At 41.1% G+C, this 144,179-nt stretch overlaps 1 protein-coding gene across 1 annotated transcript; it reads right to left on the bottom strand.

Annotated features, from left to right (window-relative positions):
* Positions 1–55,016: 55,016 nt before the first annotated feature.
* On the bottom strand, positions 55,017–112,079 carry LOC136877244 (facilitated trehalose transporter Tret1). Its single transcript, XM_067151105.2, has 7 exons — positions 111,975–112,079; positions 104,340–104,380; positions 104,097–104,216; positions 73,074–73,190; positions 68,834–69,193; positions 67,714–68,072; positions 55,017–56,661 (listed from the first exon to the last, which is right to left on the bottom strand). Coding segments are annotated over exons 2-7 (1,491 nt in total). The 5' UTR covers positions 104,341–104,380; positions 111,975–112,079; the 3' UTR covers positions 55,017–56,127.
* Positions 112,080–144,179: the final 32,100 nt, after the last annotated feature.

The raw sequence follows: 144,179 nt of genomic DNA, 5'->3' as shown, positions 1-144,179 counted from the left end.
GACCTTGTTAGAACCTTCAGACTACTCCAGCGAATGACTGACGACTTCTGGAAGCGTTGGAGTAAAGAGTATTTGCTACTATTACGGAATTTTCACGAAGTTCGCCAGCCCAGAGACCACGGGTCAAGAATCAGAGTCGGTTACGTAGTTTTACTACAAGAGGATACACGCCCAAGACACATGTGGAATAAAGCACGGGTCGAAGAATTACGCAAAGGACGTGACGGAAGAACTAGAACGGTTATTCTTCGCACCTCGGACGGAAACAATGTGACACGACCTGTCCAGCTGGTCATCCCACTCGAGATAGACCAGGGTGGGGAGGATGTTGGAGATTCATAGAAAAAGACTCGTACACACTCTAACGGCGTTATGTGATTTGGATATGCAATCTCCCTGTACATAGTTTAGTATTTCAAGTATGAGCTCCTGCTATCTAGCGGAGCTACTGGGAACTGCCATATCGCTTGTATTTATGCTTTTGTTTTGTACTGGTTTGTAGCAAGTAAGAATAAAGATGGCAGCCATGACGAAGTAAAGTGATTCAGTGTTTTATTTATTAGTGATATCCCCAACAGTATCATCACATTAAGACACTTGTCAATAAAAATATCGGCACATTCCTTACACACATGATACAATGAATTAACATTTAAATGCTGGACAATTTTCCTCTTAACATGAAGCCTACTAACATAAAGAAAATCTATAAAATTTCGGCTTTAATCTGAGAAGAAGGATAAAAGAAAAGTATGAAAATGTTGTCGATAGTGATTTTTTACGTACAATTAGAGTAAAAATGTAACATACCCTTGGCTGTATAGTCGAGGATTTTTTAAGTCGCTGGCCTGGAAATGATCTGAACAGATATTATAATTCTTATATAAGCGTAACGTCCCTTCTTTCTTGTACACCTTATCCAAATCACTTCTGTGATATTTCGAAACCCACAGATCACACGTACAACAACACATCGGTATTGAAGGTTAACTGCTGCACTATACTATAAAATATGCGTGTTATATTTTAAGCCTGTTAAAATATGGGTCGAGCAGGTCAGAAGATTATGAAGTACTATAAAAATCTCCTTGTCACTGGAAGAATATATATGCAAACACAATATTACTTACATTTTCTTGTCACGAGGGTAGCGAAAGGAAGACAGCGCATTTTTCTCTACTTCATAGTTACTGCAGCCAAACACAGCACATACCTTTCCCCTCATGTTGAGAGGAGTTATCAAGGAATGACACACGCTACTATTTAATTATGTCAACTCACTGAAAACGCAAAAATAACACCAAAAAATTCACACACAAATACACGTGCTCTTATGACAGAAACAGTAGTTCTCAGGTCTATCCGCTAGAGAGAGATCTAATAGCTGTCTCTCGATATCTCGCTGATTGTCCCGTATTGTGCTCCACCAGCACCTCCTAGAGAACAAGGCCTAGCAATACGATTCGTGACGTCACGCGATAATAGATGAAGCTGAAAAATGAAATTAAATGTCGTATGTCTTTTAGTGTCGGGATATCCCAGGACGGGTTCGGCTCGCCAGATGCAGGTCTTTCTATTTGACTCCCGTAAGCGACCTGCGCGTCGTGATGAGGATGAAATGATGATGAAGAAAACACATACACCCAGCCCCCGTGCCGTAGGAATTAACCAATTAAGGTTAAAATCCCCGACCCGGCCGGGAATCGAACCCGGGACCCTCTGAACAGAAGGCCAGTATGCTGACCGTTCAGCCAACGAGTCGGACATAGATGAAGCTAATTCCTTACGATGATTAAAAATACGCTGGTTAACTTACATTCTACGAATATTCTTTCTTGTAGGAGCGCATATCGGAAGCGAAATTAGTAATATACCGTAATAATTAGGAAGAACAATTAAAAATGAAAAAAAAAATAGAATTCGGTTTTTTCAAGAAGCTTAATACTGAACAACAATTAGAAAAAAATAGCTTTTACAAAACTGAACTTGCTGATGTAAGATAAAACATCAAAAACACATGTAAGTACAGCAAAAGCTATTAAATACAAATAATAACATATAAACTACCTTACTTACAGTATATTAGTAGCAGTCCAGGAACATACACACCGGGCGAGTTGGCCGTGCGCGTAGAGGCGTGCAGCTGTGAGCTTGCATCCGGGAGATAGTAGGTTCGAATCCCACTATCGGCAGCCCTGAAGATGGTTTTCCGTGGTTTCCCATTTTCACACCAGGCAAATGCTGGGGCTGTACCTTAATTAAGGCCACGGCCACTTCCTTCCAACTCCTAGGCCTTTCCTACCCCATCGTCGCCATAAGACCTATCTGTGTCGGTGCGACGTAAAGCCCCTAGCAAAAAAAAAAAAGGAACATACAAGCTGTAATGCTCAGTGTTGTCGCCATGAAAAGAGGCAGGCCTAAACATTTTTTTATAATAGAAGCCTAACGTAAATTAAGGGGGTGAAGAGCTCACAAAATTTGGCTGTTATGCAAAGATAATGATTACAGTACATGCCAACAATAGTTTGTTCATCAAGTCATTACAATTATATTAGCATTCCCATGTGTATATAAATGTACTCATATGATTTTGGACCCTGATTCAAATAACCTGAACAGGGGAAAAATTGAAATTAAACTGGAAATAAAACAACTTATTAAAATATATGAACTTAAATTTGAAAAGTAGCATGCCAATTCTGATAACATTTGAACTGACCTGAACTGAAATGGACCTGAGGTGAACATGGTATATGAAAATATTAAAGGGAATCTCTATGAACATTAATTGTTAAAATCCTAAGAAACCTTATTAAGAACTTGCATCCCTGCCATTACATTAATAAAAATGTAGCAGAACACACACTGAACTACTCATTTCATGCTTTATGAACCAGCTGCATTGTATAGATATGACACACATGATATCAATTAAGTAATTAATCCCCAATTTTTCACATATGCATGTTACATTCATTACATGCAATAATAAAAGCTGGAAGGAGTACTTTCTCCAAGAGAAAATTCATAACTGAAGTAAAATAGGCTATAATGCTGGAAGAGGAAATTCATAATTGAATTCACAATTACTCAAACGGGAATGTTTACTACTGAAGGAACTTACAGTTATTAACCCTGAATTCAGAGTTTACACATTCCATTTCAATGGAATTCATAGAGGTTCATCAACTCAGTAATTAATAATAGTAAAGTACTCAAAAAATGAGAAAGCCTCAGCTTACCACAGACAAAATAAAGGATGGTTAATGATTTTGTAGGATATGTGCCATCAAGGTAATGAACCGTATTTTTAAAATGTTAAACATAAAGGGTGCCCTTTCAAATGTAACATCACTCCCTGAAAACATGACACCTGGTAATAAATACGATAAAATAAAAGTGCTCTTGTGTTATTACTGTGTTCTCTTCTAAAGAAACTACTATGAAAAATACAGCTACTAAGTTTGGCAATGTGTCAAGAAGTACCGGTACATACTGTATATACAAAGACTTTGTTGCCCGAAAAATAAAAGAATAGCTCAAGAAACTTCTAAATATTGTCACATTATCAACATAACATATAATAAGGCATGTAAAAAATTAAAATACCACCCCCTCAGCTTACATACTCAAGTATTCCACAAGCATACCACAAGTTTAATACGGTACCAGGTAGGAGCTTCTGGAACCTACAAACCCACCCTAGCATAAACAATTCTTGTATTGGATGATAATTGTTGCAAAACAAGTAGCACAATTACCACAGTTTTGAGTGATGTAGAACTTGTGTTGCCACAGGTACTCAAACACTTGTTACGAATTCAATCAAAAATATTGGTATTCTTAAACTAACAAATTAAATTAGTTTGTCATAAGTAGTAAAAGTACCCTAAGAAGTGCATGAGATGAAGTTATAACAATTTTGTGTTGTAATATGCATTTAATAAAAAATACTTCATATTAACACAAGAAGTGAAAAATATTGTAAGACCTAAATTGCAGGGCGGTGCGTGGTATTGTTGCAGGGTTGCACAACTCCCAATAATTTTGCACTTCATTTGTCGTCCTTTCTTCTAATGTTTTAGTTTAATAAACCTAACATGTATTCGAAAACGTGTTAAAATCAACCTTCTTCGCTCGTTCGCTGTACTAATGTTTCGTATAATAATTTCGTGTGGCTATTACTAGCCGAGTGCAGCCCTTGTAAGGCAGACCCTCCGATGAGGGTGGGCGGCATCTGCCATGTGTAGGTAACTGCGTGTTATTGTGGTGGAGGATAGTGTTATGTGTGGTGTGTGAGTTGCAGGGATATTGGGGACAGAACAAACACCCAGCCCCCAGGCCATTGGAATTAACCAATGAAGGTTAAAATCCCCGACCCGGCCGGGAATCTAACCCGGGACCCTCTGAACCGAAGGCCAGTACGCTGACCGTTCAGCCAACGAGTCGGACTAATGTTTCGTAACGGACCAACAAACGCTGCTGGCTTCGAATCAAACTCAGGGGGTTTGCTTTCCTACGGCAACTCCCTAGCGGACAGCGCGGCGCAATGCACCTCAGCAGGGACGAGGCTAAGCCTGCATAGCATCAGGTAGCATGCTCGCCGGTATCGGTCTCAGGGAGTTGCACGAGACTAGCAAGTCCCCTAGCGAGAAACAGTTCCAAATGTCCCCGTTAGACTGCTCCGCTCTGCGGAGATTACTTCATTCTTACCTTCTCTCCTCTCGCAAAGGTAATTCATTTCCATTTTTTAAATTTACAAATTTCATTTATGTTGCATCGACGCAGATAGGTCTTACAGCGACGATGGGATAGGAAAGGGCTAGGAGTTGGAAGGAAGCAACCGTCGCTTTAATTAAGGCACAGCCACAGTATTTTCCTGGTTTGAAAATTGGAAACAGCGGAAAACCATCTTCAGGCCTTCCGACAGTGGTGTTCGAACCCACTATACCCCGAATGCAAGTTCACAGCTACGCGACAATAACCGCACGGCCAACTTGCTGGATAATTTCTTTTCCACGCCATACCAGACCACCCACAACATTACCAACATCTTGCTTCAATGAAAAACAGGACGGCAAATTTTCAATTCAAGTGAGGCAAAAGTAAGTGTGCCAGGTTCGATCCTGGCTCAGTCCGGTGGTATTTGAAGGTGTTAAAATACGTCAGCCCCGTGTCATCAGATTTACTGGCATGTAAAAGAACTCCAGCATCTCGGTGTCTCCGAAAACAGTAAAAAGTCGTTAGTGGGACGTAAAACCAATAACGTTATTATTAAGAATAACATAATTAGAGTTAATAATAATAATAATAATAATAATAATAATAATAATAATAATAATAATAATAATAATAATAATAAGATAATTAGCCTCTTATTTCCTGGGTTGTAACTGCCAGATATATTACAGTTTTAGTAAGCATGTCGTTCATTACTTAACGATAATAGTTTCTTGTTATTTCTGTAAGCTATAAAAATGTGGCACTGAACATGTTGGTGCAACACCCGGCTTCAGATACCACCAGACGCCAGTGAGTAAATTGCCTACCATGAGACACAAAGCGAGGAAATAACAACACATCAATATCAATGAAAGGTTTTCTAGTTTAAAAATACTCTATCGACCACTATCAGTGTAGGATATATGTGGGATAGGCTCTTTCTTGATTAAAATGAAGTAAACACACTGCTCCTTTTCAATGCGGTTCCATTCTTGCTTTACAGATATTGAACTTAATTTTTCTTTAAATTCTTGGAAGTTCTCGAAAGAAACAGTACTGGCATGAGCTTTATATGTCTCTAACCTTTGAGCAAGAGCCTTGGCCCAACTTTCGTTGTCTACTCAACAACGCCTATCATCTGGAGCTTCTCGGTGGGCATATGTGGTATCAGACAAGTACTCTGGGCAGTTTGGAAACTGAGAAGGAACAGCTCCTAAAACATTTAGACCAAATTAGAATGTATTCACCTAGATATAAATGCACTCGTCTATTAATTCATGGCACCACTTACTTCACAGGACCATGTCATGTCTTAGATATATCTGGTTGATTTTAATATAAAATGAATAGCACACAAGGTGACAGAGAAAATCATTGAGTGAATGTAATTTACAATAATAATACAGAACCTAACATAATTGCATTAAACACAATAACATTTCTGTCTAGCCTGAACTAAAAATATTAACAACACTAAGTGGTATATTCCCTCATGCGATATAATAAATACAACTGGCTCACTTGCAGTTAAGGGTCCAGCACAGAAGGAATACTTGAAATCCAATACCTTACATCGACCTTACATGCCTTCGTAATTTAGGCCCTATAAGTTTTCCCATGAATGATGGTGATCCACGATATATCACTGTAATATTTGTCACAAATGGAAGATAGTAATTGCTTTTAGTGAAATAAAGTCTCAAATCTCAGGTTAATTAAGAAATAATACGAAATATTTTATTTTAGAGAATACATACATCACTGCCTTACAACAACTATTTCTGCTACGTCGCAGCGGTTCCGTAAGTGTTTTCTTTTGTTCGACACTCTCGTCTGTGAAGATCTTTGGTGTCGTTTTATTGATTTTTCTCATTCGATGCAATTTGGTGGGTTGTCACTTCATGTGCATTAACTGATTCATTAAACGATTTATTGGTCCAGGGATCATGCTATTTCTCTTTTAAAATATACATATATATGTATGTATTGGTCCACGGATCATGCTATTTTTCAACAAAATACCCGCACTCCCATTCGCTAGAAAGAGAGCTCGTTGGTGCCAGCCCTGGACCTCAAGAAAAAAAAACCGACGGCGCGAGCAGCGGAATGCAAGACGGGTATAGTGCGCATTGGTATCACCCAAATATCACTATAAAATTTGTCACAAATGGAACATAATAATTTCTTTTACACATATCAAGTGAAAAATCTCTGGCAAATTAGGAAATATTTGATTTTTGGAGAATATTATGTATACGAACTTTACCACTTTACAAGTACATTGGTGTTGCGCTCACAGTGACACACGTATGTCTTTTGTCTTACACTTTCAACAATTTCGTGTGTGATATCTGCGTTCACTGAAGTTCTTTGCTTTCGTTTCATTGCTTCACTTGTCAATGACATCATTTCATGAATTGTATCGCGATATACAATATTTAATAGGCGACAAAATGGTATGGCCAATGTAGGCCTACATGAGAAAAATTCAGTGGACTGGTGATTTATTGGTCCAGGGATCGAGCTACTTTCGTTCGAATAGAAATAAAAATATTTATTGGTCCTGGGATCATGCTATTTTTCTGTTGACCTCCATTTTGCTGTTTGAACTGGCCACTCTAGTCATATGGACAAGGATAATGAGAATCCACAGACATAGCACTCGCATTCCTCGGTGCTAGCCCTGGACCTCAAGAAAGTAACAAAAGACGGCATCAGCAACGGAGTACGACATAAACCAGTCCTGTCTACAAGCCTTAAGTATGTTTTCATATTTCTCAAATAACGACGGTATTTCTTAATTTGCCAGAGATTTTTCACTTGATATGTGTAAAAGCAATTATTATGTTCCATTTGTGACAAATTTTATAGTGATATTTGGGTGATACCTATGCGCATCATACCCCTCAAGTCATTGAATTATTGAAATCTGATATAATACACTAAGGAAGGAACTAAATCATCTCGGCGAATAGCTCTTAACCACTTAGGTCTCTCCGAGTCGTCAGTTAGAAACGAGAAAACACTCACTTTAGGGCCAGTGCGATAATTGCCCTTACAATTTGGAACACTGCATTTCTGAGGCATCGTTATTCATAATCTGAAAAACAGTTATCGCAATTCGCAACAACACACCATTAAAAATAAACTCAGTTCTAACCTCATGTGGAGGCCATGTCGACACTTTAAACACAATTTATTAATATTAAGAATTTATAAGTATTCCTGTGGTATGTTTTTGGGCTTATGCCGTGTAATTAATTATAAAAACATACTCAAGGCGTTTCGAAAGGAACCTTGCCTTTCTTCATCAGGAGACACAGAGAGATGAAACGACGCATAACAAGTTGCTAGGAAAAAGCAACAAGGAATTTGAAATGGTGCCCTAAGATGTAAACGGGATGCCATTTTAGCCCCCAATAGAGACAACGAATTGCAACAGTAAAGCATTACTCTCTAATGGTAATGGTTCTGATAATAGGTAGCCATGATTTACTGAGGTTTTAGCCTGTATCGCGGTTGAAATTATCTGGGTGTTAACGAATTTAAAACCGCGAGAGAGAGAGACAACGATATCCAAACCTCAGTATATCCAATAGCCGGACGTTCGCCGCTTTGAACCGATGGCTCCGGTGCTCAGGCTTGCTTCCTCCTCGGATCGAGGGACGTGGACCGTATTACGATCTTGCGAATCTTCGGATTACCTACCAAGAGCTTAATTCTGTAACTGGATGTTGCAACAACATGAACGTAATGCAGGATTTCAGCATGACATGTTGGTAATATATGAGACATCCTTTACCTGGGAGGGATTCATTAATGTTCACAATGTCCATACATGGAGAGAAGAGAAACCTCATGCCACTCACCAAGTTCATCTCCAGCACAGGTTTGATAAAAAGTCTATAAACCTTCAAATATCATCGGAATTAGCCAGAATAAAGTAGCCAAGTTAGAACCAGAAAGCCGATACTTTAACCGTCATTTAATAAACACTGCAAACGCAACCATACCTTGTAATGCTTTATTTTACCATTACACATGTTCTTTTCGTGTGGAAGGACGAGCTGGTACGTTAAATTTATTTATTTTTCTCTTGTGTACAGTCGTTTGTAGCAAAACGTTCGATGTGTCTTGATAATCCACTTTCAATACGACTTATTTGGACATCCTATCCCATGCATTTTCCTTCATGCAAGGAAATTTGTTTATGTAAACGTCAACACGATTTTGCTTTGTAACCTCTCTTTATGCAATTCTAAACGTGGATTGTAGCATATTTCACGTCCCGGAGTGCCTTTGCGAACGCTACCCTCGAATAACTATAATACCACACTCACGTACAGACCCCGCAGCGACACAGATTGTCAGGCCATTTCCACACTCATTAGAGCATGTGGCTGATGACCACAGTTGTCCCAATCCCCTAAAGGACGTAACAGAAACATAGCCCACAATAACTCCGGCAGTTCGATACATCTCCAGTATCCGAGACCGACGACCAAGAGTGTCTGTAGACCCTAAAAAGGAAAAAAATACTAACAATTTATCGTGGAAGGATGGAAGCAAACCCAGTTTGGGAAGAATGTTACGTAACAGCCTTCCGATGATATCGTGGACAGACTGGGCGTAAACATAAACAAAAGCCAGTTTGAGAAGGTTGTTACTTAAAATGCCAGGACCCAGTAGCACTAGCATGCTGCTGTTATCATGGACAGCCTGACCATACAAATAAACAAAACCAGTTTGTCAAGATTGGTGCGTAACATGTTTGTTATTGATCAAAGCTATCCATTCGCAACAACGAGGCGTATTGACTACTCTGAAAAGATCGTATCCCTTTTCTCACGAAAGTAACTTCCGTGGATTACTAAAAGTTTGAAATATGTTGATTTGACACATCATTCTCGATTGCTGCAAGATATATCTGCACTCATACCCCTAACATTCTGTATATATAAATGATGTGATTAAAGAAAATTCGGAAGAGCACGGACTGGGTCTGAAAATATCAGGTGATGGAAATAAAGAAACGAGAAATCTGCCCTTGTCACTGAATCTCATTTTCACCAATAAATCCTTCCTCATTTGCTAGTGCTTGGAATAATGTATGCAGATCCATCACCAGTGCTGCTAAATCAACTTTTGGCTTTACACAATCTGTTAGGCCCTTTGTAGATAAAGAGACATGGTTCTGGATAGATGAGGTGCAACAGAAGGTTCAGCAGAAGAAAGTGACATACAAAAAATTGGTCGGCACAGAGAACTGCAGAGAAAAGACAGGAGTAGGTCAATGCGCGATGAGAAACCAAGAAAGCTGTAGCCACAACAAGAGCTGCTCATTTTCAAGGCTTATATGAGCATTTAGGATCCAGGCAGGGAGGAAAGATGATTTAAAAACTTGCTAAATCACGCAAAAGAACAGCTCAAGGTGTAGAGCATTACACGTGTGTAAAGGACAAGGAAGGAAGGCGACTAGTGGAGAAATATAAGATTATGGAACGCCTGCGTGAGCATTTCATTGAGGTCTCGAATAATGAATTCACACATTCATCAATTTCTGGAAGTCACTCAATTTTGGATCAATTCCAGCTATCAAGACACAGGAGACTGTAGAAGCAGTTAATGAAATGAAGTCCCTGAAAGCTCCTGGACCGGATGAACTTCCAGCAGATCTTTGGAAGATCGAATACTTAAAAAGTTCGGCAATAGACTGGCTAACAACCTTCTTGAATGACTTTGTGGATGCTGGTCACAAACCCACAGACTGGACAACAAGTCTCATACTCCCAATTTTCAAGAACAAGTGTTATCAAGCTGTGTGATCTAATTATCGTGGAATCCATCTCATGCCACACACAATGAATTTTTTCAAAAGGAATCTTGATAAACGATTGCGTGACATCGTACATCTCAGTCAAAATCAATGTGACTTCGTTGAAGGATCTGGAACCACTGACGCAATATTTGCAGCACGACAACTCACTGAGAAGCGTTGTGTAAAAGGCAAGCCCATTCACATTCCATTTATTGATCTTGAAAAGGCTTTCGACCGCATACCACACCGTCTAATTTTGTATGCATTGCAAGATCATTGAGTTTCGGAACAATTCATTAATAGGGTTAAAATGCTCTATGTTAACACCAGTAGTAGAGTATGATGTGCCGCTGGTATATCAGGCAGCTTTCCAAAGAAGGTTGGTATTCAATAAGGTTCAGACTTTACTCTTTATTTGTGTAATGGATACGATCACACATCGCGAAGTTCCATGGAACTTGTTCTGTGGGGATGATGTCATGCTTGGCAATACTACCAAACATGATCTGCAACACCAGGTCCAAACCTTGCACGACGCCCTCGGCTGATATGATCTTCATCTTAAGATCAGGAAGACAGAATATCTTACAAACCAGAATGACGGTTATATAAAAGTCAGTGGTGAAAACCTACTGAAGACCGATACTTTCCGTTACTTAGGATCTCATTTATGTAATAACACCAACATTAACGCTGAAGTGAAAGCAAATATAAATGCTGGATAGATGCTATTAAGGGAGGTAACGGGAATGTTCTGTAACAAGAGAATGCCCATACGTCTGAAGTTATTCGCTCAGTTGCTATCTATGGAGCTGAGTACTGGCCAGTTACGAGATGAGGTCGGAAGAAGATTGGTAACACCCAAATAAATGAGAAAATGCGTCAGAGACGTGCTCAATGGTATGACCACATCATGCGCGCAGTACGTCACACCGTCGCCAATACTGCCTACTACCTTAAAGTCAGTGGAACTCGACCATTTGAAAGGCCAAAACAACGATCGCAGGACGCCATTAACGCCGATATAAGAGCACTGCACATACAACGTAATGATGTTTTCGATCTCAGGAAATGGCGTTCCTTGATCCATCAAGAGGACCGTACAAATATAAAATAATAATAACAAAGACCCCATGGCGCAACAGCCCCGAAGGGCCATGGCCTACCAAATGACCGCTGTTCATCCCCAAGGCCTGCAGATTGTGAGGTGTCGTGGTCAGCTGGACGAATCATCTCAGCCGTTATTCTTGGCTTTCTTGTAGCTACTCTGACCACTACTCTTATACTTTCATATCTCCTTCACACAATATACCTAACATTTGTTTGAGCGCCAGTTGCTTTTTTAAGAAAAACAACAAAATTCGGTAGAGCATACCTCTTATATCAATTATCTCAAGGCGTGAGGTGATAAACTCACATATCTGGCAATATACAGGGATATGGATCAGGACAATATTAAATTACGGTTGCATTTCCACAATTGAGGATTGTACATGGAACTGGAATCACTTATTATAATTAAAATAAAACTGAGTTTATGACTATAATTTACGTCACAATGAACAATCATTGACGTCATTTAATTTAACAAAAGAAATATATCGTGAGATTTGCGGTACTAAATAAAAGGAAAATTTAATCTAAACAAAAAAAGCTATTGGCATGAACTTGAAGTGAGATGTGATATCGCCGCTGATTACACTCTTCTTCATGTTATGAATGCATAACATGTCTGATGCTTTAATTACCTGTTGTCTGCATACACCGCTGTTGAACTTGAAAATTCTTGGGAAAACCTGTGAGCTGAAGTCGGGAGCCGTCTGTTGTTATCTTCTTATATAACAAGGAGTTGGCCTACATACCATGTACGCGTGTAGGGCTCCAATGTAATTACGTCCACTCAATATATTTTAAATAATTGGAAAATATTATAGAAACATCTTGTGAAGTCCATCCTCACAAGAAGATAATGTTTCTTTAACAGCATAGTACCCGTCTCTGCTCGGATACAACCACCACTTGTAGACTTCCTCGATGATTACCTCTTCAAACACAACTCTTAGCTCTGACCATCACACTAAGACCACTTCTTCCATTTGATACATCAGACTGTTACATATGATCTGCACGATATGAACTGCTTATGAACTGAGTAAGAACAGAATAGATATGATGAACTGAGTACCTCTCCCTACCGTAGCATCACCTTATAACACCTCGCGATGACGACTCATCTCCCCACTCACTGTTCATCCCTTCCACTTCCACATACAGTAGCTGGCGAATACTGACACTTGGTCGCAATCACGTGTCCACGCACTGATGTCATCAGTCACGCGCTGTCTAAGCGTACCCAAGCGGACCAAGAATGACTATACCGAATGCGTCACCGGGAAATCGCTTGCACAGTTAAACATAGCCTCGATTGCAAAATACTATGCCAGCTCATCTAGCCAAAGTTACAAGCCACAGCATGACAATATGAAACCTACAAATCTCACTTACTACAATACAGAATAAATACAAACATATTCACTTAACCTATGATGAAATACAATAATATACGTGATACCTAATTATTACAGTCTAAATGATGAGAAACAGAATATATAAAATCTAATGAATCGGGTTAATAATGATAATAATAATAATAATAATAATAATAATAATAATAATGATAATAATAATAATAATAATAATCATAATAATAATAATAATAATAATAATAATAATAATAATAATAAATACTGAATGGAATCTGTAACCTAGTTGTACGGTTACAGAACGCCTCCCTCATGAAATAATCGATTAAATGAATCGATTGATTCATGAAATATCTACACAATCACCTGAAATCGAGTACAGCATAGATACATGTATAAAAATGCCCTTTACAAATTGGGTACATAGTATCATCCATCTGGATGTTCGTTGTTACACATATAAAACATTGATCAATTATCATTTTCACTTTGATTATACAGTATTATTTACATACAGATTACATTTCTTTCTCACTTCTGTCGTTTCAAACGTTCATTGAGTGTTCAAAAGTAATTCTCGAAGACATTTCATTATATACACTTTCTCCAAGCACTGGAGTTTATTGCACTGCCGTGCCTCACTTATTATCACAACACACGCTAATTTCACTGAAGTCCTGTTCGCAATGCCAGCTTCATAAAATATGGTGAATTAACATAATAATGAAAATTAATCAACAAACTCACATGATATATTTCTTAAGATTCCTTATATTGTATGTGCCTACGATATTTCCTTCCTTGTCTTCTAATGAATAAGCACATTTCCCAATCCGTTTCACTACGGTGAAGTATCCCTGATATAACAAGAAAAACTTAGAAAATTGACCAGCTTCTGCTGATGACGGAAGTGGCACTCTGAGTAAAACCTTGTCACCAAGTTCAAATTCATCCAATTTAGTCTTTTTCTGCTGGCGAATACGTTTATCTCCTGCTTTCTTTAAATTCTCCCTAGCCAGCTGGATATAAAAATCCTTAGTTTTCTCCTCTTCCAAGTCCAAGCCTAACATACTCGCAATTTCATCAGTAGGCTTCCTGCCGTGATGAATTTCATAGGGCGTAAATCCAGTGGACTCGTGCAACGTGATATTACACCAACGTTCGACATTACCCAACTGTGAAAACCACGAGTTGTGTTTGTCATGCACATATGCCCTAAATATACGTCCTATTTCACGCATCGTTCTTTCAACCATATTGCTCTGCGGGCAACGTACCGATGAAAATATAGTTTTGATCCCCAGTTCATTTAGTTTGGTATTCCAGATCTTCGAAATAAACTGGCTGCCATGATCAGATAATATTCTGAGGGGACATCCGAACTCAGGAATATATCTGTCCACGACCTGTTTGAGACAACCCCTCCCAGTAGCTTTCCTCAATGGGTACATCTTGACATATTTGCTGAAGGCATCAATCAAGACAAAAACAAATTGGTAACCATATCTGGATTTAACTAACGGTCCAAACAGATCAACACTAATAAGCTTCCCGGGTCTGTCAACAATAACAGCCTGCCTGGGCCCCTCTAGAAGTCTAGTCGGGTGCTTAGAGCGTTGGCAGAGATCACACGTAGCGAGTATTTTCCTCACGTGCCTTCCCATATTCCTCCACACAAAGTTACCCTGAATAGCATATAAGACCTTATTTGCTCCAAAATGACCCAGCTCCTTATGATAAAACCAAATCATATCCTCTTGCAGGGCTTTAGGTACACATACATTGAACTTCCCAGAATAACATTTCCGAGTGAGAAAACCATTACATAACTTATACGTAAATTTACCGTTCACTAGAACAGTACCTGGTTCCTTATCTCTAAGCGAGGTCAACAGTCCCGCCAACTCTTCTTCTCTTTCCTGCTCGGACAACAGATAACGAAGTCTATCTCTTTCTGCAGTATTATCAGTCATCGAGCCAACACAAATCAAAATACCTTCTTTCACCTCTAAAGAGACAGTATTTTCCTCCTTAGGGAGATACCTGCTGAGAAAGTCAGCCATAACATTATCTTTCCCTTTAATATGACGTATCTTAAAATCATATTCACTTATGGCTAAAATCCAACGAGTCATACGATTACTAGTTAATTTATAAGTATTTAAGAATACCAAAGCCTGATGGTCAGTCCATATCTCGAATTTATTACCTAAAACATACATTCTAAACTTACTTAATGAATACATGATTGCAAGAAATTCAATCTCAGTGATCGTATATCTCTTTTCTGCCATACTGAGCCCACGACTTGCCAAGGAAACTATGCCTAAATTGCCGTTATTATCTCTCTGACATAAACATCCAGCAACTCCCTTCTCTGAACCATCAGTCATGAGAATAAATTCACGATCTGACATAGGATATCTCAACATAACAGCTTCATTAAATCCATCCTTCAACTTCTGGAAAGCCTCATCATGTTCTTTCCTCCACTTCCACTTCGCACCTCCTTTCAATAGCTCACGAAACGGCTCTAACAGCGCAGAATATTTACCCACAAAACGTCGAAAGTAATTACACATTCCCAGAAAAGATTTCAATTGCTTAACATTACGTGGAGTAGGAGTGTTGTTTATCTTGTCTAATCTCGTCTGTTCCGGTTTAACCCCCTGTTCAGATACAGTGTGTCCCAAAAATGTGATCTGTTGTGAACACAATGTCGATTTACTCAGTTTTAATGTAAATCCCCCTTCCCTGATTTTATGTAGAACAATCTGTAAGTGTTTCATGTGTTCCTCAAACGTGTGGGATGCTATAACAATGTCATCGATGTACATGGTCACAAAACTATCCGTATCTCTCCCTAATACTTTATTCATGGCTCTAACTAATGCTGCAGAAGAAGTACGGGTCCCGAAGGGCACCCTGGCGAACTGATACAAGCAATTCTTGTATGCAAAGGCCGTAAGTGGACGGTCACTTTCTCTAAGTGGAATCTGCCAGAAAGATGACGACAAATCAAAAGTAGAAAACCATTTTCTACCTTCAAAACGTTGAATAAGTTCCTCTACCGTCTCCGCCCTTTGCTGATCGGCTTCTATCCTCATATTCATTAATCTGCCATCAATGCACAGTCTTACCGTGTTATCCTTCTTAGGTATAATAACAAGTGGATTTAAATTAGGACTACATGATGGTTCAATTATATTATAATCTAGCATAATGTCAATCTGCTCTTCAACAGCGCTAGCGTATTTTAACGGAATGGGATATTTCGGTCCTACAAAAGTTGAGTTATCAATAACATTAAATTTGTGTTCGTAAAGATGTGTTCTACCAGGCCGATCGCTAAAAACATCACTATGTGATATCAATAATTCACACAATTCGTCCTTCTGACTTTCCGCTAAATTACATTTCTCCACTGTCTCATACAATTCATCTCTAGAATCTCTCTGTATGGACACATGGCAGACATCAATATTTTTCCTAATATTAGGAATTTCACAAGATCCTTCCGTACTAGAACACACTTTATTCGCACTAATTTCTGACAAAACATCATATGGTAAACTGACTTCCCTGCTACTCTTTCCCCAAATAAGATTGACATTACACAGATCAAAATTTAATTTAGCCTTGTGACACGTTAACCAGTCGGTACCTAAAATAACGGCATAAACTAAATTAGGCACAACTAAGCATGGTTGGAAAATACATTCTCCACTTATGCTAATGGGGACAGCTATTTGTTTATTCACTCTTTGAGACTTGTTTCCAACAGCTGTTACGATGAACGTATTCCTCACTGGAATTTCCGCTACCTCATACTTCTCTCTCAAAACTTCCTCATACAGCTTGGAATTAACACATGACTTCTCACTACCAGAGTCCAACAAAATCTGAACTTTTCTGCCCCATATCAGCAGTTCAATCGTCGGTGTAACAGTAACACTACTTAAATTATCCTCATTACATAATATAAGATCACTTAACAAATCTTGCCTTATATCTAAATTTAAATTACACTTATAAAATTTATTGTCTACGATTAAGTCGTCACTTAAAATATTTGAATTATTGCTACTTAGGTCACAATCATGTTCACTTACAACTATAGGCTGATCGACATTAACATACTTATCTGCCTTATATGTGAACTCACCATTTACGGACTGTCTCAGTGACCTGTTTATACAGTCCGTTGCGCGTTTAAAGTACTAGGTTCGGTTACGACTTGTTGGTTACACACCTCAGTCGGCCTCCCCTGTTGCCTATTTCCTCTAGCGTCATTATTATTATTATTATTATGGCCTGTATTCTCTCGCCTCCCAGCTTCTGGTTGATTACCATAATCACGCCTCCCAGTCCTGAAATTTTCCGAACTATTCTGATAATTTCTCTCCCTGTGGAAATTATTATTAGGTCTCTCCTGATATTCTCTTCTGTAGTTACGATTATTCATAGTCCTGTCCTGATTATTAGATTGGTTACCCCTTCCTTCTACATTCCTATTTAGTGTCCTATTATTATTCAAGCTACTACCTAAAGCATCAAAACTTTCCAACAAAATCTCCATTTCCTTAATAGTCTCCACTCTTTGCATACAAACAGCTTCTCTTATTCTATCGGGATAGTGCTTAGCCATAAGTCTAACTATATCAGCCTCAGGTCCAATACATTCTAAATTTCTCCACACCAAAACATGAGCCAAAAAGTATTCAGTCATTCTAACACCCTCGTTAGAATTATACCTGCCAAACATTACTCTCTCTCTCTCTCTACTCTGAACACCTTCACTCCAAAATTTAGCCACGAATTTCTCCTTAAATTCAGTTAGACTAGACATCGAGCTTTTATATACTTGAAACCAAGACTTAGTCTCTCCTACGAAAGCATTAGATAAGATCTCCAATACAGTTTCCCAGCTAATAATATTGTCTCTTAATTGAACAGAAAATTTCTTCTCTACTACTCTCATAAATTCCATCGGGTTAAATTCTTTCCCAGAAAACTTAGGTAAGTCATGATCTCTAGTGATTAAACCATTATTTACAATTATTTCACGTACATTTCTACTATCACGCACTTCTTTCTGGAGTACTCTCTGGCAACTCAGAAATTTTTCTTCCAATGTTTCCTCAGCTTTTTCTTCAATTTTTCTTAACTTCTCCTGTAATTTTTCTTCCGATTCTCTCACCTTCTGTGATAATGATTTTTGTTCACTCTCTAGATCACCTACTTCTCCAAGTTTTCTTTCCACATGTTCTACCCTACTAATACATTTCCTAGTTTCTTGCCCCACTGTATTGGTTATCTTTTCAAACCTTTCTTCTACTAACTCATTGATTTCTCCTTTATTAGACTCGATCTTGGCACCTAATTCATCAATCTTATGCCCTTGTTTAATGCATGTCTCACTAACTTGCTCTATTTCCGTATGGAGATTGCTCCGACCCAATTCCATCTCAGCTCTGATGTCACTACACTCCCTATTTACCTTACTTTCTAAATTATTAATTTGCTTACTTATTTCTAACACCTTATGATCTATCTTATTACTAACATCATCGATCTTCTTATTAATACTAATACCCTGAGCTTCAATTTTCTCACTAATGACCGCTTCAATTTTCTTACTCATAATATTATTCTGAGATTCAATTTTCTCACTAATGACCGCTTCAATTTTCTCACTCATAATAATATTCTGAGATTCAATTTTCTCACTCATAATATTATTCTGAGATTCAATTTTCTCACTAATGATATTATTCTGCTCAGTCATTTTGGACATCAGCAAATTAAATAAACCCAGGTCAATCACCCCTTTACTTTGATCTTGCGTGACAGCGTTTTCCTCAGTTTGTACTATTTTCTGACTTTCAGTAGGTCCCACCTTAGTCACCAACTTCCTATTTATGTTACCACCTTGGATTTCCTTGGACACAATAACCTCAGCCTCATCACCTGACTGCATATTGCTATCCTTGTCCATCTTCGGTTTCCTACTAATTTTTCGCGATCTCAAAGCTATTTCCCCTTGCACTTCCTCTGACATTACCCCTTAAATACAACTTCAACAAAATGACCTTCCTAACATTACTCGGTGAATTTAACATCTGCGTACTCATTAAAAGAACTGATCCATGTATATTGCCATTCAGAAACACTTTTTCTGAACCTTTCGAGTCCCACGTTGCTGGCGACACGTTGTATCTACTCTGACCACTACTCTTATACTTTCATATCTCCTTCACACAATATACCTAACATTTGTTTGAGCGCCAGTTGCTTTTTTAAGAAAAACAACAAAATTCGGTAGAGCATACCTCTTATATCAATTATCTCAAGGCGTGAGGTGATAAACTCACATATCTGGCAATATACAGGGATATGGATCAGGACAATATTAAATTACGGTTGCATTTCCACAATTGAGGATTGTACATGGAACTGGAATCACTTATTATAATTAAAATAAAACTGAGTTTATGACTATAATTTACGTCACAATGAACAATCATTGACGTCATTTAATTTAACAAAAGAAATATATCGTGAGATTTGCGGTACTAAATAAAAGGAAAATTTAATCTAAACAAAAAAAGCTATTGGCATGAACTTGAAGTGAGATGTGATATCGCCGCTGATTACACTCTTCTTCATGTTATGAATGCATAACATGTCTGATGCTTTAATTACCTGTTGTCTGCATACACCGCTGTTGAACTTGAAAATTCTTGGGAAAACCTGTGAGCTGAAGTCGGGAGCCGTCTGTTGTTATCTTCTTATATAACAAGGAGTTGGCCTACATACCATGTACGCGTGTAGGGCTCCAATGTAATTACGTCCACTCAATATATTTTAAATAATTGGAAAATATTATAGAAACATCTTGTGAAGTCCATCCTCACAAGAAGATAATGTTTCTTTAACAGCATAGTACCCGTCTCTGCTCGGATACAACCACCACTTGTAGACTTCCTCGATGATTACCTCTTCAAACACAACTCTTAGCTCTGACCATCACACTAAGACCACTTCTTCCATTTGATACATCAGACTGTTACATATGATCTGCACGATATGAACTGCTTATGAACTGAGTAAGAACAGAATAGATATGATGAACTGAGTACCTCTCCCTACCGTAGCATCACCTTATAACACCTCGCGATGACGACTCATCTCCCCACTCACTGTTCATCCCTTCCACTTCCACATACAGTAGCTGGCGAATACTGACACTTGGTCGCAATCACGTGTCCACGCACTGATGTCATCAGTCACGCGCTGTCTAAGCGTACCCAAGCGGACCAAGAATGACTATACCGAATGCGTCACCGGGAAATCGCTTGCACAGTTAAACATAGCCTCGATTGCAAAATACTATGCCAGCTCATCTAGCCAAAGTTACAAGCCACAGCATGACAATATGAAACCTACAAATCTCACTTACTACAATACAGAATAAATACAAACATATTCACTTAACCTATGATGAAATACAATAATATACGTGATACCTAATTATTACAGTCTAAATGATGAGAAACAGAATATATAAAATCTAATGAATCGGGTTAATAATGATAATAATAATAATAATAATAATGATAATAATAATAATAATAATAATAATAATAATAAATACTGAATGGAATCTGTAACCTAGTTGTACGGTTACATTCTAGACCGGACCCGCCATCTCACCATCAGGCAGCTCGTCGATTGTAATCACGTAGGCTGAGTGGACCTCGAAGCAGCCCTCATATCCAGGTAAAAATCCCTGAACAGGCCAGGAATTGAACCCGGATCTTTCGGGTAAGAGGCAGATCCGCTACCACTACACCGCGGGACCAGCTAATTGGACTTTACACCACCAGGATAAATGCTTAGAAGAAGAAATGAGAAAAGAACTTGAATGACAGATAAGGCTATTTGCAGATAATGTTATACACTGTTATGGGATAGTCACCTAATAGCGTGTGGGGCCTCCTCTGGCCCTGCGAACTGCAGTGAGACGCCGTGGAAGTGAATCGACAAGTCCCTGGTAGTCCTCAGGAGGCAGCTGACACCAAATCGTTTGCAGAGCGGCCGCCAATGCTGGTCTGTTCGTGGGTGCAGGATCCATGGCACGGAGCCTGCGTTTCAGGACATTCCAGATATGCTCGATAGGGTTCATCTCGGGGCTCCTGGGTGGCCATGGCAGTCGTTGGACCTCCGCTGCATGTCCCTGGAACCATTCCCGGGCGACGTGGGAGCGATGTGGCGGCGCGTTATCATCTTGAAACACCGCAGAACCGTCTGGGCGCTGGAAGGCCAAAAATGGGTGGAGATTGTCATCGAGCAGCTCAACATACCGCGTACCATTCAAAGTCTCTTCCAGAACAACTAGGGGGCTCATTCCATACCAGAAAAATGCACCCCAGACCATAAGAGAGACACCAGCACTCTGCACCACACCTTCGAGGCAGGCGGGATCCATCGCTTCATGTGGTCTGCGTCATACACGGTGCCTCCCATCGGCATGGTGCAGTTGAAATCGTGATTCGCCTGACCATATCACGTTACGCCATTGTTCCAGTGTCCATCCCTGGTGACTGGCGACAAATGCGCGTCCTTGTGCCCAATGACGTTGGTTTAACAGTGGCACCCGTGTGCGGTGCCGGCTCCCGTACCTCATAGAACCCATGTTCCTACAGATTGTCCACTGGGAGACGTGTCTAGCACGGCCTGTGTTGAATTGAGCCGTGATTTGTTGCACGGTTGCCCGTCTGTCGCTATTGACAATCCGTCTCAGATGTCGCCGGTCACGGTCATCAAGGGTGGCTGGACGGCCGGGCGTTCGTCTGTTGTGGACGGTGACACCCGCATTCAACCATTCACGATACACCCTGGACACGGTTGATCGTGTGAAGCCGAATTCCCGCACCACTTCCGAAATCGCACTTCCCATCCGTCGGACACCGACCACCATACCCCGTTCGAACGGTGTCAGCTCACGACGACGTTCCAAGTTACACATGTCACATGCACAGTCACTGCTCACAAGGTCTCCTATACAACTGCCGCTGGCACAGGGGGCGTGTGGTGCGCAGACAACACACCTGCGCATCAGTGCTCCGCTATCCCATGACATTTGCTCAGTCAGTGTATTTTATAGCCAGTTGAAGGTGCAAAAGACGACTTCTCTTGGTTGACCAGAGTGCAGACCCCCACTCCTCGATTTGGAGCAATAGTGCTGTCTCTCTCTTTCCCCACGCCTGTCTCGCTCGCTTCCCCTGTCTCCTTTTTCCTCACTTGATCCGTAGCGCTCCATATCCGATTCGAGTTTAGCCGAGCTTAGTCGAGTTGCCCAGAGACGGAGCGTTGGTCCGAGCCTAGGCGAGTGGGACCGATGCACTGTGCACAGGAACTCTGCGCCGCAGTTTGCATGCGTGAGATTTTGGGCGTTTGAGAGGCCCTGCTTTATAGAGTAGTAAATGAGTTGCAGGATTATGAGCAACTGCAGGGGGACCTAGAGAACGTAGTGAGGTGTACAGCGGGCAATCGTATGATGATAAATGGGATGAAAAGTCAAGTTGTAAGTTTCACCAAATACAGTAGAGACAATACGCGACACTTCCGGACTTAGCCTTGTTAAAATGGGAGACAATTCGAGGTTGGCGCTCCTAGTGGCGTGACCTGGAAATTCGCGCTAAATTCAAATATCAATGGAAATTTATATACGGAAATGGGTAAGTAAATTACGTCTGGAAAGAAAGTGTTACTAAGATATTAACTTCAAAGTAGTTAAAGCAATTCTGGATAAATGAATGAAGAATTATTTATTAGGTTATTATTTAAAGACTGAAATTAGACATATAATCAAGAGGTGAAATTGATTGCTGTGAAAGGGCTTGATCTGTCATTTACGCATTACTTTTTTTAGCTTTAGCATTCCTGCCTGAACTTTCACGGCTAGATTTGTCTTTTCTCTCATTTAAAAGCACTGTATCATCGCATTAAAACACTTGTCATTAAAAATATCGGCATATTACTTACACACATAATTCAATGAATTTACATTTAAGAGCTTGACAATTTTCCTTTTAACTTGAAACCTACTAACAGAAAGAAAATCTATAAATTTAGTCTCAAAAACATTCAAACATTCCCAATAAGCAATACTTGCCATTACACTAGGGTAAAGCAAATTTGCATCATCATATTGTTTCAACAAAATACGTACATTTCTTAAATCACCCATTTTTTCTTCAGTGCCTGACAACGCATTACGGCATTCCAAATGGGGTAACTTGGAACGCAACCAACCACACACACGCATTTTCCTGAATTAAATCAAACCCGCAGATCACACCTACAACAATACCTCGGTATTGAAGTTTAACTGCTGCACTATACAATAAAATAAGCTTATTATATTTTAAGCCAGTTTAAATATGAGTCGCGCAGGTCAGAAGTTTAGGAAGTACTATAAAAACCTCTTTGTAACTGGAAGAATATATATGCAAACACAATATTTACTTACATTTTCTTGGCATGAGGTAAACGGAAGAAAGACCGCGAATCCTTCTGCACTTCATAGTTATTGCAGCCAAACACAGCACATATCATTTCACTCATATTGAAGAGGAGATATGAAAGAATGACACACGCTACCATTTAATTATGTCAACTTGATGCAAACTCATAGATAACGCCAAAAACTTCACAAACAAATACACGTGCTCTTATGACAGAATCAGTAACTCCAGGTCACTCCGCTAGATAGAGCTCTAACCACTGTCCCTCTATATCTCGCAGAGTGTCGCGTAATTTCTCTACTGTATTTGGTTTCACCAAGAGAAGAAGTCCTCTCAGTTTTAATTACAGTACCGGTCAAAAGTTTAGGACCACATAAAAAATTATGAAGTTCCATCTAGAAACTACAATTGTGCTACTAGACCTCTGTATGTTTTCCCCTGAGCTCTTGCATCTAAAATGGTATACATCGCCTAATTTCAGTGATTTATGCCAAGTTTTGTATAAGTTATACAATTTTAACTGTTGGAAGGTCACATCAGAAAGTCTACATTTTTGGAAATATATAATGTACTGTATCCTCTAATTGGGTCCAAGTATCACCACCAAGATTCTTTTATAGACTTAGCAATAGTTAGGGGTCATTTTAGTATAAATATAAAAAAATTCGGAAAAATGCGGCACACATTTTTGTGCCTTTTATTCTTTTCAAACCAGCGCTAAAGTAGTCAATTTTTCCTTTTTCTTGTCATAGGTCTCGGTGTGAGCTACCGTATCAGCATCAGAAATGTGTTCTTGGATGCCATCTACAGAGTGCAAATGAAACTATCAAGGCAGATAAGTTCGACACTGATAGCTCGTCCTGAGACCTTGGGCCATACATGACAAAGGCAGAAGAAAAATAAACAATTTTGGCCCTGGTTAAAAAAGTAAAACGCGCAAAATACCTGTGCCGCATATTTTCAGAATTTTTATATTTATACTAAAATGACCCCCACCTATTCCTAAGTCTAAAAAAAATCTTGGTGGTAATACTTGGTGTACCGGGCGGTACACCTCCACTCCGCTAATTTAAAATTTGCGCCAGTTGAAACTCCTCTGCTGGAGGAAGTCTGAACTTTATCTACGCTATTAATTCTCTACCTTCTCAGAAGATGTCACCACGTGGAAAATTTTGAGTTTTTGAACTGTGTCATTTTTGATGTGGTTTTGTTTCACTTGAAGTAAGAAGTGTGAACTTTCTCTTCTAGAGGACACTACTGAAGATCAACAATAGTGCAACCTAGTGCGGAGTCAAAGAACTATTTTGTTGGAGAAATTTTTATTTCAAATGTTTGTTCTTTGCTAAATTTCTTTCAGTCATTGGTTAAGTTGGCAATATTAACCCCTTCTTTCCCCTTGTTTTAAATCTAGCCTATCCCGAATTTCTTGAATTAATTTTCCACCAATTATGTGTTTCTTCTTAGTATTGTGTAGGGGGTTTATTGATCTACCAATAAAATCATCGCGGGAGGGTGTTTTCATTCCCCTAACGCCTAGAACCTTCTGCGAGAGTATTTAAACTGCTGATTTTAGGGTCTCCGGGCCACTTCTGTTCCATCTTTCAGTGTATAAAGTACATAGCAGGAGGCGGGAAGCGCCTCTTTCCTCGGCAGCGGTCATCAATAAGGTAATGGCCGATTAATAAATTCTTTCTTTGCTAGCTCAGCAGTTTAACTCTCGGGGCGGGTGCGAAGCGTTCCTCCATGTAACCTTTTCCTAAAATGTAACGATCTTTTCTTCTATTCTCTTTTAAGCTGCATATTGGGATAGAGAGTGCTAACCCTCTCGAGCTCCCACTCACATTGTCTTGAGGTGAACTTATTTTCTCAACCTATTCTTCGTTAACGTAAAACAAATTGCTCTTTTCTAAAGTCACCTCGGTAGTATGGGATTAGCCCTTGCATTAGTGGCCTAGAGCCAGATTAGGTTTTTAAAAACAAGTGTATTAGGAGTGCAAGATCGCCTCCTCTCAAATTGTTTTTTTAGAGGTCATGTAATTGCCCAATTTTTAGACCTCAGTAGGTTGGGTATTTTACCCCTGTGTCTATGTCCAGTGAGGACAACTTGAAGGTGGAGTTTGGTGTGGCCTGGGAGAGGCTTAAATTTTGAGAGCGAGTGGCTCTTTTGAAAATTGAGTGTTGTACGCCTCGTGGAGGCTTTTCAGTGTAATTTGGAGCAAGGGCTCCTAGGCATGAATGGGGTTTTCTGCCCCTCGGTTAAAACTCGTGTTTGGGGTAAAACTGAGCTGATTGCCCAAGCAGTGTAAAATCAGGGCGCGAAGCCCAATTCCTGTAAATATTGTAACTACCCTTTTTGATTTGCTACTTTGTACCTGCCATGCTTGTTATTTCTTTGTTTTTGAAAAGAAAATATAACCTTGTTAAATTTTAAATTAATTTTGCTTTCGTAGCTGGAGACCTATTCACACCCGCACCTTCTTTCACCTCTACCTACCACGGAAAACTCCGTAACACTTGGAACCAATTAGAGTGTACAGTACATTATATTACCAACATTTTTTATTTTTGTTGCGACCTTCCAAGAGTTAATAACTTCTACAGTATTTACACTAACTCAATGAAATCAGGCGACATGTATCCTATTAGATGTGAGAGCTCAGAAAGAAAATCACAGAGGTCTAGTGGCATAATTTTAACTTCTAGATGACATTTCGTGATTTCTTCATGTGGTCCTAAACTTTTGACCGGCACTGTACTCTGTTGATATGGTGAGAGCACCTTATGGGGAACACTGTAAGTACCTAGGTGTTTATATAAGAAGTTATTTTCATAGGGGTACTCATTTTAACGCGGTTGTTAAGAAAGGTTACAGATGTCTTCATATGGATATGATGGTATTTAGGGGTAGTAGTAAAGATGTAAAGGAGAGAGCGTATAAGACTATGGTAGACCACAATCAGAGATGGTTCCAGTGTATGGAATATATGGAATGGCGTTAGTAAACGAATGAACTTGGACGGAGCTTTTAAAAGTTTGAAAGACAATTAATTACATGAAGATAAATCTGGAATTCAATAGGATAAGTTGCTGCAAACGTTCATTTATAGGACTAGAAGTAAGGAATTGGAAATGTTTGATACATTTTTAAGTTCTTTGAAATTATTTAAGAAAAGGCTAGGTAAACAATAAAACTTTTAAGGAAAATGCTACCTGGGTGACAGCCCTAAATGCAGATCATTGATGACTGATTGACTGATTTATTTATTTATTTATTTATTTATTTATTTATTTATTTATTTATTTATGTATTTATTTATTGGACTGATATGAATAATTTCTCCATGTTGTCATATCATTTTGTTCAGAACCGAGCTTGGTAGCTGCAGTCGCTTAAGTGCAGCCAGTATCCAGTACTCGGTAGATAGTGGGTTCGAACCCCACTGTCGGCAGTCTTGAAGATGGTTTTCCGTGGTTTTCCATTTTCATACCTTAATCAAGGGCAAGGCCACTTCCTTCCCATTCCTAGCCCTTTCCTGTCCCATTGTCGCCATAAGAGCTATCTGTGTCAGTGCGACGTAAAACAACTCGAAAAAATCGTTTTATATTCTAAATTTTCATTTTCTGTTGGTAGCGTTGGTAGTAATTTCTAGTATTATGATTTCTTATGTTATTACTAGAAATGTGTTAATTTTCCTTCTTTAAACAATGTGTAAGTAGGAATATTATGCATTTTTTAATTTTACACCACTGAAAAGTTTTCATTCCGCCTCTGAAGGAGACGGCGGCCTCCTAGACAGTAACGCCGTCTTTCAAGACAGGAAGATGTGATAGGGTGAAGGAGATGTTCGGAGGTGAGAGGGTTGGCGGCCGTGGTCTCTACTAGGAACTGTCCAGGCAGGAGAATGCAGGAGAATGGAAAACGACCATCAACCTTTTTACGCCCTTTTGAAAATACATTGTGCACATTTGAGTTCTTTCTTAATGAAGAAAACTGTGAAGTGGTCTTTATTCCTGCAGCCTGTGTTCTTGCTTCATCATCACGCCCGCTTGTTTTGATCGGCAGACGCGGCGTTCAAGTGACGGTGCAAGAGCCGCTCTACAGTCTTCTTTATAGCTTGTTGGATCACAGATTTTGTATGATCCTGCAGAGCTGCAAGTTGCTATGAGTCCCTAAACATAGCAATATTTTTTCTAGGTCGCGGCCACGTGGGCATGACCAGACTTGTGAGTCAAACCTTCTGTTATAAGGTGACGCGAGGAGCGTGCAGTGCTGCCAAACTATGAGCTCATGGTGGTAGTTGCAGTAGGTTTAGGGAGATTTAATAATAATTCTTAGTCATTTTTTCTTATCCCAATCATTCATCAACTGCGTTTATTTTGTTACTACGCATGGATTATAAGGTAATTTTGTTTGCTCTGCACTGGTTAAGTTTATGATAGTTCCTCAATGCATTTAATGCTGGGTATTGTTCCCATAGTTCTCCACCAAATATCGCCTTATTAGCATTCTTGTTAGTGAATCCTACAATTTAAAAAGAAAACACACCGGGTGAGTTGGCCGTGCGCGTAGAGGCGCGCGGCTGTGAGCTTGCATCCGGGAGATAGTAGGTTCGAATCCCACTATCGGCAGCCCTGAAGATGGTTTTCCGTGGTTTCCCATTTTCACATCAGGCAAATGCTGGGGCTGTACCTTAAATAAGGCCACGGCCGCTTCCTTCCAACTCCTAGGCCTTTCCCATCCTATCGTCGCCATAAGACCTATCTGTGTCGGTGCGACATAAAGCCCCTAGCCAAAAAACAAAACAAAACAAAAAAAAAACAAACAAAACAAAACATGCACCTGATTTCATGAATTATCCTATTGTGAAATATTTGGGTTAAAACTTGTGCAATTCTTTTCAGTGACTTGATCTTAAGTTGGTCCGCACACACAGCATGGCCACGCTCCAAACTTTTATTATGAAGTACGTCGGTAGATGCAGAGTGGGTCCGTGGTTCAACAGCTCTGCACTCTGACCGGCCAGCCGAGCAGAGGAGGGGTGGCCACAATTCTACCGTAGCTCTACGTCTCTGCGTTCGGGAGACGGGATAGGGTTGGACATCAAGGCTGACCCAACCGTCGGTTGTACTGAGAATGGTTTTCCTTGGTTTTCCATTCTCCTGCACTAAGGCGAATGCCGGGACAGTTCCTAGTATAGCCCACGGCCGCCAACCCCCTCACCTTCTCCGAGCATCACCTTCACCGCAAACAATCTCCCGGCCTGAGAGACGGCGTCACCGTCTAAGAGGCCCGGCTACCCTTTCAGGGAAGGAATGAAAACATTTTAGTAGTAGTAGTAGTAGTAGTAGTTATGTAGTAGTCGGTGCGTGCGGGTCTCGGCCCACAATTGGCCATGTGTGGTCCGTCAGCTCTGCACTCCTATCGGCCAACCGAACAGAGAAGGGGTGGCCACGGCTCTACCGTGGCTGTTCGCAGTAGCGTAGCCAGGATTTCAATTCAGGGGGGGGGGGGCATTCATCCAGAATTTTATTTTGATAGGTGTCCAAGCTTCTATAGTTTAGGTGATGTAGAATACCGAAAAATGAAATGGGTGTCCTTGAATCCAAGTAAGAGTGGTGGATTCGTGCGGATTCCGGAAGCTAATAGTAATTTCTTCTTCTTCTTCTTCTTCTTCTTCTTCTTCTTCTTCTTCCTATTCTTCTTTTCCCACATCTGTGGGGTCGCGGGTGCGAACTGTGTCGCACATGTGGATTTGGCCCTGTTTTACGGCCGGATGTCTTTCCCGACGCCAACCCTATATAGAGGGATGTAATCAGTGTTGTGTGTTTCTTTGGCGGTTGGTAGTGTAGTATGTTGTCTGAATATGAATATGTTTGGACAAACACCTGGTCCCCAGCCAGAAGAATTAATCAGACGCGATTAAAATCCCCGACCCAGCCGGTAATCGAACCCGGAACCGTCTTAACCGAAGGCCTCAACACTGATCATTCAGCCAATGAGTCGGACTCCGTAAGCTAATATTAATGCACATTATATAAGTACATTCGTTAAAACTCCTGGGGTGTCTGGACTTGCTTGTACGAGCCCCCCCCCCCCCCCGTCCACCGGCAACATCTGTTACTCCCATCCCAACATAACTGCAGCATTTCATATATTCCGAGTACAAGTGAAATGAATGCAAGAATGAACAGTTTGAGTAAGGATGCAATATTCTGGTTTAGAATAAATACGGTAATGTTATTATAATAATGGTCATGTGATAAGCAATGAAGAAGTGACATTTTATACAAATAATGCGACAAAGATATACACACACACTCACCCTTCTTGTCCATGGCTAGATGATGAAGGCAAGAGAATGATGGCCCACCGTGACTCGTTATTTCGACATTATAAACAAACCCTAGATGACACAGACTTCGAATCTAACCTCATCTTAAGTATTCTACGGCCCCTAATTTTCTGTATTTTTATCAATGACATACCTTCTGTGACAGGAAATAACACACATGACCTCTGTGCTGACGATCTTCAAATATAGAGACACTGCAAGACAAGATATTAACAGGGACCTCCGACGACTCAGTGTACTGTATATGCACAACGAAGCTCTCTTATACTAAACTGAAAAAAACTCAGACAATTATAATTGGATCACGAAAATTACTGAGCTGATCAAACAATGTCGCAATCCCGCCTATCCTACTGAATTATTTCCTACAATAAAACGGTTTAAAATCCCGGCGTAATGATGAATAAAGCAGTTGATTGGTGTGATCACACGAAACAAATACGTAAAAAGATTTTTGGAGTTCTTCACCCTCTTAAACGGCAGAGGGATGTATTTCCATTTGAGCTACAGGCCAAACGAATACAGACACTCATTCTCCCTATTCGTGATTATTGTGACGTTGTTTTAGTTGACATGACGAGAGAAGAAACACTTAAACTTCAACGAGCACTGAATTCCTGCCTGCGATTTATTTACAATATAGGGTACGATGTTCATATCACCCCATACTAACAGGCTGTCTCATGGCTGATGTCTGATAAACGTCGGCAGCTACACACTATAACGATGGTGATCAGAGTGGTAGCTGAAAGTCAGCCAATGTATATTTCTTCTAAATTCATCTTTTCATCATCATTTCACAACTTAAATACAAGTTCTAGATTCATTCTTTCTATTTCACTGCACCGCACAAATAAAATTAATAGATAATTTGTGGTGACTGTCGCCAGATTATGTAATTCCCCGCCAGTTCAGGTCAGAGAAACTAGCTTTTTTAAATCACGATTTAAGGTCACCTGCCGAGACTACCTGCTGAGGACAGCTGACTGAATGGTTGAAGTATGAATGTGTGTGTTCCTGAGGATTAGCCATTTTTTAAGAGTTTTTAATATTAATTTAGTTAGTAATTTATTTAAATTTACTTTCAATTTTATTAATTTATGCAGTTTTAACTATTTTAAGTATCTCAGTATTTTATTTAAGATTCTGATTAGTATGTGGTTAAGTGTACGAGAGGCCCTGGAGCCCTAACTTCGCCACTGTGCTGAAGGCACTAATAAATAAATAAATAAACAAACAAATAAATAAATAAATAAATAAATAATAAATAAATAAATAATGTAAAGCGTATGGGTATAGTTCTTTTGTTAGTTGGTAAAGAAAAATACGCGTTACAACATATGCTATGTAGGGTTTACCTTGTCCTATTAGTTTCCAACGCGGTTAGGGCCACGCAGCTGTGAGGTTGCATCCGGGAGGTGGATTCGAACCCCACTCTCGGCAGCCCTGAAAATGTTTTCGCGTGGTTTCCAATTTTCACACCAAGCAAATGCTGGAGCTGTACCTTAATTAAGGCTACGGCCGCCTCCTTCCCACTTCTAAGCCTTTCCTATCCCACCGTCACCGTAAGACCTATCTGTGTCGGTGCGACGTAAAGTAAATTGTTAATTACTTTCCTCACAAGCCTGGGATACAGAATATAGTAGTATAAAGTTAGCGTTTTATGACGCTAATATTCGTATGTATAGTTTTTATTAACGTGTCAGAAACCAACGACACTGAGCTGTTGCCATTTCAACACCGTTTTAAGGGTTACGGATCCGAGCCGGGATTTTTTAAATTTTTTTTTTTTTGCTTTACGTCGCACCGACACAGATATGTCTTATGGCGACGATGGGATGGTAAAGGCTTAGGAAGTGGAAGGAAGCGGCCGTGGCCTTAATTAAGGTACAGCCCCGGCATTTGCCTGGTGTGAAAATGGGAAACCACGGAAAACCATCTTCAGGGCTGCCGACAGTGGGGCTCGAACCCACGATCTCCCGAGTACTGGATACTGGCCGCACTTAAGCGACTGCAGCTATCGAACTCGGTAAAAGCCGGGATTTGAACCTGCGAACTCGGACTCAGAAGGACAGAGACACAACCTACTGAGCCACATGAAAAGATGGCGTTTGTGATTATTGTTATGAATAGATGCAGTTAATATTTTTACAAAGGTTTTATGAGGAGCATTTATTAAGGCGTACTTATCTTACTGTCCTAAATGCACGAGGCCGGGCAGAAGAACTAGTTGGAAGCTAAGGAGCCGTTCAGGGGTGTCGCTTCATTCTCTGTTCACTTTTCTAAACCAAACTCCATGACGTAACAGCCCCGAAGCCCCATCGCCTACCAAGCGACGGCTGTTCAGCCCCGAGGCCTGCAGTACGAGGTGTCTTGTGGTCAGTTCGACGAATCCTCTCCACCGTTATTCTTGACTTTCTAGATCGGGGCCGCTATCTCACCGTCAGATAGCTCCTCAATTATAAACACGTGGGCTGAGTGTACCTCGAACCAGCCCTCAGATCCAGGTAAAAGTCCTTGGCCTGGCCGGGAATCGAACCCGGGGCCTCCGGTAAGAGGCAGGCACGCTACCCCTACACTGTGGGGCCGGCTGGTTATTTTTAGGTCTCCTTATATTCGAATTTGACTAAGGCGCCCTGCATTCGATTCCCGACACTGACAGAGTTAAGAAAGGCATGGGATGGGGAGGATACAGCCTTGTTTTTAGGTGCAGTAGAGTTTTCCTTGAGTCTCCCGTAATCGAAATATCTACGGCCTGGAAGGTAGTCACCTTCACGGAGTGGTTCCTTTTTTAAGAAGATAAATTATATAAAGATTCTACTTCCTCACAAACGAAGAACGATATTATCAATTTTACGAACAGTTTCAATAATGCAGTCGGTGTATGTCAAGAGTACAGAAGCTATAATTGTACATGGTAACAATCAAAACCAACAATATCTACTGAAGATCCGTCACCGCACTCGGTAGGACCGGCTTTCTTTTCTTTCTTTTTATATCCACTGGGCGAGTTGGCCGTACGGTTAGGGGCGCACAGCTGTGTGCTTGCATCCGGGAGATAGTGGGTTCAAACACCACTATCGGCAGCCCTAAAGATGGTTTTCGGTGGTTTCCCATTTTCACACCAGGCAAATGCTGGGGCTGTACCTTAATTAAGGCCACGGCCGCTTCTTCCCACTCTCAGCCCTTTCCTTTCCCATCGTCGCCATAAGACCTACGGTGCGACGTAAAGCAAATTCTAAATTCTAAATTCTAAATAAAAAATCTTTTCACAACCCCTTCGAAGGAAAAGTTGTGTCCACACTACTGGCCTGAAATTATTTTGTGGGTATGCTACTGCATCCACTCACCATTTAAGGTACAAGATAAGTCCGAAGAATGGTTGGATACTCAAAATACGCCACCATAAATGATGCGGTTCTGGCTCAAAAGTGTAAGGAAAGGTAAGGGACGGGATCTAGTGTTTTAAGTAGAATCCGTATCAATAGAACGTGACTTCCCATTTTAAAAATGTTTCATGTATCGACTGCGATTCAAGCCTGGGCCGTCCTGATGAGAAGATAGAACCATTGGAACTGAGTTATCACGCCCGCCAATTACAAAATAGTTAGCCGCGCTTTTGATGGTGCCATTTGAGGTTACAATCAGTCCCCGGGCATTTGACAAAATATATAGGCCTACCTATCGAACTTAGGCTCGATTTCGCGATTGTCTTGCTACTGTAAAAATAAATAAAAACTTTTTCATAACTTACCGAGGATGCACATAGTGTTGGCTTCTCAGTGACAAAACGGTCCCTCTTCAAAAAAAGTTACTTATATGGCACAAAATGAGGAACTAACGTGCAGCTCACAATCCTGTCACAGTCTGCCCAACGCTGCAACTTAAACACAGCACATCTCTCAACCACGGTACAACCCGAGGATCCCTAGGACATTGTTGTTTCCTGGAACCGATATGCAAAAGCTGACACGATGCTGTAAGCTTGCAACTGTTTCTGGACGTGGCTCCCCTGTTATCTCGGTGGTCACGTTTCTGCCCCCTACTTTGTCAACACACGGTTACATTCTCAATACTGAGCCTCTACAGGGAAATACCCCGCGCATCACAATCCTAATTGTCTTCCGTTCATTCAAGCAGTACAAATATGGAGATTTATGCATGGCCCTATTGAGCCCTGCTAGTAGATTCTTGTCGCTCCGTTAACTTAACATTTCGGCGTACGTTTTTAAGTTGTTCGTACCGTACGTAAAACTACGGTTGATCCTCGCTCTAGTTTCAGGAAATATTTTTTTTGGGGGGGGGCCGGCCGCACTGCCCCCCCCCCCCCTTGGCTACGCCAGTGGCTCTTCGCTTCTGTATTCGGGAGGCGGAGAGGGGCTGGTTCCCATCGTTGGCTGTCTTGAAAATAATTTTCCGTGGTTTTCCATTCTTCTGCACCGGGCGAATGTCGGGACGGTTCTATTACAGGCCACGGCCGCAAACCCTTTCACCTTCTCCGCACATCTTCTTTTGTTTCATTTATTGGCTTTAGGTACCAGACCAAACAGCCAAACATTAGAACACAAAATATATACAGTAAATATAGACTTAGAATACATAGACCCATGTGAATCTTCCATAATGTTACGGAGATATCCGTGGTAGTTAGAGGTGAAAGAAGGTGCGGGCTGGAATAGGTCTCAACTACAGAAGTTCGAAAGATGAATAAAAATTTCAACAAGGTTATATTTTCAAAACTTAACGATGGTGACATAGAATTTGAAAACTTAACAAGTCAACAATAAGCCAAAATCAGGTACAAATTAATTACAAGTGTTAGGGGATAATTTACACGATCTGGGCTTCGAGTCCCACAATGACAATCCTTGAGCTATTAGCCCAACTTTACCAAGGTACAAAATTAAACAAAGGGGCAGAAAACCCCATCATGCCAAGGAGCACTTGCTCCTAATTACAATGTTAAGCCTCCTAGAGGCACTTTCCAAAATACCAGAACGAGCGGACCTGCTCTCAATTTTACAAGACTTATCAAAGGCCACAACAACCCTTACTCCTAACTGCCCTCAAGGCACACATACAGTGAAACAGGGGTATCTAATACCCAACCTACAGGGCCTTTGCAAGAAGAAAACAAAACATCAGGATGAGTTACTGGCCCAAAGTACAGAAGGAACTGGAGGCGTAAACTTGCACTCCAAAATACACCTTTAAAACCTAAGTGGCTCTAGGCCGATACACAGGGGCTAGTCCCAAGCTAGGGAGGTGACCCGTATAAGAAAACTTTAATACATTAAGGAAGAGAAGAAACGGTTATAAAAACGTGGTCACCTCAATTTCAAAATGAAGGGGAGTTCGAGAGGGTAAAGCACTCTATATCGCCGCTTTACAGTAAAAGATATTTGTAGTTTTTACATAGACAGAAGAGGAATTTACATTTTAAAGTGGTAGGTTACATATTAAAAGGTTTCGAACCCTCCCCGAGAGTTAAACTGCTGAGCTAGCGAGAAATAAAGATGTTAACAGGCCATTACCTTGTTGAAGAGCTGCTGCTTGAAGAAATAGGCGCTTCCCGCCCCCTGCTACATATCCACACACTAAGTTAGATGTTACTGAAGTGGCCCCGAGACAAGAAAATCAGCAGTTTTTATACCCTAGTGGAAAATTCGAGACCTTGCAAGAATGAATAGACACACCCCCTCAACTTTATTGGATAGCTTAGAGCTACATATCCATGTCGAAGAAGACACACACTATTGGTCAAAAATTAATTAAATAAATTCGGGATTGGCTGAGTTCAAAACTGGCGGACAGAAAGATTAATATTGCCAACCCAGAAAATAAAAGAACAAAATGTAGTAAAGACAAAACTTAAGAATACAAAATTTCTTCAAGAAAGTTCATTCCTTCGCACCAGAGTGCGTAATCATAGTTTTTAGTAGAGACATCTGGTAGAGAACGTCCACACTTCTTGGTCAATTACAAACAAAAACACATCAAAATTCACACAGAGCCATCTTCGGAGAAACTGTTGAGTTAATACAGTTTTTTAAGGTTCAGGCTTTCTCCTGTAGAGGAGTTTCAACTGGCGCAATATTTGAACTAGCGGCGTGGAGGTGTACCACCCGGTACACATAATATTGTACTTGGATTGTGTTCTGAGTCCCTACAGAATCCTCACACACACACATGTACAGAGAAAAAGGAAGAAATTGAAACACTGCAACTGTAGTATATTTAGTTATATTTCCCGATGTTGTATCACGTCAAACTTTTAAGATTATGGCGATTGCAGTATACACCTCTGGTGCTGGGATGATAAAATGCATTGTATGTTGAGTAGTAGTTGGAAGCTCAATTAAAGTAAAATTGTTCTCCGATACAAATCTCCTTGCCTGTGAGAAGGAGGCCCGCCTCCGTCTTCAGGGAAGGAATGAAAACATTTACTGTAGTATTAGTAGCAGTAGTTATGTAGTACCGCACCGCTTTTGTTTACTGTCGGAGTTCACATGTGCCAGCTTGTGTTCGTGATTCGAAAGTTGTGTTATAACCGTATCAATAGGAAAATTATTATATTCTTACACTAATTTTGTTGCGAGAGTGTTGAGCCTGTGTGAAAGACTATAATTATTTAGTGAATTGGTGGGATTATACATCGGTGAGCTTTTAATAAATAAGCTGATTTCCTCTATTGTTTACTTTTCTGTTTCAGCTAGTGTGAATACCCAGCTTTTTTCCACGAAACAGCACTGCCTAAACTACAGGCGCAACAGTTCATTTTTAATATAAATCAACATGGAATGATAGATTTCGTCTAATGAAGTTGACATGTTCAGATTTCTTAAAGAACGTCGAATAAAGGGGAATCGCCTTGGAAATCTGTTCACGTATGAGTTTACGAATTGTAAACCTGTAGAAGTATTAGAAAGGAACAGTGGGTGGACAAACGTTGTTACAACGAACTAGAAATATGAAAATAATTTACATTAGTAAACGATAATCAAGGGGCTTCATAGCCAAGGTGGTAATGGCATTTCGGTTCACCTGGAAGAACGTGGATTTGATTATCGGTCAGGAAATTGAAAAAAATTCATGAAACGAGATTTCAACTTCTGGAGTGGTTGATGGACCCGAGGTTTATTCAGTGTACACCAGAAACGAGTACCGGGTTAATTTCTGGGGGCAAAGGCGGCCTTGCATAGAGCGAACCAATGTGTCTCACTTGGTGGGAAGTTACGCATAGTGGAAGACTTTATCTTGCACTTGCAGTTCTGGACGACTACTTCTAAACATGGCGCTTACAACCCAACCCTCAGAAAAGCGAAGTAACTGCTTTTTACTTGGACAACAGGCTTGCGAACTACCTCCCCAGAGTCATTTTTAGAGAAAAAGCCTTACAGTTCAATGCCGTCCCTAAATATCTGAGGATGACTCTCGATAGATCTCTAACATACAGAGCACATCATAAGAAGCTGTGTATAGTCGCCATCTTGTAGAATTAGATAGCCGCCATCTTGTGCAAGCGTCCTTAGGCCGTCTCATAAGAGTCTATGTATAGCAGCCATCTTGCGCAAGCGCCCCTAGGCCGTCTCATAAGGAGCTGTGTATAGCCATCATCACGTGCAATTGGCGTCAGGAAAGGCGTCTTGCCGTAAAACTAAGCATATCCCCCTTCAAGATGGCAGATGCGAGGTTAGGCTTGCTCTCTTAGGCGTCGAGAAGGGCAACTAGCCATGAAAGTGAGGTTACGCCCCTCAAGATGGTGACTGTGAGGTTAAGCTCACTCTCTTATGCAACATCCACAAATCGTCTTTGTCCTACTACTTTACTAGGAGTCAATGACCGCGGAGTCGGAACCGGCCTAGGTACACTACTAGGGGTCAATGACCTCGGGTGCTGACGCTGCAGAAAAAGTGCTGACTCAGCGAATTTAGAACGCACCTAGCTCCTCTACTGACCTGAAGCGGTGGATTGGATCAAGAGTTTAGATGTACGAATCTAATCTTTCTGTTGTGTGAGACCATTTTTTATTTACTTATGGAACTGTTTTATTTTTTAAAATGTTATATTGCATTATACGCTAAATGTCCGACTTCATGGCTAAATGGTTAGCGTGCTGGCCTTTGGTCACAGGGGTCCCGGGTTCAAACCCCGGCAGGGTCGGGAATTTTAACCATAATTGGTTAATTTCGCTGGCACGGGGGCTGGGTGTACGTGTAGTCTTCATCAGCATTTTATCCTCATCACGATGCGCAGGTTGCCTACGGGTATCAAATCAAAAGATCTGCATCTGACGAGCCGAACTTGTCCTCGACACTCCCGGTGCTAAAAGCCATACGCCAATTCAATTCATTCATACGCTAAATAATAATAACAACTCCTCCAGCGGCCTTCATGACCTGTAGAAAACCAGGTGTGTACCAGTATACTGCAGAGATCAGAATATATATATTTTACAATTGGCTTTACGTCGCAACGACAAAATTAAGTCTTATGACGACGATGGGATAGGAAAGGGCTAAGAGTGGGAAGGAAGTGGCCATGGCCTTAGTTAAGCAACAGCCCCGAATGCAAGTTCACAGTTGCGCGCCCCTAACCGCACGGCCAACTCGCTCGATAGCAAAGATCCCATAGCAATGAAACCAACGGTCAAAATGCACGCTGTTTAGAACGCGGAAGAACATGTCATATCTTGGTGGTGAACTCTTCCCCATTACGTTCGCGCTTCCTTGTTGTCGACACAGGAGTGCCGTGAACACTCTTCCTCATTATTTATTTAGCCATGTTTCATCATCCAAATAAGAACTGTAAGTTTCAGGCCAGGTTGCACTTGAATTCAATACTGAAGAGTAATGGAGAATAATAAAATGTTAAAGAATATGATCAAAAGAGTGTCCGCCTCCGTGGTGTAGTGGTTAGTGTGATTAGCTGCCACCCCCGGAGGGCCGGGTTCCATCACGAGGGCTGGAACTGGGTCCACTCAGCCTCGGGAGGTCAAATGAACAGAGGGGGGTTCGACTCCCTCCTAAGTCATTCTTGAAGTGGTTTTCCGTGGTTTTCCACTTCTCCTCCAGACAAAAGCCGGGATGGAACCTAACTCAAGGCCACGGCCGCTTCCTTCCCTCTTCCTTGTCTATCCCTTCTAATCTTCCTATCCCCCCACAAGGCCCCGTTTTCAGCATAGCAGGTGAGGCCGCTTGGGCGGGGTATTGGTCCCCCTGCCTAGTTGTAACCTCCGAACGAAAAGTCTCACGCTCCACGACACTGTCCTTGAGGCTGTAGAAGTGGGTTCCCTGGATGAGACCGAGGGGAAAACCAACCCTGGAAGGTGAACGGATTAAGGAAGAATAATCAAGAGAGCCCTGCTCTATGTGAGTTAACATCATGGACGAAGGAAAAGTGTCTCACCCCTCCATAGTATAGAGATTTCGGGTCTTTTAGCATGGAGATTCCATCTGCTCTTTGTCTCGGTGAGCATTTATCTGGGGTGAGGATTGCACCGTTAGCTAGGTGGACCGAATGAGTTGGCCGTGCGGTTAGGGTCGCGTAGCTGTTAGTTTGCATTCGGGAGACGGTGGGTTCGAATTCCAACGTCAGCAGCTCTGAAGATGGTTTTCCGTGGTTTCCCATTTTCACACCAGGAAAACTCTTGGGCTGTACATTAATTAAGGCGACGGCCACTACCTTCCCAATTCTAGCCTTTTATATTTATACAGAGACCAAACACTTCCCCCGTAAGGAGGTTGCCCATGAGGACAAGGACTTTTTTTTTTCAAGTTGCTTTACGTCGCTCCGACACATATAGGTCTAAGGCGACGAAGGTATGGGAAAGGATCGAGAGTGGGAAGAAAGCGGCCTTTGCCTTAATTAAGGTACAACCCCAGCATTTGCTTGTTACGAAAATGGGAAACCTCAGAAAATCATTTTCAGGGCTGCTGAGAGTGGGGCGTGAACACACGATTTCCCGATTGCAAGTTCACAGCTGCGCGTCCCTAATCGCACGACCAGCTCCGTACAAAGTATACTATGAAAATGAAAATCCACAGCCTGTTTGCAGTCATTCGACCGGGTCAGGAATGGAATGGATGAAACCCCCATCTAGCGGAGAGGATAGAAACTGTGGCGGCTGCAGAAGCCTGTCGCACTCCTTTGGGGCAATCATTAATGAATGAGAGATGAAATGAAATGGTATTGGAGAGTGTTGCTGGAATGAAAGATAACAGGGAAAACCGGAGTACGCGGAGGAAAACCTGTCCCGCCTGCGCTTTGTCCAGCACAAATCTCACATGGAGTGACCGGGATTTGAATCACGGAACCCAGCGGTTAGAGGCCGGCGTGCTGTCGTCTGAGCCACGGAGACTTAACTACAAAGTATAGGCCTACTACATACATTAAATGACTATATAAATTATGTCTCAGAATTTATAGCGAACCTTTCAAGGCTTTGTGAGGAGCACATACTTCGAGAAAGATTCTGGTAGTTTTAATCTTGAGCGGAATTCTTCAAGGAACTTTGGAATTGTTCCTCTTGCACCGATCATGAGGTCTATCACCTGGGTGTTATCCAGTCCGTATTCACGTCGGTAGAAGGGAATAATTGGCTCGCTCGTAAATTATAACTTTTTTCTCCTGTTAGCTTGCGATTAAAACTGAACCGTAGGATTAATGATAATGTACATTGATGTTTTTGAAGGCTACCATATCAATCGTACCCCTTCAGGGTGGGGAATGAAAAGTTTCTCTGAGAGACGTAATTTTACCTTTTTCAGAGTGTAAGAGAGCTTGGCTGTGCCAGATGTAAAATAATAATAATAATAATAATAATAATAATAATAATAATAATAATAATAATAATAATAATAATAATGTCGGCCTCTGTTTTGTAGTGGTTTGTGTGATTTGCTGGCACCTCCGGAGGCCCGGGTTTGATTCCCGGCTCTGCCACGAAATTTGAAAAGTAGTACGAGGGATGGAACGGGGTCCACTCAGCCTCGAAAGGTCAAAAGTGTAGAGGTGGGTTGGATTCCCACCTCAGCCTTCCTAGAAATGGTTTTACGTGGTTTCCCACTTCTCCTCCAGGCAAATGCCGGGATGATACCTAACTTAAGGCCGCTTGCTTCCTTCTTCCTTGTCTATCCCTTCCAATGCTCCCATCCCGCCACAAGGCCCCTGTTCAGCATATCAGGTGAGGCTGCCTGGGCGAGGTACTGTTCCTCCTCCCCAGTTATATCCCACGACCCAATATCTCACGCTCCAGGACTGCCTTTGAGACGGTAGAGGTCGGATCTAGCTGAGAACGTGTGAAAACCAACCGTGGAAGGTAAACAGATTAAGAAAGAAAGAAAGAAAGAAAGAAAGAAAGAATTTAAATAACAATAAGTATTAATCATAATAATAAAAAAGCAAATATCTTCTCCGTACAGGCCATGAACGCCCTTGGAGGGGTGGAAGGTAAATGCTTCCACTATCCGTAACCTCGGTACTTGATGAGGTAGAGAGTTTAACCCTACGCCCGGCCGCCTTTTCCCTCGAGAATTAACCTGGTACTCATTTTTGGTATAGGGTGAGTGAACCTCAGGGCCATGTGCATCTCCGGAAGTGGAAATCTCATTTCTTAAATTTTACGACTTCCTGACGGGGATTCGAACCCACATCCTTCCGGCCAGGCAGCCCCTAATAATAATAATAATAATAATAATAATAATAATAATAATAATAATAATAATAATAATAATAATAATAACTGCAGCCCTATGCAACCACCTGACAATTCCACTACTTACAATTACTTAAATCGATTCAGACGCGTAACAAATTCATCCTCATGTAAGCTCGCTCCCGTGCAAAATGACATTCAAGCAATTTATTTATTTATATATTTATTTATTTTTATGGGAAAAGTCTGCGGGCCCCTTTAAGCATTGCAGGCCTTTGCAGGGCCTATCGTTACGCCACTGAATTTATTCCATGTAGGCCTGCTGTTCGTACCTTCAGATTCCCGAGCTATGTGCCTGTACATTCTTCACGTCACTGACCTCGTCACATCCTTGGGCTGGACTTCCTCTTCCTGATTACACAATTATACTGTATCAATTGTGCAATGTGTTCAGTCGTAGCCGTAATCAGATAGACTTCAGTTGTGTTTTTATCAGTTATGATACAGGGAAGTGAAATTAAGGAACAGATATTATACGTCTGACGTATTCGATGAGTTAAGTTATTGAAATAACTAAGACAAGGTGATAAAATATACTTTATCTTGATAATTCTAGCATTTATAAAAACTTGAATTTGGGTACGCGGTGGCAAAGTGACGATGAATTGGGAATGTAAACTTGGGTTAGATTTGATAACCTGAAAATAATAGTGCATGTTGGCAGTGTGAACAATGCCGTAAATTACACTCTTCTAGTGTACAACCTAAAGTAGATGTGCTCACGCTGGACATGTTGTCCCGCGCGCGGACAGACAGGCGAAGAGCGTAAGCCATTCAATCACTCTGACGTTGTGGCTACGTCACAGGCCGTGAAGGCTGGGCGAAGTTCTCTCAGTCACACTCGGTAACTGCGGCGGTGAGTTTGAAATGGAGGCAGGAAACAATGAAAGAAAGAGGGCAGAAATTCACGTCATTTTCCATTTACGTCATAAGAAATAAGTTATTTATATTCATTACAGTTTATATATTTTGACCGGATACAATAAAGAGTTTGGCTTACAATCTCAAATATTTTTGCAGTGTACGTAATGAACTACAGTTTTCTCTATTATATTTTAAAAGGTGCTTTAGGAACGTTTCTAAAATAATACGGAGTTAAGGCAGATAAGCCGTGCCTTGTGGTTGCTTGGGTTTTAATTAGCTGATAAACTCACTAACAATTCAATCACGCTTACTGGGAATATCATCAGTGTTCGGCTCCATGGCTAAATGGTTAGCGTGCTGGCCTTTGGTCACAGGGGTCCCGGGTTCGATTCCCGCCAGGGTCAGGAATTTTAACCATAATTGGTTAATTTCGCTGACACGGTCTTCATCGCCATTTCATCCTCATCACGACACGCAGGTCGCCCATGGGAGTCAAATAGAAAGACCTGCATCTGGCGAGCCGAACTTGTCCCCGGACACTCCCGGCACTAAAAGCCATACGCCATTTCATTTCATTTCTATCAGTTAGGTTATTTATATGAAGGCAAAGTATATATATATATTTCGTAGACACATTTACATTGTTGTTGTACTTTAATCTTGGATAGTAAATATCTATGTCCTCATTCGTAATTAAACTCCCTCGCTATTTAGAGGCTAGCTATTATAATCAGACGCCTGATAAGTCTTAAATACTATTTTCAGAAATTCACTGAACAGGGAAAGTCACACAGCACTACAACGATGTGTAAAAGCAAGCAGTAAACTTGTTAAATTATGCAAATATTTTATGTTTTGGTGAATGAATAACAGGAATTTTACTTTTTTAATGAAAATACTGTTATTCCCATCCAAGGAATTGTAAATCGTAGCTTGTACGCTTAACACTTTAAGGCCCGGTTTCATCAACACATGTTAGTACTTAACAAGGTGTTAAATCATTTTAACATACGATTTAAGAAAATTTGCGTTTCATCAACAAATGTTAACATTAACAAATGTTAAACTGCGTATTAAAGTTAACATCAGCCATTTCCAATGTTAAATGGCTAACATTAGCATTTAGCAACCTGTTCCAAAATGGCTGCTGTGAATTTCGCTTTCGAGGCGGAATTGCTCTATTTAGATCTTTTACAAAACAATCCTGATCGAAGAAGAGTTCAGCGACGTAATGACTTTGAAAATTTGACGGATCCGAAATTTCTTCATAGATACAGGTTATCGAAAACAGTCCTTGCTAAGGTTGTTGACGAAATTCAAGTGAGGTTAGAATATCCTACGAAGAGAAACTTACCTCTTTCTCCAATGTTGCAGGTACTGATAATATTACGAGTTTTTGCTACTGGTTATTTTCGCATAATAGCCGGGACAATGCTGGAATTTCTAAAGCCACTGTTAATAGAGTTGTTTGTCGAGTGTCTGCAGCAATAGCATCCATGAGAAGGAGGTATATAACATTCCCTTCAGTAGAAGAGCGTCAGCAAATTATCCGCGACTTCTATGAAATAAGCCGTTTTCCTGGTGTTTGTTCTACGTGCAATATATTGCACACATGTAAGAATCCAATTACCTGGAGGCAATCGGGCCGAAATATATCGTAATCGAAAGGGATATTTCTCAGTTAATGTTAATGTTCAGGTGATTAGTGAGCCTAACCTCCAAATCAGGGATATACTTGCTAGGTGGTCTGGTTCTGCACACGACAATACAATATTTAATAACTCCCATATCGGAGCACAGTTTGAAGTAGGACAATTAACGAAGTGATTTTGTTAGGTGACAGGGATACCCACTAAAAAAAAAAAAAGTATCTGTTTACCCCATTGAAACCCTCGCGGACTTTTCCCGCGCCTCGTCCTTTTATTTTATCAAGCCATCTGTGCGCTTGCACTCAATAACTTATATATATTTACTAATTCAATTAACAACTCTATTTCGAAGGAGGAAAGATTAGAACTACGATTCCGTTTCACTTCACGCGCCATATTTTACAGCTGTGCTCAAACAAAAGCGCATCGGAGCGCGTTGTAAAACAGCATTTTCGTACCACTGCCTCCTTGATTCGCACCAGTTCGCAATATTGGGAGAGTTAACAGTCGATTAGTTAACATTTCACAAAAAAAGTTTGATGAAACGCAAGAAACCTAACAAGATGTTAAATTTTTAACTCCGTATTAACTAACTACTTGTTAGTATATATTTAACATGTGTTGATGAAACCGGGCCTAATAAGCATTGCTGCTCTCAAGCAACATTCCCTAATTTCTGTACATAATGGAAATAAATGTTTGTCAACACTTCAGAGCATTCAGAGAGTCCATTTGGAGTAAGAAATATCCTTTGAAAACGTTTCCTTGAAAATATACATGACTACCAATTAAAGGGTTAAATTCTGTATCAAACATTAGAACGTGTCAATTTTCTTTGCATGTATGAAAAGCCCAATAAGAAAATAAAACTGGCTGTTTATATCCAACACAGTATAAATCAAACCGGAATATCTTTAAAAGGTCGGTTTTCTTGCGATTGTAGCGTCTTAAAAAAATACTGAACCCCAATCAGCATTTCGCTGAGTGGTGTAGGAGAGCTTCGTTGTGACAATCGAAAGTGATTGTTCTACTTCCCTGCAAAGTGTGTTAGCTCTCTCGTTTCACTATGACGTATGCTTGCTACGTAAGCTGCCCGCATTTACGTCAGGCCAGCCCGGCCGTACCGGGCTAACCTCCGCGGGCGCCGAGCTGAGCAGCTCTGACCTAGAGGAACTGATTATTCTAGGAAATTAAGGAAGTCCATGAGAAACTTGGGCCTAGTATCCCTCCTTCATCCGCATTATAGTACTTTATTTGTTTATTTATATCCAGTTCCTTGGCTGAATGGTCAGCGTACTGCATTTGCAGCTCGAATCCCGTCTCGGCCAGGAATTTTAACTACGTTTCGTGTTTGTCATAGTCTTAATACACACCTTGCCTGGCTGAGTGGCTCGGACGGTTGAGGCGCTGGCCTTCTGACTCCAACATGACAGGTTCGATCCTGGCTCAGTCCGGTGGTATTTGAAGGTGCTTAAATACGTCAGTTTCGTGTCGGCAGATATACTGGCACGTAAAATAATTCTGCTGGACAACATTCCGGCAACTCGGTGCCTCCTAAAGCAGTCGAAATTAGTTAGCGGGACGTAACAATAACATTATTATTAAAAATACTCACCTTCATTAACACACAATACAAGCAATAACACCGAACCAGTTGGCCGTGCGGTTAGAGGCGCGCAGCCGTGAGCTTGCATTCGGGAGATGGTGGGTTCGAACCCCACCGTCGGCAGGCCTGAAGATGACTTTCCGTGGTTCCCCATTTTCAAACCAGACAAATGCTTAATTAAGGCCCACTCCTATTCCCTCGTCGCTATTAGACCCATTTGCGTCGGCGCGATGTAAAGCAACTTGTAAAGAAGGAAACACGCACTAGTGAATTTATTAGTGAAAATGTCAGGAGAGACAAAGGATTAACGTGTTTATGTAAGAGTGGTATAGCCTACACCGAGCTGTCCTCAGAATGGTTTTCTGTGGTTTCCCATTTTCACCTCCAGGCAAATGCAGGAACAGTTCCTATTGACAGCCGATACCTTTCACCTCTCTAACCAATTTCGTTCACCATCATTCATTTCATCTTCATTCGCTCCTCAACTCAGGTTGGTGACAAGGAAAGACATCCGACTTTAAAAAGTCGAACAAGTCATTATCGCACATTCCATGAAGGCCCTGGGAGGGGCGGAAGGTAAAGGCTTCCATTCTCCTCAACCTCGGCGCTTAGTGGGGTACGCCCGGCAGCCTTTGAATCCATGGCTAAATGGTTAGCGTGCTGGCCTTTGGTCTCAGGGGTCCCGGGTTCCATTTCCGGCAGGGTCGGGAATTTTAACCGTACTTGGTTAATTCCGCTGGCACGGGGGCTGGGTGTACGTGTCGTCTTCATCATCATATCATACTCATCATGACGCGCAGGTCGCCTTCGGAAGTCAAATCAAAAGGCCTGCATCTTGCGAGCCGAACTTGTCCTCGGACAATCTCGGCACGAAAAGACATACGCCATTTCATTTCAATCTAGTACTCATTTCTGGTGTAGACTGAGTGACCCTAAGAGCAATGTGAACCTCTGGGAGGGGAAATCTCATTTCTTAATTCTTTCGACTTTCTGACGGGGAATCGAACACACGTCCTCCCGGGTGAACCGAGCATGCCTTTACCGTCTCAGCCAGGTGGCCAGGCGTGCAACCAACCACTCTACCCCACCGAGTGTCGACGTTACGGATAGTGGAAGCCTTTACATTCCACCCCTCCAAGGGCCTTCATGGCCTGTGCGGAGAAGACTGCTATAAAATGTCATCTTCACCGAGCTTGACAGCTGCAGTCGCTTAAGTGCGACCAGTATCCAGTATTCGGGAGATAGTCGGTTCGAATCCCACTGTCGGCCACCCTGAAGACGGTTTTCACCGAGCTCAATAGCTCCAGTCGCTTAAGTGCGGCCAGTGTCCAGTAATCGGGAAGTAGTGGGTTCGAGCTCCACTGTCGGCAGCCCTGAAGATGGTTTTCCGTGGTTTCCCATTTTCACACCGGGCAAATGGCGGGGCTGTACCTTAACTAAGGCCACGGCCGCTTCCTTCCAATTCCTAGGCCTTTCCTATCCCATCGTCGCCATCAGACATATCTGTGTCGGTGCGATGTAAAGCAAATAGCAAAAAAATATGGTTTTCCGTGGTTTCCCATTTTCACACCAAGAAAATGTACCTTAATTAAGGCCAGGGACTCTTCCTTCCCACTCCTAGACCTTTCCTGTCCCATCGTCGCCATAAGACCGATCTGTGTCAGTGCAACGTAAAGCAACTTGCAAAAACATTTAAAAAAAAAAATGCCACCTTCCCTCATCCTCGATTCCGCATCAGGAAACGGGGTGAAGGTGTAGATATAAATTCAAGAGTGGTATACAACAGGCTGCAGCTGTCATGTCTGGAGAGTATACATTTCGTTTAAATTGGTATCCTTGATCCGCTCGCGCGGCCTGGCCTCACGTTCGCTCTCGTGCGGACGGCAATTTAGCCGCCCATTAGTTTCTATCATTTTGATGAATTTTTCTCCACTTCATCCGCAACGTTTCAAAATAATTAGGACTGCAACTCTGATAAAACTTCACAAACACATTTTAAAGCAAAAGTCTTGATTAAGTACTTTACAGAAATATTTATTGCATAAATGACATAATTCTTCAAAATAAATTCAGTTCTGGTTATCTTATGGTTACTAAAATGGTTACACATTTTCAATCCTTCAATTTTATTTCACCCGGAAAGAAAAAAAATTCACAGATAGAGGTAAAAAGAGGTTAACATGAACGTATTTGAGTTTTCTGACATCTTTCTAAGAAAAAAATAGTAGTCTACTAACAGGCCCTATGCATGGTACAAAATAATAACACAACTCGGAGACTGCTATTTCCCCTTCTTCTTCTAGAATTCGAAACATATCTTGAGGATCGCTGTTAAGCCCTGAACGAAAAAGTAGGTAACCGACCGTTAGTATTTTCTAGCAAAAAATAAATGAAGCCACATAACAAAGAAAAAAATGTACACGGAAAATCTTTATGCCGCACTACCGCATTTAAAGATGAATATAATTCCGAAGTGCTAGCAAAAATAAGTAAATATCTACTCACATTTTCTGTTGAGAGATGGAAAGATAGTTGTCGCTTGCGCACGCAAGACTGCAGCTAGGCCGTAACCGTCGGCTATCGGGCTGTTCATGGATTGGGGGGGTATGGATGGGCTGAAATTGGACGCCAACTAGAGACGAAATTACTAACCTGCTCCTCCCAGGCCTCTCTGAAATCTCTGGCGGGAAATGTGTGACAAAATACAAAAATGAGGCCAATCCGCCGTCCGCGCAAGTAAACTGATAGCTATGAAACCTCATCTACCGAAATCATCTAAATACCTCTGTGGGTAAGAGGCAAGTACAAGGAATAACCCACAGGGGCTCTCTACTTGGGAACTCCCTGTGGGTGGGTGCGGTAGAAGAACAACTACGGTATCGCCTGCCTGTCGTAAGAGGTGACTTAAACGGGCCCCAAGGGCTCTCAGTTTGGGATAGAGGTTTGGCATCCACGGGGCCCTTAGTTGAGTCCTGGCATTGCTTCCACTTACTTGTGCCAGGCTCCTCACTTTCATCTATCCTATCCCACGTCCCTTGGCCAACTCTTTCTCTTTTCCGACCCTGAGGTTGTGAAACCTACAGAGTCTTTCATTTTTACGCCACACACACCCAGCCGCCGAGCCATAAAGTTTAATCGAACTCGGGACCCTCTGAACCCAAGGCCAGTACGCTGACCATTCAGCCAACGAGTCGGATAACGTTTTTAAGTAAGCTAGCTACACTTCTCAAACTTTATAAATATTCGTTTTATGGCTTAACGATTCCAAATAACCGTTCCTTTTCCCTGCATGTTTGCATGTTTTGGCTTTTTTTAGGAGAAAATTCATGCATAATGCATATTTTGAAGATTTTAGTCTTAATAGCTAATATTTGGACATCTAACGTTGCATAATATGACTTTTATTCTGACTTTGGCGCATATATAATGTTTTTTTATAAGTTGCTTTACGTCGCACCGACACAGATAGGTCTTATGGCGACGATGGGACAGGGAAGGGCTAGAAGTGGGAAGGAAACGGCCGTGGTCTTAATTAAGGTACAGCCCCAGCATTTGCCTGGTGTGAAAATGGGAAACCACGGAAAAAACATTTTCAGGGCTGCCGACAGTGGGGTTCGAACCTAGTATCTCCCGAGTACTGGTTACTGGCCGCACTTAAGCGACTGCAGCTATCGAGCTCGGTATATATAATGTTAATTTGCATGATAGTGTCTTTTATGAATATTGGTTTTGCAGAATTTCGGACCGTTTCTCCACGGTATACAGTATGTTCCTGGCATCGTATGTTACAACCAAAGTTAGTGCATACGGTAGAGGTCCTATAATCCAATTCACCAAGCACTTTCTGATCTGTTCTTCTTCTTTATTAATCTGCTTACCCTCCAGGGTTAGCTTTTTCCTCGGACTCAGCGAGGGATCCCACCTCTACCGCCTCACGGGCAGTGTCATGGAGCGTGAGACATTGGGTCGGGGGATACAACTGGGGAGGATGACCAGTACCTCACCCAGGTGGTCTCACCTGCTATGCTGAACAGGGGACTTGCGGGGGGGGGGGATGGGAAGATAGGAAGGGATAGGCAAGGAAGAGGGAAGGAAGCTGCCGTGGCCTTAAGTTAGGCACCATCCCAGCATTTGCCTGGAGGAGAAGTGAGAAACCACGGAAAGCCACTTCCAGGATGGCTGAGGTGGAAATCGAACCCACCTATACTCAATTGACCTCCCGAGGCTGAGTGGACCCCGTTCCAGCCCTCGTACCACTTTTCAAATTTCGTGGCAGAGCAGGGAATCGAACCCGGGCCTCCGGGGGTGGCAGCTAATCACAATAACCACTACACCACAGAGGTGGACACTTTCTGATCGGTTGCTTGAGTAAACATTGACGTAAGCCGGAAGGCCCCACGTCGATCTCTGTGTCCGTTATACTTTGCTACACTGTAAATTGAACCGTAAATTATGCATTACTCACTGACGGTTAATTTTTTCGTCTATGTTAGACGAACAAACCAAAACTTCTATCACTATTCTGTGATGCCGCGTTACTGAGATAGCAGATTACGGACCTTTGTTTGTCACTGACCGGGCGAGTTGGCCATGCGGTTAAGGGCGCGCAGCTGTAAGCTCGCATCCGGGAGATAGTGGGTTCGAACCCCACTGTCGACAGCACTGAAGATGGTGTTCTGTATTTTTCCATTTTCACACCAGGCCTTAAGTAAGGCCACGGCCGCTTCCTTCGCATTCCTAGGCCTTTCCTGTCCCATCGTCGTCATAAGACGTACCTGTGTCGGTGCGACGTAAAGCAAATAGCAAAAAAGAAAAAAAAAGTGTTTCACTAAACCCTCATTCGTTGTTGTCCTGGAATTTCCTACCCGGAACTCTCACTCGCCATACGTCTTTGTTATTGCGGACATTCAAATGTTTCTGCAATCATCGCACGGAGAAGTAGTTGCGGCAGCTAGAGATAAGTTGAACAAAGTGATCCGTTCAAAACCTGATTCTGAATTCGTTAAGCTTATAAAAGACGTATTGTGGTGAAAATGCAAAAGACATACAATTTGACCTCACTTTGTCCCAAATGCCTTAATTTAAGTATGCACCCAGTAGTGGCGATTAAGGGGCGGGGCGAGGTGGGGCAGTCACCCCCTCCCCACTTTGTGGAGGAAAAAATATTCCATTTTAGCCACCTTAATTTGTTTAAAAGTTTCGGCAGACTGAAGAACCTAGCAGTTATTTAAAAACCGCCTGAAACTACGAATTATAAAAAAAGCCATTTTTTACAATCCCTATTGCTTTTTCATCTAATTCGTTCCTCTAATATCTATAATTATTAAGAAAAATACTTAGTAGAAATACGCACAAGATGTCGTTCATTGCGGCTGACCGATTCGTACAGCGTCACAGCAGGTAGTGGAGACTCGCACAGCAGCGTGTAGCAAGTGCTGTGAGGAAGGGTTGCAGGGGTATACGGCATTTTAGCTAAGGTCATGGACAATGGGTTATGTTATGATTAAAGCCCGGATTTTCATGCGGTAATAGGCTAGATTGCAAACTAATTTGGTTAGTAGGAAATGCCGGCTACCCGCTGTTCCATAGTGTAGAAAGAGTAACATAAATTATAGGGGTTCTGATGGGCCGTACCCCTAATGTTTATGCAAACCCCATAGCATAGTCGTTGTGAAGGTAGACTATACTTGCTTCTCGCTTCAGTAAGTTTGCATTCTAACCTTTTAGTGCATAAAATTCCGGGCTCTAGTTATGATTCACGCGCTTACCGCACGCATTCGTCAGTCTGGCAGTCTCTCTCATTCAATGTGTCTGTGCAGTTCTATCTAGTGTCTGTTACTTTGTTACTGTGTAGTCAAATGACGTTTTAAGTGTGTAAACACTCCGAACTTCTTTTTAAGTGTAATGCATGTCTAATTATGGTCCCTTTGGTTAAAGTTTTATAGTATAGTACCATTATTACCGCACTAAATTTGGTAGACTAAACCTTACGTCTCTATCAAAATTCACTCAGAGAGCTTAAAACAACTTACCATTTTGTAGATAGGTTTCAATTTTGATGCCCCCTCCCCCCATTATAGTCATAGACCCGGGTACTTTTTGTTGTAGTCTATATACATTTTTTGTCTTCCCACTTCTAACTCCCAATCACCGCTACTGTATGCATCTGTCACTTCTTCTGACGTAGAATGCTTAAGAATGTGTTGACAGATAAAGAGATCAGCTTACATCAAGACAATTTGGAGAAATTACTTGTACAATGTTTCAAAAGGAACTGAATTTTGATAGTGAATATTTTCCAGTTTATTGTGCATATTTTGAGATTAGATAGTGCATGGCAACCCGGGCTCTAGTAATAAGATAATATTGCAAAACTAAAGCACAGACAAACCACTGTCGAGAGGTCTGAAAATGGCTAGGCATGGTCGGCCACTGTCAATCACCTTTTCTTCCCACTATGACAAAGCGATGAAAAACTAGTGTTTAATAATTGTTTTACAATGTTTTCACCACCCCTATTGAAACATTTAAACCTCCAACTTGATTGCGTAAGCAAGAATACACTCGCACTGAATTCGAAAACAACACTCGACACAAAGCGTTGGAACTGAAACAACGCCTTGGTCAGGTTTAGCGAGCTCGATGCAAGGGGAATGAGAGCGTATGCGCGCATGCGCGATTCCAGGGAGTAAAGTTGCTAAGCCGTCGCAAACATGGTGTAAGTACACGGCAACTAGAAGAGAGACGGTAGGTGTCACGAGACGGATGCGCAGTAGACTGGCATGGTCGTGACGTCACTGGACTCTCCATCCCATTGCACAACGCATTGTTTTGCGCGTTAATGTCAGTCTATATACTCTTTTGTGTCAGTGTTTTAATTCTAAGCAGTGAAATTCGGTGAATTGCTGTTCATCTCTGGTCTGGACATTATTCATTTAAATATTTGATTACTTTCGAGGTTTGTGTATGTTTTAAAAGTCTTGAACTCGAGCGTTTCGTTCGTGAGTGAAGTAAACTCCTGTTAACTGTGAGGTTGAAGGCTGTACAAACCATGGCAACAAAGCCCAGGAACGTACAGCAAGTTGTCATTTTATAGATTCCCAAAAAGGCTCAGCTTTGCAGAAATATTGGTTGTATTTTTGTAAAAGAAAATATATTTTTAACTCTAAAATCGCACGTACTGTATATACTCCGAACATTTTCTGCCCTCTGATTTTGAAACAGATTTACAACCTGAACTGTTACGCCTGCCCCCCGCCCTTACGCACTTGTTAAAAATAGGAACAGTCCCTTCACAAAACATTCCCACACTTTCCCGGCTTCATCGGTTAATGTTATATCTTGATTGTTAAACTGCGATTTATTTAATCTGTACGTGTATAGAGTTCTTATTTTAAAGTCTTTCAAGTAATTGGGAGCTGTAAATACTTAATTTCCGGTATGTTGGTACATTTAAAATACTTTCTAACATATTAAAGAAGTTCTCACTATTCTGGCTTTCAAACTAGATATGTAATATTTACAAAAGTACACAAACAAAATAATAAAAATGAAAGCGTCATGCAATATCTTTGCGGATTTCATGTGAAAATATTATATTACAACGTAAACGTATTTGCGATAACGAAGACAAGTAGGGCGTTCAGCACACTGATTTGGAGTAAGCAAATACAGTAGAGACAATACGCGACACTTCCGGATTTAGCCTTGTTAAAATGGGAGGCAAGTCGCAAGTGGCGCTCCTAGTGGCTTGACCTGAAAATTCGCGCTAAATTCAAATATAAATGGAAATGTATATACGGAAATAGATAAATAAATTACGTCTAGAAAGAAAGTGTTACTAAGATATTAACTTCAAACTTGCTAAAGCAATTCTGGATAAATGAATGAAGAATTATTTAAAGACTGAAATTAGACATATAATCAAGATGTGAAGTGGACTTCTGTGAAAGAGCTTAATCTTTCATTTATGCATTACCTTTTAGCTTTAGAATTCCTGCCTGAACGTTCACGGCTAGATTTTTCTTTTTTCTCATTTAAAAACATTGTACCATCATATTAAAACACTTGTCAACAAAAATATCGGCACATTCCTTACACACATGATTCAATGAATTTACATTTAAGAGCTGGACAATTTTCCTTTTAATTTGAAGCCTACTAACAGAAAGAAAATCTATAATTTTAGCCTCAAGAACATTCAAACTTTCCCTACAAGCAATACTTACCATAATGCTATTACATTAGGGTAAAGCAAATTTGTATCATCATATTGTTTCAACAAAATATGTACATTTCTTAAATCACCCATATTTTCTTCAGTGCTTGAAAACGCATTAGGGCATTCCAAGTGGGGTTACTTGGAACACAACCAGCCACACTCATATGCATATGTATTTTCCTGAATTAAATAAGACCCACAGATCACACCTACAACAACACATCGGTATTGAAGGTTAGCTGCTGCACTATACTATAAAATATGTGTATTATATTTTAAGCCAGTTAAAATATGGGTCGAGCAGGTCAGAAGATTATGAAGTACTATAAAAATCTCTTTGTCACTGGAAGAATATATATGCAAACACAATATTACTTAATTTTTCTTGTCGCGAGGGAAACGGGAGAAAGACCGTGCATTCTTCTCTACTTCATAGCTACTCTAGCCAAACACAGCACATACCTTTCCCCTCGTGTTGAGAGGAGATATCAAGGAATTACTCGCGCTACTATTTAATTATGTCAACTCACCGAAAACGCATAAATAACTCCAAAAACTTCACACACAAATATACGTGCTCTTATGACAAAATCAGTAGTTCTCAGGTCAATCCGCTAGAGAGAGCTCTAATAGCTCTCCCTCGATATCTCGCTGAGTGTCACGTATTGTCTCTATTGTATTTGGAGTAAGTTATAGCACCTGGCAGACTAGAGTCCGCTGACGTCACATGCTCCTGGCTGGCTGCGCGTGACACCTAACTGAATTGCGTTCCGTCTTGCGCAATGATTGGAAACAGATCCAACGCCTTGGCGACGGTTCCGGACGGTGTTGAGAGGAACTACAGTTGTACAGTGCAGTATATGGAGCGGAACAAGGAACGATAATGTAACATTGCATTAAAACAAATGATATAAAATGGTATTATTTTTCTTTCAGTTTTATTTGGACGTTGACACACAACTTACACACCCTGAGAAAACGTCACCACTGATTTGAAAACATTTAGTAGTAGAACTTAGGATGAAAGGGTAGGTTGCGAAATGTTGACAATGCTTGTTTCAAATATTTATTTGATAAGATGTCGTTTATTTACAAAATGTTACACGTAAGTTCACTATTTACATTCGTTGACTTTATGCGATGTTGAAGTGACTACTGCCAGTCCATGGCTTCCCTCGAACGGTTGATCCCTGTCGTCAGTTCATTTCAAGTTGATACTAGTTACTTCTGCAAGTACTGAGCAGCGATCCACCAGATTGCAGTGTACTGTAGTTTATGAGGTAAATAAACTGACCACACGTGCGGGGAACTCTAACATTGTTGATAACACAAAACACTAATTTGAGAGTTTGTCAAAGTAACAAAATATATATTTAGAAAACTACGAATCAGCCTTCTTTCAATGTATGTTACAATTACTTGAATTGATATTAGAGCAACTTCTTCAATTAACCTAGAAGATATTCCAGCTTAAAATGCCCTAATAATAATTACATAAAATGTAGGAACGACGTTCATGTTCTGTGTTATTATTCCGAGAATATTTGACTACATCAATGCTTTTTTATTTGATGTGGGTCCTTCACTTGTAAGGCCACTCTGGACGACCAGTTATCTCATAATTTGAGTAGTTTCCTGTTGAAAATTGATGAACTATTTAACCTAAACCTTAGCAGCTGCCTTTGCTTGCTATAACAATGTACCGCCCAGAAGAGTTAGAAATGCCTTTGGCATATGTGGCTATTTACAAGGTAGGAGTATGAAGGAATTTTCTCCCAGCCTATGTTCATAAGGTTGAAAGGGATGAACTAAAATGTTTCATTTATGTCACAGACATTGGCACATTAATTCAACCTTAGAAAAATAAATTAAAGTTTTCACGGATTGCTCCTCTTTATTCGCTGGAGACTACCGTTTATCAAAATCTTGCACTTCAGTTATTACTACTTTGTGCTTTGAAGAAGATTTTGATATTATGAACTAACCCTATATCTCTTTAAAAACAACTGGTTTTATACCATGCCTTGCATGTAAACGTACGCCCTTCTGAGAAGTTGGACCGCTGGTCGTCCAAGAGGTTCAGTTTTCCTAAGGTTGAAAAAGTACTTGTCATCTCCGGAATCGCGGAGCTGATTGAGAATTTGTTGATGATGCAAGCGCTGCTCAGATTGGTTTGGGAAATGAAGACATCGCACGGTTCATGACCTCCTGCTCTCCTTGCCGTCTTCGGCCGCACAACTCTGCCTGAATATCCTCCAGATCTTTGTTCTTAGTTTCGGGCACTTTAATTGCCACGAAGAGGACACTGAATACACAGACAATAGCGAAGGTCCAAAAAGCTCCGTCGATACCCAGCGTGGTGCCCATTCTACGGAAACCGAGGGTGACAAGGAAAGCCAACAACCAGGAGCAAGAGGCAGAGATAGCAGCTGCAGCAGCCTTGGCCTCTGGAGGGAACAGCTCTGACAACATAATCCAGGGGATTGGGCCAAATCCAATAGAGAACATAATGATGAAGAGGGCGAGGCAGACTAGAGGCAACCACCGGAAGTAGACCAAGTCAAATTCCGCCTCCTTCATGTAGAAGTAGAGTCCCAGGAGACCTTGACACAATGCCATTACTCCACCTGATGCGAGTAGCAGAACTCGTCTCCCAGCTCGGTCCACCAGCTGCGTGGAAGCGGCCGTCGCGAAGACCTGCAAGTTAGATCATGCATCGCATCAAACACAGAAAATATAAACCTACTTAACTCTGTAATGCCCAGACTAATTACATTGTGCTATAACAATTTACGAGAGGAATAAACAGTTATGTTTACTTATCGTAGATCTAGAAAAAGCAAATGAGAGTGTAAGGAGAGAAAATATGTTTGCCGTATTGGGGGCTATGGGATTAGGGGTAGATTATTAAAATCAGTCAATGGCATTTATACTGACAATTTGACTGCAGGGAGAATTGATGGTAGAATTTCTTGGTTCAAGGTACTTACTGGAGTTAGACAAGGCTGTACTCTATTATCCTTGTAGTTTACATGAATCATCTGCTGAAAGGTATTAATTGGCAGGGAGGAATTCAGTTAGGTGAAAAATGTAGTAAGCAGTTTGGCCTATTGCTGACGATTTGGTCTTAATGGCAGATTGTGCCGAGAGCCTGCAGTCTAATATTTTGCAACTTGAAAATCGGCGCAATGAGTATGGTATGAAAAGACTAAACTGATGTCAGTAGGTAGGAAATTCGACAGAATTGAATGTCAGATTGGTGATACAAAGCTGGAACAGATAGATAATTTCAAGTATTTAGGAGTGTGTTCTCCCAGGATGGTAATATATTAGGTGAGATTGAATCAAGGTACAATAAAGCTAAAGCAGTGAGTTCGCATTTGCGATCAACAGTATTCTGTAAGAAGGAAGTCAGTTCTCGGACGAAACTATCTTTACATCGGTCTGTTTTCAGACGAGCTTTGCTTTACGGGAGTGAAATCTGGGTGGACTCAGGATATCTTATTCATAAGTTAGAAAATAATAACAGACATGAAAGTAGCGAGAAATGTTGCTGGTACAAACAGGTGGTAACAATGGCAGGAGGGTACTCGGAATGAGGAGTTAAAGGACAAGTTAGGAATGAACTTGATGGATGAAGCTGTCTACATAAACCAGCTTCGGTGATGGGGTCATGTGAGGAGAATGGAGGAGGATAGGTTACCTAAGAAAATAATGGGCTGTGTTATGGATGGTAAGAGAAGTAGAGGGAGGCCAAGACGATGACGGTTAGACTCTGTTTCTAATTATTTAAAGATAAGAGGTATTGAACTAAATGAGGCCATAAAACTAGTTACGAATAGGGGATTGTGGCGACTTTAGACGGAACGCTGAAAGGCATAACAGTCTATCATGAAGATGTATGTATGTATGTATGTATGTATGTATGTATGTATGTATGTATGTATGTATGTATGTATGTATTGAACCCATCATTCACAATCATCAAAAGTGATTCATAAACTTACTGGCCACCTAGCCGCAAGATATGTTGTTGGGAAATGAGTATCCATTTTTGCATCATTACTTGAGGAGCACCCTGTGTCCTCTTCATGTTTCGTACCCACGAGATAAGAGCTTTGAGGTTGAATTGTGATATATTTGGGCAGGAAAGGTATCCTGATTATAAGATCCTAGGGGGGAATATCGGATGGATTCGGGTATACTCGTGGCTAATTTCTAAAATACGATGATTATCCAGATGTAATTTGAAACTTGGTTTGGTACAGTGGAACGCCCATTAAATTGGAAGGAATTATCATGTTATCAATTTTCTTCTGTCCAAAGATGGAAAGATTGTGCTAGACCGTGGGAAGATTCGAAGCCACAGCTGTACGTCATCATAGTGGGAGAAAATTATTTATCCAACCCACGCTTCAGCATTTTAGATCGTTTAAATGCAAATTAAAATTGTAAAATCATGAGATTCATATTCCACGAATTCTTCTGAACATTCTGGATATCAACAACAAAGATGAGACCCGTGGGATAATGGAATTATCTAATGTGGTGCAATCTTTATATCACTGTCTCGCGCCAAAACGCAGGCATACTAGGTTTGCTGACTAAGGCCAGAACGTTCGTGTAGTAAGACCTATGTTCCTCTTGGTCATTTATTTATGTGCGAATGGTGCCGATACTCAAGATTGGTCATGGTAAGTATGAATACCAGCCTAGCAATAGTATGGTAAGAACTGGTGGAGTGTGAAATGTGAAATACTCATATTCGTATGAATAATAAATTTGTCCGTGTTTTGAGAGGGAAACAATAAAAATCAACGGCATATCTCGGCATGCTAATTTCAATATATTCCTCTTGCTTCTTAAATGTGTCGGATGGTATAAATATTAAAGCATGAATAAGAAATGAATTGATAATAAATTATGTCATAAGTGTACGGTCTTTTATGTAAATATCCCATTAAAGGAAGAATATAGAAGAAACGTGTGAAATAACATTGAAAATTCACATATATTTGTTAAGTATTAAAATTTTCAGGGTGTAATGAAATAAAATGGCGTATGGCTTTTAGTGCCGGGAGTATCCGAGGACATGTTCGGCTCGCCAGGTGCAGGTCTTTCGATTTGACACCCGTAGGTGACCTGCGCGTCGTGATGAGGATGAAATGATGATGAAGACGACACATACACCCAGCCCCAGTGCCAGCGAAATTAACCAATTATGGTTAAAATTCCCGACCCTGCCGGGAATCGAACCCAGGACCCCTGTGACCAAAGGCCAGCACGCTAACCATTTAGCCATGGAGCCGGACTTCAGTGTGTAGAATGTAAGAAATAAAATTGAATAATGTTGTTAATTAAGAATCTCCGAGAAGAAATGTGTGAATTGTGCATAGTGTGTGTCAACATGGTGTGTTCATTGCTCAGCAAAAATCCAGGAGGGTGACATGATTTGATGATTTGTATTATCTAAGGTGTATTCTGCATCGTTATGTTCTGTGTAAATAAGGGCCGAAGTTTCAGGCCGATAGCGTGTTGTTTTTAGCTTTTGTGTATTAAGTTTTGTGTGGTACAGATATGTTTCGCGTGTAGTCAGTACTGCGAATTTTACGCATATTTTATGTTAAAAACTCAGATTTACAGACGATTATTTGAAAAAGGATTAAAGGAGGTATTGGGTAAATATAAGTTCTATGCCAGTTTTCGTTCAAAAATCAAGGTTTCGTGTCAAATTATAATGTATATATGTAGTTGCGTGTTGGTAAGTGTTGTTTTGTAGGTATCGGATAAAGATATCGTAATGTCTAAATTAAGTCAAGGTCGGCGTGATATTCCTGTAATTTGAAGTTTGATATTTGTTAGAAGTTCGTTCCATAGTTTACGTAATTTTAGTACGACGACGAATCCGTGAAATAAGATACGATATAAAATGAAATGAGATCAAGATGGACCACATACAATTGTGTAACAAATTACTCTGAGATCAAATATAAATCCAATAGCCATGATGAGGAAAAGACAGTGTTAAATAAATGAGTAGAGTTGAATTCTGGGACGACAAAGTAGTGAATGGATTCCGGGACGATGTATTACCCTGAGGAAATAATGTATTAGTGCCCCGAGAAAATAACAGTGAATGAGTTCCGGGATGATGCCCGAATGTGTTAGATTGTCATGAAAGGCATGTGCTATGACCAAGGTTCGAAGACCGTTTGGTTCGAGGAATTATCTAATCTCAAAAGGTTAGATGTTATGAGAGATAAATTCATTTTAAATGAGTGTATTGTAATCTGTCTTGTTTCAAAGTGATTCTTTCCATGTAGAACTAATGCAGGTATAAAAAATGGCAGGTGTTATAGGACTAGAAAGACTGACAAGACGTTATCCGTTATCAGACGACTAGTTTACAAAGTTAGTTTATATTTGATGATAGTTTTCTCTTAGCGACATTCATGAGTTCAATTAGATGGTTAGGTCAATCTGCAAGGACCAGTGGCTAGTTTATTCCAGTGAAAGTTAACATTTTGTGGATAATAATTACACGATCAGTTTAGTTTGCGATGATAGTGCGTTAGCTATACTTTATTGGTGTTGATCACTGAAGTTAAATGTTCGAGATATGATTTTAATTTAGTTAATGATAGTACTGATTATAGTTTCTGAGTAGCACATTTCTTCAGTGGTCATGATGATGGTTTTGATTAATGAAATAAACAACAAATCGTTCTTTTATATGATTGAGACGTTTCTCCTTGTTTCTTACCACAGTAGTGGTCATGATTATTGTAATGAATTATGTTTTCCACATTTTTTATGAAGACAATTTGTTTAATAAAGTCACGTTAGTTGCTATTGATAACATGGTGATACTTATTATGACGCTGTCTATTGACGTTACTCTTTCCAGTTCAGTTTTGTTGGTACCATTAATAAACGGTCGGATTAAATTAATTTAATTATTACTCAGTGAAGCGAAAAGATTAATTTTCAGAAATCCGTGCTTATTCGTTTGTTCAGTTTAAATTAGTCTGTTATAGACTAACATAACCTGAAAGTCATTTGTATGTTAACTTAAATGTAAACTCAAGTTTAATTGCATTTTGATACATATTGCAGTTCAGTGGATCAATATTCTGTATAATTTCAAATAATTAATTAATAAAGTAACTTTATTTCTGGGTGTCTGGTTGTGACACAGCATGGTGCGATCATGTATTTTTATAGAGATATCAGGGATTGATAACATTGAATTTTGGAGCACCATGCCTTGCTAAGGAGCAAGTTAACCTGTGAAGTAAATGTTTTTTTTGTGTATAATTTATTAATTAATTATAATTAATCGTTTCAAATATAACCGGTCCATTCGGAGGCTGATGATATCCTGTGTGGTATTTTGTGATCGGTGGATAAGCTTAGTTAAAGAAAAATTCGGAGCCCGGTTTCGGAAACTGAATCTTCACGGACCAAGTGAACCGTCCAACGGCGTTATTTGCAATCGATAGTAATTTTCAGGTTTTCTATTTTCATGTTTTGTTATTGAATTCTATTCTGGAATGGCAATTATCGTTTAACGTAACTAAATAACAATAAAACTAATTTTTCTGAGGTCTTCATTTTTATCTACATTTATGTCAAATTTCTGTCAGCTGTTTCATTAATTAGATTTTTTCATTCGATGCCTCGCATATATTGGACATAGTATTAATGCTTTTTATAATACATCCATTTTAGCCCACTTCTTAAATTTTATTTCAAGTAATAATTAGATTTCCTTATGACAGCCGCCGTTTCAAGTTAACAAGTGACTGAAGAACCCGGAACCCCTGAGAATAGAAGAATCTACATTTACAAGATCCGGCGACAGATGTTGACAATCGGCAAGCAAGTTTGCAGTATGTATGTTTTTTTTGCTAGTTGTTTTACGTCGCACCGACACAGATAGGTCTTTCGGCGACGATGGGACAGGAAAGGGCTAGGAGTGGGAAGGAAGCGGCCGTGGCCTTAATTAAGGTACAGCCCCAGCATTTGCCTGGTGTGAAAATGGGAAACCACGGAAAGCCATTTTCAGGGCTGCCGACAGTGGGGTTCGAACCTACTATCTCCCGAATACTGGATATTGGCCGCACTTAAGCGACTGCAGCTATCGAGCTCGGTTATGTATGTATGTATGTATGTATGTATGTACTCGTATGTATACTACCTATACGCTCAGCCTACCCTCCCTTGCTCCATTTAAAATCCATATTTTGTTTTACTTTTTCATAGTTTTATTTTATTGTGACAGTTTATTTCATACTGGGGAATTATGGGATCAGAAGTTGGTTATTACAGGTAATGAAAGGCTTTTATATATATGGGTACAGTAAGTAATGGCGGTAGAATGAGTTCTTGGTTCAATGCAGTTACAGTGTTATCTGTCTGTTAAGTCTGTTAGGTCATCAGCCCGAATGCTGGTTGGATCCTCAAATAGCACCATCAAAGGCTATGCGGCATTTACAGAGAAATGGCAAAAATAGCCGACGGCACCAAATTGAGGCCTGCTAGACAGGAGGAGGTGGAGTATTGGGGTAGTTTGCCATTGTCTTCCTCGTGGGCCAGGAGGTGGTATTATAGCACGACCGGCCTTATGAGTAGCACCTTTCATAACACCCAAGCGCACTAGTCTTACTCTGAAAGTCATTACTCAGCAACTTTCATACTGTCACAGAGACTTCCGTGGAAGCTACATTTTGCTATGTTGCCGGGGTAGCGTACCTGCTTCTTACCCGGAGGCCTTATGTTCGATTCCTGGATCTGAGGGTTTGTTTGAGGTCCACTCACCCTACTTGATTACAATTGAGGAGCTATTGATGGTGAGATGGCGGCCCCGGTCTAGAGAGCCAAGAATAACGGCCGAGAGGATTCGTCGTGCTGACGACCCGCCACCTCGTAATCTGCAAGCCTTCGGGCTGAGCAGTGGCCGCTTGGTAGGCTAAGGGCCTTCGAGGCTGTTGCTGTTGTACCAAGTGAGTGCCGACCCCGCGGTGAATGGGTAGCGTGGCTCCCTCTCACCCGGAGGCCCCAGTTTCGATTCCTGGCCAGGTCAGGGATTTTTACCTGAATCTGGGGGCTGGCTCGATGTCCACTCAGCCTACAATTGATGAGCTATCTAACGGTGAGATAGCGGTCCCGGTCTAGAAAGCCAAGACTAAAGACCGAGAGGATTCGTGCTGACCATGCGAAACCTCATAATCTGCAGGCTTTCGAGCTGAGCAGCGGTCGCTTGGTAGACCAAGGCCCTTCAGGGCTGTTGCGCCATTGGGTTTGCTTTAGTTTTATGTACCAAGAGATACACGCAACGGTACTGTATCCATCAAGAAATGACAACAGGTGGATTGCAGGGGTTACACAAGGTTATCATGTTTTACCCTTATTGTTCATAGTTTACATGGGTCCTCTACTGAAAGATTTGAAATTACAGAGACAAATTCAGGTGAGTGGAAATACAATAAGTAGAGGCATCTGTTTGTGGTGAATATTTTTGCCTAATTTCGTCATTTTAAAAACGTTATGTCGGTATTTTTTTCGCTATTTTCAATTTATTTCGTCAATAAATTTGCAAAATTTTATTTACACTTTTCAGCAATAAAAGCTAAACCAAAACATGTGTAGAAGAAGAAACATGAGAATTACGCTTGTGGGTGCATGTTAATGGTTAATTCTCTTCGCGTTTTGCAATTTTAGTATGTAATTTTGAAATTAACAACGATTTCAATTATCTAGGTATTTTGAACATCCCTTTCCAGCAGGGAAACCCCACCATTTTTGAACTTGAGTACTGCTATTTTCTCTTGTCTCTTACATACAAGAAGACGAATGGGTGAAACTTCCCTGTATTTTTTTTCAACCAGTCAGAGGTTTAGTCTTGTGAGGAGTCTCTTCAGTTAATGTGTTACTTTTTCTTTAATAGTATTCATCTCATTAATAAATGCCAATTTTCTAATATTGCTTAAAGAAAAGAGTACCAGGGGATATATGTTAAATCAGCGAGTGTCGCGTAATAGTGGCCATTCAACAAATGGGTCGTTGTCTACTCTCAAGTTTATTCGAAGGATGTGAAATATGAAAAGAAAACCAACATACAATTACTGTATGGATTCCTATGGCGAGAAATTAATATTACGAAATTTTGAATGCATGTTTAATTAATTTTTGTGATTTTTTCATATTTTAGTGTGTAATTGCACGCATACTTGAAGAATTTTAATGCATAATTTCATGCACACTAGGAATAATTTTAGTGAATAATTGCATGCGCACTAGAAGATCTGTAGTGCATAATTGCATGTGTACTGGAAGCATTTTAGAGCATAATTGCATACATATTTGGAGAAATTTTAGTGTATTATATGCATATTATATGCATATGCATACTAAAAGCATTTTCAATGCGTAATTTCACGCATATTTTTGGTGTAAATTTAGTGTATAACTAGCTGATGTACCCGTGCTTCGCTACGGGATTCTCAGAAAGACTGACTTTGTGGTTTTCCTAATCTGAAATCAACATAGGTCATTACAAAAACGTAAGTATGAATGTAGCGATTAAAAGCATTGCTATCATATAAAATACTCGATCAAATGGAAAGCCGCACGTTTTAACAGTTTTAACGAACAGAGCTGCGGTTAGATTGCGGTGCCAAACTAATAGTCCAAAGTTCCAGAGCTGGGATGACCAGGCCGCAGATTGCCATGAACACTCATCTGCCATTATTCTGCTAAATATGCACACTGTTCATTCCAATCAGTGCCTCAGAGTAGGGATTGAATAGCCCGAATGCTATGATGATCCAATGTGTTACGTACCAATTGTATCAGAAAATTTATAAACCAGGGGAATGGCATGCTAAAGAATAAAGTTATCTAACTCCCCAGCTACTTCCCATCAATATTCAGACAGGCTGTTACACTCTGTACGACTGGGCGAGTTTACCGTGTGGTTAGCGGTGCGCAGCTGTGAGCTTGCATCCGAGAGATAGTGGATTCGAACCCCATTGTCGGCAGCGCTGAAGATGGTATTCCGTAGTTTCCCCACTTTCACACCAGTCAAATGCTGGGCCTGTACCTTAATTAAGGCCTAAGGCACTCCTAGCCCTTTCCTATCCCATCGTCGCCATAAAACCTATCTATGTCGGTGTAATGTAAATCAAATAAAAATACTCTGTACGCAGCAGTAATCCTATCTACCGGAGATGAGGGGCAACAGAAGACACAAAGCACATCACGACAAACAATGGTCAATGTAATGTTATTGTTGATCAATGTTATGAGCTTTCTATATTGTAGGCCTTCACATTCAGTTTTCTTTCGACTCTGTGATTTGTAAACCATAAATTGTAGTTTCTTATTCTCCGACTTTACATACCGATTTTCATTAAATGCTGTTTACCCATTTTCTCGTTACTCGGCGCTGATATGACTTAGTAACAAAAATCCAAATTCATGAATATCTTTGTGATCATAGCCAGTACGGTAACAATGTATAAGACATGAATAATAGGAAATTTGATGCTATATAACCTTAGTTATGTAGCATTCATCGATTACACCTCTAATAAGAAATATTTCAGAATTACATTTTAGGCCTTTCCCTAAATTACCATTTCACTCAGCGTGAACAAAATCATTTACAGCCTTGACTATAGCGAGTTATTTCCTGACTTTGCATACCGATTTTCATCAAGATAGGACTACTAATAACAACAATATTTGGGAATTACATTTTAGACCTTCCACTAAACTACCATTTTTCTCAGCGTGAATACAATTATTGATAGCCTAGATTGTAGCAACTTATTCCCCAACTTTGCATACCCATTTTGTTTAAAATACGACCACTAATAACATAAATAGTTGAGAATTCAATTTTAGGTCTTCCCCTAAACTACCATTCACTCAGCGTGAGTAAAATGATTTATAGCCTAGATTGTAGAGGCTCATCGCCCGACTTCACATAACGATTTTCATTAGACCACTAATAACATTAATAGTTGAGAATTCAATTTTAGGCCTTCCCCTAAACTACCATTTCACTCAGCGTGAGCAAAATGATTTATAGCCTAGATGGTAGAGGCTCATCCCCCGACTTCACATACCGATTTTCATTAAATTCTCTTCAACCGTTTTCTCGTGATGCGTGTACAGACAGACAGACAGACAGACAGACAGACAGACAGACAGACAGACAGACAGACAGACAGACAGACAGACAGACAGACAGACAGACAGACAGACAGACAGACAGACAGACAGACAGACAGACAGACAGACAGACAGACAGACAGACAGACAGACAGACAGACAGACATTACGGAAAAGTAAAAAGTGCATTTTCTTGTTACTATGGACATGACCGATACAGAAATAACCAATATTTTCAAATTCTGGGCAATGTACAGACAAAACTCTTATTTTATATATATAGATTTCATACATACTAGAAGCATTTTCAATGCGTAATTTCACGCATATTTTTGGTGTAAATTTATTGCATAATTGCATACATACTAGAAGCATTTTCAATGCGTAATTTCACGCATATGTTTGGTGTAAATTTAGTGTATAATTGCAAACATACTAGTAGAATTTTCAATGCGTAATTTCACGCATATTTTTGGTGTAAATTTAGTGTATAATTGCATGCATACTAGAAGCATTTTCAATGCGTAATTTCACGCATATTTTTGGTGTAAATTTAGTGCATAATTGCGTGTGTACTGGAAGCATTTTAGAGCATAATTGCATACATATTTGGAGAAATTTTAGTGTATAATTGTATGCATACTAGAAGCATTTTCAATGCTGAATTTCACGCACATTTTTGGTGTAAATTTAGTGTATAATTGCATGCATACTAGAAACATTTTCAATGCGTAATTTCACGCATATTTTTGGTGTAAATTTAATGTATAATTGCATGCATACTAGAAGCATTTTCAATGCGTAATTTCACGCATATTTTTGGTGTAAATTTAGTGCATAATTGCATGCATACTAGAAGCATTTTCAATGCGTAATTTCACGCATATTTTTGGTGTAAATTTAGTGTATAATTGCATACATACTAGAAGCATTTTCAATGCGTAATTTCACACATATTTTTGGTGTAAATTTAGTGCATAATTGCATACATACTAGAAACATTTTCAATGCGTAATTTCACGCATATTTTTGGTGTAAATTTAGTGCATAATTGCATGCATACTAGAAGAATTTTCAATGCGTAATTTCACGCATATTTTTGGTGTAAATTTAGTGCATAATTGCATGCATACTAGAAGCATTTTCAATGCGTAATTTCACACATATTTTGGTGCATAATTGCATGCATACTAGAAGCATTTTCAATGCGTAATTTCATGCATATTTTTGGTGTAAATTTAGTGTATAATAGCACACATTATTGGAGCAGTTTTAGTGGACAAAAATCCGGGCCCTAAACGCTTGTTATGAAACTCGGTCTGGCGAGCAATTTGTGATAATTGCCAAGTTATAACTTTTAGATCTTTCAGCGTTCAGTCTTCAAGTTTCTGAGGATGAATTAAGTGCATCTACAACACTCTGCTTGCAACAAGCACTGTTCAAAATATTGTGAACTACGGGTACTTGAATATACACCGTAGGCTCATTCATCGGTATCATATTGAGAGAGTTCACAAAAATATTGTTGTACTCTCTGTAAGAAAACTTGGAAGTTTGAGGAGTGTTTACCTGAACGAGTCCGATGATGATGGCGGCTGTATTGGGCGGAAGTCGTCCTCCGACGTTGGCGTAGATCTTGCCGGAGTAGAAGATGACGGCGTTGATGCCGCTCAATTGTTGGAAGGTCATAAGACCCAAAGAGATGACGAGAGCTCTCTTAACTCCCTTGGAGCGCAGGAGGGTCAAAACAGGCTCTTGGATGCGTTGTGATTCTTCCATGGTGTCTTGCATACGAGTCAGTTCGTCCTCCAGGTCGTATTTAGGGCCTCGCAGCCACTGCAGAGCGCGGGTGGCCTCGTCCCTGCGATTCGTGGCGACCAGGAACACGGGAGACTCTGGCATCCAGACGAACAACACCAGGTACACCACTGTGAACATTAGGAAGACGATTTAATGAAGACCTTTTATACAAGTAAGGCCGTCAGTGTCAAAGAAAGTTATTGTTTACATTGATGCTTTCTTGGCTTGTACTTGTAGACATACTATAAACTTTTGGGCTTCGAAGACGCGGACCAAAGTTCCCTGTAAAACGTAAAGAGTTTCATGTTACCGTGCAAAGAAAAATAAGGTGAAATTCTTAACGTTTCGCAGAGAAACTGTACTCTGCGTCCTCAGAAGAAATCTCGACTGTCAACCAGAAAGGCTTCTTAAACAATGACACTTTGAATTTGGACGTTATAATGGAAGTGGAAATGGTACGTTCATTCGCCACCAGATGGCCCCCAGGACGTGGCACACCGCTAGCGTTCGAAGCGGAAGCTGACCGAACCATCACAATCAGACTAAGCGGTTCAAATAACGTGTTTGCGCAACATATGACAGGTGTATGACATAGACATAAGCCTGGAATGAAACATCTGGCAACGAGGAACATACGAATTTGGAAAACACCAAGACGAAATAACAATAGTGAAGGGACAGGGAATGGAACTATCTACGTAAATTATTAATGGCTGGCAACCAGGTATTACTTAATTGACCATCAATTTCCACCTCACTTGACTGACACAACGACGCTCGTTTACAACGGCACAATTTATCAGGTCCCTTTGATGTCGTTATAACCAAGCTCTACAGTATTAATTTTTCTCACTTTGGTCTTGGCATAACTGTTGAGGTGGTAACTCACCTGGCACCGCGCAGCAGATGAGCGAAAGGGCTTTTACGGTGGACGCCATGCCTGCTAAGTAGCCCAGGAGGATGCCCAAAGTGATCTGGAGCTGGAAGAAAGCGCCCAAAGCACCTCTGATGTGCGGCTCGGCAAGTTCACCGATGTACATGGGGGCCACCACCGACACTGCTCCGACCCCCATCCCACCAAGCAGACGGCCGGCGTAGATCTCCCCGACTGTGTCACTGAAGGCGATCAGCATCCACGCAGCCACCAGAGGGAAACCCATTGAGAAGAGAGTCCTCTTGCGGCCGAAACGATCTGCGGCGAATCCTGCTGGTATCGCTCCGAGGAAGGCACCCAAGTTCATAAGAGCTCCTGCGGAAAGACACCGGGACGTTGTGGTTAAACTTATTTTTTTATCGTTGCTAGAGACACCTTGATCGTTGTACATAGTGAACCTGAGGCTGTCTAGTGAACTTGTTCTTTGGACAATCAACGTGTTCAGCAACTCATACTTAATAGAATAGATATGAGCAATGTCTGTTCAAAAGGTGCTATTTGCACTTCCAAAACTCAATACAGATAGGTCTTATAGTGACTAAATAAATTTAATTTCGTATGGCTATTTCTAGCCAAGTGCAGCCCTTGTAAGGCAGACCCTCCGATGAAGGTGGGCGGCATCTGCCATGTGTAGATAACTGCGTGTTATTGTGGTGGAGGATAGTGTTATGTGTGGTGTGTGAGTTGCAGGGATGTTGGGGACAGCACAAACACCCAGCCCCCGGGCCATTGGAATTAACCAATGAATGTTAAAATCCCCGACCCGACCGGGAATCGAGCCCGGGACCCTCTGAACCGAAGACCAGTACGCTGACCATTCATCCAACGAGTCGGACCTTATAGTGACGATGGGATAGGAAAGTGTTAGGAGTGGGAAGGAAGCGGCAGAGGCCTTAATTAAGGTACGGCCCCAGCATTTGTTTGGTGTAAAAATGTGAAACCACGGAAAACCATCTTCAGGGATGCCGCGAAGGGGGTTCGAACACGCTATCTTCAGGGTGCAAGCCCACAGCTGCACGCCCTTAACCGCACGGCCAAAGCGCCTGGTTCGAAAGAATTAGTATTTAGTCCAAATGCATTACAGTAGGTGAATATTATCGATTGTCATGAGCAATCCAGACCAGAAAGATGTAACTCCTTAAAATTTGCAACAAACCCGATTATGGGTAAGTTCCATGTGCCTTTTAGTTTATGCTTCTTGACCTTTACCCACAACTTTTTAAATGTGGAAATAGCGCATTTGAACGGACACTCCTCAACTGATGTTTATCCGCTGGTGTACATCTTGTTGGTCGTTGCAGTTCGTACTACTTTGCTACTTGAAAAATATTATCAACACCATGTGTATTTAGTGGTTATGAGTATTGTTTGATGATATCGCGTTTGTTAGTGTTGTGTTTGTCTGTCGAAGCATGATCAACAATACTGTGTATTGAGTGGTTGTGAGGTTATTTTTTAAATATTGGTTTAACGGCGCACTAATTCAGGTTTTATTTGGTGACGATGACACAAGGAAGGGCTAGGGGTGGTAAGGAAGCGACCGTGGCCTTAATTGAAGTTAAGTCCCAGGATTTGCCTGATGTGAAAATGGGAAACAATGGAAAATCATCCAATAGTGGTGTCTGAAACCACGATCTTCCGAATGCAAGCTCACGGAGCAACTGCCCTAACGGCGCAGCAAGTTCGCTCGGTTGTGAGGGTTGTCTTTGGCTGGCAGTTACTTTTATTTGGTTCCTCTAACTATGAGCCTTGTTTTATTTTTGAACTCTGTCTTCATGAGAGCGAACTGTGAGTTGTTCCCTAGGGATAACAGTAGTATTGAGTTAGAGCGATACCTAATTTTCTATCCTACCCTTTTTTTTCTAGGGGCTTTACGTCGCGCCGACACAGATAGGTCTTATGGCGACGATGGGATAGAAAAGGCCTAGGAGTTGGAAGGAAGCGGCTGTGGCCTTAATTAAGGTACAGCCCCAGCATTTGCCTGGTGTGAAAATGGGAAACCACGTATCCTGCCTTTTCCTACCCTTTTTCCCTGTATTCCCTACTTCCCTCCGCGTTTCTTCTCTTGAAGAGGGTTCGAAGGACTAGCATTCATCTTCCTTCTATTGCAAAGGTCTGCCATCGCCCCGTTTCTTTCTTGCCTGATGACTCATTTTATTCATTCGTGAAGTCAGATACGTTCCTTCCAGAAAGGCTTTGTATTCTTCTTTCGAAGAAGGTATATCAAATTAAATATGAAATAAGTGGTTTTTGGTCTCTTTGTATACTTGGGATATGCTGTCTGGTAGCTCTGCAACAGTTTTATTTGTAAGGGGATTGTTTACACAAGTTCAGTGGTTCTAATTAAGGCTCGAAACCGGGCCAATGCATATAGAAATGTTTGAAATGAAAAATAACCTCACCGTGTTTCGGATTTCACAACAAATGTAGATCCCATGGATATGATCACGATATCAACAGTCACGGAAGAAATATAAACCTGCAGCTTTCTTGTTATTTTTTGTCTGTTGAATAGTTTTCGATTTTCTTCAGTAATTTACTGCTGTTTCGCTTCTGATTGTTATTTTGTCACCGTAAAGTGATGCATTCGCACACGTATTTGATAAATAAATAAATAAATAAATAAATAAATAAATAAATAAATAAATAAATAAATAAATTTGGTACTAAAATTAAACCTGGCTTTCACATTATTTAGAGGACTGTCTAGTCAACGTGGTAAATTATTTTCCCCGCAGAACGTGTTGTCAAAATTAGAAACGGGGTTTCCGATTTAGAGAGTCATAAAGGTCTGGAGTTCATGGAGCCTGTGCCGGATATTAGTACCAGGTTAATTTCTGAGGTGAAAGGCGACCGGCCATAGAGCTAACGAATCTATCGCACTTAGTGCCGAGGTTACGGATAGTGGAAGATATTACCTTCCATTTCTCCAAGGACCTGAGTAGAGATGACTTTGACGTCATTTAATACATATATTCATTCCTTCTCCTCTATGGAGCACCTATTGCAAGAAGCATATTTATAAAAATTCCCGCCCGGCGTTCTAGGTGTTGCGTGCCTGCCTTTCACCAGGAGGTCCCGGGTTCGATTCCCAGCCAGGTCAGAGATTCTTACCTGAGGGTTGTGTCGAAGTCCACTCAGACTACGTGATTACAATTGAGGAGCTATCTGACGGTGAGATGGTGACCTTGGTCTAGAAAACCAAGAATAACGGTCGAGAGGATTCGTCTCACTGACCAGCCTCACCTTGTAATCTGCAGGCTTTCGGGCGGAGCAGCGGTCGCTTGGTAGGCCATCGCCGTTCGGGGCTGTTGCGCCACCTTTTGGTATGTTTTTTTGGCTTTTACTGTCAGGAATGTCTGAGGACATGTTAGGGTCACCTGGTGGAGGTCTTTCTATTTTCCTCCCATAGGCGACCTGCGTATCTAGGTGCAACATGGTGATGATAATGAGGTAGGGAGAGGTTGAAACCCGGTGCTGCCCTTGTAGCTGTAATATGGTATTTTTTATGGTAGTCTTTAATTAGTTACCGGCACTGTGAGTTTGTCCTAGTGTCATGCGAAAAAACTTCAAGACAAAGTGTACAGAATATACTATTACAGTCAGCAAGTTCGTGGACTAGCGCCTACACTGTTGGCAACACAGCGTACACTCATGCACTACAGCCAATAACTTGTTGGACTGACGCCTACAGGGTAGGCAACACAGTGTATACAGTCAATACGTTCGTTGACTGGCTCTAACAGTTCAAGGATCGCATACTCTTTTGACCTGTCTTTTAGTGTCATTTCTCGTCGTGATGATTTCTACTTGACTATCTGAAACGTTTAGCTAGCGGACTTGTCTCATCTTTGGCAGAACTTGAAATTTGCTCGTTGCTCAAACTATGACATTCTCAATTTCCGCCACTGACATTCAACAACCCTTCACAATAGAGACCGTAGTTCTGCTTATACTGTAGGCACGTAATTGCCTCTTGCTGGGGCTAGAGAAGAACAGTCACGACAATATCCTGTGATGCAAACCCTCCGCTGTAGTGCACCACAGCGACACTAGATGGCCAGTCCACGAACGTAATGACTCAAATACGTATGATAGAGAAATCCTCATGCGGAAATGAAACAACAAAATGAACTGGAGGGACCGTCAGACATGGTTTAGTATACGATTAATTGGATGATCATGACATTCTTACCTATCCAGGATCCTTGCGCCTCGGTCACTACAAAGTGATTCAGCTTATCTTGAAGCAGTGGTATTGCAGGAGAGGACCACGACATGAAGGTTCCTGCTGACAGCGCTCCCAGAGTAGCTGAAACAAGAGAATATTATTCATAACACTGAACAAAACACCTAGCCTATGTCCAAGATTACGTAATAAGAACAATTATGAACCATGTATCCCATATCTGAGTGAGAGACCTAACATTCGCCCTGAAAACTGGTCTGCTATGGGTCTGCTATTCTGAAACACAAGCAATGTACCCAAACATACGTGGGAAATCCTGAAGAAGCACACGACACTGGAAAATATTGTAGTGGACATTTTAAAAGATTCAGAGACTATTTAAATCATCACTTATACTACCCCCAAATGAGAAAAGATTAGTGTTTGGTTTCTTGTAAATATTTTTCAGATTTTTAGGTTATCACCGTCTAAATTGTAAAAATTTAAGATCCTTGTGCCTATTGACGGTTTGTGAACTGATGTTTTTTTGAAATACACACCCATCCCCTACACAGCCGGTCCGTATTTTAGGATACTGAACTGAAATGCATTCAAGCATGTCTCGCTCGTTCAGAGAAAAAATTCTGTACCCCATTGTTTTGTACGTCACTTGGTATTTCAATAGATACGAAATATCTATATATTAAAAGAATTTACTAGAAACAGCTTTGGCAAATCCGTCCGTCCATTCTGCTGGACAGATTTGCTTCATTTCTGTTTTATACTCTCCAGAATTACCTGCCGGTGAATCATTAGACATTGATAGGTCTCTAAGTTCAGCCAACTTTGAGTAAACATAAAATCAAATCATTTAATGATCACTCCAATAATTGCGGGAGAAGGCTTACCCTAGCCCGCAATACATTCTGTACTTAGCAGGTTGCTAAGCGATTTCGGGGTGCACGAAGAGGTTTCTGGCCTCGGTGGGAGTAACAGGCGTATTGACATGATAGCCTTTCAACCAGCTGGCAAGCAAGGACTAATCTTAGATCCCACAATACGCTTCGAGTCACACGTTGACCAGGCCGAAGGGGTGAACGCCGAGAAGAAGGCGATTTACCAGCCAACCGTGAACTACTATCAAGACTTATATCACCCAGACAATATTTCCGTCCATGGGCTCATGATCGGAGCTCGAGGCACAATTCCTAAAGTCATTGCACACCTGTGGGATTCTCTCGGTCTCAACCGGACACGACTTCACGACATTGCTATCGCAGCAATACGAGGTTCAATAACCATACTCTGCAATCATCTATATAACATTTGAAGAGCTGTACATCATGCACATTCCAAATTTATTCCTGAGTCCTGTGATGGTTATTTCTGTCTGGCACACTAGCAGACTCACCAGTAACTTAGAAGACAAAATACTGTGTAGTAGACATACTTTGTCCTTGTGGCAGCCTCCTCATGGGGGAAGTTGTAATAATAATAATAATAATAATAATAATAATAATAATAATAATAATAATAATAATAATAATAATAATAATAATAACAAATGAAATAATAGTCTGATATGTGATTTTCATCCTTAGTAATATCATTACATGCAGCCATGTTTGATTACTATCTGTGGAGCCAGAGAGTACACACTTCTTATGACGATGGAAGAATGCTATTCTCTACTAGACATTCTTTGATTCTCTGACCTTCCCCAGCTTCTGAATATACTCAACAGATGGCAGAACGTTCCTAATATCTTACATGTTGCTAAGAGAAAACAGTCTACGTATGTACAGACGGGGTGGTATCTGTATGACCATTAATAAAGTGCAGGTATAAACTCTTGAAAAATTAGGTAGTCTAGTTACCGGAACCAGTATTCAACCGCGGTCAATTGTATGTTGCACTATCTCGGGCTAGATCGCTTGAAAATATTAAGATCCAGATATGGCCGAATGGTCTAAGCGCAGAGAATATGGTATGGAAAGAAGTGTTATCAACTACATTTCCGGTATTAAATGTTCATAAAAGGATTGAAAAGGGCAGGCAAAGCAATATGACTACGACAAGCATATCAAGACGAGTTATCTGACCTATTTATAACGAATACTGAGGAGCAGCATGGGTCGACAAATATATTAGTAATTTACTATTTAAGGCATTAACAATATGAAAGGTGATGGTATAAGATATACCATTCATATTATACTGATTTTTCCGCAGCTGTTGGCTCGTGGGTGCGAACTGTGACGCACAAGGAGATTTGGACCTATTTCACGACCGGATGCCCTTCCTGACGCCAACACTATGCTTTTTTTTTTGCTAGTGGCTTTACGTCGCACAGTCACAGATAGGATAGGAAAGGTCTAGGAGTTGGAAGGAAGCAGCCGTGGTATTAATTAAGGTACAGCCCCAGCATTTGCCGGGTGTGAAAATGGGAAACCACGGAAAACTATTTTCAGAGCTTCCGACAGTGGGATTCGAACCCACTATCTCACGGATACAAGCTCACAGCCGCGCGCCCCAACACTATATGGAGGGATGTTATCACTATTGCGCATTTCTGAGGGGGTTGGTAGTGGGATGTGCTGTCTGCATGTGAAGAGGAGGGTGTTGGAACAGACACAGACACCCAGTCCCGGGGCCAGAAGAATCGAATGTGGGTATCGAACCCTGGAACTTCTGAACAGAAGGCCTCAACGCTGACCATTCAGTCAATGAGTTGGACATATAATATGCTATTAATATGTTGAAATTAATGCTGCAGGGACGAATACAATGTATCTCCAATTTACACTGATAAATGGAAGTCGACGTATAATGGTAAATATAAAAATGAAAATAGACAAAAATTTATGCAGCACTGCCAGGCACCGTAGGAACTTAAAACTTGGTACCAGGAAACCTGATACCGTCAAGATCCCTTGGAAAAAAATCACAATTTCCCCAAATCCCCTGGGAGAGCCAGGCTCAGAGTTTCGAAATTGGGAACCAGAAACAAAATAGTATAACTACGCAAACTTAGGCGATGATTAGGACTTTCATGAACTTAAATATTTCTCGAAAGTCCGAATTACGTTTTAACATAAAAACTCTAGAAATTGTTGTGGAAAATTTTCGAGATATTAAGGAAGTAAGGAGAAATATTGTGTAACATGTAAAAGGGAAGACCACGTGGTCTCAATCTTGTCAAGAAAAAGAAATCATTCGTCAATTAAAAAAATATTTAGACTTTCAGGGCCGGCCTCGGCGTCTCAATGTAGGGCAAAAGGAGATATGTTCATGAGTCTGCTAGAGCGATGAAGATCAATGCACGTAGCTAGAGACATCTGTTGAGAACTCAAGGAACTAGTACTAATGTTGAAATGTAAGAGGAAAATGTTAATTGTTAAGCATGTATCAAATTGAACAAATTGCAATAAAAGAGTACTCTCTCCCATAATTCCGGTATCCGGAACTAGGGGATGGGCGTACTCCATTCTATTCTATTCTATTCTATTCTACTAATGTTGAAATACTTAGTCTGCAATAGGGACACTTACTCAAAAATTTATTACAAACTTACTTGTATCACGAATATACCTCCCTTTATCTTTTAGAGCATAAATTATTTTCCGGTCTTGTAGTCCGAGGGAGAGAGAGTAGATCCCTTGAGAATGCTGGGCACAGTTTCCGCAGAAACACTGAGAGCTACTAACCCAGTTAGACCACGACTTGCAAGCCCAGAAATAATTTCTCATGTATCTTACAATTATTAGTTTTGCATGGATAGGTTTTATGGCGACGGCGGTATAGAAAAGGGCTAGGAGTTGGATTTTTTTGCTATTTGCTTTACGTCACACCTACACAGATAGGTATTATGGCTACAATGGGCGAGGAAGGGCCTAGGAATTGGAAAGAAGCGGCCGTGGCCTTAATTAAGGTACAGCCCCAGCACTTGCCTGATGTGAAAATGGGAAACCATCTTCAGGGCTGCCGACAGTGGGGTTCGAACCCACTATCTCCCGGATGCGAGCTCACAGCTGCGCGCTCCTAAGCGTGAAAATGGGAAAGTACGGAGTACCATTTTCAAGAATGGGGTTCAAATCCCGAATGCTACTGGACAGCTACGCTCAAACCACGTAGCCATTCACTCGGTTTCTTATATATCGGCGCTGTTAATATAAATCCTCGTATCTACAGAACTCCTTTTCAGGAAGGACAAAAGTATTAAAGTAGAAACTTCAAAATGTGCAATCTAATATAATGGAACTTCGAAGATGACATGAGAATGATCATTTCCATTATTAAGTCGGAGAGAAACATGAGAGGATTGAATGCTATGTTGGACATTGGAACAGAAAAAGGTGGATTACTTTCCAATACTGTAGTATAGGCTAATAAGTGAAGTGAAAGCTAATGCAGAGGGCTCTCAGTTGCAGTGAACACTATGTTTTATACGAAGGAAGCGAGTATTAAACGAAACCATCCTTCTGTTTTACGACAAACTTGGGATCAGAAAGCTAACGCGTGACCGTCTGAGCCATTCAAACTAGCAATTATATTATTATTGAAAGTTACGTCATATGCTGTCTCGATATTTTTACTTCGGCCATTACTGCAGTGCAAGATTACTGTGCTCAAAATCCATCTGCAGCACGTCAGCTTTTCTGATTTACATTTATTCCCTCCGTTGAATCTCGTATCTACCCGATATGCCACTTTTTCTTAAAATTTGAAGCAAATAAGGATATATAGCGGGCGAGAGGCGGATCCGGGGAGGGGCTAAGGGTGGCTGCTTTATAGCTCTTCCCCCTTTAGTTACATTTAAAAGCTAAAAGTTTAAAAGTTTGATTAAAGTTTCAATATTTTTGGACTCAGGATACAGTACATCCCATCAGTAGAGCCCGGAATGTGGGCAAAATGCCTTTTTATAAAAATCTGGAGGATATATCGAAATGTGACATAGCGACAAACATGTTTTCGTACGTTAGGGAACGGTAGGACCAGTTATTATTTTGCCTTTTTTTGTGTCTAATTTAGCTTCTGCAGCGTATTTGATAGTTTAATGCCTTTTTTGCCTCTTTTAATTTTTTGTGGATATTTTATGTTTTTATTTATGCATTAAAATTAACCAATTGAAATAAAATATTATATAATTCCAGTGTACTGTAGTAATAAAAAGAAAATATCATTTTAACTTAATAAATAATGTTTACATAAGTGATATTTTCATAGTAAACACATCTCTACCGAAACCTCCAAAAGCCAAATGATCGAGAGGGCTGCCAGGCCCGTCTTTGCTACGTAAAATTAAGTGTTGGTGGTGATTATTGTCTTAGACCTTGAACGTGCAATTTATTATTTCGTTTAAATATGGTGTTTTCTTCATTCCAAAAGTAATGCATTATTATTAGATATATATTTTAAAAATTATTTGACAAAATAAATATTTTTAAATGTATTTGGATCAGTCAAAATGTTCAGAGTTTTGAATGTTTTTACGTACCGGTATATGCAAAGCCGTATGATTACTGTGCTATTGCCGCACTTCAATGTTAGGGATGTCGTTTCTCACGAATTCTTCGAGGTAAACAAAATTTAATTGTTTTACCTGAAGTGTCTAAAGTTTATATATCATAAAATAAAAGATGCTAAATTTTTAATAAATCCGCGATCCAGGGAGCTCGTCTGTAAGGTAGAAGCCAATGCTCACTTGTAAACTTGTGAAGCAGATATAACAGGCAAGTAAATTATCCTTTGCACATGTGCAACGCTCTGTATTTAAGGGTTAAGAGGAAAAATAACTTGGTAACCATCCTATATTAACACTAATCAGACCGGGCGAGCTGGCCGTGCGGTTAGAGGCGCGCGGCTGTGAGCTTGCATCGGGGAGATAGTGGGTTCGAATCCCACTGTCCGCAGCCCTGGAGATGGTTTTGTCTGGTTTGCCATTTTCACACCAGGCAAATGCTGGGGTTGTACCTTAATTAAGGCCACGGCCGCTTAATTCCAACTCCTAGGCCTTTCCTATCCCACCGTCACCATAAGACCTATCTGTGTCGGTGCGACGTAAAGCCACTAGCAAAGAAAACACTAATCAGAAGGAAAATGGAAGAATTAAGGAAGGGAAGGCACAAGAAGAGCGTGAAAATGAAAAACTCTCTATGGCCTCGCAAATCTACCGTTGGGGTAGGAAAAGAACAAGATTTTACCAAGGGAGGTCAGACAGGAAAGGTAAGAGCAAGGAACCTGACACAAGTAAATGGAAGCAACGCCAGACTCAGCTAAGAGAACTGTGATCGTCAACCCACGCTCCCAAGTTGAGAGGCCCTGGTCCCACTTATAGTCTCTTCTTACGACAGACAGGGGTATACCGTTGACTTTATTCTGTTATCCCCACCCACAGGGGGATGTAAGACTAAGTACTAAAATGTGATGCAGATGTGTGTTACGTATCTTACATTAAATCATCTTTATTATTTTAGTGCCCATTTTGGTCATTATAAACGCCTATTTTAATTGTTTTACTGTCTATTTCCTAAATGTCCAGTGCTTATTTGCCTGCCTATTTTTAGAAAAAGTGGTCCGGCTCCATGGCTAAATGGTTAGCGTGCTGGCCTTTGGTCACAGGGGTCCCGGGTTCGATTCCCGGCGGGGTCGGGAATTTTAATCATCATTGGTTAAGTTCGCTGGCACGGGAGCTGGGTGTATGTGTCGTCTTCATCATCATTTCATCCTCATCACGACGCGCAGGTCGCCTACGGACGTAAAATCAAAAGACCTACACCTGGCGATCCGAACTTGTACTCGGACACTCTCGACACTAAAAGGCATACGACATTTCATTTTTTTTAAAGCAAAAGTAAATGCCTGAACTTCCAGCCTCTACTCATTAGTGACAACGTTTGTCTCTGCTTCGGCGAAAAGAATGTTGCTCTTCAAACAGTGTTATCAGTGAACCCAATATCAGCGAGTCAAAAAAGACCAAGTAAAAAGCATTTTGTCTGCTCATTGGGTAGGAAGGCATGATAGCTTCATTGTATCTCAGGAACTAATATTACATGTTTAAAGTTTCTCGAACGAATAGAAGAAGATACAGAAAGTAAGACGTTAAGTAAAGCTGTTCCTTTCGTCGCAGCTTTGAGAAGAAGTGAATTTATCATTGGTTTGGAAATAGGTGCATTGTCTTACATTGGCACCGTAATAGGAAAGTTGAATATAATGAGCTCTACGTAATGAAGATTTCTTTCCCAATATTAGACTATTGCTACAAATATTTGTCACGCTGCCAATCATGACAGCCTCTACAGACAGAAGTTTCTCCGCCCTACGTAAGCTAAAATCCTACAAGTACAATGGGAGAGAGCCGGCTTAATGGCCTTGCATTAGCAAACATCCATAAGCAAAGGGAAATAAATGCTGAAGATGTCTTAATTCAAAACCACGAAGGCCGGATATTTCTAACAACTCAAATGTTGATTGATGTGAATTGCTAATACATAACCGTACATAGTAAAGTTGATGTACTTTAAAACTTATATAATTGAATTTTGTGGTGAAATTAATATAAATAAATTACCTTAACTAGCGTTTACTATACCGTAAAAATTTTCTTAAAATAATCTTGAGAAATTTTATCACTATGGAAGTAAAATATCCCAATTACTCGTTTTTGATTTTTGGTGTGGATTATTTTAAGTTAGCCTCTCCCTTTAGGGATTCCTGGATCCGCCTCTGCAGTGGGCCGTAATTTACCATAATTTAGAGTATTGCGATAGAGTATACCGTCCTATATTCATTGTGGCCATTTTGATGCATGCATTTTCCTCCTTATGAGCTTGTTCGGTCAATATACGACATTCATTTTTCATGAGTTTATAGAGGAACAAAACAAGAGTTCGAGGTCTTGTCGTGAGTAAACAACACGCTGGTAGGTCTCTCGCACCATTCAAATGACGTCGGCATCTTCCGACCATCGTGACGTCAGCATGACCTTCCCAGATACTTATCTGAGATAAATGTAACAAATGTTCAGCTGTAATATAAAAGTCAATTTCCCTTGAAGTGCGCAGCGAAACCCATCTCCTGATTTTATATCATGCATTTGTTGACGTCATATTCCTCTTTCGGAGCGCTATCCTAAAGCTTGTGATGTCACAAGTGAACATTTCATTCCTCATAGAGCCACGCCTACCTTTGTAGCTCAGTGGCGTAGCTGCTGTGTTTCCGTCGAGTAATTTCTAAAGCGCACAACTCCTTACACTTCGTGATGAGGGTGCTAAAGGGCAGCAGTTCTCAGACAAAAGCGCAGGGCTATATTTCTCTCATTACGCCAGTCCTGGAATATTGGATCCATACCAAGCAGGACTCATCAAGGAACTTGGGATGGTACAGCATAAGACTGCAAGATTCGTATTTAACGATTTCAATCCGAGAGGTGGTGTGAAAAGTTTTATAGAAAAATTCGGGTGAGAGACACTGGGGACTAGAAGGAAACGAACACGGTTAAGTGCCATGTATAAGCCATCTGGGGCAGAGTTGAACAGTCGACTAGAAAAGCCTGGTTATATAAGTAGGACAGATCATCCGCATAAAGTACGAGGTAGATCGCAGAAAACTAACTATACCTGCGGCTGCCTTAGAGCCTTTTCCCCAAAAATGTAGGCTGCTTCAAGAACTGACTCCAGCATTCTGTAAATTGTATGCAAATTTCTATATGATAGTGCCATATTTTAATACAACCCACTGTAAATTGTAGTATTCTGGCATCTGAATTATTTAATGTATGTGTGAATATGTATATGAACATGCTGTATTTACAACGCTAAGATTGATCTTCATCGTACTGTAAGTCATAGTGTAAAATTTTGAATTACTTAAGGTACATGTGAATTTGTATATGGCGGTGTTGTAATGTTAAGCCAATAGTAAGCTCAACCTATAGTATTGTAAGCCGTAGTGTTAAGCACTGGAAATACTTAAGTTGTGCGTAAAATTGTATATAATGATGGTGGATTTAGAATGTTAAACTGGCAGTAGCCTATTTCTTGTAATATTGTCTTTCCATGGTATTGCTTGATGTAATCTTGTTGTTTAATTATGTTTTAACTTTATTTTATTATCACACTACTGTAGGTGACCATTGCCACCGGCATATTTCCCAATAGCGATGTATTTGTTAATAATAATAATAATAATAATAATAATAATAATTATAATAATAATAATAATAATGGCAACTCAGAAAACTGGAGCTGAAGGAAAGGAGGATCCTGAGAAATATCATGGGTCCTATGAAGGCAAGTACAGAATCAGGCACAACAATGAACTGTATGTATCAACAATTAGATAGCATTACAGCATCTATGAGGAAGAGGAGATTTAACTTTTATGGTCATATCATGAGAATGGACAATCAGAGGCTCATCTCCAGAATCTTCCAAATCATCTCTAGAGAGAATGCGAGTAATGCCAAGTGGGCAAGACTTGTCAGAAAATACCTTCAACAATTGGACATTGCTCGCAGTGAAATCTATGACAGGAATAGGTAAAGAATGTTGATCAGAACATCAAACTCTCTCCAGTCACTAGCAGAAAAGAACAGTGCGTCCGGGAGGAGGTGTGAAATGGACTCTGGAGCGGAAAGACGTTCACAGTGCAAGAATAAAAGAGTAGTCGTCTAAGAAGAAAGCTGCTAGAGATAAGAACCACGTGGTCCATAGCAGGCCCAAACGGAACTTAAAAAAAACTAACAATGATCGAGATTGGAATTCAGGAGGATACCACGATGGAATTTATACCATTAAAATTAGATGGTGTAAGGGAGTGTATCGATTGTAATTTCCCGTCCTAAACCCAAAAACCAGCCAAGCGACTCCTGACTGGAATAAGGTGAAGAAGAAGTAAGAATGGAACAGAGCTTGTGGTGATTGCTGATATCGTGGTTATGAGAACTCAAGTTTTACGTCAAACGTGAGCTGCAGGAAAGTGACTTTGCTGCTGGCCTTTGGCCCAGGGGGTCCTGGATTCGATTCCTGGCCGGGTCCAGGATTTTAATCTTTATTGGTTAATTCAGATATCTCTGGGGCTGGATGTGTGTGTATTCTTTAGCATTAGAAATCATCATGAGTAGGGCTCCATTCTCACAGAAGCGTATGTGATGGTGGTGCTGATTATCGTTTTAATAGGAAGTACAACCGGGCAACAATTAACACTAATCAGAGTGAAAATTGAAAGGGGCCCTACACTTCCAAAAATGGAGGTATCGGCCAACAAGAGAGAAAAGGGCCACGAAGGGCTTGAAACTGAGACTCCCAATGCCTCGGAAACCTAATACGGTCGAGGTTGGGAAAGGACAAGTTTTTACCAAAGGAAAATCAAATGGCGTACGGCTTTCAGTGCCAGGAGTGTCCGAGGACATGTTCGGCTCGCCAGGTGCAAGTCTTTTGATTTGACTCCCGTAGGTGACCTGCGCGTCGTGATGGGGATGAAATGATAATGGAGACGACGCATACACCTAGCCCCCGTGCCAGCGCAATTAACCAATGATAGTTAAAATTCCGACCCTGCCGGGAATCGAACCCGGAAATCCTGTGACGAAAGACCAGCACGCTAACCATTTATCCATGGAGTCGGACTGACCAAAGGAGGTCGGATAGGATAAATGAAACTGAGGAGCTTGGCACAAATAAGTGTAAGCAATGGCAGGACTCAGCTAAGGATCCGTGGTCGCCAACCCACGTTCCATATTTAAAATCCTCTGGGCCCCTTTTAGTCGCCTCTTACGACACGCGGCGGATATCGCCTCCACCCACAGAGTGATGTTATGCAAGAGCCAGAACCTTGTCTATTTCAACATCCTCATTATAAATGGTTGATAACCCTTGTGTCAAACATTTGTCATCGTCAACATCATATCACCAGTCACTGAAAAAATTGGGTATGAGATTTTTGTTTTCACTATGCCAGAAAAAGTGTGAGGGTCGCGAGAAGAACCAACTGACACGGGTATGTAAGAATCTCGAATAAAGTGACATACACAGTCACGGTGTTCTAAATTTTTTCCGCCAGTGTATTTAGAATGCCAGAGCGATTTAAGGCATTTTTTTCAAGTTTCCATTTAACAGACTACACAGCGTAAAGTAACCAATATTTTTATCTGAAATTTTCTTCACATGTTAATAAAAATATGCATTGACTACTGATATCGACTTACGTACAGTGAGTGATACTCCTAAATATTTCAACTTTTTAAAAACACTTTGCTGAACCGGAACTGAGATTCCTCATAAAAAAGTTACTGGAACATAGTCAGCACACTGAAGTATGAACTTCTTCTTTAACTTGACCTCAGTTAAAATTCAATATGTTTTAAAGATGTGCTCATTAATAATAAACATACAAGAAAATGCAGCTTTGTAGAGGTTAAATAGTAAAATGTTTAAAAACGTCATGGATATATTTTATTCTATTGATTACATTTATAAGCTTATTTATTTATTGCCAGTAAAATTAACTTGTGACTTTTTTCCACTCACTAGTATCAAAGTTACGAGAAAATCTGTCTGAAGAATATTCCATACTGCCCGCTGTTTATACGTATTAAATGTTGTTGTTTTATTGTTTTAATTATAAGAAACACTGTGTTCTAAAATCCTGAATTTCAGAAACGTATTTTGCAAAAAAAAAAATTTTTCATTGTAATTTTTATCACAAGTTTTCAAATATCGAAACTTGTGACTTATTGAGGGTGGGGTGAGCGTATGTGTGAAAAGGGGACAACATGTGTGGGTATGCGGTCAGGTACCTAAAGCTTTAGAAAATAAGCATTGCTACAATACAAATGCCCAAGGAGAAAAACAAAGAAATACATTAGATAAAGGAGTTAAAATATAGATCTGCTAACAAGAGTGAATTTTTATATTACTGTATTGTATGAAACAACAATATTATTACTGCAGTGACGTTATCCAGAGGAAAATGTCTCGTGTCCTTGTGTTTGGATGAAAATCATCATAGCAGTAATGATGAGGTTAGTACAACCACTCGACACACTCACCTACAAAATTAACGGCTTGTAACGATGTAAGATACGAAATTAAAATGACAAGCCCTATTCGATATTTATGAATACCGATGAGAACTTTATGAGGTAAATATCAACAAATATACATCAGGTTGAACAATAATTATTCTCCATACCTAGAATCTTTCTTGGTACCTTCATGGTCAAATGCTGAATCTGTGTGTACTGCCAAAATTGCAAGTCAATAGCGATCCCAATCTGTCTGACACTGATTATCAACTGTCCAATGATCCGAGTGAAGCACAGACACAGATACAGGTGGTGTTACTATAAGCAGACAAACACATATTTTCTAGTGTCTAATAGGAAAAACCGACAATATACCGTATTAATAATCGCAATTATAAGACTTGATCTCCCACATAATAAATACTATTTTCATTTTGATGTATTAAATACATTTTGTAGTACCGGTTTCGGCCTGTATTATAGGCTATCTTCAGCTGCTGAAGACAATATATTAGTGCTGGCCTTTCGTCAAAGGGGTCCCTGGTTTTGATGCCCGGCAGGGTCGGGAATTTTAAACTTAATTGGTTAATTTCGCTGGCATGGGGGCTGGGTGTATGTGTCCTCTTCATCATTTCATTCTCATCACGACGCGCCGGTCGCCTACGGTGGCCATATCAAAAGACCTGCATCTGGCGAGCCGAACTTGTCCTCGGACACTCCCGGCACTAAAAGCCATACGTCATTTTGTTTCAGAGGATGGTTGCCTAGTTGTACTTCCTCTTAAAACAATAATCACCACAATCACCACCACCATCTAAGTTGTGCAAGGTTGGCATTTCAGCAGCTTAGCCGTTAAATCTCGCAGGCAGGCAAATAAAATCTATTAAAATGTTAATAATAATCATCTTACAATAACGAATAATCTCTTTGTTGATATAACTTGGCAATAGGCTATATTGTATTACTTCTACCTGCTGTAATTAAATTTATATTAAGTTATTTATATGGTTAAAAATGTATTTACCGGGCGAGTTGGCCGTGTAGTTAGGGGCGCGCGGCTGTGAGCTTGCATCTGGGAGATAGTGGGTTCGAACCCCACTGTCGGCAGCGCTAAAGATGATTTTCCGTGGTTTCCCATTTTCACACCAGGCAAATGCTGGGGCTGTACCTTAAGGAAGACATCGACAGCTTCCTTCCCACTCTTGGGTCTCTCCAATCGCATTGTCGGCATAAGACCTATCTGTGTCTGTGCGACGTACAGAAAAAAAAATTGAGGGGGCCCGAATTTGTATTTTGGCAGGCGGGCCCGTATCACATTCGTTACGCCCCTGCCTTATATGAAGGTATTCTCACAGAAAAGAGGATCATTTGGGTAACAAGGCTAATACGTTGTAATTACATTATTGCTCTATAACGAGACACTGGAAACCACGTGTCCCTTTTACCAGTATACTCAGAAGGTATCTCTGAACATCCTCCGAATTTTTTCCGGTGGATTTCGGCTTCACCCCGTATGTGCAGGAGACTTCAAACTGGAGGGCATGGAGTGAACAAGATTTGAACTGACAGTCCTCTTCCGGGATGGTGTGCTATAATAAACAAGAAGACGGCGACATGTGTGATAAGAGCGTGGCGTGATCGTAGATAGCATTCGGCCGTGTCCTTTGACACGAGTCAGCGGTTGTACTGTGAACCGGACTCTCAGTAGTCAGGGTAGGTCGCGACAGTCCTCTGGTTCTCCATTTCAACACCACGAGTATCGGGATAGCTCAGTCCTTTTGAAGAGATTGCTGAGGTGACTGATATATCGCTACCGAATCTTTATTTTTTGCTATTTGTTCGGGGCGTCGACCTTGAAAGATCTTTTGCCCCTACTTGCAGTATATGTGAGGAACCTACGTGTATTTTTTTTGTAAATGGCGGAAGTGTAAAGTGTTGAATGTGAGAAAAGGAACGTTAAGAACGACACAAACGCCCAGTCCCCAGGGCAGGGATATAAATCATTTACGATTAAAAACCCCTGACCCGACTGGGAATCGTACCCGGGGCCGACGGGTGACAGGCGGACGCGTTGCCCCCTACACCGCGCGGCCGGACTCTTTACCGACTTACTAATCCTGTTAACACCCCGCCTCTCAAAAACCACACAGCAACTTGCTTTGTCGATAAATACAGCAGCTATTAGTTTGCGTTAAACCCATCACCGTAATAATTGTTATTCTGGAGATTAACCACCTGTAAACAATTTTATATATTTTACGTATTGTCACTGAAAGAAGTCACTCTTGCATTGTCCATTTTGCGATTTGAAATTTTAGCTCCAGGGTACTGAAGGACACAGCTGCGTATTTTCTATTTCCCTCCCTGAATTACAGGATCACAGACGCAACAGAAGCACAGGTCTCTCAGCTCTGAATCGTGCCACTTACCAGTAGTGGCGACTGGGAATTAGAAGTGGGGGAGGGGAGAGGCGGAAAATTTACTGGCAAGAGAAAGTATCCGGGTTTGTTAATAATTAAAGAAAATAAAGGAACGAATTAGCTGGTAAGACAACAGGGTTTGTACAAATTGCTTTCTTAATAATTCCTGTAATTCCTAGTTTCAAGTGGCTAAAATGCAATAAAAATATAATGCGATACACAAAATTTATGTTTCAGATTGCCGTACATTGTACGGTTATATTCAAAAATTATTTCCTCTATAAGCTAAAGTAAGGGTGTATTCTGCCCGAAGGCAGGTCCGAACCTCCGCAGAGGTGTGCCTGAGCCGGAGTTTACGTGCGGTAGAGTGGCCAGTTCCTTTCCGCTCCATTCCCTTACCCACCACCGACAGCGCGTGGCAACCCATCCAAATCTTGACCATGCTCAATGTTTCTTAACTTCGGAGATCTCACGGGATCCGGTGTTGGCATCCTCTATACAACACCGGGGATTTTTAATACATTTATCTTGACCGACTTACGAATCCTGTTAACACCACGTCTCTCAAAAATCACACAGCAACCTGCTTTGTCGATAAATACGGCAGCGCAGCTATTATTTGCATTAAATCCATCTGAATCACCGTCATCATCATCATCATCAACTGTTTACCCTCCAGGTTCGGTTTTTCCCTCGGACTCAGCGAGGGATCCCAACTCTACCGCCTCAAGGGCAGTGTCCTGGAGCTTCAGACTCTTGGTCGTGGGATACAACTGGGGAGTATGACCAGTACCTCGCCCAGGCGGCCTCACCTGCTATGGTGAACAGGGGCCTTGTAGGGGGATGGGAAGATTGGAAGGGATAGGCAAGGATGAGGGAAGGAAGCGGCCGTGGCCTTAAGTTAGGGACCATCCCGGCATTCTCCTGGAGGTGAAGTGGGAAACCACGGAAAACCACTTCGAGGATGGCTGAGGTGGGAATCGAACCCACCTCTACTCAGTTGACCTCCCGAGGCTGAGTGGACCCCGTTCCAGCCCTCGTACCACTTTTCAAATTTCGTGGCAGAGCCGGGAATCGAACCCGGACCTCCGGGGGTGGCAGCTAATCACGCTAACCACTACACCACAGAGGCGGCCTGAATCACCGTAATAATTGTAATTCTGGAGGTTAACCACATGTAAACAATTTTATGTGGTTTATGTATCGTCACTAAAAGAAGAATGAGAGAGCACTATTGAGTATTCCTGGCATTTAATCTTTTATTAGACCTAACCTCTAAATGTGCAGCATTGCATATGTGCAAAGGAGAACTTGCTTCCTATACATCCTCTTAGCCAGCTGAGTACTGTTACAACAAAATGAAAACCAAAAGACGGTATTTTCGATTTTCTTTACCGTCTGATTGATATGGCAGTGCTAGATGTGTGGTTTATGTCTAGAAATTAGAATTTACGCAAACAAATTGTAAGACCTTCAACCAGAAAAGAGTCCGCAAAGCTTGTTTCAGATTGGAGACTGGAATTCCGAGGTACAATCCACTATATGCAAGAAATGTGAAGCGAGCCTCTGTCAGAAGAGAGAGAAAATCGTTTCAAACTTTTTATGCTAATAATCTGTGTTCAAGTGTAAGTTTTATCAGTGAAGGCAAAATCAGCACTAAAATGTTGTTCACCTCAGAACATTAAAAAGCACGGACAATCTCTAAGGCTAAAGTGTGCTCGCAATCTATGTAGCTAATTGCATGGCTTTGCATGTACGAAATAGTCTAAAACTCATCATATTTTGACTTCGAATTTACAAAAATTTATAGCAATACTTTTCTGATGATTATGCATTTCTTTAGGGATGAAACATTAATACAAATAGCGCATTTACCGGGCGAATTGGCCGCGTGAGGTTTAGTGCACGCAGCTGTGAGCTTGCATCCGTGAGATAGTAGGAACGAACCCCACTGTCGGCTGCCCTGAAGATGGTTTTCCGTGGTTTCTCATTTGTACACCAGGCAAATGCTGGAGCTGTACCTTAATTAAGGCCACGGCCGCTTCCTTCCCATTCGTAAGCCTTTCCTATCCCATCGTGGCCGTAAGACCTATCTGTGTCGGCGCGACGTAAAGCAAAAAAAAAAAAAAAAAAAAAAACAAACAAACTATAACGCATTTAAGGGTTAAGTTTTTATTTTGAATTCGTCTCGTCTTCTTCATCTGTTTACACACCAGGGTCGGCTTTCCCTCGGACTCAGCGAGGGATCCCACCTCTACCGCCGCAAGGGCAGTGTAATGGAGCTTCAGACTCTGGGTATGGGGATACAACTGGGGAGTATGACCAGTACCTCGCCCAGGCGACCTCACCCGCTATGCTGAACAGGGGCCTTGTGGGGGATGAGAAGTTCGGAAGGGATAGACAAGGAAGAGGGAAGGAGGCGGCCGTGGCCTTAAGTTAGGTACCATCTCGGCATTTGCCTGGAGGAGAAGTGGGAAACCACTGGAAACCACTTCCAGGATGGCTGAGGAGGGAATCGGAGCCCCTCTACTCAGTTGACCTCCCGAGGCTGAGTGGACCCCGTTCCAGCCCTCGTACCACTTTTCAAATTTCGTGACAGAGCCGGGAATCGAACCCGGGCCTCCGGGGATGGCAGCTAATCACACTAACCACTACACCACAGAGGCGGACACTTGAATTCTAATTTAATTAAATATAATATATTCTTATATTAAGTTAGTTATTAAGTCTTATTGTCCGCCTCTGTGGTGTAGTGGTTAGCGTGATTAGCTGCCATCCCCGGAGGCCCGGGTTCGATTCCCGGCTCTGCCACGAAAATTTGAAAAGTGGTACGAGGGCTGGAACGGGGTCCACTCAGCCTCGGGAGGTCAACTGAGTAGAGGTGGGTTCGATTCCCACCTCAGCCACCCTAGAAGTGGTTTTCCGTGGTTTCCCACTTCTCCTCCAGGCGAATGCCGGGATGGTACCTAACTTAAGGCCACGGCCGCTTCCTTCCCTCTTCCTTGTCTATCCCTTCCAATCTTCCCATCCCTCCACAAGGCCCCTGTTCAGCATAGCAGGTGAGGCCGCCTGGGCGAGGTACTGGTCATTCTCCCCAGTTGTATCCCCGACCAAGAGTCTGAAGCTCCAGGACACTGCCCTTGAGGCGGTAGAGGTAGGATCCCTCGCTGAGTCCGAGGGAAAAGCCGAACCTGGAGGGTAAACAGATGATGATGATGATGATGATGATGATTAAGTCTTATTAAGTTAGGGAGGGAGGAGAAAGATGATTTATTGAGGATCTACCAACTTCTGTTGCTGTAAATTTACAGTCTATATAGTGCTGTAGAGGTGGGATTTTACTATTCCCATGAACTACTGTTTGCATTAAGTACAATTCCATTTTTAGCAACTTAAACTTCTTCAGGGACTTCATAAAAATGCCGGTACCCTACTGTACATTGTCCTCAACGGCACATACACACAGTTGATCGCGGAGAGACGTGAGTGTCGGTTGTACTTTCCTGCTAGTGAACGGAGCTTGTCTGTGACATGCAATTGACTGTCAGTTCAAAGTGTTACAGCGAACGATTTCTGTGTAACTTTGCTACAGTTATCATGAAATACTGCACTGCTGTGTAACATTTGATAAAAATAAAAAGTACATACTAAATTAAAAAAAAGGAACTCCCACAGATGCTCTGAAAGGTCAACAGTTGCGTCATTAACACTGAAAATATTGTGTCAAGGGTGTTCATTATAATAATGATACTATTGGTCTTAATGTCCTACTAACTATTGCAACGGATTTCAGAGACATTGAGATGCCAAAAGTTTGTTCCTGACGTTTTTCTTACATGCCAGTAAGTCTCTTGGAATGATTCAGGACATCTTGAGATACCATCAGGCTCAGCCGATATCTATCCCACAAATGTGGGCTCAGAAATTAAAAGTCTGATTTACCCAGTCCGGCGTCAAGGGCATTCCATACGAGAGAGCAAATTGACAGTAATTGTATTCCATCTGTCACCCTCGTAGAAGAGGAATTTATCCCTAACCACGATGATTATTGTTTGACATCAGTCAACTATACCATAATTATGGTACGGATACCATAATTTAACTGATTTAACTGATACAGACATCACCATGTCTATTCCATCCATATAGGACTAAAATATTTCTCTGTTCAGTTTAATGTAGTATAACATTTAAAATTGCCATATGACTTCCAGAATTTCCATTATGATAGTTGCTGTGCAATTGTTTCCTCTCAGTTGTAGAGTGCCGGCCACTGGATCGCAAGATGGCGGGTTCAAACTTGGCAGTGGTAGTCGGACTTTTGAAGGGAGGAAAAAGTCCATGCAACACTCCATGTCGTACAATGCCGGCATATTTGGTGTTCACCCCTCAAACTTCATTAAAAGCTCAGCCATAGACCCCCAAGAGAGATTCGGTTTACTCTGCCATCTAGTAGGCCAAGAGCATAACGAAACGTCGAAATTAACGAGCAGGTAGCCAGAGGGCGTCAAATTAAAATGTCTGCACACTGTAGTTGAGTCCAAACCGTTATTATTATTATTGTACCGGGGGTACACTTTCTCCGTCCTGTTAAACTGCGCCCCTTTTATAAGGCCAACTGTGTTATGGGATTTGCACTACTGTTATACAAGATATTTTCTACCGCTAGATGTCTCCATCATCGGTTTTGTTGCTCCCCCCTAGTGGGTCGAGCTCTAACTAATTTATTAAGAAATTTGTACTGCGACACGTGGAAAACCTTAAGTTTTGTAGATTTTCTTTCATGTATCAAAGTTGTCAACACTCCTACTGCTTCCTTCTTCCTCAGTTATTAACCAATCATGAGTTTTTGGAATACTTCTCAAACCAATTAAAATTGGGTGTGTGTACAGGCATCCAGGGCCTATCTGTAAAGAGTTCAGGAAACTTCCCCTCGAAATGCTATAAAATCTGGGCGCTTTAAGGCCGTATTATCATCTTCATCGCTCCAGTTGATCATGTGCGGCGTGTATTAAGGAGGCAGGGGCCATAGATCGGTGTTAGGAAGGCCCAGCAAGCAAGGTAATGGCAGAATTTTCTTAATATGTGATAGCTTCAACAGATAGCTTGAGGGGAAGGTTTCAAACTTTTTACTTTATGTGAAGTCCTAATTTATGCTTTAAATGTAGATTTTCGGCAAGTCTGAGGATTCTGTTCTAATCCCTGATGGGAAACATGTAAAATAAGGCAACAAGGAGTGATCACCCTCTGTTGATTCCCATTCAAATTGCTATGGGGTGACTCAAATTTTCTATACCTCTAAATTCTTAAAACATTTTTGGGATTTTATATTTCTCGTTTAGTCATCCCTTTGGGTCATAAGCCAACTTAGAATTTTAGGAGTTTTTCAACAAGGAGTACAAGTGTTTCACCTGCTAGCCTTTTGTTCATTTCCTTTCATATTAAACCATTTCTTTTTTTACATTAATGCCATTTAGGACGGGCACTCATTGCCCCTATTTATCTGTAATGGTTTATAGACCAATGTGTAACAAACTGTTTAGCAGAAGTGATTGCAAGTGCATTATTTGAAGTTTGTCAAGCATAACCTTGTAAGAAGCTTGTGCCTCTGTGAGGCTGGACTACAGTAACTCTGGAGCTCATTCTCCTAGGATGTGAATTACTGGAGCAAACATGCTCTTATTAAAGTGTACCACAGCTATATTGCTCATCCCTTGTAGATTATCGTGTGGATAATCTTCTCTTGCTCTTGTACCTGAATTTTGTGCTTATAGTCCGCTGTTGTTAGCAGAGCTCACTTGTTGTTGTTTATTCAGAATTTCTATCGATCAAATTTTAAACTCAAAAACAAAAAAGGAAAGAAATAAAATTTAAAAATTTAGTGCTTTAATTTATGCTCTGGTCATTTCCTTGTTCGCCCATTCATCCGGCACCTTCTTACACCTCGCGACCCACGAAATTCCCGTAACTATTATTATTATTATTATTATTATTATTATTATTATTATTATTATTATTATTATTATTATTACTTGAAGCAAAGACGAAATTTCGCAGGTCAACAACAAACTTCTCCAATTACCATAATTATTTTTCACTGTCGTGATACATTAAAATATACCAGCCGCAGAACTTTGTGTATTGTGTATACACGTGCTACTTGTTCGCTGTGAATGTTTCTGTTCTAAGTAACCATATGAAATATGAACACTCAGTCAAAGTGAAAATTAATATGCCTTAATTGTGGAATAAACTGTTGACGAGAAATGTCAGCAGTGTTACTTACGGATGCGAGTGTGTAGAGGTAGCAAGTATAAACCCATAACGCATTCAACAAGGACAGAGATATTTAAGAGGTAGGTGATGATTTCTCAATTGAATTTTTGTACTCCTATAATTAGACCTCGGATTTTTAGGTGTTAAAATGGTTATTTTAGGTGCCTAAAATAGTCTCTCGAATATGAAAAAATAGGTTCTAACATGTATTTTAAGCAGATACAATTATACGTATTTAATGAGCATTTTTCGAACCCCACTGTCGGCAGTCCTGAAAATGGTTTTCCGTGGTTTCCCATTTTCACACCAGGCAAATGCTGGGGCTGTACCTTAATTAAGGCCACAGCCGCTTCCTTCCCACTCCTAGCCCTTTCCTGTCCCATCGTCGCCATAAGACATATCTGTGTCGGTGCGACGTAAAGCAAGTAGCAAAAAAAAAATGAGCATTTCTCAAGTAAAATACCATTTTTATTTTCCTATGTGCATGATAACTTTTTAAGGGGAGATGAGAAAAACACTCATCATCTTGCTGCCAACGTTATAGAATATAATTTTACCATCTGATGAGCAGGCTGAGAGCACCAATAGAAGAAATAAACTTCTCCAGGGGAGGGACTTGAGCTAGGACCTCTCTGCTGACAGGCCCGGCTCATAGTAAGCACGCTACGGTGGCATAGGTTGAAACCCACGGTGTGTCAGTGTTTAATGATCATTTTTCGGCATTACTCTCAAGCCCGACTAAGCCAAGTGCAGATTTAGCAACACCGCCTCGTAAAGCCCATTTGAACTCGCCCGCTAAGTGATCTGATCGGCTGATAAAATAACAACGGCACGAGATATCGAGTATTGTTTTCAAATTACTTATCAGTATGACAATGCTCTAACGCCCATATACTCGATTCATATTGTTTCATCCTGTATAAGTACGACTTGAAAGCTGAAACTCACACTCTGAACAAACGGACCAATGAAATGTTCTCGCATAATGAAATGAAGAGTTTTGTTTCCAGCAGTTCAATGGCCATACTTTCCCACCTAGTGAAACGCAGACAACGGGTGTGTTTACTACGGAAAGTTCTTAAGGACTTCTGGGGAGTGTAGTTTACAGCGTCCCACTTTTACGATTTTATATGAAAAATATTTCCAGAATGTACTCTTCAAGATAGTGAAAACGACTCGGTAAATATTTTAGTTTCTCGGAATAAATTAAAAGCATTTTAATCGATTTAGGGATACAATGAGAATTATGAGAATATAGGCAAATATAGGTTCTAACGTAAATTTAGGCATTCTTAGGCACTATAGTATTACAGTTTTTCTTTCTTTCTTTCTTAATCCAGGGTTGGTTTTCCCGTCTGACTCAGCGAAGGATCCCACCTCTACCGCTTCAAAGGCAGTGCGTTGGAGCGTGAGACTTTGGGTCGGGGATACAACTGGGGAGGAAGACCATTACATCGATCAGGCTGTCTCACGTGCTATGATGAACAGGGGCCTTGTGGAGAATGGGAAGATTGGAAGGAACAGGCATGTGATAGGGAAGGAAGCGGCCGTAGCCGTAAGTTAGCCGGCATTTTCCTGGAGAACATGTGGGAAACCACGGAAATCCACTTCGAGGATGGCTGAGGTGGGAATCGAACCCCCTCTTCTCAGTTGACCTCCCGAGGCTGAGTGGACCCGGTTCAAGTCTTCGTACCACTTTTCAAATGCCGGTAATCGAACCCGGGTCTCGGGTGGGGGTGGCAGCTAACCACCCTAACCACTACACCACACAGGCGGACACTACCTTTTACCCGTATAGATGGATGAAACGTGTAAATACGTCATTTAAATTATCTCTTCAGGAACAAAGTAGGTTTTCGCCTATAATCTAAGGTCTACTTGAGATGTTTGAATGTTTAATATACTGGAATAGCCCTCCATTTGTCGCAAACAATATTATTCGGAAAATATGTCATTGTTAAGGGGAGTTCGAAAGTAATTTTTGGTACATTTTTGCTTTCTTTGGATTTTGATTCCATGGTAAAATGTGCTATTTTCTGAATGAAACGACATATACATGAGTAATTTTTCAGGTAGAAGGTTGTGGTTTGTTGTATTACAAAGGATAATTTACGTAGTGCCTATTGGTAGCAGCATTGTAGAAACCAATTCAGAATATAAAATAAAAAGTGTGCTTTTTTTAAAAAAAGTGCTACCTGTATTTTGAGTAATAGTCAAGAGTACTCAGCTGCATTAATTCAAAAACGTTTAAAATGTCTCCAGGAAGAAGTGTTTTTGAGAAACGTAAGTTTTTTGTGGACAGGATTTCCAAAACTTAACCGTACCTTTCACTTTTCGGCTGTTAATTTTTCTTTCCTTCTAGTTTATCCTCTGTTCCTCTGGGCCCCGTGTCCCATTAGGTTTATTGTTATGTAATGTTATGGGATCGCATGGGTGATGTATGCATTTTCATTGCGTTGACCTATTTTTAAAATTTTCTCTCTGTTGAGTAAGTTGGAAGACAAGACAACCGTAATATCACTGATTTTTAGTCATTTCAAATTTTAAACTTCGTTTCTCAACATTTACATTTTTAATTACATTCTTCCTCATACCTTATGAGTAGGGTCCGGATTCAAGTACATATGCACTAAAATGTTGAAAATTTGCACGAAAATATGCACTAAAATAAAACAAAATACACTTATCAAACACCTTATTTAGTTTTAACTCAGTGTTAAATTGATAAAAGTGTTCCATTACTTTCAAAATTATGCATAACTGTAGGTTATTAACAGTTTTTCAATGTTTTCAGGGGTCATTGGCTTTCTGTTGTCGGACATAATTAATTTATACGATGAAAATGATCGTTCTACGTCGAATGACGTAACTGGGCGTTACTTGTACGCTGGCTCTGACTGCTTAGAACATTCTTCTGGCGATGACTGCCTGATCCCACTTATGTAGTTGCTTATGAACTGAATGTCAGAAAGAATGGAATAGCTGTCGTGAAAAGGGCCATTATCTACTTGTAACAGTGAAAGCGCTTTCCTTGATCAGGAAGGTTTCTCGTGTTGCCAGGGGATTATGTACAAAATAAATAGAGTTCATTAGATTTCTCATTTCGTTCATAAATCTTAGATAATTGATTACAAATAAGAGAAAAATATATCTATATTATGCACTAACGTTCAGAATATGCATTTGTATATGCCCACATGCATTTTTAAAAATCCGGGCCCTACTCATGAGCCACTTAGAGTAGAGTATTAAAATTCTCAGGACCGAGCTCGATAGCTGCAGTCGCTTAAGTGCGGCCAGTATCCAGTATTCGGGAGATAGCAGGCTCGAACCACACTGTCGGCAGCCCTGAAGATGGTTTTCCGTGGTTTCCCATTTTCACTGGGGATGTGCGTTAATTAAGGCCACGGCCACTTCCTTCCCACTCCTAGCCGTTTCCTGTCCCATCGTCGCCATAAGGCCTATCTGTGTCGGTGCGACGTAAAGCAAATTGCAAAAAAAAAATAAAAAAAATCTCAGGGCAGAATTTTAGCACGCCTATAATAAGACTATTGATCTAAACTGAATACATGATGTTATGTATAACCACATTTATTTAGGAGAAAGTACAAAAAATATTTTTTAAATTATCCATATAGTTAGACAGCATTATATCTTAAACCGGTAACTGTAGTCCAATAAATTTACTTCAGTAAACTAAGAACATATTCCAAAACACCAGTAAAAATTCATATACGTATCTGTGGTGATATCTGAAATAATGGGAAGTGAATTAACAAAATTTAACATTGTCGATATAGGGATTTCCAACTCCCCTTAAATATTAACTACACATTCTTTATGAAATAACTGTTGCTGCCAGGCTGAGTGGCTCAGGTTCGATCGTGGCTCAGTCCGGCGGTGTTTGAAGGTGCTCAAATACGTTAGCCTCGTGTCAGTATATTTAAAAGAACACCTGCGGGATTAAATTCCGGCACCTCGGCATCTCCAAAACCCGTAAAAGTAGTTAATGCGACGTAAAGCCAATACCATTATTAATAAGACTGTTACCAGTCTCATGTGTTACTAAGTTATTTACTCCGCAACACGTTTCAAAGACTTTGCTCCATCATCATGTGGTAATAATAATTTCGCGTGGCTATTTCTAGCCGAGTGCAGCCCTTGTAAAGCAGACCCACCGATGAGGGTGGGCGGCATCTGCCGTGTGTAGGTAACTGCGTGTTATTGTGGTGGAGGATAGTGTTATGTGTGGTGTGTGAGTTGCAGGGATGTTGGGGACAGCACAAACACCCAGCTTCCGAGCCAATGGAATCAACCAATTAAGGTTAAAATCCCCGACCCGGCCGGGAATCGAATGCGGGACCCTCTGAACCGAAGGCCAGTACGCTGACCCTTCAGCCAACGAGTCGGATATCATGTGGTGAGGTGATGACATATTCTTTGCTATGACACTGGACACATTTCCGAGAAATGTCAATGTTGTAAAAGGTGATGTGACCTCTTTAGCAGTGGCCCAGTAATCCAGATGGCCTCAAAACACTTTCCTTCTATGTTAAGAGGCCTCGGCCTACAGTCTAAAGTGCGAGCCAAGTGAAGACATCATTCGCATTGTTTATTATCTAAAGTTACATTTAGTGAAGCTAAAAAGCGCAAGGATGCAGAATGTGAAGAATTTGACGAAGATATAGAGGGTTAGAGACATACATTTCTTTCTACCACCATTTTATTTACCGGGAGAGTTGGCCGTGCGGTTAGGGGCGCGCAGCTGTGAGCTTTCATCCAGGAGATAGTGGGTTCGAATCCCACAGTAGGCAGCCCTGATGTCCATGGTTTCCCATTTTCACACCAGTCAAATGCAGGGGCTTTACCTTAATTAAGGCCACGGCCGCTTCCTTCCCATTCCTAGGCCTTCCTTATCACATCGTCACCATAAGACATATATGTATCGGTGCGACTTGAAGCGAATTGTAAAAAAGAAGAAAATTGTAAAAACCATTTTATTTCCTAGACATTACGGAGGTAATCTTTGTATGTAGTTGAAAATCAAAGGATAGCCATGCATAAAGCCGGCCCAGCGTATAGGGGTAGCGTGCCTGCCTCTTACCCGAAGGCCCCGGCTTCGATTCCCGGCCACGTCAGGGATTTTTACCTGCATCTGAGGGCTGGTTCGAGGTCCACTCTGCCTACATGATTACAATTGGAGAGCTATCTGATGGTGAGTTTGCTGCCCCGGTCTAGAAAGCCAAGAATAACGGCCGAGAGGATCCGTCGTGCTGACCACACGACACCTCGTAATCTGTAGGCCTTCGAGCTGAGCAGCAGTCGCTTGGTAGGCCACGGCCTTCGGGGCTGTTGCACCATGGTGTTTGGTTTGATTTAGTCATGTATAAAGGTAGGTATACACGTGAAAATACTGTTAGTTGCTGCTTTCTGTAGCTGTGCTCGAGGGTGTTACCATCTCCCGCGAGTGAGAGGGACAGTCCACCTGCTTGCATTGATGTGACTACGCTCAGTTCGGAAGGCATTGGCTGGGTCGTGTTGTTTTTTAACACCCCGGCAATGTTTTCCATTTGAACAGTTACCATAGCCGAGTACAGTGTGGCGTGCTCCTCACTAGCTGTTTATCTTTCCACGCGGCTTAAGATCCCAACAACTAACAGTACTCATGAATTAATGAGGCACTTTCAGGCACCCTAGAATCTTAAAACTTGGTCCTAGAGAAACCTATTCCTCCAAATCGCAAGTGAAATACAAACTTCCCAAAGGGGACCCAGTTGGAGGGTTCGAAATTTGGCTTCAGGAGCAAAGTAACTTAACTCACAAGCGTAAGTACATTCTTCACCCAGTGGGGAACTTAATTTCCATGGGCTTAGGAACAAAGCAGATGATGTGTGGGCTACATACATTGCTGAATGTATAGCCCACCTGGTGGCCATGGCCGTTAAAGGAGTCTATATTATCTTACATCATGGTTATCTGATTCGAGTCCCGTTGGTGAAGAATAATGTGCCATCATAAATTGGCTGCCACGGTAGGAGAGATAGTGATATAGAAATTCTAATCACTAGATTAGGAGCCTGGATTCAATTTCAAACCACTCCGTATTGCTCATATGGAGTGAGGGCATACTACGCAGCTGGTGGTGATTCGTCCGTCGGATGGAGACGTTAAATTTTGAGAAGATCCCTTAGTGTTATTCCACAGGAGTAGGCTACGTGCCGACACCGCATTTCACCCTCAATCTACCTCATTATCATCAGCATCCCACATTCAGATGCGCAGGTTGCTCATGGGTATCAGAGAGAGAGATAGACCTGCACCAGGCGAGAAAAATTGAATGTACTTTGGAAAATTTAAATGAAGAACACGATGGACCTAGTTCATCTGTTTATTGTCTGTCTCCACGGTTAGCGTGCTGGGCTTAGGTCTACGAGGTCCCGTATTCGATTCCCGGCCGGGTCAGAGATTTTAACCTTCATTGGTTAATTACTCAATTTCATTAAGAGTCGTGTGCCTAGTGTCTTCTTTTGTGTGTGCTATCGTAACCTTTAGAATTCATCTTCACAGAACGCAGGTCACCTATAGGACGTCAACTCGAAAGATTTGAACCAGGCCTGCATGGAGGTCACAACCCATTATTTATTTATCTGTTTATCAATATTATCATCTGAGTATAAAAGTAAATCTACTGCATAAACGTTTTTTGCTAGTGGCTTTACGTCGCACCGACACAGATAGGTCTTATGGCGACGATGGGATAGGAAAGGCCTAGGAGTTGAAAGGAGCGGCCGTGACCTTATTTAAGGTACAGTCCCAGCATTTGCCTGGTGTGAAAATGGGAAAGCACGGAAAACCATCTTCAGGGCTGCCGACAGTGGGATTCGAACCCACTATGTCCCGGATGCAAGCTAACAGCCTCGTGCCTCTAGACGCACGGCCAACTCGCCCGGTGCTGCATAAACTAGCGGGCAGCAACTCGGGTGCTGATGCAAACACTCTTCGCACTGTTTCATTTTCCCTAGCATACTCGGTTGGTGAGTACTGCGTTCCTGTGTGGGAAACAGCGTACAGTCGAGCAAGATTGACGTACAACCCAATGAAAGCGTGAGAGTTGTTACTGGTACAGCGAGGTCCACTCCCACTCAGTAGCTGCCTGTTTTAGCAAACATTGCTCCTCCAGATCTGAGGAGAAAAGCAGCGAAAGTACGGTTGCTCAAGAAGACCTTAGCACACAGGAACTCTCCCTTGTTCAACGCCTTACGAAATCCACCTGTGATGAGGTTAAAATCCCGGAATCCACTCTGGACTGATCTACACTCCTATGAAAAATACAGTGTAACAGCAGAATGGAGACTGCGAGGGAACAATGTCCATCCACCAACACCTTTCTGATTGAAGATCCAACAAAGAAAGTGTCAAATTTCGATCTTCAGCGACATGAGTGGTCAACCGTTTCAGAGGACGGTTTATGGGCTCTTCATGAATTGACACCAAGTGCAGTGGACTGGTTGTCGAAGCTGGACATTCTAGTTTAATTATTTCTCTATTTTAACTTATATTATGTTCATTGTATATTTTTTCATATTATGCGTGTAAATGCCGTATAACAACAACAAAAACAACAACAACAACAACAACGACAATAATAATAATAATAATAATAATAATAATAATAATAATAATAATAATAATAATAATAATAATAATAATCATAGTAATTTTCTGAAGTGGTCCTTGCTGTTGGTAATTTGGATTTATCGCTGAACTATCTTCTTAAATTTATTTTCCACAATTGTAGTATAATTTACACGAAATTGTAAGAGTTGTTTAGTATGATTATTAAGAAAATGTAAACATTTTACCTAACTGCAGAAAGTTCAGAGGCCCCCGGTTTCGATTCAAGGCCGGGCCGAAGATTTTTAACTTTATATATTTAGACATGATACTGTATAGGCTTTTGGGCTTATGCCGTGTCAAGAAAATTAGGTGAAATTCCTTACGTTTCGCAGAGAACTGTGCTCTGCGTCATCAGAAGAAAATCTCGACTGTCTTCTTCTTCTTAAACAATGACTATTTGAAATTTAGACGTCATATTAAAAGTGGAAATGGTACGTTCATTCATCACCAGATGGCTCCCGGACGTGGCACAACACTAGCGTTCGAAGCGGATGCTGACCGAACCATCTGATTCAGTCTAAGAGGGTCACATAACATGTGTACGTAACATATGACATTGACAGGTGTATGACATAGACATAAGCCTGGAATGAAACATCTGGTGATGAGGAACGTACGAATTTAGAAAACACCGAGACGAAATAACAATAGTGAAAGGACAGGGAAGGGAACTACCTACGTAAATCCTTAATGGATGGCAACCAGGTATTACTTAATTGATAGCCAGTGTTCCTGCTGAAATTGTTGGGATTTCTATATATTTCCACAGCTTCCCGTATAATCCTGGACCTGTAGTGTCTAGTGTGGGTAAGAGCTCGAGCATCTTTGAACATGACATTATGACTCAACGATAGGGCGTGCTCAGCTATTGCCGATTCGTCTGGTTGGTTGAGACGAATATTACGTTCATGTTCCCTGATACGGGTACCAATGGAGTGGAATGTTTGGCCGATGTATACCTTACCGCAAGTACAGGGAATTTTCGTATACCCCAGGTTGTAAAAGTAGGGACAATTTGTCCTTGGTGTTACTCAGACTGTGAGCAATTTTAGTGACGGTGCCAAACACGGTTTTTATATTGTGTTTGCGGAGGACCTTGGCAATTAGATCTGTGGTGTTGTGAATGTAAGGGAAGTAGGCAGTTCCCTTCACTTCTTCCTCCTGAGAGCTTTGCTTGGTCATTTCTCTGGGGTGCAGGGGACTTGGGTGTTTGTATTCGTCCAACACATTCTTCATATTCACAAAATACATCATATCACACTGGCAATCACCACAGAAACATGCAATAATGATAATAATAGTACATCCATCTACAGGCGATTGGCATCAAGTACGACATCCGGCCATAAAACAGGGTTAGATTGACAATTTTGACACGGTTCGCAACACCAGCAATGACAGTGACAGAAGAAGAGAGAAAATACTTTCAAAATTGAAGTAGGCTGTCTTCTTGAAACAATTTGGTCAGTTTTGAGGAACAGCCATTTTTTATTTATCTTTTAAAAAAGAAGCAACTGAATTACCACAGAATGAAATGTTTCCTTCGTAAAAGAACTTCATCACAATGATTTATGTTTATAAATGTATGTACATTTTTAAATATTTAAGAAAATGATGTTAATACACAGCCTCTTTTAAGTGACAGTTATTCGAAAGTATATTTTTACAGAATTTTAAATGTTCCCTGTGCAGCAGTTATAATTTGACAGCGTTGGAAGTTTGCACACATGTAATTGTTTATGTTTATAAATATTTATACATTTATAAATATTTGAGAATTATTTTGGTTGACGCCTCTGTGGTGCAGTGGTTAGCGGGATTAACTGCCACCCCCAGAGGCCTCCTCCCGAGGCCCTGGTTCGATTCCCGGCTCTGACATGAAATTTGAAAAGTTGTACGAGGGCTGGAACGGGGTCCACTCAGACTCGAGAGGTCAACTGAGTAGAGGAGGGTTCGATTCCTACCTCAGCCAATCTCGAAGTGGTTTTCCGTGGTTTCCCACTTGTCCTCCAGCCAAATGCCGGCCGGTATGGTACCTAACATAAGGCCACGTATGCTTCCTTCCCTCGTCCTTGTCTATCCGTTCCAATCTTCCCATTCCCCACAAGGCCCCTGTTCGGCATAGCAGGTGAGGCCACCCGGTCGAGGTACTGGTCCTCCTCCCCAGTTGTATTCCCTGACCGAAATTATCACGCTCCAGGACACTGCCGTTGAGGCGTTAGAGGTGGGATCCCTCGCTCCGTCCGAGGGAAAAACCAACCCTGTGGGGGTAAACAGATTAAGAAAGAAAGAAATAAAGATTTCTATAGAATCTGATGATGTTCTTTTGAGGACGAAACATGCCCTTTTATTTTGATTAATTTGTTTCTTTTTCATGTATAATATATGTTTTCGTTTTTCAGGCACTTTACAAATTTATTTAGTATTCAAAATTAGTTTCAGACGACAGAAGAACCCGACAATTATAGATCAAGCGAATCAAAAGTGGAAAGGAATGTTTTCAGATAACACGAAACATTTTTGGAGTGACACCGCACCGCTTTAATTACGTACATTTTGTAGCGATTTAGTCTCCCTTGAGTTTTTGGCTGAGAGTAGCTCACTCTGTTTTCAACTAATGTTTGGAGAAATAGTGACTGACGAATTACTTACCCAAGATCGCTGCGGTGTACTGGGGTAATTTCCTTCCTCGACTGGTGGGGTCGCTGAGGGTGAGCGCCGTCCGACTGTTCTGCTCTGCCAGCACGCGAGGTGGGATCTTTGCTCCAGACACTGCAACGTCGATGAATATTACCTTAAAACCCTATAGCCTCCTTACTACTGGGTAGATCATGCAAATTCAATTACGGTCAGAGTTGTTAGTCTAGTGTCTTTTTATGTTAATAAATAACTTACTTGTTTCTCTGCTATGTCGTACGAATCTTGTAGGCAAAGTTCTGAAAGAAGAAACACATCATTACTAATCTGTGTGATAATTCATGTAAGAAACATGTTCTAATAATAATAATAATAATAATAATAATAATAATAATAATAATAATAATAATATTATTATTTGTTTTACGACCCACTAACTACTCTTTTACGGTTTTCGGAGACGTCGAGGTGCCGGAATTTAGTCTCGCAGGAGTTCTCTTACGTGCCAGTAAATCTACCGACACGAGGCTGACGTATTTGAGCACCTTCAAATACCAGCGGACTGAGCCAGGATCGAACCTGCCAAGTTGGGGTCAGAAGGCCAGCGCCTTAACCGTCTGAGCTACTCAGCCCGGCCGAAACATGTTCTTGGAACAGTGAGAGTGATTGGCAAAGTATTCGGCTACTTGGAACATGCACTCAATGAAACGTGGTGCCTTGATAAACTGTGGAGAAAGGTGCGCATGCATTCACAAAATTGAAAAGTATTGTAATATGCACGTCTCATGTAACCGAGCGAGTTGACCGTGCGGTTAGGGGCGCCCAGCTGTGAGTTTGCATTCGGGAGATAGTGAGTTCGAACCCCACTGTCCGCAGTCCTTAAGATGGTTCTGCGTGGTTTCTCGTTTTCACACCAGCAAATGCTGGGACTGTCCTTCAATTAAGGCCACGGCCACTTCTTTCCCAATTCTAGCCCTTTCGTATCCCATCGTCGCCATAAGAACTACCTGTGCCGGTGCGACGTAAAGAAAATTGTAAAAAAACAAATAAACAAAAATCAGAATTAAAAAAGAACCACTACGGACCACATATCAATGAATAGAAATACTTCTTCTTCTTCTTCTTCTTCTGCTTCTTAATCTGTTTATCCTCCAGGGTCGGTTTTTCCCTCGGACTAAGCGAGGGATCCCACCTCTACCGCCTCAAGGGCAGTGTCCTGGAGTTTCAGACTTTGGGTCGGGGGATACAACTGGGGAGAATGACCAGTACCTCGCCCAGGCGGCCTCACTTGCTATACTGAACAGGGGCCTTGTGGAGGGATGGGGCGATTGGATGGGAGAGGCAAGGAAGAGGGAAGGAAGCGGCCGTGGCCTTAAGTTAGGTACCATCCCGGCATTTGCCTGGAGGAGAAGTGGGAAACCACGGAAAACCACTTCCAGGGTGGCTGAGGTGGGAATCGAACCCACCTCTACTCAGTTGACCTCCAGAGGCTGAGTGGACCCCGTTCCAGCCCTCGTACCACTTTTCAAATTTCGTGGCAGAGCCGGGGAACAGAAACACTACCAGCTAGAAAATATACAAGATATGAAAGGCGACAATAAAAAATGATCAAATATTAAAACATAACATGATACTAAATTAGAGTCATTATTGAGCTTCATCATTATGTAGCTGGCCCTGTGGTGTAGGGGTAGCTTGCCTGACTCTTACTCGGAGGCCCCGGGTTCGATTTCCGGCCAGGTCAGGGATTTCTACCTGCATCTGAAGGCTGGTTCGTGGTCCACTCAGCGTACGTGATTACAATTGAAGAGTTATCTGACGCTGAGATAGCGGCCCCAGTCTAGAAAGCCAAGAATAACGATCGATAGGGTCCGTCGTGCTGACCACACGACACCTCGTAATCTGCAGGTCTTCGGACTGAGTAGCGGTCGCCTGGTAGGGCATTGCCCTTCGGGGCTGTTGCGCCATACGGTTTGGTTTTGTAAGTCATTATGTCTTAGACTCCATGCTTTAGCATACTTTTGAGTCATAATCTTGAGCTGTGTACATGCATGGTCATGAAACCTCGCTTTGATTTTGGCAAGATACTTAAGAAACTGATGATTTTCTGTTTATTTATTTTCAACTGAAATATTTCCAATGTTTAACATTTTACTGTATTTACTGTGCAGGTAAATGATCAATTCTGGAGCCTCTCACTTTCAGCTTTGGTTGACAGAGACAGGAGAGACGAGACTTGGTTCAACCTTAAAACGTTAGTTATAGATGCTTAGAGAAGCGAAGCACATTAAAAAAGGAGATGTATATTAGTCAAGCACAGCAATCCTTGACCTTTAACATGATATTTGAAAATGTGCCACATCTGTATGACATAGGCTGTATGAGCAGACGAATGAAAGAATGTCTGATGAAGAAATCAGAGTTTGTTTCTCAGTTCTTACCTAACATAATCTTAAATACTCGAGCATATCGTCGCTGCCGGGACAAAACATCTTATGTGAAATATTTTAGCTTAGAACTTTGGCCAGTAAGGTTCTGTAATCTAAGGTGCAATATTGTTTGAATATTGTCAAGGCACTCTCGCTCTTCATAATGTATGTGCTGCGGGTCAGTATATCTCCAAAAATATTATCACATAGGAGGTTTAGTCCCGGCAACGACGATATGTTAAAGTCGTATGGCCTCAGCCATCAGGTGCGAGACTTTAAATTTGACGTCTCTTAGGCTCCCTCCATATCATTTTCGACGTTCCCCTTTACTTTTCCAGAATGTAGAGAAGCTAGAACTCCGTAAGGCAAGATATTATTTCCTGTAAATATAATATGTGCCGCTAGAGTTCCTTTTGCTGGCGAGATGTAGTGTTTACAGTGCACTATGTCTTCTGGTATGGGCTATATCAAATTTGTTACTTTCATTGACCTGTCTCAGTCTCATCCTTGGCTTTGACAATATGAAAGTGACTGAGGTATGAGTGATGCTAGTAATACCATTCCTTATGCAGCCAGTCCCTGTTATGAATGGTGTGAAAATATCGCTCATAGGGTCGGTTGGTGCATGTATTTCAGTGGGCTTGGCAGACTGATATGTAATAACAACAACAACAACAACAACAACAACAACAACAACAACAACGGCTGGCTCGGTGAGGAAAGCAACGGGAAACTATCTCACTCCTCATTTCTCTTGTACGCCTCTTCAGTGACGCCTAGGCTATTTATGACAGCAGTTGGTGGAGCTGCAGAGGATCAAACCAGCCTTCGGGCTGAATACCCAACATACATACAGAGTTCTTATATATGTCGACATCATATGACATTGAGTGCCGAATTGAATTTCCTCCATCCTTCAAATATCCAGCTAACTCATCTGGATTTGAATCAATTGTCTTATGATTCAGTGGCCGGCCACTGATCCATATAGGGAGACAATATAGGTTATTCAAACATGGTACACACTAATTTCGATATTAATATATCATTCATCAGCCGTTAAGCCCGTCGCTGGGAGCCTTGAAGATCGTTTTCCGTGCTTTCTCATTTTCACACTAGGCAAATTCTAGGGCTGTGCCTCAGTTAAGGCTACGGTCACTTCCATTCCCGCTCCTAGCCCTCTCCTACCCTATTGTTGCCATAAGACCTATCTGTGCCAGTGTGACGTAAAAAAGCCGCTAAGCGATCGACAGCCTAAACTGTTAGTTCGGAACCCACTGCTGATTGTTCTACACTTAACACTTCTTCGGTACCTACTATATGTACCGAACACGACCTCTTACCTAAAATCAGGGCTGATCTATTGAGAAGAATTGCATCAAACTGAATATTAGCAGCATTTGTCACAAAGGCTGATGAAGCGAAAAATGTTATGTGCAGATTCATTTTTGAAACACTTATTTTTGAATAAATTATAAGGGAACACATTCACTTCACCGTTGATCTCGTCTGGTAATAATATAATCGTCGCCTACATTGTCTCAGAGTAGGCAACCCAATCTACGACTCTGTTAGTACTCGGCCTTTATTGCGCTTATGTAACCTGTCTTCATGAGCTGTCGGTTGTAGTGTCCATATAGTAGACTGAGAGTAGGAAGAAAGGAATGCATCGACATGAATCGACATTGAAAGCAACTTATAGTCGACGGTAGAGTATTAAATCACCTGTCTCTCGAGTCACTCTTCAACCTACCGCGAAACCTTAGTCAGTTTAAAAGTAATTGCATATTCGGGAGATGGTGGGTTCGAACCCGACTGTCGGCAACCCTGAAGTTGGTTTTCCGTGATTTCTCATGTTTAAACCAGGAAAATGCTGGGGCTGTACCTTAATTAAGGCCACGGTTGCTTCCTTCCCACTCCTACCCCTTTCCCACCCCATCGTTGCCATGAGACCTATCTGTGTCGGTGCGAAGTAAAATAAATTGTAAAAAGAAAGTAATTGTATTGGCTTTATGTGCATTATACGGAAAAACAAGCAGTACTGCAGGGCGCAAGAATATTGCGACTGTAACGACAACGGATGCAGCAAGAAGGAGCTACAGCCCATCCGCGAGGGAGTCACCTGTCCTTCTGCAATAATTTGGAGATCGCTTATATTCTCGTGGAACGGAACGGATTCCCCATACCCTTCCCACTTCTTGAATCTCACGAATCGGTTATCCGATCAGATGACCCACCTAGGTATGTAATAATAATAATAATAATATAATATAATATAATATAATATAATATAATATAATATTGTCCGACTCGTTGGCTGAATGGTCAGCGTTCTGGCCTTCGGTTCTGAGGGTCCCGGGTTCGATTCCCGGTCGGGTCGGGGATTTTAATCGCTTCTGATTAATTCTTCTGGCTCGGGGACTGGGTGTATATGTCCGTCCCAACACTCTCCTCATCATATTCAGACAACACACTACACTACCAACCACCACAGAAACACGCAATAGTGCTTACATCCCTCCATAGAGGGTTGGCGTCAGGAAGGGCATCCGGCCGTAAAAACAGGGCCAAATCCACGTGCGACGCAGTTCGCACCCGCGACCCCACAGGTGTGGGAAAAGCGGCAGGAAAAGAAGAAAGAATAATATAATATATTATTATTATTATTATTATTATTATTATTATTATTATTATTATTATTGTATCATGGTTTTCGGAGATGCTGAGATGCCAAGATTTAGTGCCGCAGGAGTTATTTTACCCGCTAGTAAATCTACCTACGCGAAGATGACGTATTTGAGCAAGTTTAAATACCACCGGTCTGAGCCAAGATCAAACCTGTCGAGTTGGGGGGTCAGAAGCCCAACGCTCTACTGTCTGAGCCACTCAGCCCGGTAGAGTATACTTGTTATTCTCCTCAGTAAGTTTTCATTCCAACCTATAAATGCCCAACATTCGCGATTTACTGTGGTTATAAACAGTATGTGAGATGTTACGTGGCACATTTTGAACACATGCTGTACTGACGCAGTACTGGCAAGTGGCCGTCGTCACTTTGATATTCAGAACTTGTTCGTAATGTCAAGGTTGTTTGTTTTGCGGCCTACTGTACTTACGATAATAATATTATTAATAATAATAATAATAATACTTCCGGTCGTGAAAACCAACCAATACGACTGAGGATGGCATGCCACGTGTTACTCCAATATCTGCAGACTATCCTTCTACGCAGCAGTCATCATTAGAAACCGAGGACCTTAATGGGCTATATTTTGAGTAATTTTGACATTTTTGACATAAAAAGTTGAGACACCTCGAAGAGGAAGTATACTTATTGATGCTATGTCAGTAGAATATATCAGGAGTTCATAGTTTGTGTGTATTGTGTGGCAACTATTAGGTCACAAATTATTCTGAAATGCCTTCTACTTACATACTTCAGTTCCTCCAATCCTTCTTCCTATCTGACACTCTCGAAGTCACTCTTGTTCCTTAATGAACTCGACAATATTCGGTCTACTCTGCCTAGGAATCTCATATTTTCCACGTTCCGTGGCCCTTGCTTTGCTTCAGTAGATACCCTCATCCTTCGAACTCAACTTAGGACAATAAATGCTTCGAAAGACTGATACTTTCGATGTTAAACCTTGGTTACAACTGACGTTTGAAGAATAAAAGCAGAATTATTTATCGACTGTCGGCAGGCCTGAAAATCACTCTCCGTGGTTTTCCATCCACCTTAATTGACAACACGGTCACTTTCTTCCTAATCTTAACCCGTGACCTATCTCATAATCGCTATAAGACCTGCCTGTGTTTCTGCGAAACAAATATATATATATATTAAAAATTGTCCGTTGTTAAAACGGATGTTTGAGAAAGAAAAGAAGAATTATTTATCCACCGTCGGTAGCCCTGAATATGGTTTTGTGTGCGTTCTCACGTCCTATCATACCATCGCCGTAAGACCTCTCTGTGACGGCGTATCGTAAAGAAAATGTATATGAAACAATATTTATTGACAACGAGCAGGTCTGATACACTCCTACGATGTACGTGTCACTTCTGGACACAAATATATTTTTCTTCATTCAGTAGGTATGACTTAGAGACTGCCTAGCCGAGTCAGTAAGGGAGTGCATAATTCATCCGAGAGGTAACATGGTCTATTCAGTATCGGGAAGTCGAAAAAATTAGAAACGATATTTGCACTGTCGCCGGCACCAAATTAATATGAGTACCAGGTTAATTCTGGGTAGCAAAGGCGGCTGGGTGTAGAGTTAAACACCCTTTCCCACTAAGTACCGAGTTTACGGATAGTGGAAGCCTTGACCTTCCGTTCCTCCAAGAGACTTCATGGCCTTTTGACGTTGTTATTTGAGTCCTTAGTCCATAGACTAGTTTGATGCAGTTCTCCAAGCCACCCGTTCGTCTCACAGTTCACAGTTGCACGCCCCTAACCGCACGGCCAGCTCGCTCTCTAAACTACTACATCCTATAGCTGCTCTAATCTGCTTGTCATATTCATACCTTGGTCAACCCCTATATTTCTTACCGCCTACACTTCCTTAAAAATCAACTGAACAAGTTCTGGGTGTCTTAAGATGTGTCCTATCATTCTATCTCTTCTTCTTGTCAAATTTCGCTAAATCGATCTCCTCTCACCAATTCGATTCAGTATCTCTTCATTCGTTATTCGATCTATCCAACTCACCTTCAGCATTCTATGGTAATGCCAGATTTCAAAAGCTTACGTTCTCTTTCTTTGTGAGCTAGTCATCATCCATATTTCGCTTCCATACGAGAATCATCAAAAACATCTTTCTAATTCTTATATCAATGTTCCAAATGAGCAGATTTCTTTTTTGCTTGTGCTTGTCTGCATTTTGTACCCTCTTTACTGACATCGTCAGTTATTATACACTCTAAGTAATAATATCCATCTAGCCTACTTCCTGAATGAAAAACTACAACCTGTTTTCCAGTCAATGACCGGATCTTGCGGCGAGGATAGGAAGTGTGCCGGCTGCCGAAGCCTGTCGAACTCCTCTGGGGCAATGATTAATGATTGATTAATGGAATGGAATGATAGTGGAGAGTGTTGCTGAAATGAAAGATGACAGAGAAAACCGGAGTACCCGGTACCTGTCCTGCCTCCGCTTTGTCCAGCACAAATCTCACATGGAGTGACCGGGATTTGAACGACGGAACCCAGCGGTGAGAGGCCGACGCGAGCCATGGAGACTCTCCCATCCCATAGTTATAATTTAATGTGGATATAATGTATGTTAGGTATTAATTTCGCAGTCATGGAGAAGTGAAGTCTGCTCAGCACTCAAGATGAGGTAGGAAATGTTTTTTTTCCGTTCAGGTGGTAGCGATGCACACCTCCCGTTCCTCCTTAGCACGTGTGTTTACATTAACGAAGACGTACATTACGCGGGTGTAAAGTTTCTCTTACCTGTGACAGTGCTGATCCAAGTTGCTTGTCCGACTACAAGATCGTTTCTAACTGTCCTACTGCTCTCGGCTCGGCTATAATCAGCTGACCTCTCCGTTACTTCTTATTTCCGTGACAACTCTTTTATCAGTCGGATGATTTTTTCCCCCCACTATCTTGGAGGGACGGACTAGAGTTCAGAGCGGTCATCTATGCTGGCAACTCGTGTCTTAGACTGGTCTGCCTTGAATGCAAGGGATTTACACACGTTACTTAGACACTCTCGTCTTCGTCTTCATCATTTGTTTATTTACCTCATAGCTTCCTCTGATGCCTTTGCTGGCAGGACCTAGTGTTTACAGTGCACTATGTCTTCTGGTATGGGCTAGAGCAATTTTGTTACTTTCATTGATCTGTCTCTGTCTTATCCTTGGCTTTGACAATATGAAAGTGACTGAGGTGTGAGTGATGCTAGTAATGCCATTCCTTCTGCAGCCAGTCCCTGCTATGAATGGTGTGAAAATGTTGCTCGTAGGGTCGGTTGGTTCATGCATTTCAGTGGGCATGGCAGACTAATATGTAATTGAAACTCTGGCTCGGTGAAGAAGCAACGGGAAACTACCTCACTCCTCATTTCCCTAGTACGCCTCTTCAGTAATGCCTAGGCAGCTGATGGCAGAGCTGTTGAGGATCCAACCAGCCTTAGAGATGAAAACAACATACATACAGCTTCCTCTGTGGGTCAATGGTTGAGTGTCGGCCTCCGGATCCTTAGGTCGCGGGTTCATATCGGGAGAGGTACCGGTAGTCGTACATTTGAGGGCGGAGAAAAGTACATTCGACACACCATGACGTTCGATGTCAGCATACGAAATATTTCTAGTGGCACGTTGGGTGTTTACCCTACAAAATTAATTAAATCTCAGACAAAGATTCCCAAAGAGATGTCTACTTTATCATCCGGTAGCGTAAAATGGAAATACTCTTAGGCAGCTAGATGGGGTCAAATTAGAACATCTGCACGCGGTAACTAAGACCATACGCTTATTATTATTATTATTATTATTATTATTATTATTATTATTATTATTATTATTATTATTATTATTATTATTATTATTTAATATGAGATTGAAGAAGATCTGGAGACATTTTTGAATGGTATGGACAGGGTCTTGGGGAAGGAGTACAAGACGAAAGTACATAAATAGGTCGAAAACAAAATTAATGGCGTGCGTTCGAACGAAATCAGATTATGCAGGAAATATTGGATTAGGACATGAAGCTTAAAAGAAGTAGATGAATATTGTTATTTAATTAGTAAAATAACTAACGATGACGAGATTAAGGAGGACACCAAATGCAGACTAGCACAAGGAAGGAAGGCCTTTCTTAAGAAAATAAATTTTCTCATTTCGAACATTATTGAAAATGAAATACTACGACCGCTTTTCCAGTTAATGGCCGGGTCAGGGATGGAATGAATGAAGCCCTCGTTTTGCGGCGAGGATAGGAATTGTGCCGGTTGTCGAGGCCTGTAGCAGTCTTCTGGAGGCAATGATTAATGACTGTCATATGAAATGATAGTGGGGAGTGTTGCTGGAATGAAAGATGACAGGAAAAAACGGAGTACCCGGAGAAAAACCTGTCCCGCCTCCTCTTTGTCCAGCACAAATCTCACATGGAGTGACCGAGATTTGAACTACGGAACCCAGCGGTGAGAGGCCGACGCACTGCCGTCTGAGCCACGGAGGCGCATTTCGAACATTGTTATAAGAATTAAAAAGATGTTTTTGAAGAATTTCGTATTTAGCGTGGCATTGTACGTATGCCAGTGAAACATGAACGATAACTAGCTCAGAAAGAAAGAGAATGGAATATTTTGAAATGTGGTGTTACAGAAGAATGCTGAAGGTGAGATGAATAGATCGAATCACGAATGAAGACATACCGAATCGAATTGGTGAGAGGAGATCGATTTCTTAAAATATGACGAGAAGATGATTGAATGATAGGACACACCTTAAGACACCCACGACATGTTCAGTTGATTTTTGAGGGAAGTGTACGTGGCATGAACAGTAGGAGCAGACCATGCTATGAATATGACGAGCAGAATAGAGCAGATGTAGGGATGTAGCAGCCACTGTACGTAGACATGAAAAGATTAGTAAAGGATATTGTGACATGGAGAGCTGCATCAAATCAGTCTATGGACTGATGATTCAGACATTATTATTATTATTATTATTATTATTATTATTATTATTATTATTATTATTATTATTATTATTATTATTATTATTATTATTATTATTATTATTATTATTATTATTATTATTTCACATCGTAATGCCCAACTGAGGGGCACGCTTGTACTTATTTAGCTAATGATTTTGCATTCTTCTCTTCCTAAAATCTCTTCATCCTCTCATTGAAATTCTTCTTAAGTTCATCTGTCCAGGTTTTATTAGTTCTAGATTTTGGCTCCGCGAAGCAATGATTATTAATCAGTGTTCTGAAAGCGGATCGGTCCTCGCAGTTTCCTGGTTGATGTTGATTTGCTGAAGATCTAATTCTATTTCATTTAGCCAGTAATTCTTGACGTTCAGTGTGAGGGCAAGATTTAGAATTCCTTTGGTCAGTCTATCACTGCTCATTCTGAGAATGTGACCATAGAATTTCAACCTCCTTTTCCTGATAGTATCTGAGATTTTTTCAGTATGGCAATAAATTTCATGAGATTTCCTTTTCATTCATACTCCCTCTGTGCAGACTGGGCCGAAAATTTTCCGTAAATGTTTTCTTTCTTGCTTTTCTATATCTTTTATGTGTGCTTCGCTATGGAATTCTACATTGTATACAGAATTGTAGGCTAGGTAGTGTACACGTTGTGAGCAAGACTGTGTTAAATTGCATAGCTCTTATCGTTACCCTGGAAACGCGAAGGAGAAATCACCAAACGTCTTTTCTCATATGAAGACTGCGCTGGAGAATTTTCATTGTAATTGTAGGCCCGTTGCCTACCATCAGTCACAATCAGGTTGAAGAATTGCTTTATAATGGCAGACACTCACTATCCACCTGCCTTTTTACATCCTCAGAAAGTCTGTCTTAAAGGGTTTTCCCAACTAAAATGAACATAGGTCATTACAATGACGTCAGTAGGAATGGCGCGAGTAAAAGCAATGATTTCACATGAAATACTTGATCAAATGAAAAAGCACACATTTTCTCACTTTTAACGAACAGTACTACGCTGCCGATCTAACAGTACAAAGTTCCAGAGCTGGAATGACCAGGCTGCAGACAGCTGTAATCCGTGAACAATTAGTCTTTTTTTCGGAGGGGGAGGGGGTCGAATAGTGGAGAGTCCCAGGGCAAAAACTATGCCCTTTTACTAATCATTTTCGTAGGAATACCCGATGAGTCGGAAAATCTCAATTCACTACACTGGCGGCGGAAAAATCTATCTGACTTGGAGGCAATTTTTCCTCCAAGCCAGAGGAGAAACCCCCTCTTCACTGCTAATTTTGAATAAAATGAATGTAGAATTTAACAAAAGTGAGGAGGAAGAAGCTATTTTTAGGGTTGCATTTTGAGTTATTTAGTGAATTGTGGTGCTATAATTTGGAATAGGTCTAAAGCGTAATTCTAGACCAGGTCATACTACTACTACTACTACTACTACTACTACTACTACTACTACTACTACTACCACTAAGTGAGCCTCTGCCTTAAGAGTGCACACTGCTCATTCAAAACAGCGCGTCGGATTAGGGATCAAATAGCTGGAATACTATGATGAACCAGTGAGTTACGTACTAGCACAGTACGGGCTCAGAAAATGTATAAACCAGAGGAATGACATGCTAAAGAAGAAAGTTTTCTAACTCCTCAGCTATTTCCCGCCAATATTCAGTCAGGCTGTTATACTCGGTACGCATCAGTAATCCCATCTATCGGAGTTGAGCGGCAGCATATGAGACAAAAATCATCACCACAAACAATGGTCAATGTAATGTTAATGTTGATCAATGTTATGCGCTTTCAATATTGTAAGCCTTCACAGTTAGTTTTCTTCCGACTCGGAAATACCACTCTTATCATAGTCGATAAGGTAAAATTGAATGAAACATAATGGTCCGAAATTGTATTCTCTATAACTTTTGTTCTGTAGTACTTTTCGATAGGACCAATAACATAGGTATTTAAAAAATTAAATTTTAGGCGCCTTCCGCTAAACTACAATTTCATACAGGACGAATAAAATTATTTATAACATACCGACTTTTATTAAATTCTGTTAACCCATTTCCTCGTCGCTCGGCGTCGATATGGACTTGGGAACAAAAATACAAATTCGTGAATATCTGTTTTATCAAAGCTGGTACGGTAACAATGTATGACACAAATGATCGCAAATTTAATTCTGTATAACTTTAGTTATGTAGTATTTATCGATAGGACCACTAATAATATAAATATTTGAGAATTAAATTTTAGGCCTTCCCCTAAACTACCATTTCACTCAGCGTGAGTAAAGTTATTTACAGCCTGGATTGTAGTGGCTCATCCCCCGACTACACATACCGATTTTCATTAAATTCTCTTCAGCCGTTTTCTCGTGATGCGTGTACAGACAGACAGACAGACAGACAGACAGACAGACAGACAGACAGACAGACAGACAGACAGACAGACAGACAGACAGACAGACAGACAGACAGACAGACAGACAGACAGACAGACAGACAGACAGACAGACAGACAGACAGACAGACAGACATTACGGAAAAGTAAAAAGTGCATTTCCTTGTTACTATGGACAAGACCGATACAGATATACCATTCTTTTCAAATTCTGAGCAATGTACAAACAACACTCTTATTTTATATATATAGATTACAATGTCTTAGCTTTGTTTTCCGATATAATGATTTTTTTGTGTGTGTTCCAAGTGGTTCCATATGCTTTCTGTAATTTAGTAATTCTCTCCTTATTTGCTTCACGATTTAATCCAGAAGGTTGAACGATTCGTCCAAGGTATGTGAATTTATTTCCTTGGGAAATTTGTCCAAATTTAGTCATCATACACTGACTGACAGAGCAAATGCAACACCAAGAAGGAGTGGTTCGAAAGGGATGAAAGTTGGGGAAAAAACAGAGACGGCACGGACGAATAATTGATGTTTATTTCAAACCGATATGCAGGTTACACAATGCGCACGGCATCGACTCAGTAGGATGTAGGACCACCGCGAGCGGCGATGCACGCAGAAACACGTCGAGGTACAGAGTCAATAAGAGTGCGGATGGTGTCCTGAGGGATGGTTCTCCATTCTCTGTCAACCATTTGCCACAGTTGGTCGTCCGTACGAGGCTGGGGCAGAGTTTGCAAACGGCGTCCAATGAGATCCCACACGTGTTCGATTGGTGAGAAATCCGGAGAGTACACTGGCCACGGAAGCATCTGTACACCTCGTAGAGCCTGTTGGGACATGCGAGCAGTGTGTGGGCGGGCATTATCCTGCTGAAATAGAGCATTGGGCAGCCCCTGAAGGTACGGGAGTGCCACCGGCCGCAGCACATGCTGCACGTAGCGGTGGGCATTTAACGTGCCTTGAATACGCACTAGAGGTGACGTGGAATCATACGCAATAGCGCCCCAAACCATGATGCCGCGTTGTCTAGCGGTAGGGCGCTCCACAGTTACTGCCGGATTTGACCTTTCTCCACGCCGACCGCCGACGCCACACTCGTCTGCGGTGACTATCACTGACAGAACAGAAGCGTGACTCATCGGAGAACACGACGTTCCGCCATTCCCTCATCCAAGTCGCTCTAGCCCGGCACCATGCCAGGCGTGCACGTCTATGCTGTGGAGTCAATGGTAGTCTTCTGAGCGGACGCCGGGAGTGCAGGCCTCCTTCAACCAATCGACGGGAAATTGTTCTGGTCGATATTGGAACAGCCAGGGTGTCTTGCACATGCTGAAGAATGGCGATTGACGTGGCGTGCGGGGCTGCCACCGCTTGGCGGCGGATGCGCCGATCCTCGCGTGCTGACGTCACTCGGGCTGCGTCTGGACCCTCGCACGTGCCACATGTCCCTGCGCCAACCATCTTCGCCACAGGCGCTGCACCGTGGACACATCCCTGTGGGTATCGGCTGCGATTTGACGAAGCGACCAACCTGCCCTTCTCAGCCCGATCACCATACCCCTCGTAAAGTCGTCTGTCTGCTGGAAATGCCTCCGTTGACGGCAGCCTGGCATTCTTAGCTATACACGTGTCCTGTGGCACACGACAACACGTTCTACAATGACTGTCGGCTGAGAAATCACGGTACGAAGTGGGCCATTCGCCAACGCCGTGTCCCGTTTATCGTTCGCTACGTGCGCAGCACAGCGGCGCATTTCACATCATGAGCATACCTCAGTGACGTCAGTCTACCCTGCAATTGGCATAAAGTTCTGACCACTCCTTCTTGGTGTTGCATTTGCTCTGTCAGTCAGTGTATTTCGCCCATCTAGAAACCGAGAGGATCCTTCCATGTACTGGGTTTTTCATATGATATTTTAAGACCTGTTTTGGCTGCAATTTCATGTGGGTTTTTGAGGGAGTGGATTGCTTTCTGCCTATTATTAGAAAGAATTGCCAAGTCGTCTGCAGAAGCTAGACATCGCACGTGAATTCTGTTTTCCAGTTGTCTACCAAGAGTTACTCCTTTAACTTATTTTTCCCATGTTCTGATTACTTTTCCTAGAACAAGATTGAACAAGGGGATGCCCTTGTCGAAGCCCTGTGCTGACATCAAAAGGCTGAGACATTTCTCCTAAAAATTTAACTTTAGAAGTAGTGTCAGTTAATGTTTGATCAATTCTCTTGTTTTTCTGTCTACTTTAAATTCTTCGAGTAGTTTGAAAAGTGTCTGTAGGTCTATGGAGTCATATGATTTTCTAAAATGTATGAAGGTGTTAACTGTTTCTCTATTTTTGCGTATTTGTAAGATAGTTTTGAGATTGAGTATTGGTTCTGTGCATGATCTGCCCTTTCTGAAACCTGCCTGGTATTCTCCAATGAAGTGATCTGTTTGTCTTTCAAGTCTTCTCATTAGAACTTTGGAGAAAATGTTTTAGGTAAGTGGCACCAAGTTGTTGATATCAGTTTTATCACCTTTTTTATGCGGTGGGAGAATTAGTGCACATTACCAGTACTCAGGAATCTTTTCCGTGATCCAGATATCGCTGAGAATAGGATTAAGTTTTGAAGCTAGGCATTCGCCAGAAATTTTCGACATTACGGCAATAATACCGTCCTCACCTGGAGATTTGTTATTTTCAGTTCACTGACAATTTGTTTGATTTTTTCCAATGTAGATGGTTCTGAATCTGGATTTGGTGTGGGTTTTTCAAAGGTCAGTTGTTCTCCAGGAGATTCAGAGTATAAAAGTTACTGAACATTGTTTGCTAACATTTTGCAATTTTTCTTGTTATTTGTTTCTAGAGTTCCATCCGTACGTTTGAAAGAAAGGCTAGGTGCCTGGTAATTTGATATTTCTTCTCTGAAAGTTCTGTAAAAGTTTTGTGTGTTACTTTTAGTGAATTCTAGTTCAATTTCTGCCAACCTTCTGTGATTATAATATTTGCGTTTCTCACATTTGCTGATTTTTGAGGTTTGTTTCTGGATATTAATGAATTCCTGCCAAGTGTTTTCAGTTTTATGGGAATCCCAATCTCTCCAGGCTCTCGTTCTAAGTTCTATGGCCTTGCGGCAGATTTCATTCCACCATCTGTGTTTGCGTTTCCTGGGGGGGATGCCTATACTTTCGGAAGCTTCTACAAATGCTTCTCTGATTTCTAACCAGTTGATTGGATTCTGGATCGAGATATTTGCAATAAAGGAGCCCAAGTTTTCTTTAAGATGTTCCAGGTCGATTCTTAATTTCCTGTTTGTTCTAATTTTGTGTCTGTTTTGTTGAAATTTGACTTTAACTTGAGATAAGTAGTGTTCAGAGTCAATAACTTCTTTCTTGACTTTAACATTCATAATTTCCCTTTGATTTTTATTAAAAATCGCTACATGATCTAACTGGAATTCCCCTAAATAAAAGTATGGGGATTTCCAAGTCGTTTTCTTTCGTGGTAGTGCCAGGAAATGAGTTGATATTAATTTGAAATCAAAACTCTCGCAGAAGCCAATTAATCTTCTCCATTTCTGTTGGTTCTCTGGTGAGCTGCATAGAGACCCAAGATGGTTCTTAACTTCTTTTCCTTGTCAATTAGGGCATTAAAATCTCCTAAAATGATCTTGATATGATGCTTCGGAATTTTTGGCTGTAGCTTCCTCTAGTTGTTCCCGGAAGTCGTCTACTATCTGTGGATATTTTTGATTTTGCTTGTTTGTAGTGTGTCCGTATGCTTCTGTATAAGTGGCTGAATGTAGGGTTGTGTGGCAAGAGTCTGGTTCATTTTTGTCGGCATGGCACATGCTAGCTTTCTGGAGTGAGGCGGCGACTTGTTTCAAACGAGAAGGGGAGCGAACCAGTTTGGATCAGAAAATAAAATAAAGAACGAAGCGGAGAGAAAACAAATAGCTGGAATATGTCCACATACAGTTGTACCTTATAAATGTAAGAAAAACATTATTAGTAATGTCGACGGCATGATATATTTGTACTTACGAATGTGTATACATTGAAATTTTTTTTTTGCTAGTTGTTTTACGTCGCACCGACACAGATAGGTCTTACGGCGACGATGGGGCAGGAAAGGGCTAGGAGTGGGAAGGAAGCGGCCGTGGCCTTAATTAAGGTACAGCCCCAGCATTTTCCTGGTGTGAAAATGGGAAACCATGGAAAACCATTTTCAGGGCTGCCGACAGTGGGGTTCGAACCTACTATCTCCCGAATACTGGATACTGGGCCGCACTTAAGCGACTGCAGCTATCGAGCTCGGTTATATTGAAATTAGACTGAACAGTGGTAATGATATCATGTTTAAACTACAATATTAGTAAATGAATTTATGTTTGATTCTGAATGGTGTATGTGTGGAATTTAATAATAATTAAAGTAGCTGACAAGAATTCAGTGCTTGAACTGACTTGTACTTCCGACGAACAGTGGGGGTGAGGTACTATTTAAAGGAAGCCATACGCCTGTTCGTTCTCGTCAGGTTTTACATGTAGACTCTTTCTTCTTTCCGCCTATGTGGTTTTTCCCTGACCCTTCAATACCATACCTCAACACCACCTAACCAATACAAACTCTTGCCGTGGTAGCGAGTCTAACTCGGAAACCGGCAGATACTCCTTGTATCACTTCCCACTTTCCCAGCTATCTATTTTCTACTTAGAAACTAATAGCATGTCGGAGGCAATGTAGATTGTGTCGATTGCCACGCCGGGGGAGCGGGCTACGGGGCCCCCCGTAAAAAAAGAAATGTTCGTTCTCATTTATTCTCCGTCTACGCTCATTACACTGGTCAACGAGAACGTCGCTACACATCGAGGGAGGACGTCACTCGATATTCAGTTGTCACCAGACACAGTGAGGACGTCTATCCAGTGCCTATCCTATACTTAGAAAATAGTGCCAGTCTCTACTACTACAATTAAACGTACTCGACCAACAGGTGTCGAATGGATGTGGATAAATAATAATAAGTACGTGTGTTTCAGTTCGTAGGATTGTGCCTAGAACTCTGTCTAATTTATTCTGTACAAGTTTCAGCGAAATCAACTGGATATGTGGAGTTGAAGAGGACCTCAACAGCCTACATCACAAGGAGATGGGATTTACTACTGAATTCTACCCATATTTCACCATGAGATTCTAATTCTGCAGACCGCCGCCATCGGAGGAGCAATGCAGAAATTTCAACCCTAGGCTGTTCAATTAAGAACGCCCAGGGCTCAACATGAAGCCTACAGAATAAGTTAAGTCGACTACGTCTTTATTTATATCTGTTCTCTGTAGTAATTTATTTATTTCTCTATTCTTTTGGTGTGGTCTCATATTCTAGTAGTTGATCTATTCCTTATATCACTTCATTTTATTGTTCCCAAATGTCCGAGTTAAGACATGAAATTTTGTTCGAGTATGTGAGTCATATTCATAACCAGGTGTTACAGAGTTCTGAAATGATGGATCATTGAAAGTTTATCCATGTGTTATCATAATCATCCTTTCTTATTTAATGAATTTTACTGCATTAGTGAGTTAATCTGTGTTGTAGGAATTTATTGAGATAATATTTTCCATATATTTTTCGATATTTCGGTGATATTTGGACTTACATTCGTACCTCGTGGCAATTGTAGTATGTCGTCAGGATGTTAATTCTGGAATTAGATCATGGATTAATTAGGAGTACGTGAGTATAAATATATGATTTTGAATAGTATATTTAATCATCGAGACGAATTTAATGAAAGTAAGACTTGTTTCTTGGACGATAGCATATGTTGTTACGCGAATTTCTGACTACGTGCTTTGTGATATACAGTTATGGAGAATGATAGTCGTCGTTGTAAGTTTGTAATTGTACTATGGATTTATGGCGAATTAATATATGTGATAAGAGTCGTCTGATAGTGAATTACGACGTGTTTTGTGCGACGACATTTTAGTACGTGATATTGAAGGTTGATGGAAATAGATGATAGTTCTTCTAGAATACAAAATTGTAGTTTGCTTTGATAAAGTCTTCTGATGATGATAACAAGTATATGTCAGTAGGCGTACTCTAGAATTTTGACTTAATTTTTAGGAATAGATTTATCCTGTTCTAAGTTGTGGAAATCATTGATTCGAAGTCAAGAATGTTTTGTGTGAATATTTACTGGAAAATGATTGAATTTGGACGTAGATTCTCAGATAAATATCCATATCAGACTGTAGTTCGATACCAGGCGAACTCACTTTAATCGCACGAATTCTTAACCACATGGAGACTTCATATTTTCAGTAATACCTCAGAATCGAGAGTGGGAATGTTAATTCACGCGCAGACGTGATGTAAATAATGTAAATAGTTCTTCTATAGAATTTTTCCTGTAGATATTTGGTAGAATTAGCCATATTTTGGTAGTTATTAGAAATGTCTTGTAAATTGCATATTACATGTGTTGTACTGACGGATGGAATGATCAACTATATTTTAGTTACCGGTACTTATAATCCACGTTTCTGACCGCATTTCAACGTCGATAAATTTTTGATTTGATTGTTTTTGAGGATTATTAATTTTGATTCATTATAAATGACCACTTAACGGTAACGTTAAATATTAGTTCTCTTGAGGATATAAGTGAGAATAATTTAGGGCAGATATACACGACGTCTCGATTTAATTTTACATCTTTTCTAAAGTATATTCAAGTGACATTTAACTGTAATGAATATTTTCAAGAATATAACTTCACTAAAACGTCATTATGAGGAGATATATATTTGTAAATTATAAATTTTATATTCCAAACACTCTATTAAAATTTAATGTATTTTTCAGATTTCTTCGAGGAATTACACTTGACGACCTCTTTTGTCAAGATTCAACATTTAAAATTGTTCAATAATTACGATTGACAAAACAAATATATGTTCATAAATCAACTCTGTTAGAATTGTAGAGGAAATAAGTCGAATGTACCATCCCATTTGTTTGGATTATTTTTATGTCACGTCAAGAATCATCAGTAATTTAGTTTAATGTAGTGATCATTTCTCATAATCAGAGCTAAATGTAACAAAGGCTTTTCAGTCTGTCAAACACACAGCAAATACAATGTAAATTATAACACTATAAACATACCTGTAAAAACACACTAACATACAACGAATGACATGTTTCGTTCTACAAGAACATCCTCAGAATCTATCAAATCACTTTGAAAACAATCTTATATATGTACAGTATTGTTTGCGCTACGCTAGGTATGTTTATAGTGTTATAATTTACAATGTATTTGCTGTGTGTTTGACAGACTGAAAAGCCTTTGTTACATTTAACTAAGTCAACACTGAAAACATGGCTTCATTCTTAACAAACTAATCAGAGCTAGTCAAGGTGGCAAAAATAGTTTTATTTTTGAATAAACTATGTTGTAATTCCATCTGATACCGAATATTTTCTTATTTCCGAACCTACTGTTTAATCCTGCCATTTGTGTTTATTCAGCCAGTTATGTCACGCACGTACTGAGCACCCCTGGAGTGTCTCTTGTTCTCCGACTTGTCTATACGGGCGCATTAGGTACATGTGCATTGATTAGTGTATAGGCTTTGTTTCCTGACTTAATTGAGAGTAATGCCATTCTTTCAGAAGGAGACTTGAGTTTGTAAGATCTTCTCACTGCAAACGCAGTACCAAACTGATCTGTCTGAAACGAAATGATTTTCATCGGCATACTTGGTTTCTTGGAGTGCTAACATTTGGACGTTGAATTTCTCTAGTATGTTTGTTTAACGTGCCAGTGAAATGTTTGCGCTTTGGGCAAAAGATTTGGGAAGCTCCGATCCATTCCCGCATGATGTTCTCGGTCTCCCAGAATCCGATGACCGAGATACTAGGGCCTGGGATAGAAGTGTCCTGAACTGACGTTTCCATCATGCTAGTAAGTTGAAGAAAATTGGGAGACTGACCTTCGCCAGTCTCATTGGTACAACTAAGGTGTGGAGACTTAGAGGTTGCCTCATGATGTTTTCTGGCTGTACCTGTTTTTGGTCTGGGAGAGGTATTTTATTTCCCTCAGACCCTGGCGAGCCCCCGAGCCGCCACCTGGGATGCGCCCGATAGAGGAACAGAAAAACCCTCATGGGATTATTATTATTATTATTATTATTATTATTATTATTATTGTTACCGGTTTTTTGTGGTAGTTAAGCATGAAAGAAGGTGCTGGGTGGTGAATAGGTCTCAAGCTACTAAAGAGAAATTAAATTTTAAAATTTAACAAGGTTATATTTTCTTTTCAAAATTAGGTAACAACAAATAGAACAGGTACTTAGTAGCCGAAATACAACTTGAAATGTACAATTACAGGGATTAAAGAATTTGGGCTTCGAGCCCTGAAAACACAATTCTTGAGCAACTAGCTCAACTTTACGATATACCAATTTCAACAAAAGGGGCAGAAGACCCCAATCAAACCCTGGAGCCCTTGCTCCAAATTACACAGCAAAGCCTCCTCGAGGCATACAACTCTCAGTCTTAGAAAAGAGCCACTCGCTCTTAAAGTTAAGCCTCTCCCAGGCCACACCAAACTCAACTTTCAAGTTGTCCTCAAAGGACATATACACAGGGGTAAAATACCCAACCTACTGAGGTCTATTAGGTGAGAAAAGATTAATACATGACCTCAAAATACAACTTGAGAGGAGGCGAACTTGCACTCCTAATACACTTTGCTTAAGACCTACTTGGCACTAGGCCGTTAATACAAGGGCTAATCCCATACTACAGAGGTGACTTAATGGCAATTTACATTACATTACGGGAGAATTGGTTGAGAAAAATAAGTTCACCTCAAGACGATGTGAGTGGGAACTCGAGAGGGTTAGCACTCTCTATCCCATAATGTAGCTTTACAAGAGAATAGAAGAAAAGAGTAGTTACATTTTAGGAAAAGGTTACATGATGGAAAACGCTTCGAACCCGCCGCGAGAGTTAAACTGCCGACCTAGCAAGAAAAGAAGATATTAATAGGCCATTACCTGGTAGTAGATCGCTGCCGAGGAAAGAGGCGCTTCCCGCCTCCTGCTATGTACTTAATACACTGAAGGATGGAACAGAAGTGGCCCGGAGACCCCAAAATCAGCAGTTTATAACCTCTCGCGGAAGATTCTAGGCGTTAGGGGAAATAAAACACCCTCCCTCAAAGTTTTTATTGGTTCGGGAAAGGAAATCCCTACATAGAGGAAAAAGAAACACATTATTGGTGGCAAATTAATTAAAGAAATTCGGGATTGGCTAGATCCAAAATAAGGGGAAAAAGAGGGGTATACAGCCAACTTAAACCATGACAGAAAGAAATTTAACAAAGAACAAACTCTTGAAATAAAAATTTCTCCAACAAAATAGTTCTTTGATTTCGCACTAGGTCGCACTATTGTTGATCTTCAGTAGTGTCCTCTAGAAGAGAAAGTTCACACTTCTTACTTCAAGCGAAACAAAAACACATCAAAAGTGACACAGTTCAAAAACTCAAAATTTTCCATGTGGTGACATCTTCTGAGAAAGTAGAGAATTAATAGAATAGATAAAGTTCAACCTTCCTCCAGAAGAGGAGTTTCAACTGGCGCAACATTTAAATAAACAGTGTAGAGGTGTACCGCCCGGTACAATTATTATTACTATTATTATTATTATTATTTTTATTATTATTATTATTTATTGAACTTATTTGTCTTGTAGTGTTGGAATATTTAAATTAAGTTATGACGCATAACATTCCGAACACCATTTAGATTTTTTTGTAGTGGTTTGAAGTCGCAATAACACATCGAAGGTTTTCGGCGACGCAAAGGCGGGAAAGGGCCAGGAGTGGAGAGGTAGTGGCTTTGGCCTTAATTAAGGTACAGTCCCAGCATTATCTTGGTGTGAAAATGGGTAACTATGTACTGCCACCAACTCCCGAATGCAAACTCACAGCTACTCGCAGTTGTCTATAACTCGCTCGGTGAAGGAAATGTTCAAAATACCCTCTCGATACATCTAGTAACCCTCCGTCGCAGGGATAGATGAACGCAACCGGGACTCATTAAGACGACGGGCTGATGTCAGCGGCGAATTTCCCATACATGCGATTGATGTGTTACATGCCTTGTATTGTCAACGAAAAATAAATATTAATTGCTTATATTTTCATGGAAGTTATTTATATAAAATTCAAACGCACAGTTATCGATACTCAGAGATGGAAGTAACGAGCATGGATGGTTGCCAAACTACTCCAGAGATGTCAGCACGAGAATTGATCACTAACTTGTTGGTTGTTGATCTCTTTCGTGGGGTTGGAATGCGGAACGAACAGTCACATCCGTCAAGAGGGCGGTGCAAGCTGGAATCCCGTAAGTTATCGCGCGTGGCCAGGATTTATTTGTGAAATACTGGAGTTCATGCCTGTGAGCGGTTTGCTTGTGCTATAAATGATATACGACAAATGTGTGTTGTAGTGTTATAAATAATTCAGTTTCGTGTGCTTGTAGTGTAAATATCAAACAAAGAGAATGCGGTAATGATGCGATTTTGAAATGACATTACACCGATCAGAGAGTAGTTCATCAGGCATGTATGTAGGAGCGCCAGGGTCACGCGTTTCTACCGTGCAATCCGAATTGAATTTTAACCATTTAATATGCTTTATTTTAAGGAGAAAAGCAGAATTATGAATGAAGGACAAGCGCGTTCAACTCTGAATGTAACTACACAACTTGAGTCGTGTGTTCGTCATTTCATCAGAAATATTTATGAAACTGACCATTGGATTGGTGGATGTGAGATTCTAAATCTTTTTTTTTTGTTGGCCCTGTTTATTGTTTTCTCTTGAAAAATATGTTTGGAATGACGGTCTGTTTGCGTCGATGTTTCCAATTTCTTTCCGTTCCATCCCCTAAACCACAAGTCAGGAGTCGCCACTGGTTGATACATATATCAATGCTAAAGGAGGGCGTCTTTAATATTTCTTATAAGAAAGAGTTTCATGTGTTATGCTGACACGTTCTATTCTTGTGTGTTCTCCATGATTAATGTACTATTTAGAATTTGAGAAAATTAGTTCTAACATGTCAGTCAAGTGTTTACACGCCCATATTCATATATCGAAGATATAACTTTCGCCACGGGAGGGATACGAACACGGAACTCAGAACTGACAATATTACGTTACGGTGACACAGGCAGAAACCCATGGTGTGTTTGTGTTTGATGCTGTGGGCTCTCAAGCCTGTCTTAAGTCATGTGCAGATTTAGCAACACCTCACCAAGCCAATTTAAATTCGCTCGCTAATTTTAGCAGCTGAAAAAATGACAACGCCGCGAAATACCGAATTATGTATTAAAAAATATTTATCAGTATGTCCAACCTTCTTCTTCTTCTTCTTCTTCTTCTTCTCCTCAATCTGTTTACCCTCCAGGGTTGGTTTTTCCCTCGGACTCAGTGAGGGATCCCACCTCTACAGCCTCAAGGGCAGTGTTCTGGAGCGTGAGACATTGGGTCGGGGGATACAACTGTGAGGAGGACCAGTACCTAGCCCAGGCGGCCTCACCTCCTATGCTGAACAGGGACCTTGTGGGGAGATAGACAAGGAAGTGGGAAGGAACCGGCCGTGGCCTTAAGTTAGGTACCATCCCGGCATTTGCCTGGAAGAGAAGTGGGAAAACCACTTCGAGAATGGCTGAGGTGGGAATCGAACCCACCTCTACTCAGTTGAACTCCCGAGGCTGAGTGGACCCCGTTCCAGCCCTCATACCACTTTTGAAATTTCGTGGTAGGGCCGGCAATCGAACTAGGGCCTCCGGGGGTGGCAGCTAATCACACTAACCACTACACCACAGAGGCGGACGAGTGTGCAGTTACGGCTCTTTAATAAACCAACTGTGGATATTGCCTCTAAGATACAAGGACAATCCTGTGCGAGTCGAACGATGAAACTGTGCATACGCGCGGAGGATTGTTTCTGTCTCCATCATACACTCCACTTCCCCCCCCCCCCCCCTTCTCTTATCTTCCCCAAAGCATGGCAGAGGCTTGTGCTCTGGCATAGAAAATACGGCGAGTTCGTCAATTTGAATTCCGCGCACGGAAGTAACATAATAATTTCATTTTCTCGAAAAAAAAAAAAGTTCTCCACCAATCCGATTGCACCGTAGTTCTTAACATAACACGAAGTGCATCCATGATACTTTTATCGGTATATTCTGGTACACCGTGTGTGTGCTATAATGAGTGTTTTTCGACAGAATCCTTCCTTTAGGAATTCATTTTATAATTTAATATTTCCTACATTACCTCCCTTTATTCGACAACATTCCATTACTTTTGTTTTTGATGTGAAAATGAAAATTCACAGCCAGTTTCCGGACATTCGACCAGCTCAGGAATGGAATGAGTGAAGCCCCCATCTAGCGGCGAGGATAGGAATTATGCCGGCTGCCGAAGCATGTTGCACTCCTCTGGGTGATGATTAATGAATGACAGATGAAATAACATTGGAGAGTGTTGCTGGGATGAAATATGACAGAGAAAACCGGAGTTCCTGGAGAAAAATCTGTCCCAGCTTCGCTTTGTCCAGCACAATTCTCACATGGAGTGACGGGGATTTGAACCATGGAACCCAGCGGCGAGAGGCCGGCGCGCTGCCGCCTGAGCCACGGAGGCTCTTGATTTTGATGTATTTACTTTCATCTTTTACTTCTTCCCTGACCCTGTGTCCATACCATTCAACAAATTCTTCACATGCTCTACAGACTCGGATGTAATATAACATCAGCAAATTTTAGCGATTTGACTTCCTCCCCTTTAGCAGTGATTCCTTTTACAAATTTGTCTTTGATTTCATTTAGCGCGTGATCTATATAAACATTGAAAAGGAGGGGTAACGAACTGTAGCCCTGTTTCACTTGTTTCTGGATAGTTGCTTCTCTTTATAACCTGCGATCGTAGTTTGAGTGTTTTACAGATTGTATTGCTTGGTCCAATCCAGTATGATAAATAAATAAATAAATAGATAAATAAATAAATAAATAAATAAATAAATAAATAAATAAATAAATAAATAAATAAATAAATAAATAAATAAATAAATATTCTACCACTTTCCCCACATCTTCCTAACGAGTGGTTTTCTTCAGCAGTGCGCATGTCCTTGACAATGACCATCTCATTATCTACACGCACTCTTACTTCACTCGCATGAAAGCAAATGGAATTCTCAAGGAGTGGCCATGTTGAGCAACTGTGTTGACCAACATGCTTTCAGGGGCCGATGACCTGGATAGTAATCCCCTGTAAATAATAATAATAATAATAATAATAATAATAATAATAATAATAATAATAATAATAATAATAATAATAATAATAATGCCGCCTCTGTGGTGTAGTGGTTAGCGTGATTAGCTGCCACCAATGGAGTCCCGGGTTCAATTCCCGGCTCTGCCACGAAATTTGAAAAGTGGTACGAGGGCTGTAAGGGGGTCCACTCAGCCTCGGGAGGTCAAGTGGGTAGACGGGGTGGTTTTCCGTGGTTTCCCCACTTTCCCTCCAGGCAAATGCTGGGATGGTACCTAAATTAAAGCCATGGCCGCTTCCTTCTCTCTTCCTTGTCTATCATTTCGATCTCCCCATTCCCCCCAAGGCCCCAGTTCAGCTTAATGGGTGAGGCCGCCTGAGCGAGGTACTGGTCCTTCTTCCCAGTTGTATCTCCCGACCCAAAGTCTCACGCTCCACTGTCCTTGAGGCTGTAGAGAGAGGATCCATCTCTGAGTCCGAGGGAAAAGCCAACCCTGGAGGGTAAACAGATTAAGAAAGAAAAAAGAAAGAAAGAAAGAAAGAAAATAAAGAAATACTAATATTAATAATAACAATAATAATAATAATTGTACCGGGCGGTACACCTCCACGCTGCTAGTTCAAATATTGCGCCAGTTGAAACTCCTCTACAGGAGAAAGCCTGAACTTTAAAAAACTGTATTAACTCAACAGTTTCTCCGAAGATGGCTCTGTGTGAATTTTGATGTGTTTTTGTTTGTAATTGACCAAGAAGTGTGGACGTTCTCTACCAGATGTCTCTACTAAAAATTATGATTACGCACTCTGGTGCGAAGGAATGAACTTTCTTGAAGAAATTTTGTATTCTTAAGTTTTGTCTTTACTACATTTTGTTCTTTCATTTTTTGGGTTGGCAATATTTATCTTCCTGTCCGCCAGTTTTGAACTCAGCCAATCCCGAATTTATTTAATTAATTTTTGACCAATAGTGTATGTCTTCTTCGATATGGATATGTAGCTCTAAGCTATCCAATAAAGTTGAGGGGGCGTGTCTATTCATTCTTGAAAGGTCTCGAATTTTCCACTAGGGTATAAAAAAATGCTGATTTTCTTGTCTCGGGGCCACTTCAGTAACATCCAACTTAGTGTGTGGATATGTAGCAGGGGGCGGGAAGCGCCCCTTTCTTCAAGCAGTAGCTCTTCAACAAGGTAATGGCCTTTTAAGATATTCATTTCTTGCTAGCTCAGCAGTTTAACTCTCGGGGAGGGTTCGAAACCTTTAATATGTAACCCTTCTCTTTAAAATGTAAATTATCGTCGCCATAAGACCTATCTGTGTCGGTGCGACGTAAAGCCCCTAGCAAAAAAAAATGTAAATTCCTTTCAGTCTATGTGAAAACTACAAATATTTTTTACTGTAAAGCGGGGATAGAGAGTGCCTTACCCTCTCGAGCTCCCCTTCATTTTTGAAATTAAGGTGACCACGTTTTCGTAACCGCTTTTCTTTCTTCCTCATTGTGTTAAAGTTTTTTCATACGGGTCACCTCCTTAGCTTGGGATTAGCCCCTGTATTATCGGCCTAGCGCCACATAGGTTTTTTAAACAAAACTTTAGTGTAGGAGTGTTAGTATTCGCCTACATCCTTTTGTTTTGGGCCATTTAAATTAACCTAGTTTTGCACAGTAAGGCCCAGTAGATTGGGTACAAGTTGCCCCTGTTGGTTTATAAGTTTGCCTTAAGGGCAGTTGAGTGTAAGGTCTGCTTATGGCCTCCTGATAGGCTTGAACTATTGAGAGCAGGTCTGCTCTTTCCTAAATTTGATTCCTGTGCGCCTCTAGGAGGCTTAACATTGTAGTTAGGAGCAAGTGCTCCTTGGCATGATGGGGTTTTCTGCCCCTTTGTTTAATTATGCACCTTGGTAAAGTTGGGCTAATAGCTCAAGGATTGTCATTGTGGGGCTCGAAGCCCAGATTTTGTAATTATCTCCTAACTCTTGTAATTTCTTGGTACCTGTTTTTGGCTTGGTGTTGACTTCTTAGGTTTTCAAATTCTATGTCACCACTGTTAAGTTTTGAAAATATAACCTTTGTTGAAATTTTAATTCATTTTTCGAAATTGTAGTTGGACCCATTCCAGCCCGCACTTTTTTCACCTCTGCTGATCCACCAAAACTCCGTAACAAGTGGTAGCAGAGCGTGGTTGAATGGGTCTCAATTTAGTCCCTTTTGACGGCTAAAATTTGCTTTGTTTTGAACTCTAACAATTTTCTCCATCGCTGGAATTTTTCGATTTTTCCAAATTTGAAAAATTCTGTCATCATGCCCGGCCCTCGCGATGTTCTCCATCCCGGCTATTTGCGCAAGGAGGAATTAATCTATGAATTAACAATTAGAAATGTGCAATCTGGAGGCACGGTTGCAGTAGATACCAACAAGCTCAAAGAGTCCCTTGATTTGCCTATTTCCATCCCCACTTTGGGAGAGAAAGAGATTGACGATGCTCTCTCCACGATCACTGATAATACTACTGAGCTAGCATCTGTAGTTAGTTTTTTTTGAAGAAAATGATCCTTCTCCAAATCAACTTAAACGGGTGCAAGCTAGATTGTTTCACTTTTACAATAGGGTCACTTATCTACTGTCTCTTAAGTTAAATGACTGTCAAAGGGAGGAAGCTAGTGCAGTTCTCGAAAACCTTTCTGAATTGTCCAGTAAGGCGAGTCTTTTGTTAACTGGGGCAGTCCCCCCCAAAACCGACCAACCCACTCTGGTAAACGTTGTCAGCGAGGAGCATTCTCCCACGGGGGAAGAAAGTACAACATCTGTAGAAGTCCGACAAACTTCTGTTCCATTAGAAACTGAGTCCGTTCGTCGCACCTCCATTCCACCCTTTGTGTTTAATAATGCACCTTCTGAATCTGCTTCTCCACCACTTAGACCCCTTCCTACTACGTCACCTGGTTTAAGCAGTTTGCCCCATCCTTTAGCAATGTTGCTCAGGGGTATTTCTAAGTTTTCTGTTAACTCTACCAGTGACGTTATTTCATTCTTAACGTTTTTAGTTGAGTTTCAGGATCATGCCCTTGTTTTTTCTCTTTCTGCGTGTCAAATTTTGCAGATCATTTATCCCTATTCAATTGGGGTTCTATCAGACAAGATAGTTAGGGCAATTGCTGAACAGTCATCCATAGAAGACATCCACACCCATCTGTTAGCTAATTTTATTCCGGCTCGAGCTAGGTCATCTCTAATTCAGAAGTACTATTATAGAGTGCAGCGACTTGATGAAAACCTGGCAGACTTCATACAAGACATCAAATTCTATACTAGGGTATTTGCCCTTCATTTTCCCGAAGATCAAATCGTTCAAGCCATTGTGGAAGGAATTTCACCGTCTTACAGGTCATATTTGTGCTTTGCGTCGCGTCCGCAAACCTTTGCCGAGTTGGAAGCTATGACTGTTTCAGCCGAAGAGGTTAGGTATGCTGACACATTACATGTTGCGAGGGAGTCCCCTCCGTTTTCAGGTAACTTTCGGCCTCCGCCTCGCCGAACCGTCACCACTCGCAAATGTTATGCTTGTGGCTCAGCAGATCATCTTCGGGGCAAGTGCCCCTTGATTAAATCCAATGGGACAAACAAGGGAGCAGGGTCATCCCAAGGCTGTTTTAGATGCGGCGCGTTCTCCCATATTGCAAAAAATTACCCGAATTCGAATAGCACTCCCTCCTGCTCAACTTCGGGTGCAACTTCCATCAACAATCATAAGTGACTAGTGGCTCCGGCTGAGCAAGCAGATTCATCCCTTCAAGGCTCAGCCCAGGTCAAATCCGACGAAAATTCAGGGAAAAATCAGTACTGTTTTACATTCCCATTTGTATGTCCCAAAGAAAGTCTTAGGATTGCGGCGGATTCACCCGCACCTGTTCCCTTTCTCAAAATTGAATTGAATAATGAACCTGTAACAGCTCTATTAGATTCAGGCAGTGTTTGTTCCATTATTTCGGCTGAATGGTATTCCAAATTGAAATCTGTTTGTAAACTTCCTGAATTTTGTTCGTCTTGGGTTCAATATGTTTCGGCAAACTCCTCTCCATTAGAAATTTTAGGTTTTCTGTATGCCAAAATCAGCATTTCAAAATTCACTTGGAAAATAATACTATTGGTGGCTAAGCACTTGTCTGGCCCCATTATTTTGGGAGCGGATTTTATGTCTTTTACTGGTCTAGTGCTCGACATTCAGAGCAAGTCGTGCAAGTTCAAATTTGCTGCTAATTGTAAAATTCCCTTATTGAAATGTAATTCTGTATCATGTTCATCTGTTTCGCCCAGCCAGGATGAGATGTTGTTAGACCTTATACATCTACCTGAGGAGCGGGCTGATAGTATTCGTAAGTTGTGTCAGTCGTTTCCAGAGGTTTTCTCTGATACTCTTGGTGTTACTGACCTCATTGAATACAAGATTGTGGTTACGGATTCGATTCCAGTCCGGTTTCCGCCTTATAGGCTGTCTCCACCTAAAATGAAAGCTTTGAAGGAAATCATAGATCAGATGTTGAAGGATGGTATTATTCGACCCTCTAAGTCGGCGTACTCTTCGCCTATTTTTCTAGTCCCGAAACCCCAAGGTGGTTTCAGGCCTGTGATTGATTATAGGGCACTCAATCTGAGCCCCTTCCAGACCTTCACTCTTGTTTCTCATGGTTTCGAAAGGCTAAGTTCTTTACCATCTTAGATCTCAATCAGGCTTATAATCAGATACCGTTAGCAGAGGAATCTGAACATCTGACAGCTTTTGCCACAGATTGGAACTTGTACGAATACAACCGCGTGCCTTTCGGGCTCCCCACGGGAGCAGCTGTGCTTACGAGATTGCTGGATAGGATCTTCTCCGACATCAGATTTGAGTATTTATACCACTATCTTGATGATGTCGTCGTATTTTCCGAGACTTTGAAGAACATCTAGATCATCTGAAAGAGCTCCTGAGTCGCCTTCGTAAGGCAGGGTTAACGGTGAAGTTGTCCAAGGTTGCCTTCACTAAACCTTCTATGTCATTCCTAGGGCATATTGTGTCGCCCGATGGTGTAGCAGTCGATCATTCTAGAACACAGGCCATCGTGATTTCAAACCTCCCAAGGACATCAAAGGTATTGCCAGGTTCATAGGCATGGTGAACTTCTTCAGTAAATTCATTCCCAACTTTGCTAATAGAGCGGCGCCCTTGAGCTTACTTCGTAGGAAAGGCGTCAAATTTGAGTGGGGACCTTCTCAACAAGCCGCTTTTGAAGATCTCAAATTAGCTCTGTGTAATGCCCCTGTTCTGGCCATGCCTGATTTCTCGAAGAAATTCATCGTCCAAACTGACGCGTCGTCGTCGGCGGTGGCAGCAGTCCTTCTTCAAGAGAATGAACTAGGGAGGCGACCCATCGCCTATGCATCTAGGACATTATCGGCCCAAGAATCCAAGTATTCCATCTATGAACTTGAGGGTTTGGCGTCTTGTTTGCTCTAGAAAAGTTCCGCCTCTATCTGGAACATGTCAAGTTCGACTTGGAGACTGATAACCAAGCCTTAAGTTGGGTCTTAGGTAGGCCGCGTAGTACTGGTCGTATAGCCCGGTGGGCCATCCGAATTTCTGCCTTCCAGATTGACGTTAGGCATATTAGAGGTACTGAAAACGTGGTTGCTGACGACTAAGCCGTATGTTTTCTAATGATGTAGAGACCCCTGAACAGGTTGATAGTTCTTCACCTCCCGAGTCCATACTACCTGAGGCCAATGCCATTCTAACAGATGCTCCCATGTTGTTTAGAGATCTTGAGAAATATCAACGTGAAGATCCGACGCTGGCCCCTATCAAGGAAACCCTTTCTTCTGGGGAACATGTTGTCCCTTATGTATTGAGGAATGGTGTTTTATGTTGCCCGTCGGGGCATGATAAGAAGATGAAAGTTGTGGTTACAGCTGTCCTCGTGCCCATGATCTTCAAGTACTATCATGAGACCCCATTAGGGGGGCATTTAGGTATCTTCAAAACTAGAGAAAAGGTCCGAGAGATGTTCATTTGGAAGGGTATGGACGGTGAAATCCGTGAATTAGTAAAAGCTTGTAAATCTTGTTGGCTTAGTAAACCCACCATGTCCACTAAGCAAGGGCTTTTGTCTTCTCATCGAGCGTCGCGCCCCATGGAACGTCTTTACATCGACTACGTAGGACCCTTCCCCCAGTCAAAGGGGAATGCCGACAAGTTCATCCTTGTGTGTGTAGATGGCTTCACAAGATTTTCTTGGTTATTTCCGACTAAGCTGGCTATAGCTCAGTCCACTATTTCTTGTTTAAATTCTATTTTTGCTTCTTTTGGTCCGTGTCAATATTGTTTCTGATAATGCTAAAGCTTTTACATCCAATCTCTTTCGTAAATTCTGTTTTGATTTGTCCATCTCTCATGTGACTACTTCTGCTTACTATCCTCAACCATCTCTAGCTGAACGGGTCAATCGTAATCTGAGGTCGGCTCTTATTGCATATCATCACGACGATTATTCTAGGTGGGACACGTCCCTGCATTGGTTAGCTTTTGCTTTGAATTCGGCGGTTCATGAATCCCATAAATTTACTCCAGCTTCTTTGATGTTCAAGTTTGTTCTCAACACGCCGCTCTCTAACCTTTGGTCTCTTAATGATATTCTACCTGAGACAATAGATCCAGATAATATTAGAGATCTTTGGAAGAAGGCTAAGGCCAACCTTAAGGTTTCTCATGAAAAGGTTAGGGAAAGATATGATCGTGGACGGAGGCCCACCAACTTAAAGGTAGGAGACCAAATTATGGTCAAGAATTTTGTTCCCGCGGGCAAGCTTGCCCCCAGATTTCATGGGCCGTGCACCGTCTTGGATTTTTTAACCCCGGTGACATTGTTAGTGAGCAATCCAGCCACCGAGAGAATATTTAGGGTTCACCTGTCCCAGGTGAAACCTGTGTAAATTACTTGCTCCTTGGATTTTTAACATCTTGTAAGAACCCCAAAAGGTTATATTTTTCTCTAAATCCTAGGCCTTCTGCCCCTTATAGTTTTACATTTCATTTTTTTTGTTATCTGCTCTGTATAAACATTGTGAAACCTTCCCTGAGGTTACTCTGCTGTCCTCTCCGTATGACCATTACCTAGCTCCCGTCTCCTGCTAAACCACACGAGTGGCATTAAAATAAAAGAAATAAAATCAAAGTTCCAAGCCGCTGGCCCCTCAGCTTCAACTCCCAGACAGTACCCTAAAACATTATATTCCAACAAAAGTCTGCCGCCGAGATCTTAATGCTCAGTGCCCCCGCAGCCGTGCGGCGCCGTACCGCCACTGAGGTGGGGTACGGGCCCACTCCACTCCAGTGAGGTCAACCTGTGTACGGCGAGCCGGAGCCCTCCTTCCGGCCAAGGCTGATGTGCGGCGCACCACCTGCAAACTGCTCGATGACTGTAAACAATCGTCTGCGGCACGACTACCCCTCTCATAGTGCGGGAGAGCGGTATCTCAGGGTATTTAAGGGGTCCGACCGGCCTCCTCTGGATACAGACTGCGGCGGCAGGGCTTGCCGTCAAAAATCAATCAGCATCTTATGTACTTCTTCAGCAACATGGACACTCTATTTATGCAATTAATAAATTTTTTCTTCAATCATCCTGTCGTGGACTTCTTCCATGAATTAATGTTTTTGTTTCGCAATTCGGCTACTACAAAGAAACTCTAAGGCCGAACTTAAACTAGTCACATCCACCTATATCAAACAACATCTGAGATCTCCGACTACTGAAATGTTATATTTTCTCTTCTAAATTCTTCAACTCATCAGCAAAAAACTTGGACCTTATTTAAAACAAAATTTCTGTTTTCTTCGGTCTCTCCCCTTGGAAGACATTTGGGGGGGGGGGGGATGGGAGGTCTGTACCGGTTGATACACCTCCACGCCGCTAGTTCAAATATTGCGCCAGTTGAAACTCCTCTACAGGAAAAAGCCTGAACTTTAAAAAACTGTATTAACTCAACAGTTTCTCCGAAGATGACTCTGTGTGAATTTTGACGTGTTTTTGTTTGTAATTGACCAAGAAGTGTGGACGTTCTCTACCAGATGTCTCTACTAAAAATTATGATTACGCACTCTGGTGCGAAGGAATGAACTTTCTTGAAGAAATTTTGTATTCTTAAGTTTTGTCTTTGCTACATTTTGTTGTTTCATTTTTTGGGTTGGCAATATTTATCTTCCTGTCCGCCAGTTTTGAACTCAGCCAATCCCGAATATATTTAACTAATTTTTGACCAATAGTGTATGTCTTCTTCGATATGGATATGTAGCTCTAAGCTATCCAATAGAGTTGAGGGGGTTGTCTATTCATTCTTGAAAGGTCTCGAATTTTCCACTAGGGTATAAAAACTGCTGATTTTCTTGTCTCGGGGCCACTTCAGTAACATCTAACTTAGTGTGTGGATATGTAGCAGGGGGCGGGAATCGCCTCTTTCTTCAAGCAGCAGCTCTTCAACAAGGTAATGGCCTTTTAAGATATTCATTTCTTGCTAGCTCAGCAGTTTAACTCTCGGGGAGGGTTCGAAACCTTTAATATGTAACCCATCTCTTTAATATGTAAATTCCTTTCAGTCTATGTAAAAACTACAAATATCTTTTACTGTAAAGCGGGGATAGAGAGTGCCTTACCCTCTAGAGCTCCCCTTCATTTTTGAAATTAAGGTGACCACGTTTTCGTAACCTTTTTTTTTCTTCCTCATTGTGTTAAAGTTTTTTCATACGGGTCACCTCCTTAGCTTGGGATTAGCCCCTGTATTATCGGCCTAGCGCCACATAGGTTTTTTAAACAAAACTTTAGTGTAGGAGTGTTAGTATTCGCCTACATCCTTTTGTTTTGGGCCATTTAAATTAACCTAGTTTTGCACAGTAAGGCCCAGTAGATTGGGTACAAGTTGCCCCTGTTGGTTTATAAGTTTGCCTTAAGGGCAGTTGAGTGTAAGGTCTGCTTATGGCCTCCTGATAGGCTTGAACTATTGAGAGCAGGTCTGCTCTTTCCTAAATTTGATTCCTGTGCGCCTCTAGGAGGCTTAACATTGTGGTTAGGAGCAAGTGCTCCTTGGCATGATGGGGTTTTCTGCCCCTTTGTTTAATTCTGCACCTTGGTAAAGTTGGGCTAATAGCTCAAGGATTGTCATTGTGGGGCTCGAAGCCCAGATCTTGTAATTATCTCCTAACTCTTGTAATTTCTTGGTACCTGTTTTTGGCTTGGTGTTGACTTGTTAAGTTTTCAAATTCTGTGTCACCACTGTTAAGTTTTGAAAATATAACCTTTGTTGAAATTTTAATTCTTTTTTCGAAATTGTAGTTAGACCCATTCCAGCCCGCACCTTCTTTCACCTCTGCTGATCCACCAAAACGCCGTAACAATAATAATATTATTAATAATAATAATAATAATAATAATAATAATAATAATAATAATAATAATAATAATAATAATAATAATAATAATAATCATCATCATCATCGTCATCTGTTTACCCTCCAGGTTCGGTTTTTCCCTCGGACATAGCGAGGGATCCCACCTCTACCGCCTCAAGGGCAGTGTCCAGGAGCTTCAGACTCTTGGTCGGGGGATACAACTGGGGAGTATGACCAGTACCTCGCCCAGGCGGCCTCACCTGCTATGCTGAACAGGGGCCTTGTGGAGGGATGGGAAGATTGGAAGGGATAGGCAAGGAAGAGGGGAGGAAGCGGCCGTGGCCTAAAGTTAGGTACCATCCCGGCATTCGCCTGGAGGAGAAGTGGGAAACCACGGAAAACCACTTCCAGAATGGCTGAGGTGGGAATCGAACCCACCTCTACTCAGTTGACCTCCCGAGGCTGAGTGGACCCCGTTCCAGCCCTCGCACCACTTTTCACATTTCTTGGCAGAGCCGGGAATCGAACCCGTTCCTCCGGGGGTGGCAGCCAATCACGCTAACCACTACACCACAGAGGCAGACAATAATAATAATAATAATAATAATAATAATAATAATAATAATAATAATAATAATAATAATAATAATAACTCGTCTTGATATGCCTGTCGTAGTCATATTGCTCTGCCTGCCCTTTTCTATCCTTTTATGAACATTTAGTACTTGTTCATATACGTAATTATTGATTCTTTCGTAATGTAATTTAGAACACTTCTTTTCATACAGTATTCACCGTGCTTCAACCATTTGGGCGTATTTGGATCTTAACATTTTCAACTGATTTTGCCGGAGATAGTGCAGCAAACAATTAGCTGTGACTGAACACTGGTTCGGGTAAGTAGATAGGCCTATCCAATTTTTTTAAAAGAGATTTTCCCTGCGCTTAATTAATGACCATCTAGAAGGCCAGTCGACTTGATAACTTATCGTCTGTGCGTACGTCGATGTTTTCTATTAGCAGCGTGTAAATAATTACGAACGTTCTGCCATCTGCTGAGTAATCATACATTTCATCATAATCTCCTCCTTCTTCTTCTTCTTCTTTAGCTGTTTACCCTCCAGGGTCGGTCCTTCCCTCGGACTCAGCGAGAGATCCCACCTCTGCCGCCTCAAGGACAGTGACCTGGAGCTTCAGACTCTGCGTCGAGGGATACAACTGTGGAGGATGACCAGTACCTCGCCCAGGTGGCCTCACTTGCTATGCTGAAGAGGGTCTTGCAGGGGGATTGGAAGGGATATACAAGGAAGAGGGAAGGAAGCGGCCGTGGCCTTAAGTTAGGTACCATCCCGGCATTTACCTGGAGGAGAAGTGGGAAACCACGGAAAACCACTTCCAGGATGGCTGAGGTGGGAATCGAACCAACCTCTACTCAGTTGATCTCCCCAGGCCGAGTGAACCCCGTTCCAGCCCTCGTACCACTTTTCAAATTTCGTGGCATAGCCGGGAATCGAACCCGGGCTTCCGGGGGTGGCAGCTAATCACACTAACACTACGCTAACTCCGTATTGACGAGCAATATAGTGTAAAACACTAAAGGTTTCCACCTATTCAACACAATACAAATACAATACAAACAATGTTGAATAGCTGGAAACCTTTAGCTTTTGTTTTACACAATATCTGTTGAGTATATTTACAAGTTGGGGACGTTCAGAGAATCAGAGTATCTAGCACAGAATAATCTTCTTGCAGGATCAGAAGAAGTCTCTGGCTTGACAGGTAATAAAAACGACATTGCTAAGGATGAAAATCATATAAATCAGAAAGTTATTTATTTATCGTATGATGAATCTATGTACACACATGTATATAGTTCAGGAAAATGATCGTAGTCACAAGTCCGTATAATACTATAACTCTAGGTCTAGTATTTCGACCCAATCAACTGCTTCATCCGATGTGCGGTGAATGTCCATTAGCGTTCCTTTGAAAGCTCGAATTGGGCAGTCAGCAACAATATGGTGGATTGACTGAGAAGAGGCACCACAATCACAATCTGCAGACCTAGTCCAACCCCATTTGCACAACAGATAACCACATCTGCCTTGTCCAGTTATTATCCGATTGATGATTCTCCACTGTCATCTTGGAAGATCAAATCCTTGTACTCGTTTAGAAGGATTCTCAACCAGATGTTTGTTCACTACTGAAGACTGATCCCACTGGGCTTACCATGAACTGTTAACATGAAAAGAGGTTCTTTCAAGATCCATTGCTGTACGCCAGGGTGGCTTCCTTGATTTCAGTCGTTGATGTTCAGTGTGCGTAATATCTTGATGGATGGGTAGTTGGGGGTTCTGCTGAATGTTCTTCCAAACCTTTAGGAGAGCTTCTGATCGTCTTAGGGCTGGAGGTGCAATATTGCTGAGAACAGGAAGCCATAGGGTGTTCGTGCTCCGAATGCAACCCGAGATTATGCGCATTGCCTGATTGAGTTGTACATCGATCTTCTTTGTGTGAACACTATTGATCCAAGAGGGGCAGCAGTATTCAGCAACAGAATATGATAAGGCTAATGCTATTGATCTTAGAACATGAGTATTGGCTCCCCATGATGTACCAGCAAGTTTCTGAAGAATATTAACCACTACACTGCCCTACACGTGTCCCCCGGGTGGTGCTAAGAAAGCAACAGTGATAAGATGAGACCGAACTGTCGGAAACGACCTCTCGGTCAAAGAGCGAACAAGGAAATGTGTGATCCTTTTCAGGACCTTCAAGTTCGTAGAATCAGAAAGTGTTTGTCGCTTAGCAACCTGTTAAGTACAGAATGTATTGCGGATTAGGGTAAGCCTTCGATTACAAACTGTTGGAGTGACAATTTAGTGATTTGATTTTATGATTCCTCAATGTTGGCTGAACTTAGAGACCTATCAATTTCTCATGATTCACCGGTAGGTAACTCCGGACAGAGAAAAAAATATGAAGCAAATCGGTCCAGTAGAACGGACGGATGGATTTGCCAAAGCTGTTTTAGTAAACTCTTTTAATAAATGGATAATAATAATAATAATAATAATAATAATAATAATAATAATAATCAATATGGTTTACTAACTAACAATTCTAACAATATACTCACTCAGTTCCATGTTTCCTCTTCCTTCTTTTTCTTCTATTTTCGTCGCTTTTCTCACACTCTTGTGGGGTCGCCGGTGCGAACGCATATGTGGGCGTGACTCCTCCTTTGCTGTCTGTGGATCAGTAGTAGAATGTCGGCTTGTGGATCCTAAGATCTGGGGTTCAGACTCGGAAGAGGAAAAGAGATTTTGGAAGGGCGGAATAAAGTTGGAATTCAGAGGAACAAAAAGGGCAAATATTTATTTTGGGGAAGAGGAATGAGGGATTGGCATAATTTATCAAGGGAATGTTCGATAAATTTCCAAGTTATTTGAAGACACTTAAGAAAAGGCTTGGTAAACATCTGCTAGGAATTTGCCACCTGATTTATTTATTTATTTATTTATTTATTTATTTATTTATTTATTTATTTATTTATTTATTTATTTATTTATTGACTCACAGTCTATTTGGTACTCCATGTCGTACGAGTCACCTCGTCAAGTCTCTGCTGAAAATTTGTTGTTTAGTCGACAAAATTAATTAGTCTCAACTATACATCTCCCAACAGAGATTTGCTTCTCTGTCATCTATAAGAGTAGAATGAAACGTCGAAATTGACACGCAGGCAGCCTAAATGTCGTCAAGTCAAATTACGCGAGTACGCCTAGCTTCCACTCCTGTACATCAAAATTGATCTGTAAGCAGATTGAGGTAAATAGTCTCGTCCGAGAATCGACTTGTTTCTTTCAGAGTACCGTTGATCAAACCTGCGAGATCATTGCATTAGCTTTGTTGGTGATGCTGATTGTGGTGATTACTGTTTAAACAGTACAATCGGGCAACCATCCTTTATTAACGCTAATCAGAGGGGAAGAAAGAAGAAGGGGACCGTCACTTCGAAAAACCAAAAGTATCTGCAAAAGGAAGGAAAAGGCCGCGAAATGGCGTGAAAATTTGACTCCCTAGGCCTTGCAAACCTAATACAATCGGGGTTGGCAGAGAACAAGAGTTGACTAATTGAAATGAAAGTGAGGAACTTGACACAAGGAAGTGCCTCTTGATTCGACTTCACATACTACAGTATATTACCGTTCTGAGAGAATACACGTTCTTAATACTTGAAACGATTCACTTATTCCAGTTTTGTATTCCTGATCTGACATTCAATCGTCTTAGGCGTGGTGGTTGGTAGTTCTTTGCAGCACAGTGGTAAGCAATCGTAATTACCAAAAAATTGCCACTTCATTCACAGTGGTTGGTGTCAGTGCCACCTCCGAATACCCTCTCGCCATTGTTCCCTGTTTCTGTAGCAGACGTCATTATCGCTATTTTCATGGAGCCCTGCCGTCGGCAGTCCTGAAGATGGTTTTACGTAGTTACCATTTTCACTAGGAAAATAGTGAAGCTGCCTCTTAATTAAGACCACCAGCCTTTTGAAAAATGAGATAGGCCGACGACATAGTGTTACTGACTGTGTTGAATGTCTACAATTTAATACACGGGTTTCCAATTTGTAAGGGTTCGAAGGCCATTTTGGAAACCTTAGTCATGTTCGCGGGCCGCACTTGAATAGGCCAATTTTCGTAAAATTCTGCTAATAGTACAGAAGCTTCTACAGAAGCACCATTAGGAAATAATATGCATAGTTCAAATGAAGTGAGGGTT

The sequence above is a fragment of the Anabrus simplex genome, chromosome 7 (assembly GCF_040414725.1).
Source record: "Anabrus simplex isolate iqAnaSimp1 chromosome 7, ASM4041472v1, whole genome shotgun sequence".
Classification (NCBI taxonomy): Eukaryota; Metazoa; Arthropoda; class Insecta; order Orthoptera; family Tettigoniidae; genus Anabrus; species Anabrus simplex.
This window is presented reverse-complemented; position numbering and strand designations above follow the sequence as displayed.

Excerpts from the sequence above, each read along its gene's own strand:
- LOC136877244 (XM_067151105.2), bottom strand. Across the intron at positions 73,191-104,096 it reads GTACACCGCAGCGATCTTGG|CTACTCTGGGAGCGCTGTCA; the intron begins GTAAGTAATTCG and ends CTCTTGTTTCAG. Across the intron at positions 56,662-67,713 it reads TCATCATCGGACTCGTTCAG|GTCTTCGCGACGGCCGCTTC; the intron begins GTAAACACTCCT and ends TCTAACTTGCAG.